The sequence below is a fragment of the Lepus europaeus genome, chromosome 2 (genome assembly GCF_033115175.1).
Source record: "Lepus europaeus isolate LE1 chromosome 2, mLepTim1.pri, whole genome shotgun sequence".
Lineage (NCBI taxonomy): Eukaryota > Metazoa > Chordata > Mammalia > Lagomorpha > Leporidae > Lepus > Lepus europaeus.
Window position 1 is genome coordinate 168,729,679 of NC_084828.1, and position 141,207 is coordinate 168,870,885.

The 141,207-nt window shown below is 53.3% G+C and overlaps 1 protein-coding gene and 1 long non-coding RNA gene across 2 annotated transcripts; one reads left to right on the plus strand and one right to left on the minus strand.

Moving 5' to 3' along the window:
* Window positions 1–49,305: 49,305 nt before the first annotated feature.
* LOC133750083 (uncharacterized) lies at window positions 49,306–70,754 on the minus strand. Its single transcript, XR_009864641.1, has 3 exons — window positions 70,676–70,754; window positions 59,586–59,640; window positions 49,306–49,516 (listed from the first exon to the last, which is right to left on the minus strand). It is a non-coding gene; the product is annotated as an uncharacterized LOC133750083 (long non-coding RNA).
* Window positions 70,755–71,001: 247 nt separating this feature from the next.
* GPD1L (glycerol-3-phosphate dehydrogenase 1 like) lies at window positions 71,002–114,627 on the plus strand. The gene is made up of 8 exons (XM_062215721.1): window positions 71,002–71,112; window positions 87,010–87,187; window positions 95,736–95,876; window positions 97,738–97,876; window positions 103,622–103,734; window positions 109,084–109,317; window positions 109,536–109,642; window positions 114,469–114,627. The coding sequence occupies exons 1-8, from the start codon at window positions 71,066–71,068 to the stop codon at window positions 114,563–114,565; spliced, it is 1,056 nt and encodes a 351-aa protein (XP_062071705.1). The 5' UTR covers window positions 71,002–71,065; the 3' UTR covers window positions 114,566–114,627.
* The last annotated feature ends 26,580 nt before the right edge of the window (window positions 114,628–141,207 follow it).

Genomic DNA, 141,207 nt, shown 5'->3' on the forward strand with positions numbered 1-141,207 from the left:
TCGGGTTCCTAGCTTCTGCCTGGGCCAGCCCCAGCTGTTGTGGCCATTTGGGGAGTGAACCAGCGGATGGAAGATCAATCTCTCTGTGTCTGTCTCTTGTCTCTGTCTCTGTCTCCTCTCACATCTACCATATAAGCTATCAATAAATATATCTTTTTAAAAAGACAAATAAGGCAGGCGCCGTGACTTAACAGGCTAATCCTCCGCCTTGCGGTGCCGGCACACCGGGTTCTAGTCCCAGTCTGGGCGCCGGATTCTATCTCAGTTGCCCCTCTTCCAGGCCAGCTCTCTGCTATGGCCCGGGAAGGCAGTGGAGGATGGCCCAAGTGCTTGGGCCCTGCACCCGCATGGGAGACCAGGAGAAGCACCTGGCTCCTGGCTTCGGACCAGCACGATATGCTAGCCACAGTGGCCATTGGAGGGTGAACCAACGGCAAAAAGGAAGACCTTTCTCTCTCTCTCTCTCTCTCTCTCTCTCTCACTATCCACTCTGCCTGTCAAAAATAAATAAATAAATAAATAAATAAATAAATAAAAAGACAAATAAGTGGCAAATAAAAACATAAAGGCATACTTAACATCATTTGATCTTAGGAAAATACCAATTAAAACTACAATAAAATATTGCTGGTACCACCCATCAGCACGACTAAACACACAGAGAAGCAACACAGACTACATCAAATGCTGGTGAGAATGCGGAGGGGGGTGGGAAACTGGATCTCGTATACATTGTTGCTAAGAGGGCAGAATAGAACAGCCACCTTGGAAAATTGTTGGGCAGTTTCTTTTAAAGTTAGATATGGGTTTGCCATGTGACCTCATTTCTAAATAATTATCCAAATGTAATGAAAACCTACATCTGCACATGTGTGTGCACACACACAAACCTGTATGTGAACATGTTGGGTTTTTTTTTTAAAGATTTATTTTATTTATTTGAAAGGCAGAGTAGCGCAGAGACAGGGAAAGAAACAGAGGTCTTGCATCCACTGGTTCACTCCCCAGATGGCTGCAACAATTGGGGCTGTGCCAGGCAGAAGCCAGGAGCTTCATCCGGGTCTCCCACGCAGGTGCAGGGGCCCAAGCACTTTGGCCATCTTCTGCTGCTTCCCCAGTTACTTTAGCAGGGAGCTGGATTGGAAGTGGAGCAGCCAGGACACAAACTGGCACCCATATGGGATGTCTGTGTCGCAGGCAGTGGCTTTACCTGCTGCATCACAGCACCAGCCCCTCAGTGGCAGTTTTGGGTGCTGTGCACAGTAGCCCTTCCAAATTCACAGCCGGCAAGCCCCAAGGAACAGAGCAGCCGATGACCAAAGCCACAGAAATGTTCCAGATATATAGAAAGGGAAAGACAACTCCGTGTTTCTATAAAATGAGGCACCTATCCAAAGAAACCTTTGAAACCCAAGACTTGTTAACTTTTTCATTGTCACAACCGGCTGGGGAGGACTGGATTCTCTCCACTCTGCTGTGCCGGAGAACAAAGAGCCGATTGTGAGCTGTGCGGTTTGGAGCGCTCCTCAGCCTCTGTGTTTAAACCCGACAGCCAACCACTGTCTGATCTGAAGGGTGTTTAAAAATACGCATTGCTGAGGAGCGAGAGGAGGGGGAGCGCCTCCTGCTTTATCCTCAGATCTGAGAGTGGGCTCCCCCTGAGCTGAGAGAGAAGATCGCTCGACGGACACATGTTTGTGTTCCCCAGCCTAAGAGCAGGCAGAGGCTCCAAGAAGAAACTGCCACCACGCGCCGATGCCGGGTTTTGCATGAAACCCCGATTCAAGTCTGCTTCTGCTGCTGCTAGAGCCCATGGGAGAGAGAAAGCAAGGTCAGGTGAGCAAAAAGCCAAAAAGCCAAAAAGCAGTAAAGAGCTCCCACGTTCAACCAGATAGCACAGAATTTAAAACCAAGCAAAACGGGCTGGCGCTGTGGGCACAGCGGATTAAAGCCCCAGCTGCAGGTGCCAGCATCCCATATGGGCGCTGGTTCTAGTCCTGGCTGCTCTACTTCCAATCCGGCTCTCTGCTGTGGCCTGGGAAAGCAGAGGAGGATGGCCCAAGAACTTGGGACCCTGCACCCACTAGGGAGACCCAGAGAAGCAGCTGGCTCCTGGCTTCGGATTGGCTCAGCTCCAGCCATTGTGGCCGTTTCGGGAGTGAACCAGCAGATGGAAGATCTGTGGGAAGACCTGTGTCTCTCCCTCTCTGTAACTCTATCTTTTTTATTTTTTATATTTATTTATTTATTTGAAAGGCAGAATTACAGAGAGGCAGAGAGAGAGAAAGAGAGGGAGAGAGAGAGTGTGTGGGGGGAGAGAGAGAGAGAGAGAGAGAGAGAGAAAGTCTGGTTCACTCCCCAGATGGCTGCACCAGCTGGAGCTGTGTCAATCCAAAGCCAGGAGCCAAGCTTCTTCCAGGTCTCCCACATGGGTGTAGGGGCTCAAGGACTTGGGGCATCTTCTACTGCTTTCCCAGGCCATAGCAGAGAGCTGGATCGGAAGTGGAGCAGCCAAGACGCAAACTGGCACCCATGTGGGATGCTGGCACTGCAGGTGGTGGCTTGACCCACTAAGACACAGTGCCAGCCCCTATAACCCTGTCTTATGAATAAAATAAATAAATCTTTTTTAAAAAAGTTCATGGTTGGGACCAGTGCTGTGGAGCAGCAGGTTAAAGCCCTGGCCTGAAGCGCTAGCATCCCATATGGGTGCCAGTTCGAGTCCCGGCTGCTCCTCTTCCAGTCCAGTTCTCTGCTATGGCCTGGGAAGGCAATAGAAGATGGCCCAAGTCCATGGACCCCTGCACCTGAGTGGGAGACCTGGAAGAAGCTCCTGGCTCCTGGCTCCAGGCTTCAGATCAGTGCAGCTCCAGCAGTTGCAGCCATATTGGGAGTGAACTAGGGGATAGAAGACCTCTCTCTCTCTCTCTCTCTCTCTCTGCCTCTCTCTGCCTCTCCTCTCTGTGTGTAACTCTTTCAAGTAAAAGAAATAAAAAATCTTAAAAAAAAAAAACCGAAGGGTTTAAACAAAAAGTTCATGGAAAGTGTGTATTATGAAAAAGTGTACATGAGTTTTAGTTTTTTTGTACCCAAATACAATTTACCTTTATTAATTGTTTTAAGAGAGGGAGGGGAGAGAAAGAAAGGGGAGAAAGAGAGAGGAGAGAGGAGAGAGAGGAGAGAGAGAGACAGAGAGAGAGCACGTGCAAGCTCTCACCTGCTGGCTGCTCAATCCCTAAATGGTTGCCAAGGCCAGGGTCTGGGCCAGGGCTAAAGCCAGGAATACAATCCAAGTCTCCCAGGTGGATGATAGGAATTCAATTACTTGAGCCATCCCAGGGTATTAACAGGAACATGGAGTCAGAAGCCAGAGCTCCAATGTGCGACATGGGCACTTAAACCACTAGGCTGAACGTCCACCCCCCACTCATCTTTTAAGTCCATTGTTAAGCCCCCTGTGGTAGGTATGTGCTTACAAAGGCCGTGGGAATCAGGCTGCCTCCAGTCGGTTCTGCTGCTTCAGAGCCTGTGACCTCTTTGGGCTCTGTCTGGGCTCCGTGGATCAAAGGAAGGCTCCTGTGCCCTGCCAGAGGGCTCCTGTGGGCTTGAATGAGATTGTAAGGAGGCCAGCACATTGGCTCACTGATAAAGGACGCTCACTGCCTTGATTCTGAAATGGGGAAACGAGGCAGGGAGATAGACAGAAATAGGTGAAGTGGAGCTGGTGTTGTGGCATAGAGGGTAAAGCCACCACCTGCAAAGCTGGCATTCCAGATGGGTGCTGGTTTGAGCCCCTGTGTGGGTGATGCTGTGCCTGGCTGGGAGACTACCTGCCTAGCCCATGCAGCAGGTTAAGAGGGCATGGCACACCATAACTCCCGGGAAAGACCCTAGTCGGGGGCTCAGCACACTGAGACCCACATATGACCCGACTGCTGGCAGGCGGCAGTGGCCCCACGCACATTACCCCCACTCCTACTTCCTGTTGATGGGCCTTGTACTAGGTAAACAGCTCCCTGGTGTGGCCCAGACCCATAAGACCACCGGACGGCTCCATGCGCTACGTGACCTTCAAGCTGATTGAAGAAGCGTAGAAGCGCCAGTATCGGCTTTATCCTATAGAATTAGCGTTGCCACCCTGAACTAGCTACTCCTCTTTGCCTGCCCTGTAAAAGCTTGTGCCTGACTGTTAATAAACGGACATGTTTACCAAAACTGTCTCCAGTGCTTCTTGTAGAAGAACGTTGTCAATCCACCATTCCAAACAGTGTGGGCCTTGCCGGACAAGCCCACACCCCTGCTACTCCAATTCTGATCCCTGCTGATGGCCTGGGAAAAGCAGCAGCAGATGGCCCAAGTGCTTGGGCCCCTGCTGCCCATGTGGGAGACCAGGAAGAAGCTCTTGGCTCCTAACTTTGGCCAGGCCCAGCCTCGGCTATTGTAGCCACTGGGGAGTGAACCAGCAATTAGAAGACCTCTGTCTCTCCCTCTCTCTGTCACTCCAACTTTCAAATAAATATAATAAATCTTTAAAAAGAAAATAGGTGGGCTGGAATTTTTGCCAGCCCTGCATTGTAACTTTATACTGTCACTTGTTAGTCTAATATGCCTACCGTCCCAGGATGCACTCCATGTGGCGGGGCCGGTGCTGTGGTATAGCTGCTAAAGTTGCTGCTTGCAGTGCCAGCATCCCATATGGGTGCTGATCCGAGGCCCAGCTGCTCCACTTCCCATCCAGCTCCCTGCTAATGCACCTGGGAAAGCAGTAGAAGATGGCCCTAGTGCTTGGGCCCCTGCACCCACATGGGAGACCTGGAAAAAGCTTCTGGCTCCTGGCATTGGATCGGACCAGCTCCAACCATTGTGGCCATCTGGGGAGTGAACCAGTGGATGGAAGACCGTTCTCTCTGCCTCTTCTTCTCAGTGAACGCTGCCTTTCAAATAAATAAATAAATATTTTTAAAATTAATTAAAAAATAAAAAATAAACCGTTTGTTTATCCAATTAAGGCACCACCCCCTATCTCATAAAAGAGGCTGAGGATGAGGGAGAGGACCCTCTTTTGCTCACACCAGTCTTGGGGACCCTACTTGGACTTCTCTCCGCCCCCCCTCCCTACAGGCAGCTCCCTGGCCTACTCACGATGGGTCCCTCTCCATGCCAGGTGGCCCACACTCACACAAGAATTTATGTTCTGGGTCTCTGTCTTGAATAAATCCTGCTCTGACTTGTGTTCTGTGAACCTTTAATTTGAATTTTGACCTCTGTGGCGGCAAGACCTTGGCATAAAGCTGATGACGCCCAGGCCCACATCCGTTGTTATCTAAGCCCTTGTTATCTGAGCACTCTGCAAAATCACAGCCCCGCCCATTCTCGGCCCCGCCCATCCTCAGCCCCTCCCCTGCCAGCAGTCCCCTGCAGCGATCTGGCGGGTTCTAAGTGGTGACACTTCTCTCTCCACACCAGCCCTGAGGCAGTGGATCAGGAACCTTCTGCCGGCTCTGCTCAGCCCTAGAGCTGCTCTCGGCTCTGGGGCCTGCACTGCACCTGACGTGGCACAGATGTTTTCCGTACGCAGCCGCGGCTCCATCAGAACTGCAGTCTTCCATGGCCGGGGCATTGTGGAGCCGAGCCCCTGCCCGGTGCCTGCACTGCAGACGCTCGCTCGTTACCATCAGAACCCAGTCTCCCTGCCTCCCTCCCTCAGCTCCCAGGGTCCTTGCCCCGCATTTTGATAGCAAAGCAACCTCTTAGGTAAAATTAACTCACTGAGTGGAGGGAGCGCCACGGCCGGCCCTACAAGGCTGCGATCAACTGGGCTCACAAGGTCATTTGCTTTCCGAGGCATGCCGGATCCAGGCAGGGGAAAGCCCACTTGGGCCTCGTAGAATTTCCCTGAAGAGCAGGCATCGCTGACCAACCAAAGGGAGGCCATGAGCACCACTGACCAACCAAGAACTTGGACACAGTTGAAAGACCACCTCTCAGCCCCAACTCCAAGCTTCAGGAACCTGCACCCTTAACCCCCTGTTCTGTACTGTGCAATAAATGCCTACTTTTCTTCTGCCACCCTGAGGTCCGGGATAAGCTTTCTACACATCCGGGGAGTGGACCCAGGTTTGGGGATTCTATGGCAACGCCTCCAAGTGGTTTGGGGGCTTGTTCCGCAGCAATTCCCAGGAGGCTTTGGGGCTGGAATCCAGAAGAGCCTGTCCTTCTCACGGTCACAGCTGTGGGGGTGGGACTTTGAGGCTGCTGTCGTGTTCCCAGCTGGGCGCACAAGGACAAGACTGGAATGCAGAAGTAGAGAGTGTGTCCTCAGGGAGAGCGAGGGTGTCCCGGGGCACTCGAGTCCTCAGGCCTGGCCGCAAGGGTGCTCCTCCTGGAGGCTGCTTGTCCACCCTCTGCTCTGGGGCATGGGTGCCACCTGTTGTTCCAGGCGGAGCTCCGTGCTCATGACCGAGACATGCTGCATCCAGCCAGGAGAAGTGGCCCCTCTTCAGCCCCTCCCTGGGTCCGCCTCTCGGGCTGGGCTCCAGACTGACCGAGCCAGCCTCGCTGCCATGCTGGCACATTCTGTCTGGCATCCCAGACTGCTACACTGATAATCACAGCTACCGTGAGGGTCTCTGGCAGAGCCAGCATTTCACACCTGTCCTCGCTCCTCATTAGGCGGAATGATGCCTTCAAAAGGGGCAATCATGACTCCCCTACGCATGTGAAATGAATACGTGTCAAAGGTTTGATCCCGCTCCCTAGTTAACAGGGAAACCAGGTGTTACTGGTTCAAATAAGAATTTGAATGACGGAGATTTCTAACCTCTGCCAGGCACGGTTAATGGGCATTGCTATGAACGAGAACTGATCCCATCTGCGTTCTACAACTTAACTTCTATCCTTAGAGTTATTAAAAAAAGAAATGTCAAGGATGGACGTTTGGTATAGGGGTTAAGATCCTCGCATCCCATCTCAGAGTGTCCGGGTTCGAGTCCCAGCTATTCCACTCCTGATTCCAGCTTCCTGTTGAGGTGCACCCTAAGAGGCAGAAGGTGATGGCCCAGTGCTTGGGTCCCCACCACCCACGTGGGAGACTGGGATTGAGTTCCTGTCTCTTGGCTTTGGCCTGGCCTGGCCCTGGTTGTTGCAAGCATTTGGGGAGTGAACCAGAAGTTGGGAGACTTTTGTCTCTCTGTCACTCTTTTTCTGCCTTCCAAACAAAAAATAATTTATAGGCCTCGTCAATGGCACATCGATCAAATTTGCACAGCACTATGAAACCAGAGGTCTTTAAAGTCCGCTGGAGAGGGGCAGCACCCCCTGAAACCACACCTACTGGTCTCCTTTTTAAAATGTGCTTTCAAAATTTTTAAAAATTTATTTGAGAGGCAGAGAGCTCTTCCATCTGTTAGTTCATTCCCCCAAATAACCGCAGTAGCCAAGAGTCTGGAATTCGATCCAGGACTCCTACATGGGTGGCAGGAACCCGGTAATTGAGCCAGGGTGCACATTAGCAGGAAGCAGGAAGCAGGAGCAGAGCCAAGTATGAAACCCCAGTACTCCAATTTTGGATGCAAACACCTCTTTTTTTTTTTTTTTAAGATTTATTCATTTATTTGAGAGGACAGCTACAGAGAGGAGAGAAAGAGACAGAGACAGAGAGAGAGAGAGAGGGAAATTTCTTCCATCTGCTAGTTTACTCTCCAAATGACCGCAACAGCAGGGGATGGACCAGGCTGAAGCCAGGAGCCAGCAGCTCCGTCCAAGTCTCCCACGTGGGTGCAGGGGCCCAAGCACTTGGACCATCTCCCACTGCTATCCCGGTGCATTAATGGGGAACTGAGTCAGAAGCAGAGCAGCCGGGATTTGAACCAGCGTCCAATATGGGATGTGGGCGTCGAAACACGCCCAAGGACACAGGCCTCTGAACCCCGAGCCGGACACCTGGCCCCAGTAGTCCTTTGAATCCAGTTCCGAACCTTGGACAATTTTTTTTTTTTTCTGACAAGTACAACAAGCTGAAAGGGAGAGACGATGATGCTCGATGAAATCTTGCTTCATTTTGGAGAGGAAGACGGGGAGGTCCCAGAAGTGGGACACTCCTCTGCCCCGGTGATCAGGAATCAGCAGGTCAGGCCTGGGATGCGGCTCTGACTCCAGACTCCCAGGCTAAACACAGGAGCAGGCAGCCGGCACCTAGGGACCCTGCCTGGGTCCCCCTGCTCTGCCTAGGGCAAAGCATCGCTTACTTGTTCCTTCACCCGCCCGTTTGACAGATCCTGCTTCTACCGTGTGTCAGCAGCCGAGATGAGTTTCCATCCTTGCTCAACCAGCCCGAGACCAGCAGGAGCCGGCCCGGTGTAATGAGGCCACACCCCTTGACCCGTGGGAAAAGAGGCCGGCGGGACTGGTGGGGGCGGGCAGTGGGGACCTTGGGGGAAAGGCGGCAGCATTTAGACAGCAGAGGGCAAGGGATCAGCGTGCATGCTGCCCTGCGAAGCGGAACAGCAGCTGTTTGCTCAGAAACGAGGAGGTTGCAGCCGCTGTGGCCTGCGCTGTGCATCCAAGGCTCGGCACCTGCGTGTCGGTCAGGGCCGCGGCTCCGGGCCAGCGGCTCAGGCCCTCCAGGCGAGCCTGGGAGGCTTCATTCTTACTACTGCTGTTTCAAACAGCGAACGACCTGACAGTCCACCATTTTTTTAAAAAAACTAATTATATACATTTTATTTGAAAGGCAGAGAGAGAGACAGACAGACAGAGGTCTTGCAACTGCTAGTTTACTCCCCAGACGCCCTCCATAGCTAGAGCTGAGCTAGGCTGAAGCCAGGATCCTGGAACTCAGTCCGAGATGCCCACGTGGACGGCAGGGGCTCAAGTCCTTGAGCCATCATGTCCACTTCCCAGAGCATGCATTAGGATGGGAGTGGAGCTGGGACTTGAACCCAGGCTCTCCAAGGTGGGGTGCGGGTGTCCCAAGCGACATCAGATGCCAGCTCCAATAGTCTGAAACGTCTGAGAAAAACATTTCCCCAAAGTAAGAAATCAATACTTACTGCAAGAGAAGTGTGTGTGTGACCCTTTGTAGCTGCACGGTGCCCTTGGAAGAGAAGTCTTTGTTCACTTCGGAGCTCATGTTATCTTTCATCCCAGCCCCATGGCAGGCGGACGGGAATAGCCCCAGCTGATGTTCACTCCCCACGGCTCATGGGGCAACAGACAACCAGACCATTATTACACAGTGTGAGAAGGAGCCGCAGAGACGTCCCCTAGGCCCTAGGCCGGGGAAAGCTGCCTGCAGGAGGCAGGCCTCCCAGCTGGGAAAAGCAGAAGTCGCGAAGGTGAAGGAGAGGGGGGTAAATTGGAGGAACCAACAGAACATCTGGAAGGCTGGGGAGGACTGCGCAGTACAGTTAATTAAAACGTCAGCGAGACTCTCCTGTGGCCAAGGCTAGCAAGCACGGATCATGCTTCGGCTTGGCCAGGTGCACGTCCCTCTGCTCAAGGGAGAACGATGAGAGTGTCTTCCCCTGTCTGTATGGATGGAAGGCAGGCGGCCCCCCGCCTAGAGGACCTGCGCCAAGTGGGAAGTAGTCCCAGGCCAGGGGCCACCGGCCAAGGCACCCCGTCCGCAGAGCTGAGCCCCATTCCGCCACTGTTGTGCCAACTGCCCCTCGGTGTTCCTGAGGGCCCCAGGGAGCCAGGCTGGCCCTCAACCAGTGCTGAGCTCCAGAAAGGGACAACGAGACCCCAGAAGGAAAATCACACCGGGCAGCAGGGCGTCCTCGAGAGCAGGAACTGGCGTTAGCGGTGGGTGTGTTAGGGGCCTGTGTCTCCTAACGTTGGTCCCAGCTTCTGGCCCCACAGAAATAAGAATGAGGCATAGATGGAGGGCAGAAGTGAGAGCAGGATTTATGAGAGAGAGAGAGAGCGAGAGAGAGAGAGAGAGGATATGCTTTCACGGGAGAGTGTGGGACACCCCACTGTCTTGCGTGGGTCAGAGAGCTGCCTATGAGGACAGGAGAGGGAGGAGGCCAGAGAAGGACCCATAGCACAGGGCACAGGCCAAGAGCAAGAGCAGGGTGTCCCCCATAGCCAGTCTCCCTAATGACATAGGGGTGGCACCCTAATGGAATAGACAAATGGGGTGGATTTAGTGTGCCTGAGGCTTTCTGGGAGCTTCCTAGCGCCTCCGTGCTGAGTTTAACTTCCCCGTGGCCATCAGGCACCTCCTCCCTCCTGATCTCGGGTGAGACACAGGTGCATCACGGGAACGTGGATGCACCAGACTGGCAGGGAAGGGGGTGGAGTTACAAGGCGGAGCTGTGCAGAAGCTGGGAGACAATATTCGAGCTCGACTTACTCCTGCCTAAGTCCCTGTGTTCCCCCAGTATCGGGTTGTCCTGCCCAAGGTCTGGGGAGGGAACAGGCTGCACAAGGAGCATCCTCCCACTGGTCTCTCAGGGGCCCTGCCCCAGGGGAAGTGGAGGGAGGATGCCGCCCATGCTGCCTGCCCCCAGGCCAGCCTCCAGGACTCAGAGCCAGCGGGAGGGGGCAGAACTGGCGCTCTGCAGGGACCAAGCAGACGGTGCTGGCACACAGGAGTCGATGCTAACAGCTGCTTCTGACCTGTTCGCCCCGGCCCAGGGCCTGTTGTCTGCGAAGCGAGAGCTGAGCTTGGAGAGGTGAGATAAAAGGAGTTGCCCCTCGCATCACAGCACAGCAGGCCCTGGTCTTCAACAAGCCCTTAGATGACTTATTTACTTATTTTTCATGATTTTGTTTAAAACGGTTTTTTAAAAAAACTTATTTACTCCCGTGCCCCCAATACCCGCAGTAGGCAGGGCCTGGATCACCTGGAGCCGGGAGCCGGGAGCTGAGCCCAGGTCTCCCAGGAGCGTGGCAGGAACCCACCCACTGGAGCGATCACCGCCGCCTCCCAGGCCTGCCCTGGCAGGAATCCACAGCCAGGAACTGGAACAAGCAGTGAGAGCCGGGTGTCTTTATCAGACTGAACTCACTTCTTAGTTAAACAAATTAACAGGTGTGGCCTTGACCGCACCCTTTATTAAAGAGCAATTAAAATGGCAAGAGCCCAGGCAGGCGCGCCAAGCGGCTCTGGAAGGGCTCCTCTGTCCGGTGGACCCCCTCCCCAGGGGCCAGTGAGGCCCCCCCAGCGGCCTCAAGCCGGCCCAGAGCGACGTGTGAGGGGCCTTCGCGGGGCTGTGGCTGCAACAGGCACATGCGCACACGCAGCCGGGTGGCCTCTCTGCCCAGGCCGAGGCCCGCAGGTGAGCCCCGGGGCTGGGGGCGGAGGCAGAAGCCAAATTCGGTTTGGAGCCTTGGAAACCTGCAGCAGGAGGACTACGCAAGCTTGTTTCTAGGCACCAGGCTCTTGGGCTCCTCTGCACTTGTCTAAGCTTTTGAGGAATGTAAAAATTGATTTCCAAAAATGGACTGAGTTTCCATTCAACAAACACTGTGAGCTGCCGAGAGGAACGTGCGGCCCTCCAGGCTTTCACAGCCTCATGGAACGGCAGAAAAACCGCACGATTAATGGGAAATGTGTGGCCGGCGCCTCGGCTCAATAGGCTAATCCTCCGCCTTGCGGCGCCGGCACACCGGGTTCTAGTCCCAGTTGGGGCACCGATCCTGTCCCAGTTGCCCCTCTTCCAGGCCAGCTCTCTGCTGTGGCCAGGGAGTGCAGTGGAGGATGGCCCAAGTGCTTGGGCCCTGCACCCCATGGGAGACCAGGAGAAGCACCTGGCTCCTGCCATCGGATCAGCACGGTGCGCCAGCAGCAGTGCGCCTACCACGGCGGCCATTAGAGGGTGAACCAACGGCAAAGGAAGACCTTTCTCTCTGTCTCTCTCACTGTCCACTCTGCCTGTCAAAAAAATAAAAATAAAAAATAAATGGGAAATGTGTGCCGAGCCCGCACAAGGCAGGGGCCCCCGAAAAAGCTAAGCTGGAATTTCTCCGGGTGCAGACGATGGGGTCAATTGCGGTATTTACTGGCATCAATCGGCTTTATTTTATTTTTTCCACTCAGTTCTCACTTGGATTTCTCTCCCCTCACTTGGACTTGATAAACACCTGTGGACGTGTTGGCATCCTTGTAAATAATGTCACGCCACGATCTTAATCTGCTCTTCCTGCCTTTAATCACAGCCAATCTTAATATCTTTTTTTAAAATTTTATTTATTTTTGACAGGCGGAGTGGACAGTGAGAGAGAGAGAGAGAAAGGTCTTCCTTTGCCGTTGGTTCACCCTCCAATGGCCGCTGCAGCCGGTGCGCTGCAGCCAGCGCATTGCGCTGATCCAAAGCCAGTAGCCAGGTGCTTCTCCTGGTCTCCCATGGGGTGCAGGGGCCCAAGCACTTGGGCCATCCTCCACTGCCCTCCCTGGCCACAGCAGAGAGCTGGCCTGGAAGAGGGGCAACCGGGACAGAATCCGGCGCCCCAACTGGGACTAGAACCCAGTGTGCCGGCGCCGCTAGGCGGAGGATTAGCCTGTTGAGCCATGGCGCCGGCCTACTATCTTTTTTTTAAAAGAAGATTTATTTTACTTACTTGAAAGATTTACAGAGACAGGTAGACACAGAGAGAGACACAGATCTTCCATCCCCTGGTTCACTCTCCAAATGGCTACAGTGGAGCTGCATGATCCGGAGCCAGGAGCTTCTTCTGGGTCTCCCACGTGGGTGCGGGGGCCTAAGCACTTGGTCCATCCTCCGCTGCTTTCCCAGGCACAATAGCAGGGAGCTGGATGGGAAGTGGAGCAGCCAGGACTTGAACAGGCGCCCAAATAGGATGCCGGTGCTGCAGGCCAGGGCTTTAATCAGCTGCACCGCAGCACCGGCCCCAACCTTAAGATCTACCCATGATGAACACATCACATGTAGCCCACAGCCCTGCACTGCTGGTGCTATGCTGTTCCGTGGCACTCATCCACTCTCCCAGCAGTCCCACAGCACCATTTACCCAGGGGCCAGCTGGGCGGGTCGTGCAGTATAGGCAAGGTTCCTGATTACTCCACTTGGTGTTATCTGACTTAATGTTTGCAGATCTACTGGCTGCTAAGGGGTATCTCGTTCTGTTTTCCACTTCTCTGGCACCTAATAAAGCTGAGTGGTGCTCTACCCATCGTAGAGGGAGATGGTACAATCTCCGGGGAGAGAGAAGCCTAACTGTAATATTTATTAGCTTTTCATGGAACACACAGACTAATTAGAAGAGGATGAGCACTTTTTCATTGTCTTTTGTTCTTCAGTTTTATTTAAGTAACACAAACTTCATGCATTTCATATACACAAATTGGGGAACATGGTGGTTCTTCCCACCCTGCCTCCCTCCCACCCATACTCCCACTCTACCTCCTCCCTCTCCCATTCCCATTCTTATTTTTTACAAAGATCTATTTTATAGTTAATTTTTTACTCATAAGATTAACCTTATATTAAGTACAATTCCCCAAATAATATGAAGAAAAAGAAAAACAAACAAACAAAAAACATTGTTCCTTAACAGTCAAGACAAGGGCTGTTCAAAATCATCGCATCACAAAGTGTCAGTTTCATTCCTGTAGATTACCTTCTAGGTACTCTATTAATTACCACAGATCTAGGAAAACATATGGCATTTGTCTTTTTGGGACTGGCTTATTTCACTAAGTATAATGGCTTCCAATTGCATCCATTTGTTACAAATGACAGGATTTCATTTTTCTTTTACTGCTGTGCAGTATTCCATAGTGTACATATCCCATAATTTGTTCATCCAGTCTTCAGTTGATGGACATCTGGGTTGATTCCATCCCTTAGCTATTATAAATTGTGATGCAATGAACATGAGTGTGCAGATAACTCTTTCATATGCTGATTTCATTTCCTTTGAGTAAACTCCCAGGAGTGGGGTGGCTGGGTCATATGTTCGTCTACATTCAGACTTCTGAGGTATCTCCATTGTGTCTTCCACAGTGGCTGCACCAGTTTACATTCCCAGCCACAGTGGATTAGGGCACCTTTCTCCCCACATCCTTGCCAGCACTTATTTGTTGATTTCTGTATGAGAGCCATTCTAACGGGGGTGAGGTGAAACCTATGTGGTTTTGATTTGCATTTCCCTGAGCTAGTGATCCTGAGCATTTTTTCATGTGTCTTTTGGCCATTTGAATTTCCTCTCCTGAAAAATGTCTGTTCAGGTCCTTTGCCCATTTCTTAACTGGATTGTTTTGTTGTTGTTGAATTTCTTGAGCTCTTAATAGATTCTGGAAATTAATCCTCTATCAGTTGAATAGTTCACAAATATTTTCTCCCATTCTGTCATTGCCTCTTCACTTTGCTGAGTGTTTCTTTTGCAGTACAGAAGCTTCTCTGTTTGATGTAATCCCAGTTGTTAATTTTGGCCTTGATTGCCTGTGCTGCTGGGGTCTTTTCCAAGAACTCTTTGCCTGTGCTGATGTCCTGGAGAGTTTCCCCTATCTTCTCTAGTGATTTGATGGTATCATGTCATAGATTTAAGTCTCTGATACATGTTGAGTGGACTTTTGTGTAAGCTGTAAGGTAGGGGTCTTGCTTCATACTTCTGCAGGTGGAGATCCAGTTTTCCCAGCACCATTTGTTGAACAGATTGTCATTCCTCCAGGGATTGACTTGTGTTCCTTTGTCAGGTAAGTTGGTTGTAGGTGTGTGGATTGGTTTCTGGAGTTTCTTCTGTTCCATTGGCCTACACATTTGTTTTTGTGCCATTAACTGCCCTGTATTATGTCTTGAAATCTGGTATTATCATGCCTCCACCTCTGTTTTTGTTTAATATTGCTTTAGCTATTTGTGGTCTCTTGTGTTTCCATTTGAATTTCAGCATCTTTTTTTCTAGATCTGAGGAGAATGTCATTGGTATTTGGATTGGGATCACCTCTTTCTGACAGTAAATCATTCAGTCCAATGTTTTGGATGTATTCAGATCATCCTTTATTTCCTTTTTTCTTCTTTTTTTTAAAAATATTTATTTATTTACTTTTAAAGAGTTTACAGAGCAAGGAGAGGCAGAGAGAAAGAGAGAGAGAGAGAGAGAGAGGTCTTCCGTTTGCTGGTTCACTCCTCCACTTGGCCACAACGGCTGGAGCTTCACCAATCAGAATCCAGGAGCCAGGAACTTCTTCCAGGTCTCCCACACAGGTGCAGGGGGTCCAAGGACTTGGGCCATCTTCTACTGCTTTCCCAGGCCACAGCAGAGAGCTAGATCAGAAGTGGAGCTGCCAGGACTTGAACCGGTGCCCATATGGGATGCCAACACTGCAGGTGGTGACTTTACCCACTATGCCACAATGCCAGCCCCTCCTATTTACTTCTGATCCAGCTCTCTGCTATGGCCTGGGAAAGCAGTAGATGACGGCCCAAGTGTTTGGCCCCTGCACCCGCATGGGAGACCCAGAAGAAGCTCCTGGCTCCTGGCTTTGGATTGGCACAGCTCCAGCCATTGCAGCCAACTGGGGAGTGAACCAGTGGATGGAAGACCTCTCTCTCCCTTTCTCTCTGCCTCGGCCTCTCTGTAACTCTGCCTTTGAAAGAAATAATAAATCTTTTTAAAATTATTTCTTTTATCTGAAAGATGGAGACAGAGAGATCTTCCATCTGCTGCTTCACTCCTGAAATGTCTGCAGCAGCTGGAGCTGGGCCAGGCCAGAGCCAGAAACTCCGTCTGGGTCTCCCACGTGGTGGCAGAGACCCAGGTACGTGAGTCATCACCTGCTGCCTCCAAGAACATGAGTCAGCAGGAAGCTGGAATTGGAAGCCGAACAGGGACCCGAACCCAGGCATTCTGAATGCGATGCTGGGAGTCCAAGCAGGTCTTGATCACTGTGCCGAACAGCGCCCCTCCGAAGAGACACTCTCTGATGTGTTACTTCCTGGATACTTTACCATTTTCTTTGCGAATGATATCACACTTTGTTATATTTTATAATTGTTTATGGCTAGTGTAAAGAATGAACACGATTGTGTTTTATAAGGTGATATTTTTTCCAGTGACCTTGTTAAACTCTCATAAAGTCTAATTGTTTATTGATTCTGTTGCATTTCCTATGCAGTTGAATACATCATCTGCAAATAGTGACAGTTTAATCTCTTCCCTTCCTACCCTTTTGTTTCGTTTCTTGTGGCTGTCTTCCTGCACTGGCTCAAGCCATCACTGTGACACTGTGGTGCTACTATCACAGCAGGCATTTCTGCTTTAGCTCTGATCTTGCAGGAATCGCATCTGAAGCCTTTCGTTTGCACACAGTTTACTCCCTGGACCTCGGACAGAGACGCGTAGCCGCTCACGCTCATCTAGCTCGCTCTTCTTCCGGGACGCCTTTGCTCAGTTTCCCTAGCAGAAGTTCACGTGCAAAAAAAAGTGTACGTGGAGAGCAGAGAGCAGCAAAAGCCAAGGATGTGAGGTAGGAAAGGGGCAAAGGAAATGCACTCCCCGCTCCACACTGGAGGGCACGTGGCCCCCGAGGGGGGGACGGAGACAGTGGAGGCGAAGGACAGCCCAGCAGATTAGCAGGAGGAGCGCTGTCTCTGCTGGGCCTGTCTCCCAGTGGTGCCGGGCGGTCCTGGGAGGCCTTAACCCCTTGCACGTGTGGATGTACCTCTAGGCCAGTCAACAGCTTCTAGGAAACTCAGGACCTGAGGTCCAGTCTGGCCAGTGCATGCGCAGGGAGACCCTGCCCCGTGGGAGCAGCACTACCACCTAATGTGTACCCCAGGAACTCGAGAGGACGGCTCAGCATCACTCACCCAGGCCTGCTCTCCTCGGGGGTAGAGCTGCGTGGCCCCCCAGACGGTACGAGGTGTCACCGGGGTCCCCCTGCACGTGGCTCAGGCAGGCACGGCCACCAGATCTGGGGCAGGTGCACAAGCAGGGCTGGCACACGTGGCCACAGAGCTTCAGCTGACACTCCCCAGACTGCTGACAGCTCGGTGAGACCATGCCCCCGGGCCCTCACCAGGGGACTGTGTACGTCTGGGCCTGGGCCTGCCGCCTGCGTGGCCCCACAAGTAAACACTGCACTGCTACCTGTACAAAGATTGTATTCTACACGCATTCCTACGTGTGTTTCTACATACTGCTGGGTTCAGTAGGCTGATGCTTAATTTAGAATTTTTGCACCTGCATTTCTATATTGAAGTAGGTTTTAAATTAGTCAAGATTTAATTGTAGGAGCAGAAATCATGTCAACTCTTTTAAGCAGGACAGGATCTGATATGGAGAACTTAGTGCTTATAAACTCGTTAAAAGAGACAGGGGAGCTAGGTCTAGGCACCAGTAGCAAGTGTGAGAAGAGCCCAGGTTCTATAGTTTATTCCTTGAAGGCACAGGTGCTGAAGGCTCGGTCCCCACATGGCAGTGTGGAGCTGGTGGGACCGTTAAGAGGTATGGCTCAGGGGCCAGGGCTGTGGCATAGCGGGTAAAGCGGCCGCCTGGAGAGCTAGCATCCAATACGGGCACCAGTTCGAGTCCCAGCTGCTCCACTTCCGATCTAGCTCCCTGCATCAGCGCCTGGGAAAGTAGAAGATGGCTCAAGTGTTTGACCCCGTGCTACATACATGGGAGACCTGGATGGAGTTCCAGGCTCCTGGCTTCAGCCTGGCCCAGTCCCCAGCCGTTGTGGCCATTTGGGGGGTGAACCAGTGGATGGAAGATTTGTGTGTGTGTCTGTGTGTGTGTCCCCCTCTCTGTAACTCTGCCTTTCGAATAAATTAAAAATACTAAAGAAATAAAAATATCTCTGAGTACAAAGGAGATGGGTAAACGTTGTATTTTGTTCCCCAGGTTTGCAGAGTGGGTGGGCATTCTGGAAGAGTATTTTTAATAGCATCACCCAGTCCTTCCAGGTCAGGGAATGGAGTAGGCTATGAGGCAGTAGCGAACAGCCCCAAACCATGGTAGCTTCAGATAGCTAAGGTTTAGCCGTCACGTAGGCTGTACGGCCATCACAGGTCAGCAGGGAGGGGACCCTGTTCACTGCGGTGACCCCGGCATCTCACACAGTGCAGGTTCCCATGCTGGAGAAACCAAAGGGTCTCAAACCGGCCACTGGATGTGCCAGCTCCCAAGTCACATGGCCACGGAAGCTTGCAAACATCAGTTACAGCTGGTAGAACTTCGCAGGCTCAAAGGAGCTGATCAATGCCACCCTTCCGTGTGCCCAGATACCTGGGGGAAAGCTATGAAGATCTGGTGAGTGGGGCCGGCGCTGTGGCCTAGCAAGTAAAGCCTGTGACACCAGAATCCCATGTGGGTGCCGGTTCGAGTCCCGGCTGCTCCTCTTTCCATCCCGCTCTCTGCTGTGGCCTGGGAAAGCAGAGAGTGTTTGGGCCCCTGCACCGTGTGGGAGACCCAGAAGAAGCTCCTGGCTCCTGGCTTGGGATCTGCCCAACTCTGGGGGTTGCAGCCATTTGAAGAGTAAAGCAGGATATGGACAATCTCTCTAACATTGCCTTTCAAATAAATCCTTAAAAAATAAAAAAGACCTGGGGACTATCACTTGCACGACCACTGTACCTGCACAGGCCCTGATATATCTTCCCTTCCTCTCCACTTGTGCTGATCGGGAATCAAAGCCGCACCACGCTCAGCCTGAGTTACGGAGCTCTCCTTGTGTTCTCTGGAAGAACTAGCACAGGGTGGGCAGGAGGTGCTCTGAGAGTCCGGGAAGCACTTCTAGACGCTGGGCCTGCAATTTTCAGTAGGTGTGGGGGGCTTGGAGGTCTGAGACGCATTTTCTCAGGATACTGGTCTGCTCAGGTTCCGTGTCTTCTCAAGTCAATGTTTGCGTTCTATAGTTGCATGTGTAAAATGTTCTCTATTCTTTTGTGTTTAAATCCCAGTTAGGTTGGGTTTTCTGTTTTTCACTTTGTAATGTATTTGCAAGTCTTTTTTCCTCTGGCACGATCTTTCAGAGGTTTGTCTACTGGATTTTATTGGAGAAGCACTGGTTATGTTGAAATACTTTCTGTGAGTTTCTTATTACTATTTTACTGATTTTTAAAGATGTATTTACTTACTTGAAAGAGAGAGGGGGAGAGAGAGAGAGGTTGCAGGACAGAAACAGTTCCCATATGCTGGTTCACTCCCCCAAATGCCTGAAACAGCTGGTACTGAGGAAGCCAGGGGCCAGGAATTCAACCCGGGTCTCGCCTGTGTGTAACCAGAACCCAGTCGCTTGAGCCTTCGCTGCTGCCCCCACGTCTGCATTAGCAGGAAGCTGGAGTCAAGAGCCAGAGCTAGGACTCACAATCAGGCACTTTGGAGGTGGCGCTGTGGCGCAGCGGGTAAAGCCACAGCCTGCAGTGCCGGCATCCCATATGGGCGCCGGTTCTAGTCCCAGCTGCTCCACTTCCAATCCAGCTCTCTGCTGTGGCCTGGGAAAGCAGTAGAAGATGGCCCAAGTGCTTGGGCCCCTGCACCCACGTGGGAGACAGACTTGGAAGAAGCTCCTGGCTTAGGACTGGCATGGCTCCAGCCATTGCAGCCATCTGGGGAGTGAACCAGCGGATGGAAGACTTCTCTCTCTGTCTCTCTCTTCTCTCTCTCTCTCTCTTTTCTCTTTCTCTTTCTCTCTCTCTCTCTTTGCCTCTGCCTCTCTGTAATAACTCTCCCTTTCAAAGAAATAAATAAATCTTAAAAAAAAAAACAGGAACTCCAAAGTGGGACAGAGACGCCTTGTTAACTAGTGTCTTAACTGCTAAACTAAATGCCCACCCCTACTTTACTGATTTGTTTCTTTCTATTTTTTATCTCCTTTTGTTTCATTTTTTTCAGGTTTACTCTTCTTTAAACAAAAATTTTAAAGTGTTTTTATTACTTGCGAGGCAGAGTTTCAGAGAGAGAGAGACAGAGAGACAAAGACAAAGGTCTTCCATCCACCCACTGGGGCAGGGCTGATCCGCAGCCAGGAGTCAGGAGCCAGGAGCCAGGAGCTCAAGGTGGAAGGGGATCGTGGACAGTGCCGCGCCCCCTTGGACTCGGTAGGCACCTGCTCCGGCTCCCACTCCTGCTGGCTGCCAAGCCTCCTTGGCTTGTGGCTGCACCACTGGGCCTCACTGTGACTGCACAGACAGTTCCCCTAGGTGCCCAGGGGCATCTCCCCAACTCAAGATCATTACGTTAATCGCTTCTGCAAAGTCCCTCTTTTCCAGGCTGACATTTACAGGTTCTAGGCACTAGGATGCGGGCATTTGGGGGCCCTTTCCATCCTGTTATTGAAATGACCAAATCGTCGTCTTCCCCCGCAATGAAAGACTGGGTCATCATTAAGAAGAAAAATGGAATGATGTATATTTATATGAGACATGTCAAAGACATACTTTTAAGAGATTTAAAGTATGCTATAGAACAATAGGTGTAGTATTACTGCACACTATAATTTACAGATATTATACCTGGCTTACATGTATTTTAAAATATGTCTGAGGGGCTGGCGCTGTGGTGTAGCAGGTAAAGTTGCCGCCTGCAGTGCCAGCATCCCATATGGGTGCTGGTTTGTGTCCCAGCTGCTCCACTTCCCATCCAGCTCTCTGCTGTAGCCTAGGAAAGCAATGGAAGGTGGCCCAAGTCCTTGGGCCCCTGCACCCACATGGGAGACCCTGAAGAAGCTCCTGGCTCCTGGCTCCGGATCAGCACAGCTCCGGCCACTGTGGCCAATTGGGGAGTGAACCAGTGGGTGGAGGACCTCTCTCTCTATCTCTCTCTCTCTCTCTCTCTCTGCCTCTCCTTTTCTCTCTGTGTAACTCTGACTTTCAAATAAATGAATAAATATTTAAATATATATATGTGTCTGAATAGATTCATAACAGCAGCAATAATTTTCTCTGGAGAATGAAATTGGGGATGGGCCAGGAAGATGAAAGAATTTACCTTTCCTTTATATATATATATATATATATATTCATTTATTTATCATTTATTTGAAAGGTAGAGTTAGAGAGAGAGAGGCAGACAGATCTTCCACCTGCTGGTCACTCCCCAAATGGACAAAACAGCCACAACTGTTCAGAACCCGGGTCCCCAAGTGGGTGCAGGGGCCCAAGCACTTGGGCCGTCTTCCACTGCCTTCCCAGGCACATGAGCAAGGAGCCGGATCGGATGTGGAGTGGCCGGGACTTGAACCAGCACTCATCCGGGATGCTGGCATTACAGGTGGCGGCTTAACCTGCTTCTCCAAGAACACCGGCCACAATGCTTTTTACTTTTTACACTGCTCAGGCTCTTTGAAGCTCATAGATGGGTTTCTGTTATAGTTTCACAATGCATGTGAAAGTTTTTAGTTACAAAATATTTTCTGCAGTGCCCTGAACCTGCCAAGTAGGTGTGTGCATTTTCCCAATGGGAAGAAGAACACAACTTCCAGCGCCCTCTGCAGGTCTGTGGTTGAACCTGCAGTGATAACTCAGGATGGGGAAGGCACAAGCTACTGGTGCCTCGGCTCGCAGAGCGAGCAGGTGCGGGAGGTGAACTTTCACACCCACGGCCACGCCAGGCTGTGTGTCTTCGCAGCGAGGGGAGCCTGAAGGAGTCACTTCGGGTGCTCGCCGTCTGCTTGGCCCCGCGTCATAGCAGGCCTCCGGGGTTCTGGGTCAGATGCTGCGTGACTCCCACGGAAGATTCTTCCCCATCCTGGGCCCAAGTTTCATCAACCGCAGGATGAAGGCATGGAGCTAGGATCCCTGAGGTCCCTTCTGGCTCTCACATTCTATCGTTCTGGGCGCACGGACGCGGGATTCAGAATTGCGCCTGTCAGTCAACACTCTTCCCTTGAGGAGGGAAGTCTGAATGGACTTGAGGTTTGCATGCCGAGCCGTCACTCCCCACATGACTGTGCTAGGGGATGGGACTTTTGTAGGGACCTGTAAGATCTCATCTAACAGGCTTGTGTTCCTGTGGCAAGGGATGCAGGCTCACAGAGGAAAGGCCATGTGAACTACGGTGAGGAGGCAGCCATGGGGAGCCCAAGAGGGCGGCCTCAGCCTGCAAGACCTTGACCTTGACTCCAGCCTCCGGATATGGAAAATAAATCCCTGTCACTCAAGCCACGTGGCGGGTATTTTGTTATGTCAACCCAGCCAGCTGAGATAGGGTTCAGAAGCCAACAGTGGGAGGTGGCACTGTGGCGTAGCAGGTAAAGCTGCCGCCTGCAGTTGTGGCATCCCATATGGGAGCCGGTTCCAGTCCCAGCTGCTCCACTTCCAATCCAGCTCTCTGCTATAGCCTGAGAAAGCAGTAGAAGATAGCCCAAGTCTTTGGGCTCCTGCACCCCGGTGGGAGACAGACCCAGAAGAAGCTCCTGGTTTAGGATTGGCATGGCTCCAGCCATTGCAGCCATCTAGTGTGTGAACCAGCAGATGGAAGACCTTTCTCTCTCTCTCTACCTCTGCCTCTCTGTAACTCTGCCTTTCAAATAAATAAATAAATCTTCAAATTAAAAAAAAAAGCTAACAGTGGAGGTAAGAGTTCCATTTGGAAATGTTCAAGAGGTTTTGGGGACAAACATGGAAATATTTTTTTTGGCATCATAAAAACTCTGCATATTCTCTCTTACAGATTTGACCATTAGAATAGGTTGTCAAAATTGTGCAACTTTTAAAAATGTTTACTTGTTTATTTTCATCTACTAGAAAGGCAGGGGAGAAGAGAGAAAGAGAGAGAAAGAGAGAGAGAGAGATAGAGAGAGAATGTCTTCCTCCCACTGGTTCACTCCCAAATGGCTGCAACAGCCTGGGCTGGGCCAGGCTGAAGCCGGGAGCCTGGGGCTCCATCCGGGTTTCACAGCTGGGTGGCAGGGGCCCAAGGACTTGAGCCACCACCTGCTGCCTCCCACGATGCATCAGCGGGAAGCTGGACAGTAAAGTGACGACGACTGGGAGGAACTGGCCCTCTAGGGGATTGACTGGCTGGGCTACAATGCCTGCCCCCGGTGCGATTTTTGATAGTCTCAAGTTTTACCGTTCTCAACAACCCAGTGCAGTGTGGGAGGAGGAATTATAACGACACCATGGAGTAGTGCCCAGTTGGGACCAGGGTTAAACCAGGTACTTAACCTGCGTGTGTCTGAGTGCTTGCTTTCTTTCTTTCTTTTTTTTTTTTTTTTTACAGGCAGAGTTAGACAGTGAGAGAGAGAGACAGAGAGAAAGGTCTTCCTTTCCGTTGGTTCACTCCCCAAATGGCCACTACGGCCAGCGCGCTGCGCCAATCCAAAGGCAGGAGCCAGGTGCTTCCTCCTGGTCTCCCATGGGGTGCAGGGCCCAAGCACCTGGGCCATCCTCCACTGCACTCCCAGGCCACAGCAGAGAGCTAGACTGGAAGAGGAGCAGCTGGGACAGAATCTGGCTCCCCGACCAGGACTAGAACCCAGTGTGCCGGCGCCGCAGGCGGAGGATTAGCCTAGTGAGCTGCGGTGCTGGCCCTGAGTGCTTTCATGCCTGACTCCAGGGTCCACTGTGGGGACGCAGAGAAACGAGAGCCCGTGTGTGAAGACACGGGGCCCACGTGACACCTGCGCCGCGGCTACTGTCCCTGCTGCATCACCAGCCATCCTTTCCCTGGGATCCTGAGAACCGCGTCACTCTGGAGAGAAGATCGGACTTGATAATAAAATATTTTCGAGGTGGAAATCTGAACTTTGCCGCTGGAGATCTGAGCTCCCGCTGGAGCCCGGGAGGGGCTGCTGGAACAAATGGGAAAACCTCCTGGGCTCCAAGGACGCCTTCCCGGTCCCTGCGCCTCCTCACTGCATGCATACTCCACATTTCCCGTCTCTGTGACAGCTCGATAGAGTCGCGGGGCAAGATTCCCATCACTGTTGTGCAGGCGAGGGAACTGGCGTCCCATCTAGTGTCATTTAGCAGGTGGCAGAGCTGAGCCAGCTCTGAGTCCCAGGGTCTCCTCTCTCTCTCTTTTTTTTAAAAATTGTTTTTAAGAGATTATTTATTTATTTGAAAGTCAGAGTTACAGAGGGGGTTGCAGGGAAGAGAGGTCTTCCATCCACTGGTTCACTCCCCTGATGGCCACAACAGCCAGGGCTGGGTCAGGCTGAAGCCAGGAGCTTCATCCAGGTCCCCCACATAGCTGGCAGGGGCCCAAGCACTTGGGCCACCCTCCACTGCCTTCCCAGGCTCATTAGCAGGGAGCGGGATTGGAAGTGGAGCAGCCGGGACTTGAACTGGCACCCACACCACAGGCAGCGGCTTTACCCACTACACCACAGCGCTGGCCCCATGGAGAGGGTCTAACACCTGCAGGTTTGCCTCGAGAGTGCTTCTTGCTGGTATTCTGATCAGAGAACAGATGTGAAGCCGCATGGGGGAACAGTCTATGATAAACATGTTGGGCTTAGGCAGTCAAGGTGCCTGTGTCCCACCTGGGCGTACCTGGGTGAATCCCCAGCCTCCTGCTAATGCAGATCGTGGGAGGCTGCAGGTGATGGCCACAGTGGTGGGTCCTCGCCGCCCACGTGGGAGACCTCCAGTCTCCAGCTCCCAGTTCATCACAGGCCAACCCAGCCCAAGTGGTTGTGAGTGTATGGGCAGTGAACCGGCTCTCTCTCTCACTCTCTCGCTCTCTCTCTCTCTCTCTCTCCCTCCCTCACTCCCTCCCTTTCAAACTAAAATTAAAGTAAAAGCCCTTTTTTTGTCATGCTATACAAATGCAGCACAGTACCTCTGAAGAGATCTTTCTCAACATGACTGTGGGTATCAGTGGCTGGGTTTGGAGTCTGGTCCACTGTGTGCATTAAACACACCAAGACAATGTTTACAGGCAGTATTTTCTGTGTGATCTCATTGGAAACAACTGAATGCAAAGAGGAAACCAAAGGAAAAAATAAAAACTGGCAGCTAAGAGAGGAAAGGTTCCCAAGGGAGAAGAGGAAAAGGAAAAGGAGTGGGGGGAGCAGGAGAGAGAGAGAAAAGATCATTTCTGAGTTTGCAGTCTCCACCGACCACTGCTGACGTGGGGGCTTCCCTGAATGGACTTTGGCAAGTTGAGCCCTGGTTCCTCCACCGGGGGGCAGCAGGAGGAAGGGTGGTTGGGACACCCATCAGCCAAGTCCACATGTGTTTCCCTATTCAGCCACCAGAGGGTGGTGTATCCCATCCAACCCAACCAGCTTTGGGGACACCCCGGTGCAGGGTGGCCAAGAGTCCACCCCTGAAGGTGAGGGTAACTGGCAAGGTATTTACACGAGTGATTGTGACTCAAGAAGGCACGAGCCTGGCAGCTGTGCGTGAGCGATGTCGCCAAGGTATCCCCACCTTCAAGGGTGGGAATTCGCACTGTGCAGAGATGTGTGTGGCTGGCCGGAGGAAGGCTCCAAAGGCAGGACTTAACAGAAGGGAATATGGAGTGAGCTGCTGTTACAGTTGGAGCAAAACATCTTAATTCTGTGTCTTATTTGTTCCACACCCACAGAGTGCTTAGTGGGGATTGGCCACATATAGAAATAATTGAACCCTAGACGTGAGCTGTTTAAAAGAACCAAGCCCATGTTTAGCAAGTGCTTCTCGGGGAGCAGGCTCAGCTTGCTTGCCATCTCTCACTGTGCTGTTCGGTTCCATGGTCAGCAGCAGGAATTGCAGCCTGCTTCTTCATCACGTTTCTTTTCTTCCTCTTTATTTCTCCTGAACTGGAACGTCTGAACGCAATGACAGGTCTCCGGATACGGTGGCAAGGCCAGGCTCTGCTGGGTGGTCCTGACATATGGATGCAGCTTGGACCCTGAAGCTAAGGAGGAATTGTTCTCTGTGCCTCATTCGCGTTGCTCTACAGAAGCCGAGTTCATGCTAAAAGACAGAGGTCTGGGTGCCCACCCCCCCTCTGCGGCACAAATTCTCTGTTTTGTTTTGAGAGACAGATCTGCTGCCTCACTCCCCAGATGCCCACCAATGGCCAGGGCTGGGCCGGGCTGAAGCTGAGAGCTGGGAAGTCAATCCAAGTCTCCCATGTCGGCAGCAGGGACCCAAGCCTTAGAGCCATCGCTGCTGTCCCCAGGGTCAGAGTTAACAGAAGGCTGGACAGAGTCGGGGCTCAAAGCCTGGCACTGCAACATGGGATCTGGACAGCCAGCCTGCAGCTTCACTGTCGGCCAAATGCCCACCTCTGGGTAGAACTGGCTGGAGTGGGGTGATATTATAAGCCGTGGCAGCATTTGAATTCTGCTTTTTGTTCTTTGTGTGTTTTTTAAAAAGATTTATTTATTGATTTGAAAGTCAGACTTACAGAGAGAGGGGGAGAGAGGGAGAGGGAGAGGGAGAGGGAGAGGGAGAGGGAGAGAGAGAGAGAGAGAGAGAGAGAGAGAGAGACTTCCATCCATTGGATCACTTCCCACATGGTCACAACTGCTGGGACTGGGCCAGGCCAAAGCCAGGAGCCTAGAATTCCATTGGGGTCTCCCATGTGAGTGGCACGGGCTCAAGTACATGGGTCACCTTCAGCTGCTTTCCCAGGTGCATTAGCAGGGAGCTGGATCTAACTGGAGCAGCTGGGACTTGAACCTGTGCCCATAAGGGATGCCGGTGTTGCACGCAGTGGCTTACCCCGCTGGGCTACAATGCTGGCCCCTATTCTTCATGTTTAGTAGAGCTTTGTTGAAGTATACTTTGGGACCGGCGCTGTGGCACAGTAGGTTAATCCTCCACCTGCGGTGCAGGCATCCCATAAGGGCACAGTTCTAGTCCCGGTTGCCCCTCTTCTGATCCAGCTCTCTGCTGTGGCCCGGGAAGGCAGTGGAGGATGGCCCAAGTCCTTGGGCCCCTGTACCCACGTGGGAGACCAGGAAGAAGCACCTGGCTCCTGGCTTCAGATCGGCACAGCTCTGGCCACTTTGGTCATTTGGAGAGTGAACCAAAGGAAAGAAGACCTCTCTCTGTCTCTTCCTCTCACTGTAACTCTGCCTCTCAAATAAATAAAAATCTTTTTTAAAAAAGTATACTTTATATATCACAGTGTCCACTCGTTGTACGTACATCATCCATGACTTTCAGTAAACCTAGAGCTGTGCAGGCGTCACCACATTCAGACTTTAGAAGCCCCTCCCCCAGATGTCCTGTAACCTGCTCGCAGTCTCTCTGCCCCTCACTCCCACGGCTCGTGCCAGGCTACCTCTGCTCTCTGTCGGGCTCAATTTTCCTTCTCTGAACCTGGCATACGAATGGGACCATCCTATATGCAGTTTCTTCGCGTCTGGTCTTTTCCAGTCAGCATAATGTTTGCAAGGCGTGTCTACGGCGGAGCAGACATCAGTCCTGTGCGACATGCCTTTTTGTGGCTGAATAGAATTCCATTACGTAGATGTACACTTTGTTTAGCAGCTCACCAACTAATGGGCACTTGGACTGTGTTCAGTCCTTGAGTAACGCTGCGGCCAGTGACTGCAGGCAAGCCTTTGTGATGTGAGAGACAACATGCACTGGCAATGGGAGGGGGGGGCGGATTTCGTTCAGGCCACTGAAACAGGCGCAGGCTAATAATGGGAGCATCTCCAGGAAGGGAAGAGGGCCTGGGATTTTAGAAAGGCAGAGAGTCTCTCTTTTTTTTTTTTTTTTTTTTTAAGAGTTTTGAATTTTATTTGAAAGGCAGAGGAATAGAGAGGACAGAGGCAGAGAGATCTCCCATCTGTAAGCCACAAGAGCCAGCTCTGAGCCAGGAGCCAGGAGCTCCACCTGGGTGTCCCATGTGGGTGGCGGGGGCCTAAGCACTTGGGTCCTCTTCTGTTGCTTTCCCAGGCACAGCAGCAGGCAGCTGGATTGGAAACAGAAGAGCGGGGACTCGAACCTGTGCTCTGATATGTGTCTGCATGGCGGGTGGCGGCTTCATCCACTGTGCCCCAACCGTGGCCCCTAATTCTAGTTTGTTTCTAGTGTGGATTCCTCAGATTTTTTTCTGCACAAAGGATTGTTTTACCTTGAACAAAAGGATATTTCCTTTGAAATAAGGGGTCTTAAATAGTTTGTTTGCTCTGCCGTATGGTTCAGGCTAGACCCTCGGTACCAAGTTGAGCAGGTGTGATGAGAGTAAACAGGCCTGCCTTGCTTGTCACTGTAGCAGGAGAGCATTCAATCCCATACTGTTGACCAGGACTGAGTTGTGGCCTGTCTGCAGGTGCCCTTGGTCAGTTTATGTAGTTTGCTGTTTTTGTTTGTTTGTTTTTGATAGGCAAATTTAGACAGTGAGATAGAGAGAGAGAGACAGAGAGAAAGGTCTTCCTTCCGTTGGTTCACCCCCCAGATGGCTGCTACAGCCGGTGCGCTGTGCCAATCCGAAGCCAGGAGCCAGGTGCTTCCCCTGGTCTCGCATGCAGGTGCAGGGCCCAAGCACTTGGGCCATCCTCCACTGCCTTTCCGGGCCACAGCAGAGCTGGACTGGAAGAGGGGCAACTGGGACAGAATCTGGCACCCCAACTGGGACTAGAACCCAGGGTGCCGGCGCCATAGGCGGAGGATTATCCAAGTGAGCCGCGGCACTGGCCTGTTTTTGTTTTTTTTTTTTTTTAATCATGAGTTGGAGCTGGGTGTTATCAGAGGCCTTCATTCCATCTATGGGCTTTTCACATTTATCCTGTTAATATCACATCAACCAACTCTGGGGTGTTAGTCCTGCTTCCTAAGACACAGGATATATTCAATACACTTGGTCATTTGGAGAATACTATTTTATGTTGCTGAATTCGGTTTGGTAGTGCTGTATTAAGGATTTTCGTGCCTAGTCTCATGAGGAATGTTAGTCTATAGTTTTCTTGTGATGTCTTCGTCTTTGTTATCAGGGTGACACTGGCCACACTGAATGAGTTGGGAAGAATTCCCTCCTCTGTTTTCTGAAATAGTTTGTGAAGTATTAGCATTAATTATTTTTAAAGCCTTATTTATTCGTTTGAAAGGCAGAATGAGATCTTCCATCCACTGGTTCACTCCCCGATTGGCCACAACAGCCAGGGCAGGAAGCCCGGAGCCAGGAGCTCCATCTGGGTCTCCCACGTGGGTGGCAGGAACTCGATGCTCAAGTCATCACCTGCCGCTTCCCAGGCGCATCCCCAGGGAGCTGATCAGAAGCAGAGCGGCGGGAACTGGAGCCTGCACTCTGCCGTAGGATGCAGGCATCCCCGGTGATGGCTTAGCCTGCGGCGCCACATCGTCCACCCCCAGTGCTCTTCCTGTGCGCGGGGGCATTCGCGGGGGAGCTACCTGGGCCCAGGCAGTTCTTTGTAGCAAGACTTGCAGCTGCTAACGGAACTCCCCTCCTCGTCCCAGGACCATTGAAATCTTTTTTTTTTTTTTTTCAACCAGCGACTTGTGCTGTTCCAGGCGCTCGTCCGTTTGGTCTGTTGCGTCCTCTCTTGGCACAGCGCTGCTCCTGGTGTCCCCACTTCACTCTGTAAGGTCAGTCGCCGTGTCCTCTATTTCACGCCCACAACTGGGTCCCTCTTTTCTCGGCCGATCCGGCAGAGCTGCCAGGCTTCCTTGCGTGTCCGCCTCTACCAGCCGGGCCTGTTCCGCTCCTTGCTGTGCGTGCCCATGGTCTCTGGGCACAGGGCAGGCACGGTCTTAACGTTCTTCAAGGAATCCTTTTCTGCTTTACATGGTTGGAGGCCTGCTAATTTCAACTCGGCACCCAGGCTGATACAGTTACAGTGGTGCCGAAAGAACCCCAGGCGTAGATGACACCAGCGTACCTCCTACCCCACGCAGCCATGGTCACGAGAGGAGGACACAGATGACCCCCAGCCACTGTGCCTTTTGCCTGGTGAACTCTTGGGAAATGACCGGCCATGGCAGCATCGCCTGGATTTCAAAAGCGGGAGCCCACACAGCCGCACTTGGCAGGTGCCCAACAGCTCCTGCTACCTCCCGCTGGGACAGCTGTGGGCCGATGTTCCCCCACAGAGCCCGTTTCACTTCCTTGGGAACATCCCTCCCTCCTGGGCCGACCGTGCCTGCACTAGCACCCACCCGGGTTCGCAAAGTCCACTCTCACTCTGAGAGAGAGCTTAACAGGGACAGCAAGAGGACCTTAGCTTGACACATAACAGCTACGGCCAGCTGGGGAGTCATTTATTAATAAAGAGATCTGCAAGCTAATGTATATTGGCTATAAATATGCTAGGAAATGATTGATTATGGATTGGAAGACACAGATCACATTCCGTGACATCACGGGGTGGGGCGGGGCAGGGCACAGGATCAGGGAAATCATTTAAAGAGACACCAAGGGCCGCTTGTGATGCCACCATCCCATATGGGTGCCCGATCAAGTCCCAGCTGCCTCTTCCCATTCTGCTCCCTGCTCCTGTGCCTGGGAAGGCAGTGGAGGATGGCCCAAGTGCTTGGGCCCTGCACCTGCATGGGAGACCAGAAGAGAGTTCCAGGCTCCTGGCTTCAGCTTAGCGCAACCTCAGCCATTGCTGCCATTTGGAGAGTGACCAGCACATGGAAGATTCTCTCTCTCTCTCTCTCTCTCCCTCTCCCTCTCCCTCTCCCTCTTTGAATTTTTAATTCATAATCTTTATTTTCAAAACAGAACACCAGCTTCATCTGTCATGTTCTATGTTCACGAATGAAAAGACTAGAAGACAAATGTAGTTGCTAATTCTTCACGTGTTTGCTAAATTTTTCTCCATATCTTTAAGTATTTCAGCTCAAAAAATTAATATTCATCAAAACTTGAATGTGGAACAGGCCTCTGACATAGGGTTAAGCTGCCGCTTGGATGTCCACATCGCATATTGGAGTGCCTGGGTTCAACTCCTGGGTCCACTCTAAATTCCAACTTCCTGCTGAGGTGCATCCTGGGAGAAAGCAGGTGACCATTCGAGTACTTGGGTCCCCAGGAGTCAGTGTTGTGGCACTGTGGGATAAGCCACCACTGTGACGTAGGCATCCCCTGTGAGTGCCAGTTCAGGTCCCAGCTCCCTGCTAATGTGCCTGGGGAGGCAACCAAAGATGCTTGCCGCCCAAGTGGGAGACCAGGATGTAGTTCCAGCCTGCTCCAGCCTCAGCCCCACTGTGGCCATTTGGGGAGTGGGCCAAAAAATGGGAGATATTTCTTTCTGTGACTCTCTCTCTCTGTAACTCTTTCAAACAAATAAATCTTAAAGAAAAAAAAAAAAGTATGGGGCTTCTGAGACCCATGTGGGAGACCGGGACTGAGTTCCTGGCCCCTGGCACTTGGGGAATAAACCAGCAGTTGTGAACTTTCTCCGTTGGTCTCTCAAATAACTAAAAGAATCGCATGTGTTCAGATTTAAAACGCAAGATAGTTCCGCAAGAAAGGAAGACGCCCCTTCGGAGTTGGCAATTTTGTCTTTCCCGGAGCAAGACTAGACGTTGAGCATCTTCCGTCTCCTTTTCCTGAAGCGGCAGCAGGGAGGCTGGGACAGCCGGCTCCAGTCCATTTGGGGGCGGCGCCTGCCCCTGCCAGGGACGGCAGAACACGCCAGCCTGCCTCTCTTAAGCAGGGCGCCTCCCAACGCATCTCCCGGGTCGCAGGTTGCGTGGCCCCCACTCACACACGCTAATGTGTGGGTGCCAACCTGGTCATCGTGTCCAGTGGCCACTGGCCACAGTCACCATGGCCGGGGGCCACCGTGCTGAAGAACTCACACACAGCACACGGTGCAGTCAGAAATCCTGACTTCTTTCTCCACTCTCTTAAACACATCTTCCTCCCCCTAGTGCCCCCCCTCGGCAGGTGGTCCCACGCAAGCCCAGCACAACTGCCCAGCCACCCACCCACACACACCCACACACACCCACACCCACACACACACACACACACACGGCGGCTCGGCCCGCCTTCCTTCAACCTCTGCATCACACAGAGAACAGACAACATGCGCGTGCAAAACACACGCACTACACACCCCAACACGGAGATGGCCACGGGGAAATGGCTTTTCAATTGTATCCTTTTAGGGGATCTTGGAAACTGCCGAAGACCACACAATCTCCTTTTCTACTGTCACTGCCAAGACATCAGAAACCACTGCAGTAGGGGCGGTGGCAAGAGAGGACACGGATAGCAGAGTGCATGCTGGCTCTCTGGGCTAGCCTGCCACCCTCCGCACTCCCATGGCATTCCATCTCAGATCCCCCTCTGGCACGTACCCACTAGCGACCTTGTGTTTCAGTTCCTGGGCACACATTATTTTATCCCCCTGTGGTGCTGGGGAAGCCCCCTTGTGTTTCACGCTGCTAACCCTGCCTCCCCGGCTCCGCCCTCTGCCCACTGCCCAACCCAGACCTTCAGAAAAGTGCCTGAGCTCCCATCGCTAAGGGGAGCTTAGGACTTCAGGCCTGGCTGGAGGAGGGGAAGGTAAATCCGGCGTCTGCCTCCCTCCCGGTTTCCTTCTTCCTTTTCCCTTGGAGAAGGAGACATGTGTGCTCTGTGCGTATAAAGTGGGCAGGGCCACCCTCAGTGAGTGGTGCAGTAAGCTGGGGTGCACATGGGGTCAGCAGGCTACAGCCGGGGGGTGCATGGCCCTGGGCGGACCCCTGCCAGGGTTCCTTGTCAATGTCTAGGAGTAGCCCCTTCTCCCCCTCCCCGTGGGGCCGTTCTCTTCCTCTTCCGGTGGGTTATTTCCCACACCTGCTTCCAGATATGAGCTTGCAAACGTGACCGCAGGCCTTGGGATCACCAGTCCACGTTATGTTCCCGCAGAGGCCACGGGGGTACCTCCCAACTCTGGTGCATCCTCTTAGGGGGTTTGGCTCGTCCACCAAGGAGTCTGACAGCGATGGGGAGAGACAGCCAATAAAAGTCCGGTGAAAGGCGTCTTCTCGCTGTTCCCGGCCTGTTGCCTGCAGGGGAGGGTATCTGAGGCTGAGCCCGGGAAACCACACAGCGACTCGGCATCTTTATTTGCCAGGTGATGGGATGTGGGGCAGTGGTTAGGGCATCCTTACGGCCCTCGTAGCTTCCAGGCACAACCGCTGGCAATCAACAAATATTTGATATAATAATGTTATAATCGAGAGCCATAAATCCTCTACCAGTGCCAGGAAAAGTAGCCGGTAAGCCATTTCTAGAACTTACCTTTCAGCCAGCTTCAGACACAACTCTACTAAGCCGCTGAATAAAACAGGAGAGACCAGGTCATTGGATGAGGGTGGGGTCAGGGTGACAGCGAGAGGACGCAAGTGCTAGAGCTTCACTGAGCCCAGCCCCTAAGTGACATGGAACATCTGGTGGACCTGCACTTCCTCCAATAGCAGTCCTTTATCTCAAAGGAGTGGTGAGATCATACAAAACTTTTTTTTTTTTTAAGATTTATTTATTTAGGCTGGCGCCGCGGCTCAATAGGCTAATCCTCTGCCTGCGGCGCCAGCACACCAGGTTCTAGTACCGGTTGGGGCGCTGGATTCTGTCCCAGTTACTCCTCTTCCAGTCCAGCTCTCTGCTGTGGCCCGGGAGTGCAGTGGAGGATGGCCCAAGTCCTTGGGCCCTGCACCCCATGGGAAACCAGGAGGAAGCATCCTGGCTTCAGATCAGCGCGGTACACTGGCCACAGCGGCCATTAGGGGGTGAACCAACGGAAAAAGGAAGACCTTTCTCTCTGTCTCTTTCTCTCACTGTCCACTCTGCCTGTTAAAAAAAAAAAAAAGATTTATTTGAAAGGCAGAGTTACAGAGAGAAAGAGAAAGATCTTCCATCTGCTGGTTCACTCCCCAAATGGCCACAACAGCCAGAGTGAGGCCAGGTGGAAGCCAGAAACCAGGAGCTCCATCTGGGTCTCCCATGTGCTTGCAGGGGCCCAAGAAAACTGGATCAGAAGGGGAGCAAACGAGACTTGACCTGGCGCCCATATGGGATGCCAGCATTGCAGCTGGTGGCTCAACCCATTATACCACAACACCAGCACCCATAGGAAATCTCTTAACAGGGGATATAGAAAGGTTGAAGATAATTGAGGAGCATTTCAGTGAACTTCATCTACCAACAAAGTAAAATATTTCACAATTTTACTCTATTTCACAAAATTTTTTCCTCTAAATTACTATACAATAAGCCAGTGTTTGTTGTATCTGAATTTAGAACATATCTTAAGTTCACGGGTAAAGTCAAGGTTGCTGGTGCCTAGACTTTCAAACTTGTATATATTGAACGTAATTTTTTACTATTTTTAGTTTTACGTATTTATTTTAAAGGGAGAGAGATTCAGAGACAGATAGAAAGCCATCTTCCATCTGCTGTTTCAGTCTACCCCAATGCCTACTGCAGGCTGAAGCCAAGACTTGGGAACCCCAGGTCTCCCCCATGGATGGCAGGGACCCAAGAACCCGAACCATCACCTACTGCCTCACATTAGCAGGAAGCTGCAGTTTGAAGTGGAACTGGGACTCAAACCCAGGCACTCCCATATGGGATTTGGGATCCAAGTGGCATCTTACCCACTACACAAAATGCCCACCCCAGATAGAATTTTTTTTTAAAGATTTGACTTAAGTCAGAGGCCTGCTTCTTGCAAAAAAAAAAAAAAAAAAAAAAATTAGATCACCTTCAATTGTTTAATCTGAAGGACATTTGATATGCTGAAAAAAATCCACAAAAAAAACAAGTATAACTTTTAAAGAATCATTTGGAGATAGAGTCAAGAGGAAAAGCAGAGAAAGCAATGACAATGAGAAATAGGACATAGAAACGCACAGGAAAATGTGTCTGAAATCTCAGAAATCAATCCAGATAAATGGGACAGATTGCTCCTTTAAAATCGTAAGGCAATTCATGGATTTTGATGTCGTGAAAAAATTCCTTCTTAGATGACTACTCCTTCCCTACTCCCAATGCCTATCCAAAAAAAAAAAAAAGCAAAGGAGGAAAAGAGAATGAATAAGTTTTTCAACCTTAAATTGAGATGCCAGAAAGCCAAGACTCTGGCAAAAAATATCCTACACCTAGGATCTCTGTGAGACCTCAGTGGAAACAAAGGGCCATCAGAGAAGGAGGTGCTTTTCTCTGAAGGGAGGAGAGAACTTCCACTTTGCTTATGGCCATGTCCAATACTGTTGGAGTCTATGGTCACAAAAGACTTCCATAGCCTTGGCAGCCCATGGCAAGAGCCTCGGGTGATCACTGACGTCATAAATAAATAATTGTTAAAGGAACAACAGGAGTCACTGCGCACTTACTCCCCATGTAGGACCTCTGTCCTAAATGAGTTCACCTGTGAGAATCGACTGCTAATGTTGTTCTCACACTGTACTCTGTATGTTGTGTGTGTAGGGGAGTGCAAACTGTTGAAATCTGTGCTTAACATGGAGTTGGTTCTCTGTATATAAAATCAAACTAAAAATGAGCCATAATTAAGAAGGGGATGGGAGAGGGATAGGGAGGTGGGACGGGAGTCGGGTGGGAGGTTGGGTATGGGGGAAAGAACCACTATATTAAAAAATGCATTCATTACATAAAAACTTTAAAAAAACAAAATAAATTGAAATGCCATTTAAATAGGATACCGGAGGGGTTTTTTTTTTTTTTGTGAATATGAAAATGAGCAAGAATCTAAGATTTACTTGACTCAAGCTGAATTGCTAACACTATTCATGTTCATCTCCTTAACGTCTCAGGAGTAGAGAATTGTACCTTAGCCTTCAATTCAATGGATCTATGTTTCAGATCCTTATTAATAGAACAGGAACATTATCAGGAAAAATTACTCCCAGCTCTCGCTCTCAGAGAAACTTCCCATTAGCACAGAATTTCGTGAAAGATGGGCTGCTGCCCACAGAAAGGAAGCACAGCGCTGGGGCGCCCACATCTGATATCAGAGTTTTTTTGCGGTCCCTGCTCTGCCTCTAACCCTAGCTTCCTGATAACGAGTGCCCTGGGGGGCAGCAGTGATGGCTCAAGTATTTTGAGACCACTACCCCTGTGGGGGACCCACATGGAGCTCTCAGCTCCAGGGCCCGACCTGGCTCTTGTGGGCATTTGGAGAGTGACTCAGTAGCTGGAAGATCTGTCTCTCTGCCTTTCACATAAATGACAAAATAAATTAAAACAATCTAAAATCTAAATACTTAAAAAAAAAAAAAGGATTGATTTATTTATTTGAACCGCAGAGTAACAGGAGAGAGACAGAGAGAGAGATCTCCATCCACTGGTTCATTCCTCAAATGCCCACAACAGCCAGGGCTGGATCAGGCCACAGACAGGAGCCTGGAACTCCATTCTGGTCTCCCAAGTGGATGGCTGGGGCCCAAGCACTTGGGCCATCACCGTTGCCTCCCAGGATGGATTAGCAGGAAGCCGGATAAGAAGCAGAGCAGCTGAGACTCAAACCCCCCCCCCCACTCTAATATTCGATGCAGGCATCGTAAACTGCTGCACCACAATGCCCACCCTAATCAATAACTGAAGAGTCCAGCCAAGGACTTCCAACTGAGGAAGGACACCACCAAGACTTCCGACTGAAGAAAGAAAAAAAAAAAAAAAGAATAATTTCACTGTTCTGTGTCTGCACTGGGAGACATCACTTGTCTCCCACACTTCACCCAATGTGCTTGAGTCCTTCAGTTACACCTCACTAAGATATTGTACTGGGGCCGGTGCTGTAGCGTAGCAGGGAAAGCCACTGTAGCAGCACTGGCATCCCATATGGGCGCTGGATGCTCCACTTTCCACCCAGCTCTCTGTTATGGCCTTGGAAAATGGTGAAAGATGGCCAAGTCCTTGGGCCCCTGCACCCACGTGGGAGACCTGGAAGAAGCTCCTGGCTCCTGGCTTCAGATCATCCCAGCTCCAGTTGTTGCAGCCATTTGGGGAGTGAACCAGCAGATGGGAGACTTTTCTCTGTCTCTCCCTCTCTATCTCTGTGACCTTACCTTTCAAATAGATCAAATAAATCTTTTTCTTTTATTTTTTTAAAAGACATTGTATTGCCAATGTATAGCAGCATCAGGGTCACTTGGTGAATCCAGTATTGCTGAATTTGTCCATTCTATACCAGACAGCTGCTGTGAGAACCAGGCTTAATGGATGTGTGATTACGTCAATCACACGCCCATGGCTACAAGATGTTTCTGTTAAATGGGATGTGTTTGGACCCTAGGCTCTTGGGAGCACAGATGGCCACACAGAAGATTACTGATCCATCTTGATCTAGACCGATCTGAACCAAGCTGTACCCACACCATCCCCAACCCTCACTCACCAGCACCAGCCATTCTCTTTGGTAACCACTCAGTGACCACCACTTGCTGAGCCCAGGTCTTTGTGGGAGGTGAACTGCCCGAGCAGTCCATTCTAGTGACAAGAGAACATGAGCTTCCCACGCTGTGCCTCCTCCGGGGGCCGCCCACGCCTTCTGCTCCACGTCCCCAGCCCCAGGCAGGTGCTCGGCCAGCTCTGCAGCTGGAAACACGTAGAATGAGAGCAGGGACCGCGAGTTTGGCCTCAGTGAGAAATGGCTTTGGGGAGCCTGCAGCTCCGGCTCCCATCCTGACGCCTCCACTCTGTAGAGGGGAGACCAGCTTACTCACCTCGGCCCAAGCACAGCTCTCCGGAGACGTCCTAGGAAGAAGGCTGCAACTTCAGGGAAAGAGAGCAGTGCCCCAAGAATCCGGAAAAGCACTGCTGTGAAATGTTTTGTTTTGTCTTATTTGAGAAGTAGAGAGAGAGAGAGAGAGAGAGAGAGAGAGAGAGAGAGAGATCCAGCACACATTCCATCCACTGGTTCACTCCCCAAAGGCTCACAAAGGCAGGGACTATGGTGGGCGACAGCCAGGGGCAGGGAACTCCATCCTGGTCTCCCAGGCGGGTGGTGATACCCAAGGACTGGAGCCATCACTCCCAGGGCGTGGATTGGCAGGAGGCGCAGAGTTGGGCATCCAACCCAGGCACTCCCGTATGGGACAAAGGCATCTTAACCAGCAGGCCCAGCACCCACCCCCGTTAAATGCTTTGCACCGGAGCACAGAACATTTTTAGAAAATGTCTACAGATTTTGGAGCTCTGTAGCAGATGAGGGAGCTGCCCCAGGTGGGTGTTTCAGAGAACTGCACGGTGCTGATTTCTACTCGCCTGCCAGGATGCTCCGAGTCCAGGGAACGAGCTGCGGGAAATGGAAGAGCACGATCCCACGGGCCGGATTTACTCCATGCTACACGTGAGACACGCCACAGCACGGGTGAGCCACAAAAGCTCCACCTTCAGTTTAAAAAGGCAGCTGCAAAGACAAGGGATAGGAGGCCATTGACAGGAAATGTCCGGGAAAAGCAACTGTCTCCATCTAGAAACCAGGCTGCAGCCAGCAGCAGGCGTCTCCCAAGCTCACGGGCTGTGCTGACACCTCGTGGCATTGAAAAACTTTAGTGAGGTGGTTAATCTAACCTTACCCAGATCCTTTCAAGAAGAGAAGGGCTGAGTGCCGTGTGGTGCAGCAGTTAAGCCTTAGCTTGGGCCACGCCCCATCTTGGAGTGCCTCCTTAGAGTCCAGGCTTCCTGGCAATGCATGCTGGGAGGCAGCAGTGTCCAGGCCCCTGCCACCCACAGGGTCGGCCTGGATGAGGCGCCCAGTCCCTGGCTGCAGCCTGGGCCAGCCCTGGTTGTTGTAGCATTTGGAGAGGGAACTCGTGGCGGCAAGACATTTGTCTCTTCCTCTCTGTGTGTCACTCTGCCTTTCGAGGGAATAAGTAAGCGTTTTACAAATTACAGTAGAGGTTTATAATTCAAAACGGTCTAAAACTAGTATTATGCATTTTTAATTTTGGAGAAATAGATCATTTCCATAATATATAATCCTTCAGAGTAAGGAAGATGGAAATGATCCAATTTAAGAGCTGACTAATGCCTTTACCAACGCCTGTCAACGATGGTCTGGCTTGGGGCCAGCGTCATGGGGCAGGAAGTTAAATTGCTGCTTGTGATGCCGGCATCCCATACTGCAGTGCTGGTTCAAATCCCGGCTGCCCTTTCTGATCCACCTTCCTGCTAATGGGCCTCGGGAGGCAGTGGACGATGGTCCAAGCACTTGGGCCCCTGCTACCCACGTGAGGACCAAGATGGAGTTCCTGGCTCCTGACTAAGGTCTGGAAGAACCCTGCCTGTTGTGGCCATTTGGGGAGTGAATGAGCATATGGAAGCTTTCTCTCTCTCTCTCTCTCTCTCTCTCTCTCTCTCTCTCTCTCTCTGCCTTTCAAATAAATAGATCCTTTTTAAAAGACAGCCTCACCTATGGATAGCAATGTGAAATATCCTAAGCGAAACCCCAGCAGCTCAACATCAACAGCCCGAAGAACAACAGCTCCTGACCACTTAGGACCCGAGCTAGCTTCGTGTCTTGAGAGCCATGGACAAGGTCCGGCAGGCCCTCTGTAAGTTTAGGAAAACTGCCACACGACTCAGCAGCCCCCCCCCTCCCCCGCCCCAGCTCGATACACTCAAAGAACTGAACACGGTGTCCAAACAAAACCAAGTGCACATCGCCGTGTGAGTCCCAGCAGTCCCAGCGTGGCCGTAACCGCTGCCCACACCTTGGATGTGGTCCATCCATACGACAGGACATTATTGGACTGTAGAAGGGAATCAAGTGTTGAGTGAAATTAGACAGGAACTCAGGACGAACGCCGCGTGGTCTCACTCACACGAGGAATGTGGAGTTCATCTCCGGAAGCTGAGTGGACAGTCCCCGCTGTGCTCTGTCCCGCTGGGGAGAGTGGGAGTGGGCGGGGCAGGGAGGGCTTGGTCCAGGAGGACAGCATTACTGTTGAAAAGGAGGAGCAAACCTGCTATTCTATTAAGGGGAGGGTGGACGTAATTTGCAGTAATACATCAAGATGGCTAGAATAGAGGATTTTGAATGTTCTTATCGCAAAGCAATGATGAAAACTGGAAGTGACAGACGTGCTAATCACCCTGATTTCATCACAACATAGCGTGCACGTGAAACAAACCCCCCCCCCCGAACCCCCCAAGTGTGTAGGGTTATTACAGGCCAACAGATATCCAAGTTTAAAAGAGGAATAGAGGCCGGCACCGTGGCTTAACAGGCTAATCCTCTGCCTTGCGGCGCCGGCACACCGGGTTCTAGTCCCGGTTGGGGCGCCGGATTCTGTCCCGGTTGCCCCTCTTCCAGGCCAGCTCTCTGCTGTGACCCGGGAAGGCAGTGGAGGATGGCCCAAGTGCTTGGGCCCTGCACCCCATGGGAGACCAGGAGAAGCACCTGGCTCCTGGCTTCCGATCAGCGAGATGCGCCGGCCGCAGCGGCCATTGGAGGGTGAACCAATGGCAAAAAGGAAGACCTTTCTCTCTGTCTCTCTCTCTCTCACTATCCACTCTGCCTGTCAAAGAAAAATAAAAAATAAAAATAAAAGAGGAATAGAGTGCTGACACACAGGCATCGTGCTGTGACAAGGATGAGCTTGAATGTGTGCTAAGTCAAAGAAGCCAGGCACAGAAGGCCACCTGCTATACTGTCCAATAGCCAGAGTAGGCAAATCCCTAGAACAGAGAGCAAATCAGTGGTTGCCAGGGACTGGGGCTGGGGTGGAAAGGGGAGCAAGGCTTAACAGGAGGGGACTTCCTTGTAGGCTGGCGGAAGTGTGTGGAGACCGGTGACCGTCCTAGAAGGTGCCAGGTCACTAAGTGATGTTTCCTGTCTCTCCACTGTTTAACAAGGAGGGCGGGGGGGGGGGGGGAGAGCCGAGGCAGCCTGGGAGCTGCTGGCCGGAAGCCCTCAGAGAACTGCCCTTTCCTAGCGCTCCGAGTCTACACCGCTGGGTGGGCCGTTCAAGTCCGGGGGACACTCTCAATCCCAGAGAGGACGGTGTCACATGACTGCTCCTTCAATCCGAGGATGGTGTCACGTGACCACTCCTTCAATCCAAGAGGGCGGTGTCACGTGAGCACTCCTTCAATCCAAGAGGGCGTTGTCACGTGACCACTCCTTCACTCCAAGAGGGCGGTGCCACGTGACCACTCCTTCGATCCAAGAGGACGGTGTCACGTGACCACTCCTTCACTCCGAGGATGGTGTCACGTGACCACTCCTTCGATCCAAGAGGGCGGTGTCACGTGACCAACTCCTTCGATCCAAGAGGGCGGTGCCACGTGGCCGCTCCTTCACTCCGAGAGGGTGGTGTCCCCTGCCTCTCCCTCTTTGCTCTGCATTGCTCCAGGCAGGAAGGGGTAACTCACTGGAGTCCAGTGTTTGGGTTTCAAAGGCGAGGTCCTATTGACATAAATACCAAAGGTCAGATTCACACTCCCCGCCCCAGGCACAGGCACAGGCTGCAGGGTTAGCTCCCAAACAGGGACCTGCTGTGGTTGGACGCCCGTCCACTGTCACTGAGGCTGGCGGTGATGGGAGGTGGGGCCTGTAAGAGGTGACAGGGACAGGAACGGGTTGATCTGTTCCTGAGTAGCTTTGTTAGCAAGCTGTCTGTCTCCCCAGGGGATGCTCTCTGCAGGAAGGCCCAGGGCCCTGCTCTCCACTCAACCTCTGTGCTGCCGCAAGCCCCAGCCTGGGCCACTGAGCCACAGCAACAGGAAGGAAGCAGACTGAGACGGGCCCTGCGCCTGGTGGGGGAGACCTGGGCATTGCAGCGTGCGAGGGCCTGGTCGTCACCCTCACCCCACAGCAGGACCCTCGGACGTCCCAAGGTTTGTAAATGTCTCTGTGCCTGCAGTCGGCCCACGTGTAAAGCCCAGCAGGTGTGCAGAGGAGGGGGACCCCCGCCCACCACTTCCTGCAGTCCAAGAGACACAGGAGGTCTTCCCTGCGTCCCCACGAAATAGAAGCAGCCATCCACGATACTGCTGCCACCTACTTTAAACTATGTGACCCAGGACAAAACAGGCCCAGGAACACCCAGGTAGGTAGACACCAGCTTGAGCAGAACCAGCTGCCTCCCTGACACTGGCACACTGGTGCATGTATGGGTGCGCGCACACACACACACATGCACACACACACTCACACACATGCACACGTGCATGCCATGCACACACTCACACGCACACACGTGCACACGTGCACACGCATGCACACACGCACGCACACGCGTCCCAAGCTGCTGCAGCGACACTAGCCAGGAGTAAGCACGAGTCAGGACTGGACCCAGGCACCCAGAACAGCAGAGGCTGCTCGGGATAAAGGGAGGTTAACTGCCACGCCCTGCTGGAATTTCTCCAGAGAAAATGTAGACTGACTCGTCAGTCCACAGGTTTATTTCTTCCACGATGTGTGGCTTCAGGCACGGGGCCTGGCCCCAAGGCAGTAAGGCCAGTTCACTTTGTGGCCCAATCTTGTTTCCAATCCCAACTGGACATGTCCTTGCCCTCCCCTGCCACCCCAACAGGCCAGGGGGTGCTCCTGTGTTCCCCCACACGCACCCCCACCCCAACCCCGCCTCTTCCACCAGGAGGCAGGGTCTTCACCTACGGAGTCTGAGGGGGCCCACCTTGGTGAGGCTCCTGTAGCAATGGTAGAAGTGAGCCCACCGTGCTTCCCACGTGAAGTGGGGAAATACCACGCAGCATCCAGTTGGTTTTCTCAGTTCACCCATGTTAAGAGCTCTGAGCCGCCTCCATAGAGATCTGACCGCACTGCAGGGGCCAGGCTGTGAGGAACAGCAGGATGACAGAGGCCACGGGGACGGATTGTGGCCAGCAGCTCTGGCTGCAGGGGTCAACTGCCACACATGTGAGAGTCCCCAGATCATTCCAGCTCCCTGCTGTGGGGTTGCCCCAAGCCCCAAGTCATTTATTGAAAAAAAAGGGGGTGGCGTTGTGGCATAGTGGGCAAAGCTGCCACCTGCAGGGCTGGCATCCCATACGGAGTCCCAGCTGCTCCACTTCCCATCCAGCTCTCTGCTATGGCCTGGGAAAGCAGTAGAAGATGGCCCAAGTCCTTGGGCCCCTGCACCCGCGTGGGAGACCTGAAAGAAGCTCCTGGCTCCTGGCTTTGGAGCGTCGCAGCTCCAGCTGTTGCGGCCAATTGGGGAGTAAACCAGCAGATGGAAGATTGCGCACTCTCTCTCGCTCTCTCTCGCTCTCTCTCTGCCTTTCCTTCTCTCTGTGTAACTCTGACTTTCAAATAAATAAATAAAGCTTTTTTAAAAAAAAGGGTGGAAGGGGGGAAGAGAGGGGAGACAAAGAGAGAGATCTTCCATCTCCTGGTTCACTCTTCAAATGGCCACAGTGGCCTGGGCTGGGCCAGACCAGAGCCAGGAGCCAGGAGCTTCATCCTGTTCTCCCATGTAGGTGTAGGGGACCAAGCACTTGGGCCACCTTCCACTATCTTCCCAGGCACATCAGCTGGGAGCTGGACGGTAGCTTTGGGATCACAAGGAGAGAAGGCCTATACTTCCGGGAATGGAGATTCCCTACCTGTGCTTCCGGGGAAGAAAAGTCCTTGTCAAGGTCCCCACGGGTGCCTAAAGGTCAACCAATGAGGATCAGATCTGCCTCAACCTTTAACCCCCACACCCTGTATCTATAAAAGAAGCCCTCCCAACCTCTGATGCGCAACTTTCCTGTTCCCCCTCTCCGCCCCGCCCCAGGCTCTGTTGGGACTGGAGAACATCACCCGGGAGTGGAATCCCAATAAAAGCTTGTGAATTAATTGATTCATCTGGCTGGGAAGATTTGTTCCATACCAGACACCTTGCACTGGATGCACCCATATGGGGAGAAATAGATTAGCTGGGACTCAAACCAGTGCCCATATGGGATGCTGGCATGGCAGGCGGCCCCAGCCTTGAAGTCTAACCAGTGGACAACTCAGATACTGTAGCACTGCTATACTCCGCCTCCATCCCACCCTTTCCAAATTCCTGACCAACAGAATCTGTAAGCCTATTAAAATGCTTGGGGTCCCCGCTGCTCCACTTCCAATCTGGCTCCCTGCTAATGTGCCTGGGAAAGTAGCAGAAAATGGCCCAAGTACTAGTGCTCCTGCATCCACACACGGGAAACTTGGAGGATGCTCCTGGCTCCTGGCTTCCACCAGGCCCAGCTCCAGCCATTGCAGCCATTTCGGGAGTGAATCAGCAGATGGGAGATCTCTCTCTCTATCTCTCTCTATCTCTCTGTCTCTCTCTAATTCTGCTTTTCAAATGAATAAATAAATCTTTTTTTTTTTTTTTTGGACAGGCAGAGTGGACAGTGAGAGAAAGAGAGAGACAGAGAGAAAGGTCTTCCTTTTCCGTTGGTTCACCCCCCAACAGCCAACACACTGCAGCCGGCGAGCTGCGCCGATCCGAAGCCAGGAGCCAGGTGCTTCCTCCTGGTCTCCTGAATAAATAAATCTTTTTTAAAAAATTTATCTACAGTGGTAGGTGTTTGGCCTGGTAGTTAAGATGCCCACATCCCATCAGAATACCAGAGCCTGGGGCTGGCACTGTAGCATAGCAGGTAAGCCCACCACCTGTGGTGCCGGCATCCCATGTGCGCGCCGGTTCTAATTCCTGCTGCTCGTCTTCTGATCCAGCTCTCTGCCATGGCCTGGGAATGCAGCAGGAGATGGCCCAAGTCCTTGGGCCCCTGCACCCACATGGGAGACCCGGAAGAAGCTCCTGGCTCCTAGCTTCAGATCAGCACAGCTCCTGCCATTGTGTCCAGCTGAGGATTGAACCTGCAGACAGAAGACCTCTCTCTCTGTCTCTACCTCTCTCTGTAACTCTGACTTTCAAATAAATAAATAAATATTTAAAAAAAAAAAAAACGCCTGAGCCTGATACCTGGCTCCACTCCTGGCTCCTGGCCTCAGGAACTGTTCATGGGCATTTGGGGAGTGAAGCATCAGATGACAGCTCTCTTTCTCTGTCTCTCTGCCTCTCAAATAAAATAAGTAAAATTAAAAAAAAAATTTAATTTGTAGCATGAGATAATCTAGGGTATTTAATTTTGCTTAATCTATATTTCACTTGTTGAAAATTTTCAGAACAAAACAGGCCTTGGTTTTAAGATGGAAGAGTCGGTGAGGCCATGAGTGATGGAACTAAGACGTAAGCCCCAGCAGGTCTCGCTCATTGCCCAGAAGAGAGATAAACATTGGAAAGTTTTCCTGGCCCTAGCATCTCAGTCGGGTCTCACACCCCATTCCCTTCATACCACACCCTACATTCTTTCCCAGGTTCCCAAGGCCCTGCCCAGTTCCAGGAATTCCCCTCTGCCTGCTGCCCCTTACCCCTACCCCCAGCCCTAGCCCTCCTGAAATATAAAAAGGCCCGGTCCCCTGGGGGTGGGGCCTTCTGCCATGTGTTCCATCAGTGTGCAGGTGGGCAGCTGGTCACCCACCTCTACGGATTTATTTTCTCTGAATAAATTCAGTCTGGCTGTAAATTCATACACTGTACCTCTCTGTTCTGCGCCTCTTCTCCTAACACTGATGGTGCCCCGAGTGGGGAGGCACCAATCTGTGACTCTTCTCCTAACCATAGGCTCATGTGGATGAGCAACGGTGTGGAGGGAGCACAAGCTGGTTCCCCAAAGGCAGGGCAGGGCAGGGCTCCCATCTGGGGCAAGCCTTCTGCCGGTAGGCAGTCCAAATCCTTTGGTATACAGCTTTGCCTTTGCTTCTTTCCATGCAAGGCCACTTTTGTGAGCCAGTAGGAGCCAGGTTACACAAATGTCTATTATGAGAGCAAATTTTAAACATTTTTAATTTAAAAAAATTTTTTTTCATCAACTGCTCCCAGGTGCACATTTACAGGAAGCTGGATCAGAAGTGGAGCAGCTAGACTTGAACACGAGCATCCCAATCAGAGCTGTAACTGCTGTGCCACACGACAGCCCTGAGAGCAAGTTTTAATAGCTGCTGTTAAGCTGATTGTGATAAAAGTAAATTAATAGCTGAGTGCATGCTAACAGATGGATTGCAAAAAGCCAGCAAAGACTGTTACGAAAGAGCGTGGGAAAAGGTGACGCTTTGGGTACACAGCAGAAGTCCCAGGAAGTCAGGACAAGATCAATACTGGACTGACCATCACTGTAGCTGTCCACCCACATAGGCTCCCGGAGACAGCACTCAGCTGCAGTCAGAATGGAGCCACTGCCCCATGGACAGCCTCTCAACTTGACACTGAACCCGCTCAGAGTTCCCACAAAAGCTGCCTGCAGGTGACCCGCACGGAGGTTGGCTAACAAAGCCACACTAAGATTCCAGCCGTAAAGACAACTGTAGGAAGGGATCTGTGTGGGGGTGGACCAGGGGTAGGCAGAGAAGTCTAAGAATAAAGGAGTGTGATTACTTAAGAAACATTTGCCTAGGGTGAAGCTGCCACTTGGTATGCGTGCATCCCAAAGCAGAGTCCTGGCTCCCCCACTTGCATGCCGGCTTCCTGTGAATGTACATCCTGGAGCCCAGCATGTGACAGCGCAAGTGGTTGGGTCCCTGCCACTGGCTCCCAGCCCTGGCTATCGCAGGCATCTGGGGAAGGAACCAGTGAATGGGAGCACTAGCCTTCTGTGTGTGTGTTTTTTTTAATATTAAAGAATCTTCAACTCTTTTTATTTATTTATTTGACAGATAGAGTTAGACAGTGAGAGAGAGAGACAGAGAGAAAGGTCTTCCTTCTGTTGGTTCACTCCCCAAATGGCCGCTACGGCCGGAGCTGCACTGATCTGAAGCCAGGAGCCAGGTGCCTCCCCTGGTCTCCCATGCGGGTTCAGGGGCCAAGCACTTGGGCCATCCTCCGCTGCCCTCCTGGGCCACAGCAGAGAGCTGGACTGGAAGAGGAGCAACCGGGACTAGAACCTGGTGCCCATATGGGATGCCGGCGCCACAGGCGGAGGATTAACCAAGTGAGCCACGGCGCCAGCCCCTGTGTTTTTCAAATAAATAAAACAATTAAAAAATTTTTGAAATTGATGAAGACAGGGATCTTCAAAAAAGTTTATGGAAAATACTATTATTAAAAGAATATGTTTGGTTTTCAAAGTTTCTTGTATTAAAATAAACTCATCTTTTAATTTAATTCTCCACAATGTTTTTGAAGTACTCTTGTATATACAGTAGTTTTATATGCCTTCTAGCTAATAAAACTTACAAAAGCAAATGAGAGAGCTTTGTATGTTCTGATAGGGACTGATAACCCAAATACATATTGATAACCCAAATATTTTTATGCATATTTGAAAAGATAATTTTAAATCAAACTGAAGGAGTGAATGGATGCTGGCCAAATTCCTCTGTGGGCAAGATCTACTCTTTGCTCGACTGTACAACGCTACTCCTACCTGTGTGCATCACCGGCCAATCGTTGAACCTGCCTCAGTCTCACTGTCCCTCCAATGCCAAGGCCAGACACCTCCCCTCCTCTCTCTTACTCTGCTGTTAGTCCCCTGCAGAAATCGCTGACTTTCCCATTTATCTCAGATCTGCCCCCTGCTTCGCACGTCTACCCTCGCCAAGGGCAGAAATCCCCACTTCTCGTCTCTGATCATCTACAACTATTTCCATCGACTGCAGCCAAAATCTATGCTCAGAAAAACAAATCCGACCACGTGACTCCACAGCTCTAACACCACATCCATGGGGTGGGCATCTGGCCCAGTAGTTCAGATGCCGGCATTCCACACCCCCACACCCGTGCCAGCTGCAGCTCCCAGTCCAGCCTCCTGCTCATGCGTGCACTGGGAGGCAGTGATGAGGGCTCAAGTGGTTGGGTCCCTGCCCTGCCTCCCACCTGAGAGGCCTGTATCTTCTTCCCAGACCCCAACTTCCTTTCAGTCCAATCCGGCTCAGAGACAAACTCTGAACACTGAGAATACAGTCCCAGGCCTCCGGGTGGGGGCCCAGTAAATGTGTATTATGTGGGTGACACCATAGGGGTGCCTGAACGCAGCTTTAATCTTTAATCATCCACAGTAAGACTGAAGTTATCCTTCAGAGCCAAGTCCTTAGCAGGCACTGTCCATGGCGAAGGGCTTGGGGGGGAAACCCTGAGGGTCTCTACCATCTAAGGCCCCTTCAGTGAGTGCACTCTCCCCTTACCAGCCAACTGTGTCCCCTCTCCACCAACAGAGGGAGCAGGTTTGCCCAAGACGCTGGGTCCAGCAACTTGGACAGCTACTTCACCTATGTACAGAGAAAGCAGGCGTCTGGTTCTGTTTTTTTTTTTTTTTTTTTTTTTTTTTTGGGGGGGGGTGGGGGGGGGGAGACGGGTGCTCTCTGGGCAGAAGAGAGAAGAGGAAGTAGAGGAAGAGGGAGAAGGAGAATCTGTATTGTGTGTCTAACCCCCACCCGTCTGGATGCCAATGTAGAAAACAAAGGAAACAGCAGATCAGAGTTGGGAGAAGAAAAGGGGAATTGATCGAACCTCAGTGACCCCAGTGACCCCATTGCCAACCTAAGGGAAAGGAGAGGAGAGCTCTGGGGTGCCCCTGACACCCTAAGCTGGAACGGGGAAGGAAATGCAAAGACCAGATGAGCTACACAGGAAGACGCGCGCTAGCTTTGTCGGGAGGCTTGGATTCTGGACCCAGTCCTGACGCTGCTGGCTGGGCTGGCCTTAAGCAAGTCACTTAGTCTCACTGGGCTTCACACAGACCCGGACTGCTGTTGGTTTAGGACTTTCTTATGACAATGAAAATGAAAGAACAGCTTGGAAAACTTCAGCCCTCTGACGGTGATGACCTTGACAAAGCGTGTAACCGTCGTCCCCTGCAATAAACCGTTCCCTCTCACATCGGAGGTGTGTTTTTATCTGGTACAGTTTTCCTATAGAACTTGGATTGTGCTTCAGTCTCAACAGCTGGTGTCTGTACCAGAGATCTTCAGGACTTAGGGAGTTCTTTCCCTCCGAGGACAGATATGCAAAGCTGCCCAGGCACATGGCACTCGAAGGCGAGAGCCAGGGCTGAGAGGGTGGGCCTTGCACGGGGCTGAGTGCTAACAGGGCCAGCAGCCTCCGTGGCCTCTGACACACTGGGCCTCCGGCCAAGGTCACGTGGGCGCATTCTGGGCTTCCAGAAAGGGCAGCGGTGCTGGGCAGTCCACAGGTCCCTAATCTCCTGCTTCTGTTCTCTGACATGTTTTGCAAATAGCTGAAACTTCAAAAGAAAGGCTGTTCTGTTTTTATTAGCGGCTTCAGAAGCACACAAGACAATCAAGCCTTTCACGTGGAAAGCCTGCCTCCTTCCGGTATGTTTTTTTGCCTTGACTACACTGGCAGAGCACAAAGCCTGATGTTACTCGGGAATCTTGGATAGCCTCAATCCACTGCAGTCACGGATTCGCTGATGTCCAGGAGCACAAGAGCAATCTCTCAGAAACCGCTCTGTGGGATGGGGTGGGGCTGGAGTCGCCTCCCTGGGTCTTTTCTGGGTTCACTCTGTCCTTGTACACACCACTCAGGTGGGGAGGACTGCAGCTCCTGGTGCCCCAGGCCCCTGAGCCTCGGCACCCCGTCCTCATCAGCTTCAAGGTTCTGCCCAGACACGGCTGCCCTGGTCGCCACAGGAGCTTTCGGAAAGACCCATCAACTCTTCTCTTTGTTTTCAGTGGAGAAGGCTAACACCTTCATTTCAAGAGTCTCCCAAATCCAACCTGCATACAAGCACATGGCAGGAACTTTCACATACCGGTCACTGTTAGCATCTTAACACTGATCACATCATTATCCACATCACTGATCCCCCCCACCCCGCACCCCTGCAATTCCCCCAGGCGAGCAGCCCCCACCCCCACCCCGCACCCCTGCAGTTCCCCCAGGCAAGCAGCCCCCACCCCCACCCCGCACCCCTGCAGTTCCCCCAGGTGAGCAGGCCAGCGTCACCGATGGCTCTCCTGTTGACGTGAACCGAGTCCGTGCTTATCCTGCGTCTCACGGTACCCAGGAAATCACAGGGGGCAGGTGTGGGGTGCAGCGGTTAGGACTCCGTTTGAGATTCCCGCATCTCATCAGAGTCCCTGAGTCCCAGTCCCGATTCCAGCTTCCTGCTGAGGCACACCCCCGGAAGCAGCAGGTGACTCAAGGACTTGGGCCCCTGCCACTCACACGGGAGAACTGGCCTGAGTTCCTGGCTCCTGGTTTTGGCCTGTGATAGCTTTGGGATCTGCATGGAAGGAAGGCCTACACTTCCGGGAATGGAGAGGCCTACTTCCGGGGAAGAAAGTCCTTGTCAAGGTCCCTGCGGGTGCCTAAAGGTCAACCAATGAGGATCAGACCCGCCTCAACCTTTAACTCCCATGCCCTGAATCTATAAAAGGAGCTCTCCCAATCTCTGACGCGCGACTTCCCCGGCCCCCGCTCTGTTGCTCTGTTGGGACCGGGGAACCTCTCCCGGGAGCGGAACCCCAATAAAAGCCTGTGAATTAATTGATTCGTCTGCCTGGGAAGACCTGTTATGCACCGGACCCTTACAGCCTGGTCCAGCCCTAACTGCTGTGGGCACATGGAGAGTGAATCACAGGTAGAAGATATTTTTCTGTCTGTCTCTGTCTATGCCTTTAAGATAATTAAATTTAAAATAATTTTAAAATGATTTTTTTAAAGATTTATTTATTTGAAAGAGTTACAGAGAGAGAGGTAGAGACGGAGAGAGAGAGAGAACTCTTCATCCTGCTGGTTCATTCCCCAAAAGGCTACAATGACCGGGGCTGGGCCAGGCCGAAGCCAGGAGCCTGGAACTTCCTCCAGGTCTCCCATGCGGGTGCAGGGGCCCAGGGACTTGTGCCATCCTCCCCTGCTTTCCCAGGCTTGTTAGCAGGGAGCTAGATAGGAAGTGGAGCAGCCAGGACTCAAACCGGCGTCCATTTGGGATGCCGGCAGTGCAGGCCGGGACTTAACCAGCTGTGCCATAGCCCCAAATAACTTTTTTAAAGATTAAGAAAACCTCTCAAAATCGCCGCACTTTTCAGAAGAATTTATACATAATACACTTAGAATCACTGACGGATGCTCCTTCGTCTTCTCCCCCTGAGCCTGTAGACGTCTGAGTGTTCTACAGGCTATACTGCTGACATCCCTGGCACTTCCTAGTTCCGTCTCTCTAGACACGAGTGTGGGGCGCCACACTCCCCATCTTTTTTTTTTGCCAGGCAGAGTTAGACAGTGAAAGAGGTCTTCCTTCCATTGGCTCACCCCCCAAATGGCCGCCACAGCGGGTGCTGCGCTGATCCAAAGCCAGGAGCCAGGTGCTTCCTCCTGGTCTCCCATGCGGGTGCAGGGCCCAAGCACTTGGGCCATCCTCCACTGCACTCCCGGGCCACAGCAGAGAGCTGGACTGGAAGAGGAGCAACCAGGACTAGAACCTGGGGTGCTGGCGCTGCAGGTGGAGGATTAGCCTAGTGAGCCACGGCACCGGCCCACACTCCCATCTTTCAGGAGCATTAGGAATCGTTCTTCTCAGGTAGAGCTGGCTCTCTGCAGACTTGAACGTTTTCCCTTTTTCCCCTTTTCAGTACAAGCAGTGAAAGAAGATGATGATCCAGTCCTTTTTTTTTTTTTTTTTTTTTTTTGCGATTCTTTTCCTGGGTCATTTTTCTTTCTTCTCAAGTCACTCCTCTACCCAGGGCTTTTCTGGAAGCGTCCAGCTCTGATGACACCGTTCCGCCGGACATGCTGGCTCTTCAGATGGAACACCACACTCTCTAGAAAGCTCTTCACGGACTTCTCCAGGTGGCATAAACTGTCACGGAAACAGGTCGCCCGTGGCTTTGGCAAGCATCTCAGCCACGTCGTCAGACCCAGACTCCACAGGGCCCCATGCCTGCCTTGTGCCTGCCCTGTCCCTGTGCCTGTGCCTGCCCTGTCCCTGTGCCTGTGCCTGCCCTGTCCCTGCCTGTGCCTGCCCTGTGCCTGCCCTGTCCCTGCCCTGTCCCCACCATCTCCAGATGGCTTCTGCAGTCTGAATCTGCTCCCAGCAGGAAGTGTGCTTACGCTCGGGTCCGGCTTTGGAAGGCACTGGACGGGCGTGTCCCACGGTCTGTGCATCTGGCCCCATCTCTGGACTGACAAAGATTCTCTCCTTTGTCCAACACTACTCAGGCTTCCCAGAGTCCTGTGCATGACGAGGCCTGACCTTGGGCTTCTCTCACTGACCTTGATCGCAACTGGAGCGAAACCCCTGCCCTTGTGATGATCTGACCACCCCTGTGTCTTATCACCTGACCTGGCCCCAACAACCCGATCATCTTGGACGTTTCTTCTTCGTGATTTTCCATCCCCTGACCCCCATGCTGCCCCTGGGTTATGAATCCCCACTCACCCAACTCTCTCCCACTGTGAGATCCTGCTAGCAGTGGACGCTATGCCCATCACCCAGACTCCTTGGAGTCTGCCTTAGCCCCCCCTCAGCAAGTGTCAGGACTACAGTTCCCCTCAAATGCAGTGAATGGTGTCAGCTCCTCCCATAGATGCAGCGAGAGGAGCAGCTTGGCCAGGTCAGCAATGCCTACCAAGCTGAGGGCACCCAGGGCCCGAGACCTCAGTTCCTCAGTGGAAACCATCCGCAGAGTTTGCACACGGAGGTTTGCTGACCCTCTCTGCTCAAAAGCCACACCACTCCTGGGCGGTTGCATCGTTAGCCTCACCCGGTCCCAACCCCATCCCCCACACCTTAAACCAAGCTCCTGTTAAGTCCAATGTAGGGGAGGCGTCGGCGTGGACAGAGCTGCTACACCAGGTCCTAACAGATCACTCGAGCCAGCGTGCCACTGTGCCAAGTCAAACCTGAGTTGTTTATCTGACCTCCAAAGAGGTGGGGGGGAGAGGCAATGGCCAAGTCCTGAAACTGCCCGGCTTGAGCAAGCACGATAAGGAAATGCCTCCCGCTTTACCCTTCACAAGGAAAGGCCGCAGAAGAAACCCCACGCTGGCCGATCCGCGTTCTGTATCCTCATTCCTGCTCAAGCCACCAAGTGTTCCGTGAGGACAGCACAGAGCCTTCCTCGTATCTTTAGGCTGGATGTTGCCGGACCATGGATCACTGACAGAGGCCCATTCGATCTTTAAACTGATTTTGTTGTCATTTTGTCTTTTGAGGTTCCCAACTCTAAACCCCTTTCTACCCAGCCTTCCCCTCTCCAAGCCACTGCCCAAGCTCTGTGCGGATGGTGGGTGGTTTCTCACCTGGTGGAGCGGTGACTTTGCCTTTCCCTGGTGGATACTGGTGACATCAAGGGAGGCTATACAAAGAGAAGTCACCTATTACAAGAACAACTTGGGGCATCTGGTCCACCGAGGGTTCTGGTAAACTGTACCTCCGGCAGGTGCAGCTGGGAGACCTTGTGCCAAGACCCTCCTTTCTGGGGGGCCACCCTGCCTCTGCCCAGCTCTCCTGCGACTTCTCCCCACAAATCATGGTCCCACCGCTGGAAACGCTCCCAAAGACTGGTCTCTCTTGCAGAAATCGGCTGCCCTGTGCCCTCCGTCAGCTGTCTCTGCAGGCAGCGTCCCCAAAGGCAGATCTGGAAACTCAAGGCAGAGTCTGCTCAGAAACTCCGTCCCTCGGCCAGGACGTGCCCGGTGACCGCATCTGCTACAAGGCTGGGCAGAGACGGGATTTTGCAATTTTGTGTTCCTAGCATCGCCGCCACACACACACACACACACACACACACACACACTCAGTGCAAATATCTGTTAAGTGAATAAACAAACATACTCATGTCGTAACTGCTAGGGGAAGTGCTTCAGGAACTCTTGGCTGACTGCAGGGAATCAGCCAGGGCTTCCTATCCGAAAGCTGCTGGGGAGAGGCGTTGCCATCTCCCCCTCTCCCCCTTTATGATGGGGCAGGAATCTCTAGAACCCACCTCTTGGCAAAGTGTAACCTGCTTGGGAGGAAAACTGCCAAGATCTTGAGCTTTGGGGACAGCCCCGAAACAGACCTGCTTGCCACCCTTTGTAACAGCCCTGCCAATCCCCCTAGTCCCGCCTCATTCCTTATAAAGATTTATTCATTTATTTGAAAGTCAGAGTCACAGAGAGGCAGGGACTGATCTTCCATTTGCTGGATCACTCCCCAGATGGCTACAATGGTCAGAGCTGACCAGGCCGATGCTAATAGCTTCACTGGGACTCCCGTGTGGGTGCAGGAGTCCAGGCACTTGGGCCATCTTCTGCTGCTCTCCCAGGCCATTAGCAAGGAGCTGGATTAGACGTGGAACAGCAGGAGTTCAAACCACTGCCCATAGGAGATGCCGGTGTTGCAGGCGGCAGCTTTACCCTCTATGCCAGAGCGCCGGCCCCTCCTGCCACATGTTTCCAAACATTTGAAAGAGCCTCCCGCACCAGAAAGACACCACACTCAGGATTTTGAGAGCACAAAAGAAAACGAAAATGCAGGAAGAGAAAAGTGGCCATTCTGTGCCTAGCCAGCCACGGTTTGGTTCAGGGTGCCAAGGAGCATCAGAAATGACTACCAGCTCCAAGGCACTGAATACCGGATAGATCCACCGGTGAGAGTCCTCCTCACCGGTCCACCAGTCCCCAAGAGCTGAGAGAATGTCTCCCTCCCATTGCGTTCCTAAGCAACAGGCTTGCGTGTGTTCCAACAGGAGGCCCTGCAGGTGGAAGTCACCCTGCTGGCTTCAGCCCTGACCTCTAACTCACTCCTGTTCATCACATGCCACTGGAGAGGGCCAAGTTCAAGCTGAGCCCGGCGATCAAGGTCTCTGGGGGCACAGAAGGCAGCCGTGGTCTGCTGGCCAAGGGTGCTCGCCCTGCTTGTTGCTGCAGCGCCATCCAGGTGAGCAAGGTGGATTTGGAGCAGCGAGGTCACGGTTTCATCAAATTGGGGGTTTTTGCTTTTTGTTTTTTCTGTTTGAGAAACAGGAGTGGGGGGCCTCCCATTGTTACAGCCCCTCTCCCGCAGGAGATTAAAGGAGCCAGTTGGAGGGAATGCTACAGACTCCCTTCCTGCTTGCTAGCCAAGGGCCTCACTGACTTAGGAACCGGTTCCTCACCCTGCCGTAGTTGCATACCTGAGATAAGGCCGGGTGAGCCTCCTGAAACTGCCAGGTCAGGCTATAATTTATTGGCTCCTGCACCATAAACCTGTCCTACCTTGCGCTTGTGATTTGCTAATCCCTGAGGGCCTAAGATAACAGCGTGCACCCCGAAACTCCTCAAAACTGCCTCATTACTGCCTTGCTAAATTTAGGGCATACAAATAGGGAAAGACGGAGGAGCGGAGCCTGTCTCTGGGACACGAGTCCAGTCAAGCCCGCGTGCGTAAGTAAACAGTGCCTTTGTAACACCATTAGCTCCTTCACTCTTTAAGGACTGCAATAGCTGGAGCAAGGCCAGGCTGAGGAAGCCAAGAGCTTGGAACTTAGTCCAGGTCTCCCATGAAAGTGGCAGGGACCCTACTACTTGAGACATCACCACCCCCTCCAGGGCCTGCCTTGGGAAGACGGAGCCAGAGCCGGAAACCAGGAACTGAACCCCGGGACTCTGACATGAGCTGTGGGCTTCTTAACTACTGGGCTAAATGGAGCCGAACACTGGTAGCCTGTGCCTGCTGACCAGAGGTGTGAGCCTGGGAGGAGTTGGCGTGATCACCCACAGGGAGGCACGCCTTGGCTCTCTGCACGTGGCTCATGCGCAAGGTGCCAACGGCTGGTTCTCTGACATTTGTATTTTTGGCAAAGGCAGCAAACTTGGGTTTCTCTGCTGAAGCAAGAAGGGCAAGACTGTGGTGGCCACACAGAGCTGAGGGTGACATGGTCTCTAGCGACAAGCTGGAAAGGTCCTTGTTCTCCATTAATAACAGCACGGAGCAGGCACTTGGCTCAGGCGTTGTCACACTGAAGTAGGCAGGTGCACTCTAGTAGGCCAGACCTACGAGATGGGACCCTGGAAAGTCCAGATGCCGCATGGTTTACCGATGGCAGCAGCTATATGAAGGAAGGAGTTAGAAAGGCAGACGATAGAAGCCCAAGCACTACCACACAATACTTCAGCCCTAAAGGTGGAGCTTATTGCATCGACTAAGACTTTACAACTGGGAAAAGGTCAGTAAGTTAATATAGATAGATCGATCGATAGATAGATCGATAGATGGATTCCAGATATGCTTTCCTTGTGTTACATGCACACGCAGCAATCTGGAAAGAGAGGGGCTTACTGACCCCTGTTAAATATGGAAAAGAGACACTGGCTCTACTTCAGGCAGTACTGGAGCCTTTAGAGGTGGCTGTCATCCACTGCAAGGGACATCAGAAGGGAGACAATTATGTTAACCAGGGAAATGCATTAGCAGATAGAGCAGCTACACAGGAAAGTTTGGAAATGGCCCTTGTACCTCAATCTGTGGAAGTCGTTAAGGAACTGCACTATATGGAGCCTGAGATGAATGGGCCCAACAGCGAGGCTATACTAAAAACACAAATGGATGGTGGATGCTAAATCATAATTATGCTACCAATGGCCACTCAATGGAAAATTATAAAGGAGATACACAACTCTACCCACTTGGGAAGAGATACCTTAGTACAACTGGTCTCCCGAGCTTTTGGAGGAAAGGGACTAAATACAGTCATAAAGGAAATGACTCGCTCTTGGCCACTGTGTTTACAGAATAACCCTCCCCATGTAAGGCCACCTCCCCTGTTGACTCCTGTGCAGAGGAGGGGAACAGACAGGTGTAGATTGGCAGGTTGACTTTACCAATATGCTCCCAATTAGTAATTACAGGTACCTCCTAGTCTTTATTGTTACTCTTACAGGATGGATAGAGGCCTTTTCAACCCGAACGGAGAAAGCACACAAGGTGCTTAAAGCCATCATGCCATGCTTTGGACTCCCACGGTCACTCCAGAGTTACAGTGGACCTTCATTTATATCTAAAATAACCCAGCAGAACCTGGCAACTTCTGAAAATAATGATGACCATGCTGGAGACAGTGAGGATGGCAGTGACTGAAAGAGATCCAGCTCGTGAAGTGAACTCATTAGATGAGATAGGCAGAGACTTCCAGACCGAGAACAGGCAGGGTCTGTGCCCCAAATCAGCAGGAAGTAGCTACAGAAGATGGAGACTCAACGCCCATCAACATCCCCTTAAGATTAAGGTCTGGAGTCTCTGAGGGGGGAATGAAGTAGGCAGGCATACAGGTTGGAGTTGATCGGATTTGTGAACTGGAAGACCACGCCCCTGTGTGACCTCATGCTCCTACCTGATGCCTTTGCAACGCCCTTGTGTGGCCTCATTCCCCTACCGGGCCGTACCGGGGTGCCCACCAGCCAATCAGGTTAATTGACCACTCCCCTTTGGAGTGGGTTAAAAGCCTGGGGCACAGTGTGCCTGGCCTGCTGTTTCTCCCTGGCGTGTTGCTAGGAAGGGGCTTGCTGTAGCCCCACGCCTCCAGGGCGCATGGCCTTCGGGCCATGTGCTCTAGGCTTCCTGGCCTAGATGCTCTTCCACGTGGCTGGTTCCTGGTGCTCGGTATGAACCCCTAATTACCTCTTTCTCTTAAATAAAGCTCTCACTCTCCTATGCATCTTTCTTACTGAATAAAAGCTTAAAACGTACCATGCTGCCTCGTTTATCTGTGCTGGTATTTAGAATTCTTCTCTAAATATTAGGCAAGAACCCTCTTGGGCTTATTAATATTTAGTAATATAATTTAGTAATAAGCCCGTGGTGAAATCGTAAGGCACCCCAAATGCTGGTAGTATATGTGGCACCCCGGTTAACTTTAAGGGGCCACGTTTTAGTGTGAATTTTAGGGGGTCTTGTCCGATATCAACACCAGACACCCGCTCTCCATATCAGAGAGCCTGGGTCCAAGTCTCTGCTTCATTTCCAGTTAATTCCAGCTTCCCGCTAAAGCGTGCCCTGGGAGGCAATGGTAGAACTGCGATAAAGCCATCTTCGTTTCCTTTTTTTCACTTTTTTTTTTTTTTTTTTTTTTTTGGCAGGCAGAGTGGACAGTGAGAGAGAGAGAGACAGAGAGAAAGGACTTTTCACATTTTTTAAAAATTTTATTTGAAAGGCAGAGTTACAGAGAGAGAGAGACAGAGGTCTTCCATCCGCTGGTTCACTCCCCAAATGGCTGCAACAGCTGGGGCTGGGCCAGGCTGAAGCCGGGAGCCAAGAGCTTCCTCTGGGTCTCCCACATGGGACCAGGGGCCCAGGCACTTGGGCCGTCTTCTGGTGCTTTCCCAGGCCGTAGCAGAGAGCGGGATCAGATGGCAAAACAGATGCCAGGACTACAGGCAGCAGCTTAACCCCTAAGCCACAGCCCCAGTCCCTGTATTTTCTGTAACAAAAGCCAGCCTCTGATATAGTGCCTACTCTGGTGAATAGTAACATTTGCATAAGAATTTCAGGAGCCCCCCCCCCCAGGGGAGGTGATTTGGAATGGTGGACTTTGGCCCAGTTCACAGAGGAGCCTCAGCCAGCTGACCCTGAGCCCCAGGGTCCAGAGGCCCCCACCAGGTGGATGCCCTGGACCTCCCCATAGGAGCTGAGTGGACCCTCATCAGAACAAAGGCTGAACACCTGCACAGCTGCCAATGGAATAGACTCATTGTTTTATCTCTAACCCCACACTGCAACTATCTCTGTCCCTTTAAAAACTCCTCTTTGGGGGGAGGGAGGTCGGCACTGTGGCTTAGCGGGTTAAGCCGTCACCTGCAGTGCCAGCATCCCAAATGGGTGCTGGTTCTCGTCCCAGCTGCTCCCCTTCCGATCCAGCTCTCTGCTATGGCCTGGGAAAGCAGTGGAAGATGGCCCAAGTCCTCGGACCCCTGCACCCGCGTGGGAGACCCAGAAGAAGCTCCTGGCTCCTGGCTTCAGATCAGCGCAGCTCCGGCTGTTGAGGCCAATTGGGGAGTGAACCAGCGGATGGAAGACCCCTCTCTCTCTCTCTCTCTCTCTCTCTCTTTCACTTTTTCTCTTTCTCTGCCTCTGCCTCTCTGTAACTCTGCCTTTCAAATAAATAAATAAATCTTGAAAAAAACATATGGTCTTAATATTTTCAAAATTCACCAAAAGAACTCAAAGACAAACAGGCAAATAACTGGAAATGAGGAAAGAAAAGACTTAAGGAAGGAGGATGACTAATAAAAGAGGACATTTTGGACAGAAATTACAAAGAAAATGGAAAGGAGCTCCTTCTTGAATAACAAATGCAAGACTATTACCTAGACTTCCAAAACATCAATTCAGATGCAAAGGACACAGCAGGCTACAGCCCTGAAATCCCAGAGTACTGAGGGTAAAAAAGAGGATCCTACAACTCCAGAGAGAGGGGAGAAGGAAAACCACATGGATCACAGGCAGAGTGATGCAGGGGCTTCAAACCGTTCATGGAAAGTGTATATTACAAAAAATGATGATGGCAATTCAAAATGTTTTGCACCAAAACAAACTTATCTTTTAATTCCACTTGCCATGAGCTTTTGGAAGCACTGTCTCACGTTACTGAAGAATCCACGCTGATTCCTGACTCAGATCCCAGGTCAGAGGTAGAATCCGGGGCTGTAAGTACAGCTCTGCAAACATGTTCATGGAGTTTGACTCAAGAGTTCAAGGGGGCAGCGGAGGTCCCTGCATCACACCTGCATCCCAGCATGGGGAGGAGGGAGAGACCTATCAGCTGCTGGTTCTGCGGGACACAACCTGGACGTGGAAAGTTTAATTTCAACTCGCACTCCACTCACCAGAAAGCGTTGCAGGGCCAGCCTCCAGTGAGGCTGCAGGGCAGGTGCTCTTCTGCTAAAAAAAAAAAAAAAAAAATGGGTATTGTAAGACAAACAGAGGCCTGTGCCACAGACAGGAATCAAAGGACCTGTCTCTTCACAGCCCCCCTGGACACTGCCCGGGAGGGAAGGGGCGGGTACCCTAGCGTGAATGCCATATGCTCCAATCCCAAAGGTGGGGTCCACAAAGACCCGGACATGCCCCTAGAAGCTTCTGGAAGTTCTAGAGTGGTGTGTTCTAATTTAACACGGGGCAGTTCAAGAGAAAGGAGAACCTGGATTCCGGGAAGTAGGCCTGGTGGGGGGGGGGGGAGGGCTAGGGGAAAATCGGTATGGACACATTATCTAACGCACTTGATCACTGGCAGCAAACTACCACCGGGAATATTCTAGGTCCAACGCAGCAAGTGGAGAAAGAACTTTAAGGATAAACAGGTGAAAAACACATGAACCTTAAAAGATGGCAACTACTAGGGCCGGCACTGTGGTACAGCGGGTTCAGCCAGCAACACCTGGCATCGCATATGAGTTCTGGGTTCAAGTTCCTGCTAACGCGCTTGGGAAAGAGTAGAAGGGGGCCCAAGCACTGCACCCATGTGGGAAACCCAGATGGAGTTCCAGGTTCCTGGCTTCAGCCTGGCCCAGTCCTAGTGATTGTAGCCATCTGGGGAATGAACCAGCGGATGGAAGATCTCACCCTCTTCAGCCTGTCACTGTCTGTCAAATAAATAAGTAAATCCTTAAAAATAAAAAAATAAATAAATGAAAAATTTTAAAAAAGCAATTACTAAGTTAAGAGAAACCTGGGGGGAAAGTACACAGGAGGGAATGTTTACATATTCAGGACACTCCCTGGCATTATGCTAAATGTATGTTCACGGGATATTAATGTAAACAGATTACTGAACTAACGCAGAACTGTGATACAACTGAATGAAGCCCAAGGGGTGTGGGGGAGGGGTCGTGTGGATGGATGGGAGTGGGGTTCCTGTTAAAGAGGCCAATTGTCAAGTACCATTACAGGAATCCTGAATTATAAACAAATCAGGAAGTAGCGGAAATTCAACTCTATTCAGAGTAAGGGAACTACAATGGAAATAGCTCAGCCTACCAGGCTGGTGAGACCCAAGCGGGAGAACGCGCTCCCTGGACAAGGCTGTGGGGAAGCCGGCAGGCTCGTGCCTTGCTGGTACTTGTGACTGGCCTGACTCCTGATGAGGGCCATCTGGCCGCATCCATCAACACGACAAACACGTACACCCTTTGACCCAGCACTTCCCACTATGGAAATTTACCTTACAGACACATGCAAAGTAACATCTGTGCGTGTTTATGGACTACAGTGTTTTTTGTAAAAAGAAATACTGGAAATAATGAACACGTCCATCCATTTAACAAATAAAGAGGACGCTATGTTCATCAGGCTGCCATGACACAGAACCATAACTGCGTGGCTTGGGCAACCAATGCTTATCTCCCACAGCTCAGCTCTCACAGAAGTGTGGAACCAGGGTGCCAGCAGCATTATAGGTTTTTCCTTTTTTTAAGATTCATTTACTTTTTATTTATGCAAAAGGCCGAGTTACAGAGAGACACAGAAAGACTCTGGTTTACTCCCAGATGCCCACAATGGCCAGGGTTGGGCCAGGCTGGAGCCAGGAACCAGGAATTCCATCCAGGACTCCCGTGTGAGTGGCAGAGATCCAAGCACTGAGCCATCACCTGCTGTTTCCCCAAGTAAGCAGCAGCAGGAAGCTGGATTAGAAGTGGAGCAGCCAGAACTTGAGCCGGGCACTCTGATACGGCATCTCAAGCAGCAACTTAGCTAGTGCACCACAGTGCTGGCCCTCATCTTCTAAAACACTTCTTAATCTACTTTTCTTTTTAATTTCAGAGAGAGAGAGAGAGAGAGAGAGAGAGAGAGAAGGAGGGAGATCTGTCTTTTGGCTCACTGCCCAAGTGCCTGCAACAGCCAAGGCTGGAACAGGCCTAAGCCAGGAGCCCGGAATCAACACAGGTCTCTCACATGGATAGCAGGAACCCAGCGTCCTGGGTCACCCATCACCTGCTGCCTTCCAGGCTGCCCATAAGCAGGAAGCTGGGACTAGGAGCAGAGCCAGGACTTGAACCTTGGTGCTCTGAAATGGAACACAGGTGTCCTAAGTGGCATCTTAACCATTGAGCCCAAAGGCCACCCCTGCGTATTTGTTGTTTCATTTTAGAAGTATGTGAGATGTTGGGGCTGGCACTGTGGCGTAGTAGGCTAAGTCACAGCCTGCGGCACCAGCACCCCATATGGGCACCGGTTTGTGTCCTGGCTGCTCCTTTTCTGATCCAGCTCTCTGCTATGGCCTGGGAAAGCAGCAGAAGACGGCCCAAGTCCTTAGGCCCCTGAACCCATGTGGGAGACCTGGAAGAAGCTCCTGGCTCCTGGCTTCGGATTGGCACAGCTCCAGCCGTTGCAGCCAACTGGCGAGTAAACCAGCAGATGGAAGACCTCTGTCTGCAACTCTACCTCTCTAATAAATAAAGAAAATCTTTTTAAAAAAAGAAATATGTGAAATGTACTGCTAATGTAAAAGGGTTTTTAAAAAAGCAAAAGCAGCATAAGGTCATGATGCAGAAATACGGACGTAAATAGGAGCGGTAGCAGCAGAAATGGCTGGGACGGTTGTTTCTCGGGAGGGCATCTGGGGAGTTCAGTGTGACTTAGTCCTGGATCACTGTGAGACCCTGTGTATGTGTTACTTTGACTTCAACAAGTTTAGAGGTCTGCCACAAAGTAGATGCAACTGGAAAACTTTATACTTAGTGAAATAAGCCAGTCCCAAAAGGACAAACACCATGTGTCCTCCGGATCTGTGGTGACTAACAGAGTGCCCAAGGCAAGCTATAGAAATGAAATTGACACTTTGAGATGTAATGACCTTGAACAGCCCTTGTCTCAAGGGTTGAGGAAGTTTTTTTTTTTTTTCCACACAATTTGTTGAACTATTTACATTGTATATAAGGTTAATCTTCCATGTATAAAGTTAATTGAAGATAGATCTTAGTAAAAAACAAGAATGGGAATAGGAGAGGGAGGAGGAAGAGGGTGGGAGTGTGGGCAGCAGGGCAGATAGGGTGGGGAGAATCACTGTGTTCCTAAACTTATATTTATGAAATGCATGAAGTTTATATACCTTAAATAAAAGGTTTTTGGGGGAAAAATTTTTTTTAAAAAGTTTAGAGAAAAAAAATTATGGGAAGGGACCAAGCTTATATCTGATGAAGTGATATTGTGAGGGCTAAACATGTATCATGCATTGAGAAGTGGCCTAAGGGGCTGGCATTGTGGCGTAGGTGGCGTAGCAGGTAAAGCACCCTCTGCGATGCTGGCATCCCACGTGGGCGCCGGCTCGTGTCCCAGCTTCTCCACTTCCGATCCAGCTCCCTCCTGGCTAGAGGCCAGGGAAAAGCAGCAGAACTCGGCCCAACTGTTTGGGCCCCTGCCACCTGTAGGGAAGACCTGGATGGAGCTCCAGGCTCCTGATTTTAGCTATTGTGGGCATACGGGGAGTGAACTACTAAGTGGGAGATATCTCTCTCTGTTGCTCTGCCTTTCTAATAAATAAACAAACAAATACTTTTTAAAAATCCGGAGGTCACCCTTCACTCTTCCCCTCCATTACCCTGCAGACCCCACAGTTGTCAGCTGCAGCTCTGGGCCTGGCAGGTTCTCTCATCAGCTGCCTGCTGCTTCACCGACTGTTCTCGCTGCTTCCAGTTAAAAGACCACGCCCACCCTACCGCTCCAAGCTAAGCTCTCAATACTGCGCCACCACCTTCCAAATACAGCCCAAAGCTCCATGACAGAAGCCCGCGTTAGCAAGCCCCTACCCACCTATATGCCTCACCTGCCTCTACCTCTTGCTGTACTCCCAGATGGACTGAAATTTCGGTTTCTCAAAGGAACCGATGCCTATTTCTCTTTGCCTCCGAGCCTTCACCTTTGCTGTTCCCTCTGCCACACACACTCTCCCCACATTGAACTCCCCTCCCACCCTTCCTTCAGCCTAGAGATCTTTCCTCCAGAAAGTCCTGCCTGGCACGCTGGGTGCGGGCTGGCACCCTTCTCGTCTGTCCCCAGAGTCCCTGTCACTCTTGTCAGCGCAGCATCAGGTTGGCTCTAACCGAAGGCACCTGCTAGGCTGTCAGATCCTGTTCTGCAGATGCAAATTCCCCAAGGGCAGGGACTTTGCTGGCGCCCACACTGGAGCCCCAGCTCCTGGAACACAACAGGAGTGTCTACTGAATAAACCAATGGACTAGTCTCAAATAAGAACCAAGTCCAGGCCGGCGCCGTGGCTTAACAGGCTAATCCTCCACCTTGCGGCGCCGGCACACTGGGTTCTAGTCCCGGTCGGGCCGCCGGAATCTATCCCGGTTGCCCCTCTTCCAGGCCAGCTCTCTGCTATGGCCCGGGAAGGCAGTGGAGGATGGTCCAAGTGCTTGGGCCCTGCACCCGCATGGGAGACCAGGAGAAGCACCTGGCTCCTGGCTTCGGATCAGCGCGATGAGCCGGCCGCAGCGGCCATTGGAGGGTGAACCAACGGCAAAAAAGGAAGACCCAAGTCCAGGCTGACACTTGACTTTTCACCAAGTAGAAACTCTGAATAAATCTCTCCTCCTGGGGCTGGGCTATGGCACAGCGCATTAAGCTGTACATCCCATAGTGGTGCCAGCCTGAGTCCAAGCTGCTCCACTTCCCGTCCAGCTCCCTGCTAATGCTCCTGGGAAAGCAGCAGAAGATGAACCAAAAACTTGGGTCCCTGCACCCACATGGGAGACTCAGAGGAAGCTCCTGGCTTCGGCCTCGACCAGCCCTGGTCATGGAGGCCATTTGGGGAATGAACCAGCAGATGGAAGACCTCTCTCGGTGTCTCCCTCTTTCTCTGTAACTCTGCCTTTCAAATAAATAAATAAGTCATAAAAAAAAATCTCTGCCCTTCTCTGAAAAGGTACAATGCTAAGTCTGGTGATTTCATCCTTACAACTCCCAAGTGTCCAGGCGATCCAAGCCGGCTGGCGCGCCAGACCTGATGGAGGGGATCCAGGCTTGGCTTGGAGCCGGGTTCTACCTGAAGGTAGGCTGTGGGAGTGGTTTTCAAAGACACAGAAGGGCCTCACACCATCCCAGCTGGAAGGACTGGTGAGGAGGCGCAGCTGCTGGACAGCACCTGGTACACAGACAGCCTCGCTGGTTTAATCAACTCTGACACCTGCGCCTTCAGGGGCCGCTGTTCCACTGGCTCTCCCAAGCGGCCACACGTGCCTTTCATCCAGCGAGATTCTATTCCTGAGCAAATGGGATAAAAGCCCATGGAACTTTCCAGAAGGAGGCATTGTTTTCCTCAGCCCGAAGTCTGCAATTTCTCACTCGACTGTCAATGGCAATGTTGAAGACGGGCTATTTCACCTTCAGCCGCTGTCCCCAGAACAAACGTCACCCCAGCGTCTGCACAGGGCACAGTTAGGAAGCAAAGCCGTAGCCAGTGTAGGAAAAGGGCTAAGTAAAACAAAACGTTTCTCCAGTGTGTGTTGTACCTGAAATTACTTAATCAGTTTCAGCCTGTGAAGAAGTGCTCCGTGCTAGAGAGAACTAAGACTTCGGGAAAGTTTTCAGAAAAAACTAGATTTCTTAGTTTTAACTATTCGTTATGTACATCTACCTCTCTGAAATTATTTGAGAATGAGAGAGAGGAGAGGAGAGAAGGGGGCAGGGGAGAGAAGAGGAGGGGATGGGAGGGGAGAGGAGGGGAGGGGGAGATGGAGGGAGTGGGGGGTAGAGAGATTGCCCATGAACTGGTTCACTTCCCAAATGCTCGCAAAGCTAGGTAGGACTTGGCTGGGCTAAAGCCAGGATCCAAGAACCCAATCCAGCTCTCCATGTGGGTATCAGGAAACCAACTACTTGATCCATCCTTGCTACCTCCCAGGGTGCACATTAGCAAGCACCGGGCATTGGGAAGGGAGCCGGGACTCAAACCCAGGCACTGTGATGTGGGATGTGAGTGGCCCAAGCACTGTTAACCACCACACCAAACACCCACCTCTAAAAATACCTTCGATCTATAAAATCCCTAAGTCTGGGGTTGGCGCTGTGGCATAGTAGGCTAAGCCTCTGCCTGCACCGCTGGCATCCTTTATGGGGGCCAGTTCGTGTCCCCGGCTGCTCCTCTTCTGACCCAGCTCTCTGCTGTGGCCTGGCAAAGCAGTGGAGGATGGCCCAAGTGCTTGGGCCCCTGCACCACGTGGGAGGCCAGGGGGAGCTGCTGGCTCGGGATCTACTTGGATCCATCTGGGGAGTGAACCAGCAGATGGAAGACCTTTCTCTCCATCTCCCCCTCTCTCAAATAAATAAATAAAATCTTTAAAAAAATCCCTGAGCCTGGGAGCTATTTCACAAAATTTTTGTACAACAAATCAATATGAAATAAATGCATTTCGATTCCTGTTAAAGATGGCACACATGCTGGTTTGTTCCTCCTCTGGGGCTGTGGACAAAAGTGGTGTCAGCCAGGTTTCTCCAGGGTAAGGTACAGAGACTTAGCGCCCAGTGTTGGCTACCCAGAGATGCCCACCCTCCCTCCGATATTCCTGTGTGGAAGCCTTCCCCTTCCACCTGGCTTGTTCACTTACTTCTCTAAATCAGTATAGACTCATGGATTTTACATATTCAAGGAAATCCATTAGTAGTGTTTATTTTGATGCTTGTGTTGACACAGATCTGGCTAGTGGGAAGCCCTTGAATTTATTTTTAAAGATTTATTTATTTATTTGAAAGGCAGAGTGATAGAGAGGGGAGGAAAAAAAAAAGCCAGCCACACAGAGGTCATCCATCCACTGGTTCACTCTCAGATGGTCAAAACAGCCAGGTCTCAGGCAAGCTGAAGCCAGGAGCCCGGAACTCCATCCTGGTCTCCCATGTGCGTGGCAGGGGTCCAACTACTTGGGCCATCATCTGTTGCTTCCCCAAGTGCACTAGCAGGGAGCTGGGTCAGCAGCAGAGCAGGCAGGACTCAAACCAGAGCTCCAACTGGGATCTGGCACTGCAGGCAGCAGTTTAACCCTCCATGCCAAACCACCAGTCCCTATTTATTCTTTTTATTTATTTATTTATTTATTAGATTTATTTATTTATTTGAAAGGCAGAGTTACACAGAGAAGGAAGGAAAGGCAGAGAGAGAGGGGTCTTCCATCCGCTAGTTCACTCCCCAGTTGGCCACAATGGCTGGAGCTGTGCCTATCCAAAGACAGGAGCCAGGAGCTTCTTCCGGGTCTCCCACGTGGGTGCAGGGCCCCAAGGACTTGGGCCGTCTTCTACTGCTTTCCCAGGCCACAGCAGGGAGCTGGATTGGAAGTGGAGCAGCCAGGACTTGACCAGGCGCCCACATGGGATGCCGGCATCACAGGCGGCAGCTTTACCCGCTATGCCACAGCGACAGCCCCCCATTTATTCTTTAACCACCAAACACAGGATCCTGCAACTTAACCTGAGGTGCTATGTTCCCTGAATAAAACTCTAGGGGCCTCTCATACCTGTTTGCTACATTGTTGCTTTCTGTTCCTTAAACACACAGGCTCCTCTGTGCCTCTGTGCCTGTGTGCTGGCTGTTTCCTGCCCAGAGTTCTCCTCTGTACATCTTCCTACCATTGGCTCCTTCCACGCATTCAAGTGTCGCCCACTCAGGGTCCTTCTGCTTCCTACTACTTTCATTTTGAGAGACAGAGACAGAGAGCTCCCATCTGCTGGTTCAATCCCCAAACACCCACAATTGCCCAGTTGGGCTGAAGCCAGGAGCCTGGAACTCCATCCCGATCTCCCATGTGGGAGACTACTTGAGCCATCACCTGCCGCCTCCCAGGGTGTGCACCAGCAGGAAGCTGGCACTGGAAGCTGAGTCGGACCCTCTGATGTGGATGCAGGCCATGCACGTGGCATCTTAACCCCTCGCCAGATGCCCGCTGCAGACTTAAGGCTGATCCATCTCACACTTACGCTCCCCTGCCCCTTCTGTCTTCTGGATCTGTCCCTGTTTACTACTGGCTCCTTCCTCTGACTATTTCAACATGTTCCAGTCTCCCCCACTTGATTTAAAACACACACACACACACACACAAACACTAAAATTACTTCCTTTCCCACGTTGGCTTTGCCTCTCCCTTACCACATGTCCCTGTCTTCCGGTCAGACTTCCAGAAAGCATGCCTACTGCCATGGGGTGAATGTCTGTGGCCCCTTCCAAGTTCACGTTGACCTGTAACCCCCAAAGCAAGAGCATTAGGAAGTGCAGCCTTTATATGATTAAGTCATGACTGTGGCGCCCTCATTAATGGAGTCCACGTCTTTATAAAAGATCATTCATTATGTATTCAAAAGGCAGAGTAACACAGAGAGAGAGAGCGATACAGAGCTTCCACCTGCCAGCTCACTCCCCAAATGCCCACGACAGCCAGGACTGGGCCAGGCAGGGGCCAGGAGGAGCAGCCTGGTGGTGCTGCAGGTTAAGCCGCCACCTGCGAAGCTGGCTGCTCTCTTCCAATCCGGCTCCTTGCTAATGTGCCTTGGAAGGCAGCGAAGAAGATGGCCCAAGTGCCTGGGCCCCTGCCATCCACGCGGGTGACCTTGACGGATTCTTGGCTTCAGCCTTGCCCAGCCCCTGGGTATTTCAACCATTTGAGGAGTGAACCAGGGGATGGAAGATTGATCTTCTCTCTCTATCCCTCTGTCTTTCAAACAAATAAGTAATCTTTAAAGAAAAACAAGGTGGAGGCAGCACTCAATCCTAGGCACTCTGATACGTGATGCTCCCATCGGGGCTTAACTCTTTGTAAACACCTGCCCTGGAACTAGCGTCTTCATACAAGGCTGGAGGGGACTAGCCAAGCCCTTCATGCCCCTCCACTCCCCTTCCATGGGAGGGCCAGCCAGGAGATCCTCACCAAACCCCACAAGCTGGTACCCTGGCTTTAGACTTCCCAGCCTCCATCATGGTAAGAAGTTTGTTCTTCCTACGTGACTCAGTCTCCGGCGCTTTGTCACAGCAGCAGAGGGACACAGCTCCACGTCTTCAAGCTCCATGTCTCTGCCTTCCATGAAAACCTCCACCCATCAAAGCTGAGCCTGCGCCTGCCCCCAAACCGAAAGGCAACTGCTCTTAGCAACGTCACCACCAATGCTTTTGCACGGGATGGAAAAGCAGTCCTCCTCCAAGACTTCTACTCTCAGATAACAGCTCTTAGGAACACCAGTCTGCTCCCTGCGCACTCTCACTGGGGCGGGTGGGTCTCTTTCTGCTAGCCCTGGAGATTCACTCCAGGCCTTATCTCACTTGACCAATCTCAAACCCCCGTGATCACCCCTTCTTGAAAGGCTTTCTCCAGAACCACGGTTCCCCCCAGCCCCCTCCCACTTCACACCAAGTCCACGGCAGAGTCCTGTCCTGCTGTCTTCCTTCCTTCCTTGACCCACTTCCTTCAGCGACCTCATTCACTTTCATTCAATATTTATTGAGTGTCCACTCTGTGGCCAGCTTTGTTTCAGCAACCGACATCCATCCTGTTGGCCAGACGGGAAAGCTGGGGTCACGCCAGGCACTCCCCTATCTCCCAGCTCTCTCAGCACAAGAAGGCAGCCTCTCCCCATGATCTCTGTGCAGCAGCTACGCCAAAGTGGTTACCGTATATGCAGAATGAACAAGGCATGCTCCCTCCACCATGCCCACAAACCTGCATCTGTGCTTATCTCGTCCTCAATGGTTTCACTACACCAGGCTCCCTAGTGAAACAAAGTCACTTCAAAAGGTTACCTTTTAGCTCATTTCTCCCACGAACTCTTTGAAGTACCCTTCTCTATTTAATGTGCTTGTTTCTGAGCTAACAGAAATGGGATCCTACAGTGCCTGCTCCTGCAATTCATTTTATTCTCTCAACATCACGTGTGTGCGTCTGACCTACTTAGCCTTCACTTTGATCTCAGTGGCTGGTCCTGGCACAACGTGTCGTGCACGTGAGGTGCTCAGTGGACACCACAGGACGGTGCTGGGCAGGGTACGTCCACAGCACAGCCAGGCAGCCCCGATGAGGCAGGTGTAATTGTTCCATTCAGGAATACGCGTGTTCAGATGAGGTCTAAAGCTTCCGGGGAAAGGCCAAAAAGTAAAGTGCACCATTTAGTGCAATTCGCGGCCATGCACAGCTACCACCCAACAGCACGACCTCGTCACGTACCTTGACAAGCGCGTTTTGTAAGGCAAACGCAGGAAGAATTCATACAGCTTGACCGCTGTACCAATACTCCTGCATGCATCTCTGAATTGCTACAAACAACGGAGAGCAAACCCAGAGAGAGGGAGCAGACAGAGGCCCTGCCTCCCCCAGTCCTGGAAGCACTTCCTTAATTAACACAGACGGTGGAGGCGAAAACAGTAACCAGCTAATCCTCTGGCCATCAGACCAGCAGGCCCAGGTCTTTCACAGCTACTAAGGTATCTGCTTTGTCCGTCTCCACTGATGTTTCAGGGAGGGTACCCGCCATCTCCTGAACTTAAAGAAATCCTGGCACCGGCTCCCACCCCAGGGGTTTCTGATGTGGCTGATGGGAGCTGGGCCTCCACTGCGCGCTGTTTGCCAAGTATTCTGTCCTCCTGCGGCGCGCCTGGCTCGGCGCCTACACGTTAGAGCTTGCTCTGCCGGGAAGAGGGGAAAGCGTGGCGCCCCGAGCACAAACGCCAACCGGAAGAAGTCAAAGAGGGCAGTGCCAGAGGGGGCAAGGCCCGCAGGCCAGCGGGCGAGGGACCACGCCCCCTGCCTTGCACCTGTCTAAGCGACTCCGGTTAGAAAAAGCTTCAACCCAGGAGCGGGTGGGTCCAGTGCAGCCCCGTCCCCAAGGCCTCAGGAGCTCCCAGGTCACGACCAAGCGCAAGGCCGCCAAGGCTGTGTGGGGTGGGCACTCGGCGCTCCGCCCCAGGTCCACTCCACGTTAGAGGCAACCCAGGAGCGTCGCTCACCTCCAAACCGCAGTGCGGAGCTCTTCCCGCGCTGGGGGACCCGCGGGGGGCGGGCTCAGGCCCTGGGCGCCCCGCGGAGGGGGCGGAGCGCACCCGCGGCGCAGCAAACCGGCCACCCGGGCCTGCACGTGGCGCGGCAGGAGAGGCAGCCCAGGGATGCGCCGGCCACGGGGCGCGGACTACAACTCCCGACAGGCCTCGGGCAGCGGCCGGGCGTGCGCAGTGGGTCCTGGGAGGGGCGGGGCGGGGCCTCCCGGCTGTCAGCTGTGGCCCCAGGCGCCCGGGCGGGGGTGGCCGCGGCCATTGGCAGAGAGGGGCCGGCGGGCGGGCAGGCGGGCCAGGCGGAGCGGCTGGGGAGGCGCGGCCCGGGCTGCTGCATTCGGCCTGGCCATGGCAGCGGCACCCCTGAGAGTGTGCATCGTGGGCTCGGGAAACTGGTGAGCGGCCGCGGACGCGCGGCGCGAGCTCCGCCCCCAGGAAGCCGCTGTCCCCGGGGGCGCCCCGGGCGGCGTGGGCACCGGGCACCGCGCGCGCGCGCGCGGGCGACCTCGCGGCCGGGCTGGGCACCGCGCGCCCGGGGGAGGCCGCGCCGGGGGCCACCTGTCTGCGCCCCGGCCACCTGCGCGCCACGCCCGCGTGTTGGGCGCGGCCGGCGTTGCCTGCTAAGGCCGGGCTCTCGGGGTCCTGGGAACGTGGTGTCCGGAAGCAAAGCCAGGTTCGGCAGGCCGCGCTGCTAGGGGCGTCGCGGGTGCCCCGGGGAGGCGTTTGCGGTGCCGTGCGTCCCCGCCGGGCTCGGTGGGACTTGACCGGGAAGAGAGCGCGTGGTGCCCGGGGCTCTAGCCAGCGCTTGGCAGATGGCAGCCGTGCGGGTGCCCTTCCCGGGGGATCCCTGGTGTTGGGGAGGAAGGCAGAATCTGGCGTCTGCAGCCTGTTTTTGCTTTGCGCGCACTCTTTCTCTCCCTGGGTGAGGGCCTGGCATAGAACAGCTGGGCGGGCCCCTGCCCTGTAGTCGCTGTGCCCACCTGGCCTTCCCTGTGGCCCCACAGTTGGGTCTTCTAGGAGTCCTGTGGCAGGTACTCGAGGTACCTAGTGCTAGGAAGTGCTTCTTGCGGCAAACCTTCCCTGGTGCCCGGCGTTCCCGTCCTCAGCAAAGCAAGGGCCCCCTCCCCGCGCACCTGGCGCCTGGCACCGACCTCTGGCGGCACTGCTCTGTCTCTACGCCCACCCGGCTTTGGAGAAGAGCACCTGCCCTCCGGCCTGACGCTGGCTAAGTAAATGCTACACCAATGTCCGAAAACTAGTTTTTAAGATTTATTTATTTGAGAGGCAGAGTAGAGAGGTCTTCCATCCGCTGGTTCACTCTCCAAATAGCCACTACTGCTGGAGCTGGGCTGATCTGGAGCCAAGAGCCAGGAGCTTCTAACGGGTCTCCCACGTGGACGCAGGGGCCCAAGGTCTTGGGCCATCTTCCACTGCTTTCCCAGGCCATAACAGAGAGCTGGGTAGGAAGAGGAGCAGCCGGGACTAGAACCGGCGCCCATATGGGATGCTGGCGCCCCTGGTGGAGGCTTAAGTTTACTATGCCACAGCGCTGGTCCCTGAAAACTAGTTTTTAAAACTGTATTTGATTAGGTAATACATCCAGGCATTTAAAAAAAAAAAAAAAAAGCAAACAGTGCCAAAAAATACAGTGAAACATTTCCCATTTGGGTTTGTCCCCCTACGTACCTCCCGGAGGACAGCCTGTTAGTAGCTGCTCTGTGCTTTCTGGAGGAATTCCACCAGACCCAAGCAGACGGGTGCACAGATTCCCGTAAACAACCGCTAGTTTGGACTCCAGGGTTTTACGCACTTTTCTGTAAGCTGCTTTTTTCAACCATGAAAGAGCGTTCCGCACAGCAGTTCATGGACTTGGCCCCTGTCCACTGCGGAGCTTCATTTACACGCAAAGCTTGGCTCTGCCCCGGGGACCCCAAGGTCACTGAGTGAGGTGTCAGCTGCCCAGTTGGCCGTGTCCCTGGAAAAGCGCTTGTTCTTTAACTATAGTTTCCTCTTCTGTTAAAATCCCACAGGTGCCACCCCTGTCCTCCCCTGCAAGGGGAGCGGCTTGGCCACACTGCGTTTGAGTCGGGGTAGTGGAGGGGACCTCCTGCCTGCTTCCCCCGGGATGTGGCTGCTGCAGGCTCACGTGCTCTGCTGTTTTCGTGGCCCACTGCAGCCCCGAGACATGGAGTAAAACTTGGCCAATGAGCCTGAGGCAGAGTGATCGAGACACGTGCCGATGGTTTGGGCTGGCTGCCTGGGTCCGCTAATTATGGCATCAGCTGGGAAGGGTTGCGTCTTCTCGGTCACTGCCATGGGTGCAGAGCCGCTTCTGTCCTAGAGAGCAGAGCACAGGCTCCCCAGAGAGACTGGGAAACATGGGAACTGAGTGCAGCCCGAGGTGTGGGGGGTGCACTTCCGGCTCAGTGGACCCCATGGAGGTACTGAGGTCTTTCTGGGTAGCCAGCCACCAGTGGCTCCAATCCCTGCCCTTAAGCCACATACCTCCGGTCTGAGAATGCATAGGGGCATGGAAGATCAAAAGAAATACAAAGTCTGAGATGAGATGTTACCTTTTACATAGCGCTCCTCAAAGTCTGGTGGCAAGATCAGGTACATGGGCGTTACCCCTGAAGCTACACTTGCTGAATCCCATTCCTGAGGGTGGGACAGACAGATTGCCCTCCCCCAAGGTCCTTTAACCTTCTACTAAAGGTTACCAAGAGGTAGACCTGCCCTTCCAGGTCGGTTCCCCCCACCCACCCCCAGGAATGTAAAGTTGCTTAAGCAATATTTACTCTTGGGATTTGGAGATCCGCCCAGGCTGCTCATGAAGATCAGGGTGTTGTCACCTTGAAGGTGAAAGGTAGCTACAGCCTTCGGTGAGTATCTCGCCAGTGTTACCTGCCTCACCTGTCGCCCGCTGCTCTGAAGCTGGCTGCTGGCTTGCCAGGCACCTGGGCGGGAAAGGAAGAGGGTTATGTAACGTGCACTTGTCGCGGCCCTTGGCGAACCTTCTTTGCCCTGGGAAGGCCAGAGGGAGGAGGAGGCCTGAGGAGGCGCCCTTGGCATCACGCTGAGCCCTGCTTTGCTGGGGTGGGGGCTACCTAACCTGCATGACTTCTCAGGCTGTGCCTTGTGCCTTGGAAAAAACAACAAAAGCCAAACCAGAGGGGAAACCAGGTTTCCTTACCAGCGTCTGGGGAGGGGTAATCCACACACCGCCCAAATCCAGGCCAAGAACTAAGACCATGGGACCTGATTGGCAGGGGAAGCGAGCGTCCAGACACACAGCCCGCGCCACCTGTGGGAGTCCCGCTGCCCGGGCCGCGCTTGGTAGCCCGCCTCTCTGTTGCTTTCAGTACCGGTCGTGCTGTCGGGGATTACGGTTAGGATTACGGGAGCTGATCCGGGGACTGTGCGTGGTGGGGGAGTGTGCGTGGTGACGCTGTTCTCATTAGTTTCCTCCTCCTTGTCCAGAGCCTTTATTAAGGCACACAGTGCACTGGTTTGGAGCCAGGCCAACCTGGTGGAGGATGGGGGAGAAGACAAAATCCCCGTGAGAGACTGAGGCGTGGCTGGAGGGTCCTCTAGGGAGCTGCCCCTCTCTTCTCAGCTTCTGTCACCCCTCTTGCTCTGAGACTAAAGACCAGGGGGAGCTTTGGCCCACTTGGCATGGACGACCGCAGCCGCGCGTGGGCCTCGTCTACTCGGGCTCCTGGTGCCGGCGCTCTGTCCTGCTCAGTCCCTGTTGTGAGCTGGCTGCTTCCTGGCTCCTTGGGGCCAGGCGTAGTCCCTTCCCTGTGCACGGTGGCGCCATCTGCCCTCGGCTTTGGGAGCTGCACGCAGACTTGCGTAGTCAAGGTTCCCTGGTGCACCAGGGTGAGAAGATTTGTGCAATTAGAAAGAAAAAGGATACTTCATCAGCAGTTTGTATCATTCCCCCACCTGCTTGGTATAAAAACCACCAGTACGAGGGCCAGCGCTGTGGCATAGCAGGTAAAGCCACCACCTGCAGTGCCAGCATCCCATGTGAGTGCTGGTTCAGGTCCTGGCTGCTCCACTTCCAATCCAGCTCTCTGCTATGACCTGGGAAAGCAGTGGAAGATGGCCCAAGTGCTTGGGCCCCTGCACCCACGAGGGAGACCCAGAAGAAGCTCCTGGCATTGGATCAGTACAGCTCCAGCCATTGCAGTCATCTGGAGAGTGAACCAGTGGATGAAAGACATCTCTCCCTCCCTCTCCCTCCCTCCCTCCCTCCCTCCCTCCTCCTCCTCCCCCTCCCCCTCCCCCTCCCCCTCCCCTTCTCCCTTCTCCCTTATTCTTTCTTTCTTGTTTGAGAGGGAGAGTGATAGAGATCTTGCATCTCCCAGTCAGTCCTCAAGTGGATGCAACTGCAGGCCGAGCTAGGAGCCAGGAACTCCATCTGAGTCTCCCATGTGAGTGGCAGGGGCCCAAATACTTGAGCTGCTTCTAAGGTGCACTAGCAAGGAAGCTGGATTGGAAGCAGAGCAGCCGGGACTCGAACCTGTGCTGTCATATGGGAATGGCTGGTGTGAGTGGCAGCTTAACCCACTGCGCCACAATGCCCACCCCAGCCTTGCATTCCTCACCTCTTCTTTCTCCTCCTCTCCCTTAGAGAGATCAGAGTGGCCACCCCTTAGGGATCATTATGTCTGTTATTTCACTAAATTTCCTGACAACCCCTTGTGGTACTATTATTATCCCCATATGACATAACTGGCATTTAGAAAAAAATGTGTTCACTGTCAGCTAATAAGGTGGTGTTGAAACCCGGATGCTCTCTCTGCAACGCCTTGGCCCCACAGATTCTTTGCATTTCCAGTGAGAAGCATGCTTTCACCTGAGGACAAGTCTCATCATAAAAATGTGAGGAATCTCTTCTCCCAGGGACAGCCCAACCTGGGATTCCAGTCAGGAGAAACCACGTAGAAACGAAGCCTCAGGAAGCATCATTTCTCCCTAAAGCAGGACCGGATCATAGTTTACTCTTTATTTAAAAGATCTGTTTATTTTATTTGAAAGGCAAATTTACAGAGAGGCAGGGGGGTCTTCTATCTGCTGGTTTACGCCTCAGGTGGCTGCAATGGCAGGAGCTAGGAGCTTCTTCTAGGTCTCCCATGTAGGTGCGGGAGCCCAAGCACCCAGGCCATAGCAGAGAGCTGGATTGGAAGTGGAGCAGCCGGGGCTTAAACCGGCACCCATATGGGATGCCGGCGCTGCAGGCGGAGGATTAATCTGCACCACAGTGCTGGCCCTTGGTTTTTTTTTTTTTTTTTTTTTTTTTTTTTTTTTTTTAGGTTTATTTATTTGAAAAACAGAGTGACAGAGAGAGAAAGGGAGAGGGAGAGACAGAGGGAGAGATTCCATTTGCTGGTTCTGTATCCAAATGGCCACAATGGCCAGAGCTGGGCCAGGCCACAGCCAGGAGCCTAGAACTGCATCCCAGTCTACCACTTGCTCAAGCACTTGGGCCATCTTCTGCTGCTTTCTCAGGCACATTAGTGGGAAGCTGGGTCAGAAGCGGAGCATCCAGAACTTGAACCAGCACCTGGGGGCCTGGCATCACAGTGCATCGGGTTAAGCCACCACCTGGGAATCCAGCATCCCATGTGAGCGCACGTCTCTAGCATGGGCTTTTCCCATCTGCAGGGGACCCCTAGCCTCTTACATGATTGGCTGTGTACTCTTTGTTCTTAGGACTTGCAGCCAACCGACATAGAGTTGACATCATGACCCAGGACGCTCAGATACAACCAGACACAAATTGTTTCACAGTTGCAAGTGTTGCTGTGAGTGATGAACACTGATATTTCCCTTTAGTTCCTGCTGAACCCCAGTCTGAGAAACCCCGTCCTCTTCCGTAGTAACGCAGTTTCTCACCCTCAGCATCACAGCTGGAGCCCCTCCCCAGGTGCACAGGGGCCTCCTAGGACAACAGTGTCCACCTCCTCTGGCTCGTCTCTGCCTGGTTTTTCAGCACTAAGAGAAGAAACAGGTTTGCATGGGTTGCAAGCAAGAGAAGACTCGAGTTTGTGTCTCTCCAGCCCTGGAGAGGGAGAATTCTGACCAGGAGCTCTAACTCTGGCTGTGTGCACAGCCGTCCCCAGGACGAGATGAGTCAGCCACATAACTACCCCATTTTGATGGAAGCTGTCTTCAAGCAGCTAAACCTCTGTTGTCTAAGATTGCACCTGAAGCGGTCCACCCCACGACAGGAAGTGCCCTACGGACTGAGCTCCAGGGCTCTTGCCCTTGTATGTTGGCTGTCGAGGTTCTGCACGCACAAACCCTTGGAAAGCTGCAGGTGTTGTGTTAGAGATGATTACTGGTCAGTGTGTTCCCGTGTGCAGTGATGTGCCCACGCATTCCCATCGGCCTGGGACAGTGGGTCACTGGGAACACGTTCCTTCACTCTCAGCAAATCTTAGGATGATTTCTCTGCTTATAATGAACTTCAGAGAGTCAGGGGCACTTTCTGATCTTCAGAACCAAGACCAGCAAAGATAGCAACTATCTTCATCCCGAGCCCTGAGTGTAGTTAATTGGCTACATGAGAGTTCTGTGTTGAGAAGGATTCTGAAGAAGAAAGGCTGCTGGGATCTATGGCAAGCTGGGGGTAGGGGCTGGGCAGGGGACTGGCAGTGTGGACTAATTTACCGCCGCTTGTTCTAGTTACTTCTGCCAAAGTGCTGCCCATCTGTGAGGCCCTGTTCTTGCCAGTTCTTGCTCAGCTTTGGCCTACAGCTGCACAGGTGTGAGGTTCTGTAACGAGGACGAACGCTCTTGAGTCTTTACCACAGGCCAGGCATCTAAGCAGTTTCCGTCCTAGCGGAGTTAATCCGCGCATTACCGGGTCTTGGCACCAAGAGAGGTTGTACAACGTGCTCCAAGTTACACAGTTGCTAAGGGGAGGAACGGCTAGACCATCTCTGCTCACCTTACTTGTTGTGGGTATTTGGAGGAGATTTAAATGTTAGTTTCAGTGAATTCACATTTAAATACTGCATATGGCTACCACATTGGATGTACTGTTTTTGTCCTTTTTAATAAATTTTATTTGTTTATTCAAGAAACAGGATTACAGAGAGGGGGAGGCAGAGAGAGAGGTCTTCGGTCCACTGGTTCACTCCTCAAATGGCCAGCTGCAACAACTTGAGCTGGGCCAATTTGAAGCCAGGAGCTTCTTACAGGTCTTCTCCCAGGTCTCCCACCTGGGTGCAGGGGCCCCAGCAGTTGGGCCATCCTCCACTGCTTTCCCAGGCCATCAGCAGGGAGCTGGATTGGAAGTGGAGCAGCCGGGACTTGAACCAGTGCCCGCGTGGGATGCTGGTGTCATAGGCAGAGGCTTAACCTGCTGCACCACAGGGCCAGCCCCTGTCCTTTTTTATTTAACTGTCTTGCAGATCCTTCTGTGTCTGTCCTTGGAGAACTTGGTTCTTTTCTGTAGTTGATTGTATTCCCGGGGATGGATGTTCCCGTTTAATCAGTCCCCTCTGGAGGGGCTTATAGGAATGCCTTTTTTTTTTTTTTTTTTTGCTTTTATTAACAGTTCAGCAGTGAACAACCTACTCACCCATCTGTGGATACATCTGCAGACACCAGGACTGTTAACAACACGTGGGAAGCAAGTTCGTTGTGATTGCTTATTTCATTTTTCACTTTGGAATGAGCAAGTGTTAGGAAGGGGGAGGGCAGCATCCTGACCATGGAAGGCGCAGAAATGTGTGCAGGAAAGAGTTCGCTAACTGTGGATCCCCCTGCACGTCTGGGGTCGGCTCGGCTTGGATTTAAGCGCTCAGATGTTGCAGGAAACTCCAGCGGGTGTTTGGAAATAGTTTCCAATGCTGCTGCCAGGGCAGTGTTGAAAGGCTTTTCAGTTAGTGTGTCAACAAAGAGCAGGTGCCAGTGGTTGTTAGAATTTGTGCTGCATGGTTTAATTTATTGTCTGAGAGGCAAACAGACAGAAATCTTCCTTTCGCTGGTTCACTCCCCAAATACCTGCAGCAGCCAGAGCCGAGCCAGGTCAAGGCCACGACCTTGTAACTCAACCCGGCTCCCCCAGGTGAGTGGCAGGGACCCAGGTATTGGGCGCTGTCCTCTGCTGCCTCCCAAATTTGCTAGGGTGGACGTTGTCCCTGCATTGACAGTGTGGCGGGGCTGTCATGGATGGGTGTTTTAGGACCGACTAGGAGGTGTGTGGTCCACCCAGAGCTGCTCCAACTTGGCTGCTCTTTGAAGCCCTGCCTTTGTGTTCCCAACGGGAAACGTGGAGATTAGGGTTGTAGGTTTCAGTTGCTGCACAGGCCTCTGTTTTCTGGTTGGCCGCCCAGCCTTGGCACTTGCTGTGACTCGCCTGCCTTGGACCGAGCTCTGCTGAAACACCTCAGAAGTTGGGAATGACTTGTAATCAGAGGGAAGCAAACGTAAACAGCACACATCTGTTTTCGGAAAATACAGAAAAGTATGAGGATTACAGTACTGTTTGCTTGTAATCCTGCCAACCAGAACGTGATGTTTTCATGCAACAAGTGTTTGCTGAGCACCTGCGCTGTTAGCTCTCCTCCAGCTCCAAGGTGCACACGGATCTCTTAGGAGCTGAGGCTCAGCATCTCTTACAAGCTCCCAGGGATGTTTTGGCTGCCCACCTATGAGCCACATACTTTTTTTTTTTTTTTTTTTTGAGAGCTAGAGTCAGCTCCAGCTCCCATCCAGTGGTTCATTCCCCCAAATGCCCACAGCAGCTGGGCCTGGGCCATCTAGAAGCCAGGGGCTGGTAACACAGTGCAGGTGTCACACCTGGGTGCCAGGGATCCAAGTTTGTGAGCCACCCACTGATGCTTCCCAGTGTGCACTCAGCAGGATGCTGGAATTGGGAGCCGATCTGCAACTGGTACAGGCACTCCAATATGGGATCTGGGTGTCCCAGGCAGTGTCTTAATGCTGTGCCAAATACCCATTCCCGTGAGCCATGCTTTGTTTTGTTTTGTTTTGTTTTTTAAGATTTGTTTGAAAGTCAGAGTTACAGAGAGAGAGGTGGAGACACAGAGAGAGAGAGACATCTTCTACCTGCTAATTCACTCCCCAGATGGCTGCAATGGCCAGTGCTGGAGCAGGCCAAAGCTAAGAGCCAGGAGTTTTATCTGGGCCTCCCACATGCATGACAGAGACCCCAACACTTGAGCCATCTCCTTCTGCTCCTCCCAGGCCATTAGAAGGGAGCTGGATCAGAAGTGGAGCAGCCAGGATACAAACTAGCACCAGTACGGGATGCCAGTGTTGCAGGTGGTGGCTGTACCCTCTACACCACGACGCTGGCCTCATGTTCCATGCTTTGATTAGAACCTGACTGCTCCAGTGTGCTTTCTTGCAACCCTATTTTTGTGTATTTTTTAATTGTAGTAGAATGTCTACAAGATGTACCGTCTTAACCATTTTTCAGTATACAATTCAGAACTGTGAATTTGCATTGTTTAACCAATCTCCACAACTCTTGTCATCTCGCACAACCGAACTCTGTAGTCATTGAACCACAATTCCTGGTTCTTGTCTCCCGGCAGCCCCTGGTAGCCACCCTTCTACTTTGCCTCTCCATGAACTTGACGACGCTCGGTGTTGCGTGTCAGTGGAATTATGCAGTGCCTGGCTTATTTCACTTAGACTTGTATGTTCAGCATCCCACACTGTAGCGTGTGTCAGAGTTTCCTCGGACGGCCGAGAGTCTCCCTGTGCATGTGATTTTGTTTATCTGTCCACGTGCAGGGGACACACAGGGATGCCTCCGCCTGGTAGCTGCTGTAAATAATGGTGCTGTGCGTGCAGATACGCAGCTAGCTCTCTGAGAGCCTGCTTGCGGCGTCTCCCCAGAAGGGGAAGTGCTGGATCCTAGGGTCGTTCGATTTTTAACTGGCGAGGACCAGTTCTGTTTCCCACCACGGCAGCACTGTTGTAGGATCGCGGCGACAGCGCACAAGCCTTCTGGTTTGTCCACATCCTTATCGACACGGGTTATTTCTGGTTTTGATGGTGGCCGTCCGAGCTGGGGTAGGCGGCACGTGTGTATGAATTGTCCGTGGCCGCCACGTATCCCGCTTTCTGGGAAGTGTAGTGTTCTCTCCCAGGCGGTTCCTGCAGTTTCAGTTTGGATGGGCCGGGAGCCTTTTTTGGTCTCTTCCCATACCACCTCTTCTTTAAGTGAAGCGGCTCATGTTCTCATGTTCATCTTTCCCCCTCTGTGGTTTCTCCCTTTGACTAGAAGCTCAGAAAACCTCCCTATCTGGAGGTCAAATAGACATTGTCCAAGTTGAATCTATCTTTAAAATACTTCCTTTTTTATGTTTGCATCCAATGCACTGGCATTTGTATTTTAAAAGCCCTTTGGCTGCAAAGAATCACGCAAAATGTTAACAAGGTTCTTCCTGGGTGGTAAGACCAGTCATAATTATTTTTTTCTTTCCTGTGTTGCTTTTGTGAGTGTAGATGTTATTTCAACCAAATTTTTTTGCATTAAAAATTATTGGCCGGTGCCTCGGCTCAATAGGCTAATCCTCCGCCTTGCGGCGCGGACACACCGGGTTCTAGTCCCGGTCGGGGCGCCGGATTCTGTCCCGGTTGCCCCTCTTCCAGGCCAGCTCTCTGCTGTGGCCTGGGAGTGCAGTGGAGGATGGCCCAAGTGCTTGGGCCCTGCACCCCATGGAAGACCAGGAGAAGCACCTGGCTTCTCGCTTCAGATCAGCGTGGTGCGCCGGCTGCAGCACGCCGGCCACGGCGGCCATTGGAGGGTGAACCAATGGCAAAGGAAGACCTTTCTCTCTGTCTCTCTCTCACTGTCCACTCTGCCTGTCAAAAAAAAAAATTATTATGTGGGAGAAGAGATAAAGAGAGAGCACTCCCATCTGTAGGTTTACTTCCCAAATGGCCACAGGTGGAGGGAGGGCTGGGAGCAGGAGCCTGGAACTCACTGCCTCCCAGGGTTTGCATTAGCAGGAAGCTGGAGTCCAGAGCTGGAGCCAGTTATCCAACCTGGGCTCTCTGATGTGGGCCTTTCTCTCTCTCTCTCTCTCTCTTTTGAAGATTTATTTATTTATCTGAGAGGCAGAGTTACACACACAAAGAGAGGGGGAGAGAGACAGAGAGAAAAGACAGAGAGAGGTCTTCCATCCGTTGGTTCACTCCCCCAATGGCCGCAACAGCCAGAGCTAAGCTGATCTCAAGCCAGAGCCAGGCTTCTCCTGAATCTCCCATGCAGATGCAGGGGCCCAACACTTGGTCCATCTTCTGCTGCTTTCCCAGGTCATTAGCAAGGCACTGGATCAAAAGAAGAACAGGGGTTGGTGCCGTGGCACAGTGGGTAAAGCCGCCGCCTGCAATGCTGGCCTCTCATGTGGATGCTGTAACTCTGCCTTTCAAATAAATAAATAAACTTTTTTTTTTTTTTTTTATTAAAAGGACCAACAGGGACTCGAACTGGTGCCCATATGGGACTCTGGCACTGCCGGCAGAGGCTTAACCTACTAAGCCACATGCCAGCTCTGGGAATTTATTAACTGCTAAGGCAAACTGGCCACTTTCTTGCTCATGAAGCAATATTGGAGATGAGCCCCGTGGAAGTGATGGGCGTGGGAGGTGGGGAGCCTGGCTGAGCCCATGCTACTTCTCCTCCCCAGACCTCAACATCCTCCTTGGCGAAAGAGAGGGAGGGGCTGCAGGTTCCCTGGCTGATGTGGCACATCCCCAGCCTGGGGAACACATTGCACCTTTTTAGAGAGGAAGACCATGGAGGCCGTGGGCAGAGAGCAAGTGCCAGGGCCCCGCTGGGGGTCGCTGAGCTGGAGATTAGGATGTGCAGCCGTGGGTGTCATCAGCCAGGACCCAGTGCCGTGGGGCAGAGCGCAGAGCTACGAAGACCCAGCCTGCAGCGCACAACCCCTCCAAGTCCAGCTTCCTCACGAAGGAAGGGGTTCATAACAGCGCCTGCCCCTGGATGGGCAATTGGGCAACTGGCATTTTGCAACAGATGGGCACCAAATCGCCCTGCTTTGTGCTGCTGAAGCCGTCTGCCCCTGCGCACCCTTGCCTCCTCTTCCAACCTCCTCCCCCTCCCCATGCTGCCCCACCATCTCCTTCTCCTGCCTCCTCTCTCCCTCCCCTCCTCCTGGTTCCCCCCACTCCCTCCTCTGCCCCCTCCCTGGAAGTGCTGGTTGAGTGACAGCAGTGCTATGTCACTGTGTCTCCGCAGGAGAGAATTTCCAGTGCTGACCTTTGTTCCAGGGGCCTTCCCCTGCCTCAGGGTCTCTCTAGCCCCTCCCCAGGTAGGGCCACTTAGCCCAGCCCTCAGAGGCCAGCCCTAGCCCTCTCTCCTCCTGGCCACCCCCCAGTCCCGCCCTGAACTCCCTGACACCTGTAGGGGCCCCTGTGTCACTGTGTCAGCCACACAAGGTGCAGTCCCATTGGTTTGTGTGCCTCCTACAACAGTACTGTGAGCACAGAGACCTGTTTTTGACAACCCCACAGAAGTAAGCGGTGTAGCTGGGGTGTCCCTCACTCCTTGTCCTGTCAGTTTAAGCCCTTCTGGACCCCAAAGGGTAGACAGACACAGTCTGGTGGGCTCAGTTCTGCACAGCACCAGTGGTCACTTGCATTTTCTTAATTCATTCCAGCAGGTACTACAGACAATATGCCCCTTGGCTGCAAGTGTTTTCCTTCCCTGGAAGGTGGCTGTGTGTTCTTGAGTACTTGTTTGCCCTCTTGGGGTGCCAGACTCTGACTCCTGGGGTTTGCCGGCCCTCCACCCACTGATGCTCGGACCCTCAGAATCCCCCCCACCCCCCGGCTCTCCTTGACCTTGTGTGAGTTCCTTGATGCTGTAGAACACTCAGAGCTGGAGCCGAGTGTGCGAGCAGCTGTGTCTAAGATTAGACTCAAGGTGATGATGGTGGTGGGGCGATTCCTGGCCTCCCTCCTACAGAGTGTCGGGAGGTTTGGATGAATGAGTGTTTAATGAGCTATCCTGATGGCATGGAATGAGGATTTCGCAGGCACAGCTGCATGGCCTTGATATTTATAGCTATGTTGTGAGCAAGGAATACATCCGAATTCTAGATCACTGGGCAGAGCAGCAGCGTGGAGCCGGGGCTGAGCTACTGGGGAGCTCCAGAAACTGCAGGCAGGGGCAGACATTTATCCACATTGGAGCACCTGAGTTTAGTACCCAACTATGACTCTCTCTTTTTTAATTATTTATTTGAAAGTCAGAGTTACGAAGAGAGAGAGGGAGAGACAGAGAGGTCTTCCATCTGTTGATTCACTCTCCAAATGGCTGGAATGGCCAAGTAGGGCCAGGCCAAAGCCTGGAGTCAAGAGCTTCTTCCGAGTTTCCCACATGGGTGCAGGGCCCAAACACTGGGGCCGTTTTCCACTGCTTTCCCAGGTGCATTAGCAGGGAGCTGGATCAGAAGTAGAACTGGCCGGCGCCACGGCTCACTAGGCTAATCCTCCTCCATGCGGCGCCGGCACACCGGGTTCTAGTCCCGGTCAGGGCGCCAGATTCTGTTCCGGTTACCCCTCTTCCAGGCCAGCTCTCTGCTGTGGCCAGGGAGTGCAGTGGAGGATGGCCCAAGTCCTTGGGCCCTGCACCCCATGGGAGACCAGGAGAAGCACCTGGCTCCTGGCTTCAGATCAGCGCGGTGCGCCGGCTGCAGCGCGCCGGCTGTGGCGGCCATTGGAGGGTGAACCAACGGCAAAGGAAGACCTTTCTCTCTGTCTCTCTCTCTCACTGTCCACTCTGCCTGTCAAAAAATAAATAAAATAAATAAAAAATAAAGAAGTAGAGCAGCCAGGACTCGAACTGGCACCCATATGGGATGCCGGTGTTGCAGGTGGTGGCTTTAACCACAACACCACAGCACCAGCCCCTCCACCTGTGGCTCTGGACTCCAGCTTCCTGCTTGTGCAGACCCTGGGAGATAATACTGATGGCTCTAGCTGTGTCCCTACCTCCCATATGGGAGACCATAATTGAGTTTCTAGTTCCTGCCTTAGCCTCAGCTCAGCTCCAGCCAATCACCGGCGTTTGAGGCGTGAACCAGTAGATGGGAGATTGCTCTGTGTATCTGTCTGTCTCCCTCTCAAATCAATTAAAAATTACAGATGGCCTGATGCCACCTAGAGGTGCCAGGTTCATTGTCCTGGGGTGTGGCCTGGGATTCAGGTTCTTTTAAATCTCCCAGGTAACTCTAGTGGACAGCCAACATTGAGAGCCACTGGTTTAGTTTCTCAATTCTGACTCGGGAGAGGAAGAATACTTCTAATCCATGATAGAATTCTTTGCATTTCCTGGTTGTTAGAGCACAAAGTTGATCTGCTGGAACGAGCTGGAGTTGGGTTGGAACAGCTGAGGTCATCCGGGAGTAGGGATCCGTGTCTCTAAGTTCTTCTGCATCAGCTTGGCCGCCCCTTCTGTGTGGTCACTCCCTACCCACTCCATCTCACCAGACTGTCTGGAGTAGCATGATCTGTGATTTGCTCCGCACACCTGCAGAGTTGTCTAAGAAACGAAGTTCAAAGTCCTGAGGCAGAGGCTGATTGGCTGAGCTGGGATCAGGTGTCCACCGCCGCCCGATGAACGGATTCTGTGAGGTGGCACAGGTGCCTGGGCCAGCCCCCCTCTGCAGCCTGCATCATCGCTGCCCAGGACTGGTGTTCACTAGGCTGGAGTTCATGTCCTCCCCTGTAGGGCAGGCTATGGGCGATGTCTTTTACCAGGTGGCAGAGAAGGGAGTATGGGGACAGGGGTAGAGGGTGGGGAGGGATGCAAACCACTCGGAGACCTGGGGGCAGCCCTCTTCCCTTCTTCCTTCCTGGCATCCACTCAGGTCCTTGTCGTTCCATTAGGATTCTACCTTGGGTCTTGCAGCTCATCTGAACATAACGTGTTTTACCATAGCTATGTATTGCCCTCCTCGATGAATTCAGAATATAGCCTTGTTTCCATTGAGGCTTTGAAAAGCCTGGTGTCATCTTTATGCCTTTGGGTGGCTTTCTTTTCTGCCCGTGACTCTCTCCTCAAGATAGGCTGATTCTTAGTACAGTTTGAATGTCTCCCTTCCTAAATGCCCGGGACCAAAAGTCTTTCAGATTTGGGAATATTTTCATATGTATAATGAGATGTCTTGGGGCTGAGATCCCAGTCTGAACACAGAGTTCATGTATATTTCATATATACCTTATTTATGCACATAGCCTGAAGGTAATTTTATACAATGATTTTTATAATTTTTAAAAAAGACTTATTTATTTGAAAGGCAGAGTGACAGAGAGAGAGATGGAGAGGGAGAGAAAGAGAGACTTTCCATCTGTTGGTTCACTCCCCCAATGGCCACAATGGTCAGGGCTGGTCCAGGACAAAGCCAGGAGGAGCCTGGAACTCCATCCAGGTCTCCCGTGTGGGTGTCAGAGACCCGAGCACTTGAGCCTTGTTCCTCTGCCTTCTCAGGTGCGTTTTCAGGCAGCTGGGTCAGAAGTGGAGCACCGGCGCCGTGGCTCAACAGGCTAATCCTCCGCCTTGCGGCGCCGGCACACCGGGTTCTAGTCCTGGTCGGGGTGCCGGATTCTGTCCCGGTTGCCCCTCTTCCAGGCCAGCTCTCTGCTGTGGCCCGGGAGTGCAGTGGAGGATGGCCCAAGTGCTTGGGCCCTGTACCCCATGGGAGACCAGGAGAAGCACCTGGCTCCTGCCATCGGATCAGCGCGGTGCGCCGGCCATTGGAGGGTGAACCAACGGCAAAGGAAGACCTTTCTCTCTGTCTCTCTCACTGTCCACTCTGCCTGTCAAAAAAAAAAAAAAAAGAAGAAGAAGTGGAGCAACTGGCATTGATTTGAGATGCTGGCATCACAGGTGGTGGCTTAACCCCCTGTGCTGCAGTGCCAGTGCAGTTGTTATAATTTTGTGCGTGAAACAAAACTTCATGGTGTGGAATTGTCTACCTGTGGCATCAGGTTGGTGCTCAGAAAATTCTGAATTTGGGAGCATGTTGGATTTGGGGTTTTCAGATGCAGGATGCTCAACCTGATGTTTGAAGGAGTGGTGCTTTAGACCTCTGAGCTTTTCTGACCGCAGGGGGTGGCATTTCCGAAGGCTCAAGCCTGACGCACATCACGTGACGCCCCGTGCTTGAATCAGGTTCACAACACATCTCCTGGATCGTACTTAAATGCTTCTTATTCTTCTGCCCAACCGAGTTTAATGTTTTTCTTTCCCACGATTGCTTTCCCAGGGGTTCCGCTGTTGCAAAAATCATCGGCAATAATGTCAAGAAACTTCAGAAGTTTGCCTCCACAGTCAAGATGTGGGTCTTTGAAGAAACCGTTAATGGGAGGAAATTGACAGACATCATCAATAACGACCACGAAAATGTCAAATACCTCCCTGGTCACAAGCTGCCGGAAAACGTGGTAAGCCTCTGGGGCACAAATGCGTTGGGCTCCTTCCGCTGAGCGGTTCCGGGATCTGGAAATGGGGCAGCTGCCCACCTCTCCTCCTGCTCCCTTCCCCTGGTTGGGTGGATTTTCCTGACTCTGAAAATGGGCCATGGCAAAGGGCCCCAGGCGTGCTGGCTTCAACAGCAGAAATTAATTTTTGTACAATTCTGGAGGCTTCCAACGTGAGATTGGGGTGTTGATTTCTTCTGAGACGGCTCCCCTTGGCGTAAGCTTGGCTATGTCTCCCCGTGGCCTCGCCTTCGAGCCTGTCTGTGCCGACCGACATCACTGGCAGGTGCTTGCACCTTTTTAAGACACAGGTCTCCAAAGACAATGACGTTCGAAGGTACTGAGGTTAGGACTTTGATATTTGAATCTTGGTAGGGATGCTCTTCAGCCCATGATGGCGTCTTCCTTGGAGTTGGGAGCGTTGACCGCATTGGAGCTGAACTAACAGCCTTGCCTTCGGCTGTTCGAGCCCCGCAGGTAGCTCCTGAGACGCCATAGTTCTCCTGGGCCAATGCTCTGGCCTGTCATTAAAATCAGGGTCCAGGCCTGACTCCCAGAGCGAGCGAGGAGAAAGCGAGGCATTGACACTTGAAAACTCAAGCTTGTACGCTTGGGAGAGGAAAACAGAGGTCCTTCCCTGGGCTCGTCTTGTTGGCTGGCAGGACAAGGAAGAAGCGTGGGGAGTGAAGCCGGGGACGGGGGGAGGTGCCTGCCGCTTGTCCTTGTGCAATTAAGAGCTTCGTTGCCAGATTCGCCTCTCGGTGGCTTTCTGTCCGCTACAAACCAGACGTCTTTGGCTGTCCGATTCCCGTGGTTAACTTGAGAAGTCATCTCTCTTGCTACCGAAGTGCCCTTGGCTGCCTGTGTTCACTCATCAATGCTTTCTGAGCATGTACCGTGCGTGCAAGGCTCAGTGTCAGGTGCTAGGCACGGGCACAGGAGGAGGACGGGCTTGGCTGCTGGAGGGCGGTGAGCAGGGGCGACTAACGTGTAAACCAATGCACGTGGCGAAGTTTGAGGTGCAGAGCCCAGCTTACTGCAGCCCTGTGTGCTGGGTTACAGTGTTGTTCAGTGTCAGACGTGGTGCTAAGCACTGTGCATTTCGTCTCCTGGAATCCTTTGGTTGATCCTGTTCCTTTTCCCATGATAATCATGCGTGTCATTGTTTGCTGGAGGAACCCAAGTCTCTGGCGGCTGATGACCTTGACAGCCCTGCCCAAGGTCATGCAGGGCAGAGGTGCGCTCTGCTTCCTGGGGGGCTCCCTGCTGAGCCTGCAGACTCTGTTGCCCCTAGGCAAAGACAGCCTCCCGCTCTGCCCCTGAGCTGGGGTGAGCCGGCCTTCCCCACAGTTGTTCTTGGTGCTGGACCCTTAGGGCCGGGAACTTGGAAGTTAGGCCATGCGAATCCTGTGGAGAGGGGAAAAGGAACAGCTGGTCCTGCCGCAGCTTTGGGGCAGAAAGTTCTCGAGTTTCACTTTTGTTTTAAGATTTATTTATTGGCCGGCGCTGTGGCTCAACAGGCTAATCCTCCGCCTTGCGGCACCGGCACACCGGGTTCTAGTCCCGGTCAGGGCGCCGGATTCTATCCCGGTTGCCCCTCTTCCAGTCCAGCTCTCTGCTATGGCCCGGGAAGGCAGTGGAGGATGGCCCAAGTGCTTGGGCCCTGCACCCGCTTGGGAGACCAGGAGAAGTACCTGGCTCCTGGCTTCAGATCAGCGCGATGTGCCGGCTGTAGCGGCCATTGAGGGGTGAACCAACGGCAAAGGAAGACCTTTCTCTCTGTCTCTCTCTCTCTCTCACTATCCACTCTGCCTGTCAAAAAAAAAAAAAAAAGATTTATTTATTAATTTGAGAGGTAGAGTCACAGCAGACAGGGAGAGACAGAGAGAGAGGTCTTCTATCCGCTGGTTCACTCTCCAAATGGTGGCAATGGCTGGAGCTGTGCCAGTCCAAAGCCAGGAGCCAGGAGCTTTTTCTGGGTGCAGAAAAAGCTGCACATGGGTGCCGGTGCCCAAGGACTTGTCCCATCTTCCACTGTTTTGCCAGGCCATAGCAGAGAGCCGGATGGGAAGTGGAGCAGCCGGGACTTGAACCAGCACCCACATGGGGTGCTAGAGGCTTTACCTACTAAGCCGGCCCCATTACTTTTCTTGTTTTTATCAGAATTGATTGTTTCTTCCCTTTGTAAACTAAAGGCTTCATTTTTTTTAAAAGATGTGTTTATTTTATTTGGAAGGCAGAGTTACAGAGAGAGAGAAAGAGAGAGAGAGAAAGAGATTTTCCATCTGCTGGTTCACTTCCCAAATGGCCTCAACCACCAGGGCTGGGCCAGGCCAAAAGCAGGATCCTGAAACCTCATCTTGGACCATGTAGCGCTGCTTTCCCAGGCGCGTTAGCAGGGAGCTGGATTAGAAGCAGAGCAGCCAGGACTCCAACCAGTGCTCATATGGGAAGCTGGCATTACAGGCAGTGTGGCTCAACCACAAGGCCAGCCCCACTTGCTGGCTAGTTGTTCACCCACAGAACCTAGCCCAGTGCGTTTCCTACCATCGCTACTCAAGGTTATTGGGAAAATGAGTCTGCCAGGTGACTGCGAGCAGCTAGAGCTGTGCTGTGAACAGGGGGAGTGTGAGGGAAGGACTCCATGTGAGCATTCAAGAACCATCCCCACTCAGCCTGGCTCCGCCGCCCGCCCATGTCCCCAGGGGTGGACGAGTAGGGGGAGAAAGGAGAAAGCGTCCACTCCCAGGACCCGCCTGGTATCCACGGCCTTGGAGGTTCGTGAACACGCACAGATACGTTCTCTGGAGCTGACGTTGGCCGTGTGCTGTCACAGAGGGTGCTGCTGGGCATGACCTTGTGCACGTCCCAGGAGTGCAACCCCAGGGGCGCAGGGCCCCATCACACTGTGGTTTCCACGGTGGTGACGCCAGTCACAGCAGTGCTTCAGAATCGTGGCCTGCCTCCTCTCCGGGACGTGGCCCCGAGTGTTGGAAATGTCTCTTCCTCAGCTGCTGGGCGGTACACGCGTGTTCCTCTTTATGCTTCGGATTTTCAACATGCTTCAAGCGCATGCGCATGTCACATAGTGGGGTTGAAGTGTGGGGAGATCGCTATGCTAAGTGAAATAAGCCAGACCCAGACAGACTTATTTGTCCTAGTTGAAAATACAGGGAGAGGCCGGCGCCGTGGCTCACTAGGCTAATCCTCTGCCTGCAGCGCTGGCACACCGGGTTCTAGTCCTGGTTGGGGCGCCGGATTCTGTCCCAGTCGCTCCTCTTCCAGGCCAGCTCTCTGCTGTGGCCTGGGAGGGCAGTGGAGGATGGCCCAAGTCCTTGGGCTCTGCACCCGCATGGGAGACCAGGAGAAGCACCTGGCTCCTGGTTTCGGATCAGCGCGGTGTGCCGGCCACAGCGGCCATTGGAGGGTGAACCAATGGCAAAAAGGAAGACCTTTCTCTCTGTCTCTCTCTCTCACTGTCTAACTCTGCCTGTCAAATTAAAAAAAAAAAAAAAAATCAAGTAGGGGTGGGGCTTGTGGTACGGCATGTTAAGCCTTTGCTTGAGTCACCGGCGTCTCTCCCCAGAGTCCCTGGAATTCAGTCTCACCTACTCTTCAGATCCTGCTCACGCACCTGGGAGGCAGCGGGTGATGGCCCAGTACTTGGGTCCCTGCTCCCCACATGGGAGACCTGGATGGAGCTCCCGGCTCCTGGCTTCGGCCTGGCCCAGCCCTGCCTGTTGCAGACATTTGGGGCCTGAGCCAGCAGAAGGAAGATTGATGTCTTTGTTTCACACGCTGCCTTTCAAATAAATAAATCTTAAAAACAAACAAATAAAATTCCACTAGTGATAGCTAATACTATTGCTATTTTTAAAACAAGAATCAGATATAGAAATTAATTGACTCGTGTGGATCTGGAGGTAAGAGACTAGCTTTTTTTTAATTGACAAGTGAACTATGTATGTATTTGTGCTGTACAATATGATATGTTGATATGTATATTTTGAGAATGCCACATCAAGACATTTAAAAATTCTTTTTTTTTTTTTTTTGGACAGGCAGAGTTAGACAGTGAGAGAGAGACAGAGAGAAAGGTCTTCCTTCCGTTGGTTCACTCCCCAAATGGCTGCTATGGCCGGCGCACTGTGCCGATCTGAAGCCAGGAGCCAGGTGCTTCCTCCTGGTCTCCCATGTGCGTGCAGGGGCCAAACACCTGGGCCATCCTCCACTGCCCTCCCGGGCCACAGCAGAGAGCTGGCCTGGAAGAGGAGCAACTGGGACAGAATCCGGCACCCCGACCGGGACTAGAACCCAGTGTGCCAGCACCGCAGGCGGAAGATTAGCCAAGTGAGCCATGGTGACGGCCTAAAAATTCTTTTAAAATCTTTATTTATTTATTTGAAAGGTAGAGTTACAAAGAGGGGGAGAGAGAGAGAGGTCTTCCATTCACTGGTTCACTCTCCAAATGGCTGCCATCAGCTAAGGCTGGGTCAGGCTAAAGCCAGGAACCAGGAGCTTCTTCCGGGTCTCCCATGTGAGTGCAGGGGCCCAAGCACTTGGGCCATCTGTTGCTGCTTTCCCAGGTACATTAGCCGGGAGCTGGATCAGAAGTGGAGCAGCGGGGACATGAACCTGTGCCCATGTGGGATGCTGGAGTCACAGGGGGCAGTTGGACCCACTACACCACAGCGCCGGTCCCCTAGCTGGCTGGTTTTTAATCATCGTTGCCTTGTGACTGGCCAGCAGAGAGCCTTGCTGCAGCTCTCCCCACCCAGATCGCTGTTTATGACGTGTGTCTGTTGACGTGCTAACTTGAGACTGTGAATCTAAAAGGACTGGGGGGGACCCCAGCTGCTCCCCACCTCACCCTTACCCCCATCTGCACTCATCACGTGACCCCTCCCACAGAGAAGCCTTTGTAGCAGTGACGTCACCGTGTCCTCACGTGCTCCCTGGAAGCCGGGCCACTCTGAATCTGTGATGTCTCCCAGGCCGGAGTGGAGAGAGAGCTGGTGACATCCTGCTACCCCCGCGATCGGAATTGTCCATCCTGGAGTGCAGCTTGCGACCCAGAGCCTGTGTTTAGAGCCGGCCCGGGCTCCAGGCCCTTCTGTTCTTGTCTCCAGCTGTAGCCACCCCCTGCTGCCCCCAGGCGGTTTTAGCAGGTTTTAGCAGGAAGCTGGAAGAGAAGCAAAGCCGGGACTTGAACCCAAGCTCTCCAGCAGGGGATGCTGGGTGTCCCAAGCGGCAGCTCACGCCTGCACGGAGCACCTGCCCCACCCCTCGTCTTTGTCTTCTACGCTCAGCCAGCTTTTTCAAGAAAGTGCTCTGCTAAGATATCCACACACCATACCATTCAGTCACATTCAGTAGACAAAGCTCGCATCTGCTGGTTCACACCCCACATGCTGAAAGAGCTGGGGCGGAGCCAGGGCTGAAGCTAGCAGCCAGGAGCTCAGCCCAGGTCTCCCACGTGGGTGGGAGGAGCCCGACCACCTGAGCATCACCACTGCTTCCTAGGGAGTCAGGAGCCAGAGCCGGGGGTTGAACCCAAGTACTCCGGACTGTGTGTGTGTGTGGGGGGGGGGTGTCTGAGCCGCTAGGCTAAACGCCCACTCCCACAACTTAAGAGGCCGGATGCGTGAAGGCCACGTGACCCACCTGTGAGAACAGAAGGCCCTCCTCAGCTACTGCTGGCCCTCAGGGATGGAGAACCAGAACATTCCCACCACCTGCAGGCTCTTTGATTTTTTTAAAGATGTATTTATTAATTTAAAGGACAGAATTACAGAGAGCAGAGGCAGAGAGAGAGAGAGAAAAAAAAAAGTCTTCTATCCGCTGGTTCACTCCCCAGTTGGCCACAACAGCCGGAGCTGCACCGATCAGGAGTCAGGAGTCAGGAGTTTCTCCCGGGTCTCCCACGCTGGGGTGCTTGAGCCCAAGCCCTTGGGCCACCTTCTACTGCTTTCCCAGGTGCATTAGCAGGGAGCTGGATCAGAAGTGGAACAGCCGGGACTCGAACCAGATTCCATATGAGATGCTGGCGCTGCAGACCGGGGCTTTAACCCACTGTGCCGCAGCGTCAGCCCCTCTTCTTTGATTTTTATAAGGAAATGTAAGAGATACAAAGAGATCCTGACCAACCAGCCCCTTCCTTTTTAACAAAAGACATGGGGTCTTTGTAGTTTCAAGACATTCTCATTTATGCTACTTGGTTTGAAAGCATCCTGGGAAATAGCCGGATAGAAAAGGCAGCTGGTATGCCCCCTCTGTGTGTGGGGTGACTGACGTCAGTGACGTCGCCTGCCACAGGTCGCACAGCTGGTCCTTGCCAATGTGAACCCCAGACCTTCAGCTCACCATCTACTCTTGATGCTGATGTCTTTTCGTTTCACTCTGTTGAAAATGCCCTGGGAAGGAGGAAGGGGGGAGATGGGGCCGTGGTGGAGGTGAGCAGGGAGACGAGGAACAGCAGGACTGGAGACCTAGAAAGGTATGGATTGAAATTCAGGCTCCTGGGGCCAGCGCTGTGGCTCAACAGGTTAGGCTGCTCCCTACAGTGCCAGCATCCCGTATGGATGCCAGTTCAAGTCCTGGCTGCTCCACTTCCCATCCAGCTCCCTGCTAATGCACCTGGGAACGCAGCAGAAGATGGCTCAAGTGCTTGGGTCCTTGCACCCGTGTGGAAGACCCAGAGGAAGCTCCTGGCTTTGGCCTGGCCCAGCCCTGGTCATTGAGGCCATTTGGGGAGTGAACCAGCGGATGGAAGACTCCCCTCTCTTCTCTGCCTCTGCCTCTCTATAACTCTGCCTTTCAAAAAATAAAATAAGTCTTTATTAAAACAGAACAAAAAGTTCAGGCTGCCTAGGTGAGGCTCATAAGCTTAGGAGGGTGAGGGCCCAGGGCTTCTCAAGGCCAAGGGGCAGGGGACCCCAGGCAAGTGCATGAGAGCCTAATGAGCTCTGTCCACGGAAGACGCGCATGGCACTTGTGGTCGGCACGGAAAGGTTGGTGGAGTAGAGTGAGGAGCTGCTCGTTGGAGGGGTGGAGTCTGCAGAGGCCCGAGTCAAAGCAGTGATCCCGCTCTTACCATCGTCAGGGGGCATGGCTGACACAGCTTCGTGTGCCGTGGGGGCCTTCCCGCTGAAGACCCACGGAGCCAGGACGGCTGTGCTTAACCTTCCTGGGCTCAGGTTGGGTGAAGCGTGGGCAGCCGTGGCCGTGGGAGCGGGTGAAGAGGCTCTGATGGGACAGTGGCGGGCTGGGGGGGGGGGCACCTGTCTGCGAGCATCCTTCCTCCCGGGCTCAGCACAGGACCCCTACCAAAATGGGGTCTGAAGATCTACTCTCAGACAAGGTGGGCCAGAGAGCTTCTCTGTGTCCAAACCTGGGACAGAAAGGCAGGGGGAGACTGCAGTGACGTCTGAGGCTTTGTGGCTGGCTTTGTGGCCTGCCATGGGGAAAGAGAAGTCTGTTTTCCATAGCTTGCTTTGAGGGAGAATGAGGGGTAAGAGACAGGAGGCCAGGAGACCGTCAGAGAGAATTCCCTCGAAGGTACAGTTCCCTGGGCCCGGCATCAGTAATGGATCCTTGTGTGCTTACATTACACTGGAGAGTGTTGGGTTCCTGTAACACAAAGGCCCGGAGCTGGTGTCAGCTGCCGTGGCTGAAATGGTAGCAGCAGGGCTGTTTTAGTCTGTTTCTCTATTCTGCCTTCCACAAAGCTGGCTTCGTCCACGTGGGAACACTGTGGTGTAGGGTCTCTCCTCATATGTGTAAAATGGCTGCAGCAGTTCCAGACTTCACACTGTCATCCCACGCTGTTCCCAGAAAGACTTGTAGCTATTGCAGAAGAGGAAGGAAGTGCCTGTTCCCCAGAAGTCCCAGCAGACATCTACTGGGTTCTTGTGGGCTATGCAGGTTGATGTGTCTGACCCCCACCCCCCCACCGGAGTAGGGAAGGGGCCAAGTCCACCCAAATTACATAGTTAAAATGCAAGCAATTGCTTTTCTTTTCTTTTTTTTTTTTATACAATTGATTTTATTTATTTGAAAGGCAGCATGACAGAGAGAGGAAGAGAGAGAGAGAGAAAGAGAGAGAACGCATTTCCATTGGCTGGTTCACTCCCCAAGTGGCTGCATCGGCTGGGACTGGGCCAGGAGGCTGAAGGCAGAGCCTGGAGCTTCCTCTGGGTCTCCCCTGTGGGCGGCAGGGATGCAGATCCCTGGGCCATCTACTGCCTTCCCAGGTGCATTAGCAGGGAGCTGAATCAGAGGCGGAGCAGCTGGGACTCGAACCAGCGCTCAGATAGGGGGTGCGGGTGCTGCCATGGACTCCACCCACGGTGCCACAGCGCCTGCCCCAAGAAATCGCTTTGGAAAGGAAATGTAGGGGCCTTTGTGCTAGGCAGTAATGACAGAAGCGCCCCCTCCCGACTTGGAGGGACGAGGGCGTGAGGTCCTGGCAGCCGGAGCCCGGCGTCACCTTGGCCGTGCCTCGCCTTTGCAGGTCGCCGTGGCCAACCTCGGCGAGGCCGTGCAGGACGCAGACTTGCTGGTGTTCGTCATTCCCCACCAGTTCATCCACAGGATCTGCGACGAGATCACCGGCCGGGTGCCCAAGAAAGCGCTGGGAATCACGCTGATCAAGGTGATGGGCGGGAGGGCGTGGCCGTGTTCGGGTTTCTCCCTGGGCTTTGAAAGGTGCCTGGGCGGAAATGAAAACTCGCATGGCGCAAACTTGCTGTGCTCAAATTTAGGATGAGGGCTGCTTCCTGCGGTTGCTCAGAGGGGCTCAGCCCGCTGTCTGGCTCCAGCCGGGGAGCTCGCCCCTGGGGGTGCCCACTCCGGGCCTGCTCCCTACAGTGGGGGCTTTTTAAAAAACCTGGCATCCTAGGCCGGCTCACTGCTAACTACATCCAAAACGGGCACCTTCTCCACTTGCTTGTGGGCTTCGGCTGGAGTCCCAGCTACAGACCTCTGACTCCGCCCTCGCTGGAGGGCCTGGTCTGGTTATAGCCACATCAGGTAGCTCCAGGCGCCGATTGGCTCCAGGCCAATCAGAAGTGGCCGACATCCTTAGACCTGCCGCAGCTCGGCCTGATTGAGTTAACAGTGCGGGTGTGTGTGTATGTGTGTGTGTTTATCACAAAGGAATCTTTTCAATGTGTGATAACTGAATTTCAGCCTCATTGGCTCCCTGGGCAGTCTTGCGGATTTTGTTCGATGCATATGCAACTCCCAGAAATGAATCTGCGAATTTCACCAAGTAGCCAGGTGGAAAAAGCGTGTGTGTCTTCCAAGAGTGTTCCCGGGTGTGCAGAGGTGGGGACTGGGGAAGCAGACTGCAGCGACCCGGGTTCACCCAGCGGCCGAGCAAGTTGGTGCCCACGTGCTGTGCGGCAGGGACCCAGGCTGCAGCAGGGCGCTCACACAGCCCCGGCTTGCATCTCTAGAGCAGAAATGTCGCAGAGTACCCCAGCAGGGAGGAATGGTACACTGCCACCCAGAGCCTTTCACCAAAACCAGGAAGTAGTAGGACAATCGGGAACAGCAAGGGAGCGGCCGGCTTGGGGTGCAGCGGGTTAAGCTGCTGTGTGCAACACCGGCACCCCATATCCCAGTGCTGGTTTGAGTCCCAGCTGCTCCACTTCACCGGCGCTTGGGCCCCTGCCACCCACATGCGGGCCCAGGATGGCGTTCCTGGCTCCTGGCTTCAGCGTAGCCCAGCCCTGGCTGTTGTGGCCATTTGGGGAGGTGAACCAGTGGATGGAAGCTCTAAGTCTCTCTCTCTTTCTGCCTTTCGAGCAAATGAATAAATAAATCTTTAAGGCATGGAGAGAAAGGCCAGGGAGGAATGCATATGGCGTTCAGGTCGGGGTTCACTCTGGGGAGCAGGGAAGAATGGGAGGAGGAGAAGGAAGTTGGAGAGAGACGCGGGACTTCAGTGCTGTCAGTCCTGTTCCGTTTCTTGTTTCTTTCTTTTTTAAAGATGTATCAATCTGAAAGGCAGAATAATAGGGGTAGGGGGCAGAGAGAGAGAGCTTGCACCCACTGGTTCATTCCCTAAGTATCCCCATCAGTCTGGGCTGGGCCAGGCTGAAGCCAGGGGCCAGAAACTCCATCCCGATCTCCCTAGTGGGTGGCAGGAACCCAAATACTTGGGCCATCCTCTGCTGCCCCCCAGGCACGTGAGCAGGAAGCTGGATCGGAAGCAGAGGCAGGACTCGGTGCCAAGCACTCTGCTGTGGGATGCCGGCCTCTCGAGCCACGGCTCAACCTGCTGCACTACAACGCCCAGCCCCAGGTTCCCTCCCTTAGTCTGAGTGCCAGCTTCATTTTATTCTGTTTGTCTTACTTTTTCTTTAAAGAGCATGTATAACACATACATGTTCACTCTGGTAGCTAAGAGATGCTTTGCAAGTTGTATATGCCATTGGGCGTCTGAATCTAGATTACTCGTAGAGCAAGGACCCCGTGGCTTCCCCCCTAATGTCTCCCCACGGTCACAGGGCATAGACGAGGGCCCCGAGGGGCTGAAACTCATCTCCGACATCATCCGAGAGAAGATGGGCATTGACATCAGCGTGCTCATGGGAGCCAACATCGCTAGTGAGGTGGCCGCGGAGAAGTTCTGCGAGACCACCATCGGTAAGCCTGCCGGGACCCCCAGGGTGTCCCCGTGGGGGCTTCTCCCCGCCCTGCAGCCAGCCCCATGGAGCAGCGGGGCTCGAGTTTGAATCTGCTGTTTGCTGATACAGTCAGCTCTTTCTATGCTTCTGTCATTTAAGGTTTATTTATTTATTTGAAAGGCAGAGTTACAGACAAGAGAGGGAGAGACAGAGAGAGAGGTTCACTCCCCAGATGGCTGCAACTGCTAGAGCTGAGCTGATCCGAAGCCAGGAACCAGGAGCTTCCTCCAGGTCTCCCATGTGGATGCGGGGGCCCAAGCACTTGGGCCATCTCAGCTGCTTTCCTAGGCCATTAGCAAGGAGCTGGATCGGAAGTAGAGCACCAGGACTCGAACCAGTGCCCATGTGGGATGCCGGTGCTGCAGGCAGAGGCTTAACCCACTGTGCCACAGCGCTGGCCCCGAGAGTAAGACTTTCAGATGTTTTGAAAAGCTTGCTGAACTTACTTCTACGTAAACAATGTGAGTCATTTCTTCTTGACGGTTCTGGGAAAGGCAGCTCTGAGAGGCCCGGTCCCTGAGAAAGGGGATGCCCTGGAAATCGTCACTCCAGGTTCTTACGTCCACACGTAAAGAGGGCGTTTTAGCTTTGTGCACTCGTCCCCTTTAAAAATACAGGGATTGGAGACACCATGCTGGCACAGTGGGTTAAGCCGCTGCCTATGCCAGCATCCCATATGGCTCCTAGTTTGAGTCCTGGCTGCTCCACTTCCAATCCAGCTCCCTGCTAATGAACCTGGGAAGGCAGTGGAGGATGGCCCAAGGGTTTGGGCCCTGCACCCGCATGGGAGACCAGGAGGAAGCACCTGGCTCCTGGCTTTGGATCGGCACAGCGCCGGTCGTAGTGGCCATTTGGGGGGTGAACCAACGGAAGGAAGACCTTTCTCTCTGTCTCTTTCTCTCACTAACACTATCTGTCAAAAAAAAAAAAAAAGCCAGGGGAGCTCGAACTTCCCCTCTGTGGGCTGGGAACTGAGCCTGCTGAACCAGCGGGCAGCAGGTGGCCAGGAGGAAAAGTGCCCGAGTGTTGGGTGTTCTGATGTGCCAGGACCAGAGCCTGGAGCTCACGGAGGGCCCCGCGGTGAGGCTGAAGGGCCCTCTTCATGGGGGAAGGAAAGTGGGAGTGGATGATTCTCAGGGGAGAGGATGAGCCTGGAGAGCAGTCCATGGCCTGGGAGGAAGTCTCTGGGCTCCAGGGGTGGTGCTTGGTCCCAGTCTCTCCCTCTGGGAGGAGTCGCGTGGAAGTCCCTCCCGGCTGTGCTCTTGGGTCGAAGCCCAAAGCCGCGCTCTTGGGGCATTGTTTTCTGAGTGGTGCTGATAGGGGTCAGACTGCTCCCCCAACTCCCTGAACTCAGGACTTCTTATTACATTTCCCAATTGCTTTTTAAATTTTCAAGATTTATTTGCGATGCTGATGGCCACACAGAGAGACAGGAAGACAGAGTCCCCTTCTGCTGGCTCACTGCCCAGTCACCAGCTCGTTTTTAATTATGGTAGATTCAGGAATCTTGGCTCACTTGAGTCTTCTCTAGAGAAAGAACTCACTAGTTTGTTATTTTGTTTTGTTTTAAATTCAGTCATGGTGAGCCGCAGCGCCCCCTTGTGGTGAGAGCGCCCTTCCTTCCTGGGGCCGCAGACTCTGAGACTGGATTCAAAGCCTGGTGTTTGGCTCAGTGCTGAATGTCTAGGATGTCTGGGCCCCTTGTGGAACATCTAACAAACACGAACTCAGAGACTAAAATAGAGGTTTTTAAGCACCTTTGTTGAATAGTTAGATTATCTTTAAAGCTGGTAAGACAGAGAGGGGGTTGTCCTGTCCCTGGTTCATGGTGAGTTTTGGGAACTCTCCCACATGACTGTTGGGCTTTACCTGTTCTGTACAGGTGGCCTGGGCCCCTGCCACATCATTGCTTATGGCTGGTAGTGATGATAAAGTTAGCACTTCATCATCCTTGCTTTAGAAGTCATACTTCTAAAAAGGCACATTTGGGGCTGGTGGGGCGCAGGTTAAAGCCCCAGTCTGAAGCCATATGGGCACCGGTTCTAGTCCTGGCTGCTCCACTTCCAATCCAGCTCTCTGCTTATGGCCTGGGAAAGCAGCGGAAGATGGCCAAGTGCTTGGGCCCTTGCACTTTCGTGTGAGACCTAGAAGAAGCTCCTGGCTCCTGGCTTCGATCAGCTCAGTTCCAGCCATTGCAGCCATTTGGGGACTGAAAAAGCAGATGGAAGACCTCTCTTTCTCTCTCTATCTCTGGCTCTACCTCTCTCTGTAAATCTATCTTTCAAATAAATAAGAATAAATCTCTTTCTAAGAATTATTTTATTATGCCAGCGCCGCAGCTTACTAGGCTAATCCTCTGCCTGCGGCACCAGCACACTGGTTCTAGTCCCGGTCAGGGCGCCGGATTCTGTCCCGGTGGCTCCTCTTCCAGGCCAGCTCTCTGCTGTGGCCCGGGAGTGCAGTGGAGGATGGCCCAGGTGCTTGGGCTCTGCACCCCATGGGAGACCAGGAGAAGCACCTGGCTCCTGCCTTCAGATCAGCGCGGTGCGCCGGCCATTGGAGGGTGAACCAACAGCAAAAGGAAGACTTTTCTCTCTCTCTCTCTCTCTCTATCTCTCTCTCTCTCTCTTTCTCACTGTCCACTCTGCCTGTCAGGAAAAAAAAAAAAAGAATTATTTTATTTATTTGAAAGAGTCACAGAGAGAGAGAGAGAGAGAGAGAGTTCGATCTTCCATCTGCTGGTTCACTCCCCAGATGGCCACAACAGCCAGAGCTGAGCTGATCCAAAACCAAGAGCCAGGAGCTTCTTCTGGGTCTCCCATGTGGGTACAAGGGCCCAGGCACTTCAGCCATCTTCTGCTGCTTTCCCAGGCCATAGCAGGGATCTGGATCGGAAGTGGAGCAGCCAGGACTCAAACTGGCACCCATATGGGATGCTGGTGCTGCAGGCCCCAACATTGTGTCACTTCTGAGTGTATTTTTTTTTTAAATTCAGAAAGCAGCTCCCATCTGCTAGTTCTCTCTCCAAACACCTGTAGCAGCTACACTGACTCAGGCTGAAGACGGGGGCTGGGAACTCAGGGCAAGGTCTCCCACGAGGGCGGCAGGAACCCAGTCATGTGAGCCACTGTCACTGTCTCCCTGGGTGTACATTAGCAGGGAGCTGGAATGGGAGCCAGAGCCAGGAACTGAACCCCGTCACTCTGATAGAGGATGGGGTGAATACCTGATTGTATGGGTGTAATCTTAGCAGTCGTACTTGTTTTTCCCCCAAAGATTGATTTATTTAAAGACAGAGTTACAGAGAGAGAAAGAGAGCTAGAAGGAGAAATCTTCTATCTGCTGGTTTACTCCCCAGATGGCCACAATGGCCAGGGCTGTGCCAGGCCGAAGCCAAGAGCTTCTTCTGGGTGCTGGGGCCCAAGCACTTGGGCCATCTTCTGCTGCTTTCCAGGCGCATTAGTAGAGAGCCAGATTGGAAGTGGAGCAGCCAGAACTCAAACCAGTGCCCATTTGGGATGCCAGCACTACAGGCTATGGCTTAACTCTCTGTGCCACAGTGCAGGCCCATCAGTCATATTTTTTAAAAAAAATATTTATTTAGGCCGGCGTCGCGGCTCACTAGGCTAATCCTCCGCCTTGCGGCGCCGGCACACCGGGTTCTAGTCCCGGTTGGGGCGCCGGATTCTGTCCCGGTTGCCCCTCTTCCAGGCCAGCTCTCTGCTGCGGCCAGGGAGTGCAGTGGAGGATGGCCCAAGTGCTTGGGCCCTGCACCCCATGGGAGACCAGGAGAAGTACCTGGCTCCTGCCATCGGATCAGCGCGGTGCGCCGGCCACAGCGCGCTACCGCGGCGGCCATTGGAGGGTGAACCAACAGCAAAAGGAAGACCTTTCTCTCTGTCTCTCTCTCACTGTCCACTCTGCCTGTCCAAAAAAAAAAAAAAATTATTTATTTTATTTGAAAGGTTGAATGACAAAGAGAAAGTGAAAAATAGAGAAAGAGCTATGAGGTTCAATCGGAGGTCTGCAGCCCTGGGTGCCTGTAGCAGCCGCCTGGGAGCTGCAGCCGGTGTCCAAGCCTGCCCCGGGCAGACGGTGGCTTAGCTGGGCTGAGGGGCAGCATGGGCGCGGTGTCTTTGGAGCTGCTGGGTGATGGCTAGGTGCTGACAAGCTTGGGAAGAACGGCCCTCCTGCCTCGAGGTGCCAGGTGCTCCGAGCGCTTTGTGCCACCCTGGCGTGGAGGTGTCAGCCTGGCAGCCCAGCTCCACGGTGAGTCCATTGCCACCCTGCTGCTCAGAGCCCGGCTAAGGAGGGCAACTGGTTGCCTCCCCCTGCCCCTCAGCAGCCAGGACACATTCCACACCACCCATAAGTGCAGGTTTTATTTAGTTTGTCCTCGGTTTTTTATTTTAATCGGAGATCTCCAAAACTACACGAAAATTATAAACATGCAGAAACATCAGAGCTCTCATCATCGCGTCCCAGGCCCTGGCTCAGAGGAGAGGAACAGGAAGTCCCCACGGTGTTCATGGCAAATGTGTATTATGGAAGAACTACGCACGAAGTTCAAAATTTCCATTTTGCTTTTATTTATTTGGGAGACAGAAATCTCCCATCTGCTGGTTTGCTCTCCAAATGCCCACCACGGGCAAGGCTGGGCCAGGGCAAAGCTGGAGGCCCATAACTCCGTGCAGGTCTCCCGCGTGGGTGGCGGGGACCCGAGCGCTTGCGCCGTCCCTGCTGCCTCCCAGGGTGCGCGTCTCCTGGAATTGGGAGCAGGGCTGGGATCAAGCCCAGGCGGTTCAACGTGGAGTATGCGCATCCGAGTGGCCTCTGAACTGCGGGGCCCAGTGCTTGCCAAAACAAATCCATCTCTTAATTTCCACTGTATTTGAGAGAGAGAGAGCGCTTCTCTCTGCTGGTTCACTCCCCAAACGCCCACAGTGGCCAGAGAGAGAGAGAGAGAGCGCGCTTCTCTCTGCTGGTTCACTCCCCAAACGCCCACAGTGGTGAGAGAGAGAGAGAGCGCTTCTCTCTGCTGGTTCACTCCCCAAACGCCCACAGTGGTGAGAGAGAGAGCGCGCGCTTCTCTCTGCTGGTTCACTCCCCAAACGCCCACAGTGGCCAGAGAGAGAGAGAGAGAGCGCGCTTCTCTCTGCTGGTTCACTCCCCAAACGCCCACAGTGGCCAGAAAGGCCAAAGCCTGCAGCTGGGAATGAAATCCCGGTGTCCCCCTTGGGTGGCAGGACCCCAATCACATGAGCCATCACCTGCCGCCTCCCAGGGGCTTCATTGGCAGGGGAGTGGAGTCAGGAGCCAGAGCTGGGGACCCAGGCGCTGGACCCAGGTGCTCCCATGTGGGATGCGGGCATCGTGACCAAATCCCCACCCCCACACAAGGACTCCCCGAGTGCATTTGCATCCCCGTACGTTTAGGGAAGGCACACGGCGACACCACATAGCCATGCTATCCCGTGTTTGAGAAGAACCATTCATATTCAGCAAGTTAAAGACGCGTATCCGGTTGTAACTGATCACCCCCCCCGGGGGGGGGGATTTCAAGAGCGTTTCCCCCTTCTGTTTCCGCTCTCGTGTATTTACCACCTTTTCCACGACAAACGCGTGTCCCTTCTCCAGCCGGAGGCCACGGGACAGCTGAGCTGAGCAGCGATGGTTAAACTGCTTTTCTCCGACCTGTCGACAGGCAGCAAAGTCATGGAGAACGGCCTCCTCTTCAAAGAGCTCCTGCAGACCCCGAACTTCCGGATCACTGTGGTCGATGACGCCGACACGGTGGAGCTCTGTGGTGCCCTGAAGGTAACGTCAGCCACGCGGAGGCGCTGAATCCGGCCGGGCCGCTGGCAGCGTCATCGTGCGGGACCCTGCAGAATGGGCTCTGTGTCCCAGGCATGCTCTCTGGGGAAGAATAGTGAATCGGGAGCCTTGTTTATCACTTCCTCTCGGGCTGCAGCTTCCCCAGCCGGTCGAGTTCCCCTCGGCCCTGTTTTTGCTTTTGCTTGTAAATACGGGAGATTTCTGAGGCTGTGTTTGCTGCAAAACGGATGGCATTAATATTTGGATTTTCCTAGAGGTCCACCCAGGAGCCAGTGGTTGCCCTCATTCATTGATTTCTCCTGAGAGCTTTTTCTGGGAATAGCTTTATCTTTGCCCCCTGGAAGGACAAGGTCCCCGCGTGGGAGTGTCAGACACACACCTTTCACACTGAGCTGTGGATCTCAGTGGCTTCTCTTTGTGACTCATGGGTGGGACAAGCATCCATTCTTCAGAACACAGTGGGAGGGGACCAGGAAACAGAGCCCCGGGGCTCAAAGGCTGGTTCACATCAGGTTACCTCGGTTACTTATCATTGGATCATTAATGAATTTGCAAGGCCAAGACACAGAAAACTCCCATCTGCTAATTCAATCCCTAAATGCCTACAAAGCTGGGGAGGAGTTGGACCCAGCTGAGGCCAGGAGCTGGGTGAGTGACAGAGACCCAACTACTTGAGCTGACACCTGCTACCTCCAGGGGGCATGTTTGCAGGAAGCTAGAAACCGGAGCAGAGCTGGGAGTCAAACCCAGACACTCCAGTAGGGATGCAGGCACCCCAAGTGGCCTTTTACCACTGCACCATACTTCCACCCTGTTACTTTTTATTTTTTTTCTAAGATTTATTTATTTGGGGCCGGTGCTTGTGGTGTGGCTGGTAAAGCCATCGCCTGCAGCGCTGGCATCTGATATGGGCAGCGGCTGCTCTACTTCCTATCTAGCTCCCTGCTGGCGTGCCTGGGAAGGCAGCAGAAGATGGCCCAAATACTTGGGCCCCTGCACCCACGTGGGAGACCTGGAGGAAGCTCCTGGCTCCTGGCTCCTGGCTTCGGATCAGCGCAGCTCCAGCCGTTACTGCCATCTGGGGGTAGTGAACCAGCAGATGGAAGATCTCTCTCTTTTTCTCTCTCTGTAACTCTGCCTTTCAAATCAAGTAAATAAATCTTAAAAAAAGAGAGAGATTTATTTGTTTCTTTGAAAGGTAGAGTTACAGAGAGGCAGAGGCAGAGAGAGCGAAAGAGAGAGAGCGAGTGAGCTTCCATCCACTGGTTCACTCCCCAGATGGCCACAATGGCCAGAGCTGTGCCGATCCGAAGCCAGGAGCCAGAAGCTTCCTCCGGGTCCCCCACACAGGTGCAGGGGCCCAAGGACTTGGGCCATCTTCTTCTGCTTTCCCAGACCACAGTAGGGAGCTGGATAGGAAGTGGAGCAGCCAGGACTTGAAGCAGCATCTATATGGGATGCCGGCACTGCAGGCAATGGCTTTACTCACTACACCACAGCACCATCCTCAAGTTACTTAAAAAAAAAAAAAGATTTATCTTTATTTGAAAGGCACAGTTACAGGTTGGGGAGTTGGGGGACAGAAATCTTCCATCAGTTGGTTCACTCTCCAAATGGCTACAGTGGCTAGGGCTGGGCCAGGCTGAAACTAGAAGCCAGAAGCTTCATCCAGGTCTCCTACATGAGTTCAGGGGCCCAAGCACTTGGATCATGGTCCACTGCTTTCCCAGGTGCATTAGCAGGTAGCTGGATAGGAAGTGGAGCAGCTGGGACTTGAACCGGCACCATACGGGATGCTGGCATCACAGGCAGAGGCTTAACCTGCTCTGCCACAACGCCGGCCCCCAAGTCATCTCTTTTTTTCTTTTTTTCTTTTCTTTTTTTTTTTTTTTTTTTTTTTTTTTTTGACAGGCAGAGTGGGCAGAGAGACAGAGAGAAAGGTCTTCCTTTGCTGTTGGTTCACCCTCCAATGGCTGCCGCGGCCAGCGCGCTGCGCTGATCCGATGGCAGGAGCCAGGTGCTTCTCCTGGTCTCCCATGCGGGTGCAGGGCCCAAGCACTTGGGCCATCCTCCACTGCCTTCCTGGGCCATAGCAGAGAGCTGGCCTGGAAAAGGGGCAACTGGGACTAGAACCCGGTGTGCTGGCGCTGCAAGGTGGAGGATTAGCCTATTGAGCCACGGCGCCGGCCCAAGTCATCTCTTTTGTAGCATAAAAGAATCTGAGCTCCTGTGAGACAGTTAGGCCGCCTGCAGGCAGGAGCCCCAGACAGGTGAGAAGTGCAGAGGTCCCCACTCCTTGTCATTAAGTCGTGCGGCAATCCTTGGAGGCAAAGTTTCAAACCATTGGCTAAAGTTAGTGTTGTATGTGTGAGGTCATGATGGACGGCGAGCATGTAGCAAATTAAAGTCAATTGCAGGCTTAGGCTCCCAGCCGCACACACTGTGTTCCTAATTGCTGGCGTGGGTGCTCTTCCTGTGAGGAGATGCTGTCACTCTGTGTAGTTTTGTTGATTGAGATTTTATGTTTTTAATAGACTTTCATTAAACTAATGACCACTGGCCAGCAGGGGGCGCCATGAGTGCCAACCCCAGCCCTGGAAAGCTTGAGGCGTCGGGAGCCCCTACTGGGCTGGCCTTAGGTCTCTCCTGTTTGCTGGGGGAAGCTAATCAGTGGGCGTGCACCTGCTGCCTTGGGGAACATGGTTTAGGGGGGCCACCCCTCCCTCCCGCTATCCTGTGAGCTCTGAGGTCTCTGAAAATGGAGAAGCGGGCACAGCGGTGGTTTCTGAGTCCCCCCATTGCCCCGGACAGATAAGGAGAGCCATGTGCAGAGGGGGGTCATGGGCCCAGGGCAGCAGGGGTGGCGGGGGTGGGAACTTGGTTCCTGCGGCCCCCATGCTGTGTTCCTTGGTGGCTGTGCTCACTTGGTGTTGCCCGTTGTATCCAGTGTTGTGACAAAAGCAAAGTGGGTGTCAGAGCCCAACACGAGAAGCAGTGGCCAGGTGTCGCCTTTATGGTGCAAGTGGTGGTTTGGCCACTGCTTCTCCCGATTGTACAAGTGTCGTCTTCGCTGGGTTCCACACAATGGAAAGGGGTAAAGAAGAAAGCTGTAAAGGAAATCACTAGAATTCCTGTGTGCTGAAATAACCCCCGTCAATGTTTGCTGTGTACATTTGGTAGGGGCTGCAAACAGGGCGATCCATCTCCCACCTGCCACTGAGGCTCAGGGCCAACACCTCTGTGACAAAAGACAGGAGAACAAGAGAAAAGCCACGTTATTGTATCTGATCATAGTTCTGTGTGACAAGGGTGCCTTCGGGGTAAAGACCCAGGGACCTGGGGCTACCTGGCTGTTTGTAGCTTGGGCAGCCACGTGGGGACGCAATGGGACAGAAAGGGTGTGACCCGTGGAAACGGGGGGCAAGCCAGCCAGGCCCCTGGGCTGCAGCACCTCTCCCTCGGGGCTGCAGGGTACGCTTTCTGGGGCAGGGGTCTTACCTTGTCCCAGGCCCACGGTTGCGTGGAAAGGCGGGGGGAGGGTTGGAGTGACATGCGCAGGTCTCAGGGCAGACTCCAGGGAAACGGGGCTCTGGTGTCTCCTGTCGGCCTGGGGAGGAGGAGTTGTCATTTCTGTGGCTTGCCTGGGGGAGAAGGGCAGGAAGGGGCAGAGAGAAACCTGGTTTCCGCCATCAGCCCTTTGAGGTCTGCTTGCAGGAGCCCCAGCGCCTCCCAGACTTTGCACCGTGCAGGCCAAGTGCACACCTCTGCTCCAAAACTAACGCTGGTCTTCCCATTCCTGTGGCTTCCTGGTCTGACTGTTATACAGATCGCTAGCAGCCCTTAGTAGTCTTCGCCATACAAGATGATCACAAGGTCTGTGATCCTGTCCGTGCTAAAGAGCTGGGCACCGGGCTGACGGGACAGAAGCTCCAGTGTGGGACGTGGGCATCCCAAGCAGCGGCTCCACCTGTTGGGCCACAGCACCTGCCCCGAGACTCAGCATCTTAACTCCTGAGTCACACTCTACAGAGTTGCCTGCCCACAGTCACCGAGGGAGGTATACCACTGTAGCCATAGCCGCACCTTTTGTGATGTCTCCAAACTGCCCCAATGCCAGTAGACTGAAGAATGAATAAGTAAATTGCAGTATCTTCACACCGTCGTATAGCAGGTAAAGCTACCATGTGCAGTGCCAGCATCTCATATAGGTACTGGTTCAAGTCCTCGCTGCTCCACTTCCAATCCAGCTCCATGCTAATGAGCCTGGGAAAGCAGTGAAAGATGACCCAAGTGCTTGGGCCCCTGCACCCACGTGGGAGGCCAAGAAGAAGCTCCCAGCCTCTGGCTTTGGATCTGCCCAGCTCCAGCCATTGTGGTCATTTGGAGAGTGGACTGGTGGATGGAAGACCTCTCTCTATATATATATACTCTGACTTTCAAATAAATAGACAAATCTTTAAAAAAATCCAAAAGGTATAGTTTGTCCCAACAGTGTTTGATCAAAGACGACTGTTAGCCCAGGCCCCTCAGCCACTAACCCTACTGACCCCAAATGTGGGATCCTTTTGATGGGAATATATAAGCCCTATCACTTCTGTCAAAATCACTCATTCATACAAGAACATCTTTTTTTTTCTTTTTTTATTTTTGACAGGCAGAGTGGACAGTGAGAGAGAGACAGTGAGAAAGGTCTTCCTTTTGCCGTTGGTTCACCCTCCAATGGCCGCCGCAGTAGGTGCGCTGCGGCCGGCGCAGCGCGCTGATCCGATGGCAGGAGCCAGGTGCTTCTCCTGGTCTCCCATGGGGTGCAGGGCCCAAGCACTTGGGCTATCCTCCACTGCACTCCCGGACCACAGCAGAGAGCTGGCCTGGAAGAGGGGCAACCGGGACAGGATCGGTGCCCCGACCGGGACTAGAACCCATTGTGCCGGCGCCACAAGGCGGAGGATTAGCCTAGTGAGCCGCGGCGCCGGACAAGAACATCTTTTAAAAAATGTTTATTTGAGAAGCAGAGACTGAAGAGAGAGCTCCCATCACTGGTTCAGTCTCCAGATGCCCAGAATGGCCCAGGAACTCCATCCAGGTCAGCTTCCTAGCTGGCAGGAACCCAGTCACTGAGCCATCAGCACTGCCTCCCAGGGCAGGAAGCTGGGTCAGGACCCGGAGCTGGGACTGGAAGCCAGGAGGCTGATGTGGTACATGGGCGACTATGCAGCATGTCGACTGTGGACCCAGCACCTGCCCCGGGCTGAGCATTCCAGGGGGGAGCTGCTGCCTCCTCCCACTCTACAGCAGGTGCTGACCTGGCACCCGGGGCTCTGTCCTCTACAGAACATCGTGGCCGTGGGAGCCGGATTCTGCGATGGCCTCCGCTGTGGCGACAACACCAAAGCCGCCGTCATCCGCCTGGGCCTCATGGAAATGATTGCCTTTGCCAAGATCTTCTGCAGGGGCCAGGTGTCCACTGCCACCTTCCTGGAGAGCTGCGGGGTAGCCGACCTGATCACCACCTGCTACGGAGGGCGGAACCGCAGGGTGGCCGAGGCCTTCGCCAGGACAGGCAAGGTAGCCTCCCGCCCGGCCCCATCCCCACTCTCCGTAGCTCCCACCAGCATCCCTTGTGGTTGGGCCTGTTCTGTTAGCGCTGTCCCCGGCCCCTGGCCTGTGTGTATCTTCCCATGGCTGCCTGCAGAGGGCGCCACCCTCTTCCCCCATCTCACTCTCCCCTGAAGGCAGGGTCTTCTCTGGTCTGGGCCTAGGTTAGTTTTTGATCTGTATTTCAGACCATTGAGGAATTGGAGAAGGAGATGCTGAATGGGCAGAAGCTGCAGGGACCTCAGACTTCTGCGGAAGTATACCGCATCCTCTCACAGAAGGGACTCACCGACAGGTAAGTCTCCCGTCGTCCTGGGCCCAGGTCCCTGGGCTGCCAGTCCCATGCACTAGTGTGTCACAGGTGCACCCACAACTTTGCTGAATCTCCTCCAACCTCGGGTGAGGTGAAAGCATCTACCCACCCGTCCCGGGAATGAGCATCTACACCACACCCAGCCTCGCTCAGCCTGTGAGGCCTGCGGACACTGCGTGGAGCCTCTAACCCCAGTTGGCCTTGTGGGTATGTGTATGTTGTGGGGTGGGGGTGTTGGGTGAGGCCGCCATGCCACAAGATTGACATTTTTCAAAAAGGATGACTTTTTTGGCTTAAGAAAATGGTATTCCTGTTCATCAAATGCCAAGCAACTCAGCAAAGAGGGACAGGCAGTTAGCCGGGACCTGTGCTGAGGTCCAACGTGCAGTCCCTGGCGCCCATGGACGCATGGGTGTCTACATCATCCTCCCCAGCCCTCCAGCTGATTTGGGTGTTGCAGGTGAGCTGAGGTCAGCTTGTTCTGCCCCTGACTGTGGGGTAAGCCCCGTAGCCCCCCACGGAAGCTGCTCAATGCCGCCCCCTGACCTTCCAGCCCCCAGCCCCATGGTTCCCCTGGATCAGGATCCGACTCCACCTTGTAGAGTCTCTCCCTGTGTGTGGCATGTGTCCTTAACTCCGCTTAGTGCTCCGGGGGAGGGAAAGTGCAGCTGCTGCGGCTGCCTGCCTGCAGGGGGAGGAAGCTGCTCGCTGTGTGGACGCCGCCCATCACCACTAGTCCCGGCGACTTTCTGTCTTAAACCTTTGGCTGTGTCCCCCTCCTCTGTCCCATCAGGCTGGTGGCCTGTGGGTCCCCGCCCACATCCTGACCTTACCCTGCCCCTCGCAGGTAAGCCAGCTGAGGCGGCCCCAATCGGAAGTTGTAATGAGGACGGACAGGGAGTGGTCTTCCCGCTTTAACATTCCCCTGGGTTTTTCTGAAGTGGCTTTGGGATCCGCCAGGGAGAGTTAGAAACAGGCCACCAGAGGAGGAGAGGCACCTTTTAACCAGGGCTAAAGGGAAATGCCCTTGGCCTGCCTGGCTGTCTGGCCCCGCCCAGCAGCAGGCGCTAATGCCAGCACAGCACATGCGAGTGGTCGGGCCTCAGGGAATTCTTAGATCTGAACAGCAAATGCCTGTGTGTCCTAGTGGCCTCCGAGCGTGCCTCTGCCCGGGCTCTGTGGGTAGCAGGGCTGGCTGGGCAGGGGTCTGGGTGCATCACTAGGCCCTGGGGAGCGTGGACTGGCGCCGGGACGCTGCCTGTTCTAACGAGCAGCGTGGGCGAGCAGATGGCGCTGTGTTCCCGGGCCCGTCCGTGTTTTCTTTGACTGGAGAGCGAGCAGCTGTGTCTGTGTTCGCTGACCCTGCTGTTTGGTCGGAGGTGACACCGCCCGCCCACAGAAGCCACAAGGCCAGGACCAGACTGACCGTCCTCTCCCTGGATCTCTTTGTCCCTGCAGCCGTCGCTGCTGGGGCGTCCCTCCGTCCCCTCCTCCTGCGTCCCCCTTCTGTACTGCTCTAGAAAGAGCAGTCGGCAGGAGGGCAGCAAGTTCCTATTTGTAGCTGTTCCGTGCCCCTTCTGTCCTTGTACACATAGTAAAAACGGTAGACCAGTTGATCGCCCTGACCTTGCTCCTCCCCGAGGCCTTGGGCTGGCACCAAGGTAGACCCCTGAGTCTGGCTCCCACTTAACCCCCAGCGGGGCATCCTGGTAGCCCTGCTGTACCTGCTTGAGCTGGACACGCCCCCCTTTGGGGCCTCCGTCCTCCGCGGCTGCGGACTGTCCGCCAGCTGGGAAGGCCCCCGCTTCGCCCACCTCCCGGGGGCATTAGAGCTGAGCGGGGCTTCAGCTGTCCCGCGTTGGCGTCCCTTGCACATGCGTCTCATGAGCACATGCGGGCACGAGGGGCCTGCCCCGATTTCCTTCAGCACCAGGCTTGCGTTCTCCTGCGGGCGTGGCTTCTCCTGGGGCGGTGCAGGCGTGGCTGCCGCCCGCTTCTCCCTCCTGGGTCCTCTCTCCCCACCTCCAGCCCTCCCTGAGGCAGCCAAGGGCCCCCCTGGATGCCCTCGGTTGAACCTAGCCACCTCCCTGAAGGCCCGGCCTGCGAGCGCAGCCCCCTTCTGAGATGCCGGGGGCGAGGGCTTTCATCGTAGGCACAGGGCCGGGCACGGGTTGCCAGCTCCAGAGGGCACAGCACGCACCTCATCCTCAGCCCTCCGTGTCCCTGACTGGGGATGGCTGACGCTTTGGTATGCGTCAACCATGACTCTGAAATGTCTTTTGTTGTACCTGCACTTGTAGAGAAAGCTCCCAGAACCCCCCGGGCCCCATAAGCATTTCTGTATCACAGAAATTGGGTGCTATGGTCTGGTGTTGGGGTGTGGGCTCCAGAGTCAGAGACCGGGCCTCCGTCTCCTTGTCTCTAGGATGGGGGCGAGACTGTTTTCTACCCTGTAGGGTCAGTGCAAGGCCTGCACCAGCCACTTCTCTGGACAAGTCCTGCCTCCACACTCCGTTCTCTGCTCAGCTTCCTGTCTATGTCAGTAATTGGGAAATGCTGGTTTGCAGAGCTGGGAGTGCTTTGGGCTGCTAGGGTGGCTCAGCAAGGGGCGTGGCAGTGGGTGGGGTGGGTGTTGGCTCCGTGGCTCTGGTTAAGAGTCTCTGCTTAGCCTTCCCTGAACCTCAAGATGGCTGCAGCAGCTCCCACCATCACACACACTGCTGCACTCAGGGAGGGAGCAAGAGCAGTGGGGCAGCAGGTCTCTCCCCCCAGTACGTCTCAAGGAAAGATTCTCCAGAGGTCTTAGATCTGGCTGGCTCGAACGGGTCACGTGGCTAGTTCTATGAGAGAAAGGCGGGAGATACACGTGTGAGGCTGTATCCACCCTGGTCAGGGGAGAGGCGGGATGGGGAAGGCTTTAGGTGGCCGGTCAGCACCTGCCACGCTGTGTAGTTCCCATGTTAGGATCAAGGAAACTCAGACATGGAAAGACAATGTTCCAGCTCTGAGGCTCACTCACAAGAACCCCCTGGGCAGATACTCCCTGGGCGCTGTGCCTGGCTGTGCGCTGTGCCAGCTGCAAGGTGGACTCGGGCCCTGTGACCATCTCGTGGCGGCATTGAGGAGCCATCGCTCGCGTGCCCCCCGTGGGCTCATGTGCACCGTGCCCTGGATGTGTCAGTCCCCAGGACTTGGAGCAGGCCCGTGTGTCCAGCCCCATTTTACACACGAGCGAGCCGAGGCAGAGCGCTTGGCGAACTTCCCCAGGGTTAGTCCGACCCGACTGCAAAACACAACAAAACATTCCACTTCTTAAATCCATAATGAAAAGAAAAAAGGAGAAAAGAAATAAAGCCACGGTGATAGACTCTCATAGAGATGTGATCTGTCAGCGCTGTTGTGTTGCTAAGTAACACTGTTGTTACAGATGCTACCCAGCTCATTTTCAGAATGGACTCTAAGATGCTATTGATTCTGTCAGACTCGCTTTGGGCTGTGTGTGTGTGTGTGTGTGTGTTTAAAGGCCTGCCAGAAATTAGTTTGGTTTTTTGTTTTTAAAGCGATTTCTATCGCTAGAAGCAAACTTGCGGAGCCAGCCGTTCCCTGGGTGCGAGTTTTCTTCTCTTACAGTGGATTCTTCCCAGCCCACTGCTTTGTACCCTCAGCCATCCCCGCCCCTCACTTAAATCCGTGTGCACGTCTTGGAAGAACAGGCCCAGGAAATCGAGGTGCCCACGTGAGGTCAGCGCCCGGCTCATCGTGGGTGCCCACTGTGGTCCTCGCGGGCACGCCCAGGCCCGAGTTACTGTGGCTGTCCTTTGTGGAGCGCGGGGACAGCACCCTGCCCCTGTGCATTTGTAACTAGTGACACAACCTTGGACTAGAACCGGGGCCACGACTTCTTGGTAAAAATGCCCGCCGTTCACCCTCCAGACTTCATCATCGTGGGCCTGGTGGACCCAGGGCCTCACTGCCGCGGTGCAGAGGCTCAGTGCAGACCGGACATGCAGAAACGGGGAAGTGGGCGCCGTGGTTTCATAGGAGCGAGCAAGTGCAGTGTGGGAGGCAGACTGCGGGGTCAACAGATGGCCTCACTTCTCTCTCCCCCTCCCCCTCCCCTCTCCCCCTTCCTCCCCTTTTCTCCCTCTCCCCCTCCCTTCCTCTCTCTACCTCTCTCTCCCTCCCCCTCTCTCCTTCTCTCTCCCCTCTCCCCCTCCCACTCTACCTCTCTCTCCTCCCTCCCCCTCTCCCCTCCCCATCTCCCTCCTCCTCTCTCTCCCTCCCTCTCCCTCTCCTCCCCTCCCTCCCCCTATCCCCCTCTCCCTCTCTACCTCCCCTTCTCCTCCCTCCACCTCCCTCCCTCTCTCCCTCCCCCTCCCTCCCTCTCCCCTCCCTCCCCCTCCCTTCCCTCTCTCTCTACCTCTCTTCCCTCTCCCCCCCTCATCCCCCTCCTCCTCCCCCTCTACCTCTCTCCTCCCTCCCCCCTCCCCTCCTCCTCTCCCTCTCCCCCTCTCTCTCTCCCCCTCCCCTCTACCTCTCTCTCCTCCCTGCCCCTCTCTCCCTCTCCCTGTCCCTCCCTCTCCCCTTCCCCCTCTCCTCTCCTTTCCCTCTCCCTCTCCTTCTCTCCCTCTCCTTCTTCCTCTCTCCTCTCTCTCTTCCCCTCTCTCTCCCACTCCCCTCCCTCTCCCCCCACTTTCCTTCTCCCTCTCTTCTCCTCCCCCTCCCCTTCCCCTCCCCCTCCCTTTCCCCTTCCCCTCCCCCTCCCTCCCTCTCCTCTCCTCTCCCTCCCTCTGCCCTCTCCCCGCCAGGTTCCCGTTGTTCACCGCCGTCTACCAGATCTGCTACGAAGGCAGACCGGTCCAGGAGATGCTGTCTTGCCTCCAGAGCCACCCAGAGCACATCTAAAGCGAATCACGCCGCGCGCCGCGCTCGGGCAAGTTCTGCCTTTCTCGTCCGTGTCGTGGCTCGCGTGGGAAAGCAGGACTTGGCAGCAGGATGCTTGTCTGACGGTCACCCCGTTGTGGATGTGCGTGAATTTTTACAGGTGCACTGAGGAGTTCACTGGCGGAGACGCACGTGTGGACGTGGGCGTGTGTGTGCAGCTCCCACTCTCTGGATGTCTCCACAGCAGATTAAATGCCCTTTTATAAACGGCTGGGGAGTCCCCACGGCGGTAGCCTTGGAGATCGGAACTGTCTCAGCCAGATGTTTTAGATGTTGTTCATCACGTAGTTTGATGATAAATTTAATCCACATCCAGCCGGTAGGTAGACGGCGGAGTGCGTTTCGGAGATGAACGTATTTAACTCGCAATCACTCCAAGCCAACCGAATTAACCCTTTGATTGGGGGTTGATTGATCCTTTTTAAACAATTAGCTCTTTTTAATCAGAGACTCCACATCCTACCTGCTCCTTGCCGTAAGGCTCTGTGCCGTTGGCCTCTCTCTTCGCTGGCTGCCGGCGTGTGCTTTGTAAGGGCTCGGCACTGGCAGCCGGCAGGAACCTCGGCTGGGATTTTTCCTGCCGGGACCGTCTTTCTTCTGCCTAACAAGGGATGGTGCCAGGAGTCGCGGGCAGCGCTCCTCCACCTGGTCCTCAGAGCAGAGGCGTCGCCCACCTCCCAGGGGGGCTCGGCGATGCAGGCTCCCAGGTCCCACCGGCGCTCCGAGACGGTGTGGTACCCGGGCTTCCCCAAGCCTTGGCCCCCAACACTCTCTGCAGCCGAGAACCACTGCTCTGGGAAAATTCGCAGCACGCCCGAAACCCTGTCCCTTAGGGAAGCGAGCGGTTGTCCCCAGTGTCCCCTGGGAGAAGCCGCGTGTATACGGCCTCTCGGGGCACAGAGGAGCAGTTGGCTATGGAGCCCTCTTGGCCAGGGTCTGCACAGGGCACTGTTCAAGGCCAGGGCGAGCCTAGGATGGCTCCCACGGCCGCTCGGCTCCCTGGAGGATTCCGAGAGGCCTGGCACAGCTCCGTGGCGGGTGGGGGGAGTGCAGCTCAGGCCTTCCCTGGGGAAGCTTTAAGGCCAGGTGCCGACTGACGCCAGGCAGACGTCGACCTCGCTGAAACGCACAATCTAGGGAGAGGCGCTTTGACCTCTAGAGTCAGGTGGGAGTTCCGGGTCTTTTTAGACGAGGTTAAGGTTGGGGACAACATTACGCCGATACCTTATGCAGCATTTGATAAGCTAGGGAGCGCGTGAGCCTCACTTCCTCATGTGTGGATTTTCACTGACTTTGTAAGATTTTGACCTGCTCCTCCCTCGCAGTCTTAGATTTTTTTTCCCCACCTTCTGTACCCAAAATGATTATAGATTTCCGTGGCAGTTTTTGAAAACTCTACCCTAAACATCCGGGGCGTTCAAAACACCCGAGACATGGACACTTAACAAAAGCGCACAAAATATTGCAAGTGCCAGCGGTTCCGGGGCCACTGTTAATCCGTTTTGCTTGTCTCACAATGGATTTTTTTTTAAAGCTTGCACACAGGTCACAGAGTTAACTTTTAAGATTGTAGAGGACAGTGAGCTAACTGTGGCGGCTCTGGGGTGGCATGGCAGGGTGTGAGGATGGGGGTTTGTGTGTTTCCTGCGTTCCCCCTGCCCCCGGCTTCCTCCTCTGGGCTTTGTACCTTAGGTTTTGTTCATCTCGACTCTGCTGACTGTACCTCTTGGCCACACTCCGAATATCTTCTGCACGTTACGTGAAAGGCGAAGTTTTCCAGGCTTAAGCTCTGTTCCCTGTAGAGATGTATTCCCCGAGGTACCTGTCTTTGTAATCCCCCGCAGTCCGTCGTTTCTTTTCGCTCCCATTTCTCACTGATCGCGCTAACAGGGAGGGAGACGCCCAGATCAGGATCTGAATTCGTTCTACTTCAGCCAACCTGTGAATGTAAAACCACACCACTGCCTTGCTGGAATCCACCCCACTCCGATGCGGAACACACGCCCGGCCTGGGGGAACTGGGGTGAGCTGCGTGCCGGCGATTCACTCCACCCCCCACCCCACCACCATCACGCTGTGCCCCGCGGCGGCAGCCCCACGAGGGTGTAGGGGGAGGTGCATGTGCAAAGGCCCTGTGGTGGTTCCGCCGGATCTGTCCGCCAGCCTTTCGCTTACATGTGTACTGTATATTTTGACAGACTGTGGGTGGGCGTATAATTTAAAAGGCTTGATTTATAAACGTTGACCCCTCTACACCTGCGTCCTGTTTTTTTTTTTTTTTTTTTCTCAGCCTAGTGAACGGTTTTATGGATGCCAGCTCTTTTGTATTGTCGCATCGTCGATGCTAAAGGCAGTTTGTGCCGGAAAGGCTGAAGCCTTTTATGTCCAGTCCCGGCCCCCAAACATCTGTTTCCATCACCTGCTGCTATTTTTACTTTGTTGTCATTTGCGGTGGGGACCTTACAGTTCCAGCCATCCGGTGGACAGCCCCATCGGCAGATCTGACAGAGCTGCAGATAGATTAACAAACTGGAAAATAAATCTGAGGATATTAGCAAATAGCAAAGAAAAGAAGTGAGAATTTAACAGTAAGTGGAGAGAGGGATAAGATTCTATGTACATCTGATCGGGGTATGGAAGAGAGAAAAGAAAGAGGCAATTTTTGTAGAAACAAAGGCTGAAATTGTCCAGAATTAATTGTATGCATTCAATATTATGTTATTTTCCATAATGGACTTCCATGAAGAATTTATCACATGGTCTTTGTAACCTTTTATGACTACCTATAAACTAAGTTGATGGTGAGCATTTTTTTAAGCTTTAGCTTCTGCGTAGCCGTTGAATATTCATGTCATTTAGTCAAATTCGGTTCATCATCCTTATTGGAAAGTGGGAGGAGCAGCTGTGCAGGTGGCGCAAAGGAAGACGACGGAGAAATGTCACGACCGTGGCAGCAGCTGCTCGTGGAAGAAACCAGGCCACGCGCCCACCACGCTATTTTAAACTTTGGTGCAGACGCACTGTGAAACTTCATCTCACCCCAGGCAGTGAGGTGCACCGTGTCTCGGTGCTAGCCGATGGCAGCGAACAAGGGCCACTCTGGGTGCCGTGCTCTGATCCCCTGCTCTGTCTTCTGCGGGCCAGCTGAGCACCAGTTTCCAAGATGACCTGGACTGAAGATTGTAGAGCTGCTCTTAGCCCAGATCCCTACAGAGCACAGTGGATGCAGCCGCCTGCCCGTGGTACACGGAGGACTGTGACGGGCACAAAACAGAAACCATTGTGGTGGCCCTTGCAGCTTGTCACAGCAGCCAGCGTTAACTGACTAAAAAGCGAGGTAAGAAGCGGATTCCAGACCCGATGTTTGTGTCCCCAGCTGTCCCTGTGTCCCCAGGGCCGTGGCCAGCAAGGTGTGGGATTTACAACCCAGCTTCTTAACACTGGAGAAGCCTTGGCCAGGTGCAGGGGTCCGCAGAACGTTGGGTTTGTTCCAGCAGCTCTTAATTGGAAATGTCGCTGGGCCCCGTGCCAGCCGTCATCTCTCACGCCGTCAGCTCGCCCTCAGAAATGAAGGAATTCCCCTTCTCTGTGCTTTGCATGTTGTCGGGGAAAGGGAACCAGAGGAAAGCACCTCCCCTCATGCTAATGCACCCTGTAATTTGTCAAATCTGTCACTTAACTTGTTGCAAATAGAAACGCTTTTATGCTATGATAGCCGTGTTATTTACAGTTCTTCTTTTTTTTTATCATTGCTCTCTCCCTCTCTTTCCTACTTATTTGAGAGGCAGAAGACAGAGAGTGAGAGAGCTCTCATCTGCTCGTGATGCACCAGATTCCTGCAACCAGGACCCCCGAAGCTGGAACCGGGAACTCCAGGTCCCCCACATGGGTGGCAGTGCTCCGAGTTCTTGGGACGTCTTCTGTGACCTCCTGGATCTGTATCAGCAGGGAGCTGGAATCAGGAGCCAGGAATCCCTGGGCATTTTTTTTTTAAAGATTATTGAAAGAGTTACACACACGCACACACACACGCACACACACACACACTAGAGAGAGAGAGAGAGAGAGAGAGAGAGAGAGGTCTTCCATCTGCTGATTCACTCCCAGATGGTTGCAATGGCCAGAGCTGTGTCAATCAGGAGCCAGGAGCTTCCTCCAGGTCTCCACATGGGTGCAGGGGCCCAAGGACTTGGGCCATCCTCCACTGCTTTCCCAGGCCATAGCAGAGAGCTGGATCGGAAGTAGAGCAGCCAGGTCCTGAACCGGCGCCCATATGGGATGCCAGCACTGCAGGCAATGGCTTTACCCACTATGCCACAGCACTGGCCTCGATGGGCATCTTAACTGCTAGGCCAAAGGCCCACCTCTGCTTTCTTAAAATAACTTCTCAGTAGGTCACATAGTTCGAATAGAGCATATTGCCCAAGCAGGCACTGTTCCAGCTTTTAATGAGCTCTAGAATTTCACTTTTCTGTGCCCACACACCGTGAGTGTTCTGTGTCCCTGGGTTCTGTACCCATGGAGGAAACCAGCTACAGGTCAGAAATGTGCTGGGAGTATGATTTCTGGTTTTTTTTTTTTTTTTTTTTTTTACCAAATTTTTTTTTTTGACAGTTATAGACAATGAGAGAGAGAGAGACAGAGAGAAAGGTCTTCCTTCCTTTGGTTCACTCCCCTAATGGCCGCTATGGCCGGTGCTGTGCCGATCCGAAGCCAGGAGCCAGGTGCTTCCTCCTGGTCTCCCATGCGGGGGCAGGGCCCAAACACCTGGGCCATCCTCCACTGCCTTCCCGGGCCACAGCAGAGAGCTGGCCTGGAAGAGGGCAACCGGGACAGAATCTGGTGCCCCAATCGTGACTAAAACCTGGGGTGCCGGCCCTACAGGTGGAGGATTAACCTAGTGAGACGTGGCACCGGCCCTGGGCATATGATTTCATCTGAACATGGGCAGACTTTTCGTTATTCCCTAAACACGGTAGTATAACACTGTGTAAGTAGCATTTAGAGTGTATTACATATTACATGTAATCTAGAGAGGACTTGCAATGGATGAGGGGGTCACACAGGTTATATGCAAATACTGTGGCATTTTATAAGGCACCTGAGCACCTGTGGATTTGGGTGTCCATGCATCCCCCACAGGGCTCTCTGTATATGTTCCTTTCTTAATTCTAATATCATTTATAAATGATTTTATTTATTTATTTGAGAGGCAGAGCTGCAGAGAGAGAAGAGACAGAGAGAAAGATATTCCATCCGCTGGTTCACTCCCCAAATGGCCACAACAGCCAGAGCTGGGCCAATCCAAAGCCAGGAGCCAGGAGCTTCTTCCGGGTTTCCCACGGGGGTGCAGGGGCTCAGCACTTGGTCCATCTTTCACTGCTTTCCCTGGCTATAGCAGAGAGCTGGATCAGAAGAGAAGTAGCTGGGACTCGAACTGACACCCATATGGGATGCCAGCGCTCCAGGTGGAGGCTCAGTCTGCAAAGCCACATTGCCGGCCCCTGTCTGTATGTCTATTTTTTTTAAACATTTATTTGTTTATTTATTTGCAAGTCAGAGTTACACAGAGAGGGGGGGGGGGTCTTCCGTCCAATGGTTCACTCCCCAGTGGGCTGCAATGGCCAGAGCTGCGTCGATCCGGAGCCAGGAGCCAGGAGCTTCTTCCAGGTCTCCCATGTGGGTGCAGAGGCCCAAGGGCTTGGGCCATCTTCTACTATGCTTTCTCAGGCCACAGCAGAGAGCTGAATGGGAAGTAGAGCAGCCGGACTCAAACCAGTACCCATATGGATGCCAGCACTGCTGACAGTGGCTTTACCTGCTACGCCACAGTGCCAGCCCTCTTACTTCTCTACACAAAATTGAACTTACCAGGGGCCAGCGTGTGGCACCTGCAATGCCAGCATAGTCCCAACTGCTCCACTTCCAATCCAGCTCCTTGCTAATGTGCCTGGGAAGACAATGGAAGATGCTGAAGTGCTTAGGTCCCTGCACCCACATGGAGACCTGGGTGGAGGTCCTGGCTTCTGTTTTGGACTGGCCCAAGCCCAACTATCGCAGCCATTTGGGGAGTGAGCTGGCAGATGGAAGATCTCTCTCATTCCTTTTCTCCCTGTCACTATGCCTTTCAAATAAATAAAATAGACCTTTTTTTAAAAAAATAGCTTGCTCCCCTCGTGGGGAAACTAAAGCCAAGGCAGCTGAATAACTTGCCCAATAGCAGAGGTAGTGACTGCTGAAGCCAGATGTGAACACGGTTGCGTGAAGCTCTTGTGCTCTGCGCTCCATGAACTCCTTTGAGTAATGAGGATTCGGAATGAAGCAGAACCAGTGATTGGAAGGTTAGAAGGTGCGAGGCTTTTGCAAGCTTTCATCAGCGTACTGCATTTGTACATCAGCATCTCGGGCACACTGTTACTCTGACACCTTGTTATCGTCACTACTGAAGAAATTGCCATAGCAACGGCGAAGGAGCACATTGTTCTAAATGTCTGCACGGGGGCTGGCTTGGGCACCACCTCTACATATTGGAGCGCCAGTCCCAGCTGCTCCACTTCTGATCCAGCTCCCGGCTAACACGCCTGGGAAAGCAGTGGAAGATGGTCCTAGGCTGGGGCCCCTGCCACTCATGTGGGAGACGAGGGGTGGGATTACAGGCTCCTGGCTTCAGCCTGGCCCTGCCCCGACTGTTTCGGCCATCAGGGGAGTGAACAGTGGATGGAAGATCTCTCTCTCTCTCTCTCTCTCTCTCTCTCTCTCTCTCTCTCTCTCTCATTTCAAATAAATAAATCTTTAAATAAAACTGCAATTGTTCTAAAGCAGCCACCTTACTAATAATTGTTAACAGTTGGTAGTGGTCAAAGTTGCATAGGCATTGGCCGGTGACGCGGCTCACTAGGTTAATCCTCCGCCTGCGGCACTGGCACACACGGGTTCTAGTCCCGGTCGCTCCTCTTCCAGTCCAGCTCTCTGCTGTGGCCCGGGAGGGCAGTAGAGGATGGCCCAAGTGCTTGGACCCTGGCCCCCGCATGGATACCAGGAGAAGCACCTGGCTCCTGGCTTCGGATCAGCGTGGTGCGCCAGCCGCGGTGGCATTGGAGGGTGAACCAACGGAAAAGGAAGACCTTTCTCTCTGTCTCTCTCTCCCTGTCCACTCTGCCTGTCAAATAAAAAAAGTTGCATAGGCACAAATGGTTCAAGGAGGCGACTGTTTGCAAGAGGGTTGAAATAAGCAACACCAGCGGCACAAATTCAGCCTGTAGGCACAACCCCCGGGGGCTGTTTAGAAACCAGCAGAATGGGGGCGAGTGGCTTTTCTGGGTGAGGTCCAGCTCCCTAGGAAGCTTGATCCTCATGTCCACTAGAGGTCGCTGTCCACAGTGCCCTTCCCTCCAGGGGTGGGGAATGTCCGGCCCAAGGGCCCTGTAGAAGGTCCCCAAATCATTAGGCCTGGCCCTGTGGAGGTAACTGTGGGAGGGGCTCGAAATTCAATAAATCTGTAGCAGGCTAAGTTTTTTAATGTTATTATTTTTTTAAGATTTATTTATTTATTTATTTGAAAGGCAGAGTTACTGAGAGGAGGAGGCAGAGAGAGGGAATCTTTCATCCGCTGGTTCACTCCCCAAATGGCCACAACAGCCAGAGCTGGCTGATCTGAAGCCAGGAGCAGGAGCTTCTTCCGGTCTCCCACGCAGGTGCAGGGGCCAAGGACTTGGGCCATCTTCTACTGCTTTCCCAGCCCATAGCAGAGAGCTGGATTAGAAGTGGAGCAGCCAGGACTTGAACCAGTGTCCATATGGGATGTTATCAATATCCAAATGGCCCTTGGCCGAAAAAAGATCCCCAGCCCTGGGCAGCTGGCTCCTGTAGCAAAAATAGCGTCGTCATCCCTGCGGTCATTGTCCAGGTTTTTCGGACACACGTTCTTGGAAACCCAGCTGTGCTTGTGCTAGGAGCCGTGCGGTGCTAAGGATTTGCTTTGACTTGAACTTGGAATGGGCCACAAAGTTTGATGTCCAGCAGCATCGTCTTTGCCTCCAGCCTGGCTCCTCTCCCACACCTGGCTGGAGTGCTGGTCGCTTCTGGGTGCAGAGTGTTGGGGACCCTCTCTAGGGAGCACCTCTGCCCCGCCAATCTGACACTGAGATTTCCCGCCCGCAGGGAACGCCCGCGGCCTGCCGCTTGCTCTTGGGAGAGATCCAGGAGCCCCAGGGAAACACTCGGCTGCTTGGGAGCCAGGGGAGTGGTGGGCATCGGGAGAGGAAGCTCTCAGCACCCAGCCTTCCCTCTGAATTGCTCACCTGCTGTTTTTTCGAATCTGTGGGATGCGGGTGCAGGCTCACCGCGCTGCTGCACGGCAGCGCCCGCACCGCGCACGTTCTCAACCTCTCCAGGCCTCAGTGTCGTGTCTACAAATGATAGCCTCAGTCAGTTTTCTGGAGAAGTCAGCTGTGTGGGTTTGAATTGCTTGGGGCATCCACCAGGAGATGTACAGGAAGCCAGAGAACATTCTGGACTACAGGTCCAGGAGGATGCGGCGGGGAGCCATGGTTAGGGTGAGGTTAGCTTCCAGGCCGTTACTGCTGGTGAAGATAAGGGGGGTATGTGTGAGACCCTGGGGACCTGGGAGCCCAGCCCCAGTAATGCCTAAATAAGACTGCAGGGTCTGGGGCCTGACGGAAGTTCACGTCCCATCCCTCTGGGGGATTTGTATAGCTTGCACCACATTCCTCAGGATTGGTTCATTCAAAGCCCTGCTCTGGGGCCACAAGAGGGAAAGGCTGCAGTACTCAGAGGACTCACGTGAGGGCAGCACTGAGCACCGGTTGGCCAACGCCCATCATTGATTCCACAGTTGAATTAAATAGGGGCGGGAGAGGTGTTCCAAACAGGGAGCTGGGGCCCTGCAGGGGGTGTGCAGGGAGGTCATGTTCCGATTGTGCCAGTGTTACTGAGAGTCCCCTCTGTGCCAGGCTCTCTCCCGTGACCTAGTTCACCTGGACGCAGCGGCAGTCCCATGGCAGCACCAGCAGGGAGCTGTGCGTGGCTACCCCGGCCTGCTTCCAGCCACCTCTCCCTCCCAGAATCCTCTTCCACCGGCACTGAGTCCTAGCTCTCCTCCGTCACGTGGGGCCCTTCTCTCTTCAAACTGAACCTCCCTCTGACCAGTCCTGCGTTTGTCCTGTCCTGCCAACGGGCCGGGTCTCCCTGAGCCGGGGCCCTGCTGACCCTGCGTGTGTCCCCAGCGTCACCCCAGTAGACTCCTGTCTGGCTCCGTAGATGGAAGACCTATCTCCCCCCTCCCTCCCTCTCTCCCCCTCCCCCTCTCTCCTCCTCTCCCTCTCTCCCCCTCCCCCCTCTGTCCCCCTCCCCCTCTCTCCCTCTCCTCCCCCCCTCTCCCTCTCTCCCCTCTCCTCTCTCCCCTCTCCCCCTCTCCCCTCCCCCTCTGTCCCCTCCCCTTTCTCCCCCTCTCTCCCTCTCCCTCTCTCCCCCTCTCCCCCTCCCCCTCTGTCCCCCTCCCCCTCTGTCCCCCTCCCCCTTTCTCCCCCTCTCCCTCTCTCCCCCTCTCCCTCTCTCCCCTCTCCCCCTCTCCCTCTCTCCCTTTCTCCCCCTCTCCCCCTCTCCTTCTCTCCCCTCTCCCTTTCTCCCCCTCTCCCTTTCTCCCCTCTCCCTTTCTCCCCCTCACCTTTCTCCCCCTCTCTCTCTCTCCCCCTCTCTCCCCCTCTCCCCCTCTCTCCCCCTCTCCCTTTCTCCCCCTCTCTCTCTCTCCCCCTCTCTCCCCCTCCCCCTCTGTCCCCCCCTCCCCCTTTCTCCCCCTCTCTCCCTCTCTCACCCCTCCCCCTCTCCCTCTCTCCCTCTCAGCTGCGTGACAGATTATACTCATGGCCCCTGTGCCTTGGCCCTGTCTGTGTCCACGCCTGTAGCCCCCGAGACCTCCCTGGGCAGAGTCCTGAGCCCAGCCTCGTGGCTGTGCCAGTGCAGGGGGAGCCGATGGCAGCGGCAGGTCCAGGCAGCACACACGGGGTCTTCACCAAGTCGATGGAAAATGTGTGTCATAAAAACTATGCATGGGCCGGCGCCGTGGCTTAACAGACTAATCCTCCGCCTTGCGCGCTGGCACACCGGGTTCTAGTCCCGGTCGGGGCGCCAGATTCTATCCGGCCCTCTTCCAGGCCAGCTCTCTGCTATGGCCCTGGAAGGCAGTGGAGGATGGTCCAAGTGCTTGGGCCCTGCACCCGCATGGGAGACCAGGAGAAGCACCTGGCTCCTGGGCTTCGGATCAGCGCGATGCGCCGGCCGCAGTGGCCATTGGAGGTGAACCAACGGCAAAAGGAAGACCTTTCTCCTCTGTCTCTCTCTCTCACTATCCACTCTGCCTGTCCAAAATAAATAAATAAATAAATAAAACTATGCATGGATTTCAATTTTTTTTTGCACCAAAATAACTGACCTTTACTCCATTTTTCCATGAGATTTTTGAAGCAGCCTGTGAGTGTTTATCATCTTGACATTTCCTTAACTCTTTGATCTCCTTTCTAGGAGCAAAAATGTGAATTGTTTGTTACATACAATAGCTCGAAGTCATTGACCTGCTATCTCACTTTGCATTGCACAAATAAATCCAGTAGAAATATCCATTTCCCTTCGGGTCATTTGAAATTTTTACTGACACAGAAAAGCGTAGAAGACTATTGGTGTGCACAGCTCCTGGCTGGCGGCACTTTCTCAGGAGTGTATACTAGCAAGCCACGGCGTACACACCTCTTCCTGTTTTACTAAAATGCTGCGAAACTGCTTTCCTAAGATTTTGGCCCAATATACTTTCCAGCAGTCCTATATGAGGAGTAGATGAGCGTTCTTTTCCCACACTGGGCATCGTTGAATGCTATACGGATGTTTGTAGGGCTTTTTTGTTTGTTTTGTTTTTGCCATTGACAGCTCTGAATGGTGTCCGGTGATTTTTTTTTAAGATTTATTTATTTATTTATTTATTTGAGAGGCAAAGTTACAGAGAGAGAGAGAGGGAAAGACAGAGAGGTCTTTCATCTGCTGGTTCACTCCCCAAGTGGCCACAGCGGCCAGAGCTGGGCTGATCCAGAGCCAGGAGCCAGGAGCTTCCCCCGGTCTTCCACGTGGGTGCAGGGGCCATCCTCCGCTGCTTTCCCAGGCCTTTAGCAGGGAGATGGATGGGAAGTGGAGCAGCTGGGACTCGAAACAGCGCCCCGCTGGGCTGTCAGTGCCGCAGGCGGAGGCTTGACCTACTGCGCTGCAGCACCGGCCCTGTGGTTGATGTTTCCTCTCCCTGACTCCCAGAGGCTGAGTCTCTCTGTGGCGCGCACTGGCCCTCGCGGTTTCCCCTGTGGACTGGCTCTGGTGTCTTCTATTCTGTCGCAGGTGTTACTGCTTTTTAAGTCAACTTGTTTCTGACAGAGTATACAATCTATATATTTTATGTTCTGTACAAAATGTGCATCCGTATAACATAAATATAGCACACAAAGAACATAATGTAGTTTAGGCAGTGCATTTAAACTATTATTTATTCTCTGTATTTGGCTATTTATATGCTCTGCAAAGATCTTCCATTCATTTTTGTCCCAGAAAATGACGAATTATGCAGAATGTTAATTTCCAATCTCTTTTTAAAAAGATTTATTTATTTATTTGGAAGGCAGAGTAAGAGAGAGATGTTTCCATCCCCTGGTTCACCCCCCAAAATGCTTGTAACAGTCAGGCCTGGCCCTGGCCAAAGCAGGAGTCAGGAATCCATCCAGGTCTCCCAGATGGTCCAGGGACTTGGGCCGTCCTCCGCTACCATCCTAGGCACCTTAGCAGGGAGCTGAATTGGAAATGGATCAGCCAGGACTTGAACTGGCACTCATGTGGGATTGCCAGCATCACAGACCGAGGCTTTCACCGCCCTGCCACAACCCGGCCCGGCCCCCTGATTCCAGGCTCTTGAAACAGTGTTGCGGAGTGTCTTTCTTTCTTTCTTTCGACAGGCAGAGTGGACAGTGAGAGAGAGACAGAGAGAAAGGCCTTCCTTTGCCGTTAGTTCCAATGGCCGCCGCGGCCGGCACACCGCACTGATCCAAAGCCAGGAGCCAGGTGCTTCTCCTGGTCTCCCATGGGGTGCAGGGCCCAAGCACTTGGCCATCCTCCACTGCCCTGCCGGGCCACAGCAGAGAGCTAGACTGGAAGAGGAGCAGCTGGGACAGAATCCGGCGCCCCGACCGGGACTAGAACCCCATGTGCCAGCGCCACAGGCGGAGGATTAGCCAATTGAGCCATGGGGCCGGCCACAGAGTGTCTTTCTAAAGGATCCCAGCTTAAACCAAAGGCTCAGCATCAAAGGAAAACACGTGTGACGTGAAGAATTCTCGCAGGCTGCAATCTTTCCACTTTGTTCATAACTATTTGCGATGTTCTGCCTTGAGGCCACTTTTTAAACATTTTTTTAAGGATATGAAATAATGTAGTATTTTTAAAAAGTGTCACCAAGACGTCAAAGGAAAGAAACTGAAGAAGACAAAGATCCAATGTGCTCCATTCTCAGAATGGGGCAGCCGCATACACAGCACGGCAGGGGAGCTCCCAGACACCTTTGCTAAGAAACATCTCCCAAGTTCAGGGTTAAAAATAAAGCAGTCTTCCCATCTGGAAACATCCAGACATCATTTAATTAGCAAAAAGCTGATTTAATGAGCAAAAAGCTAATGAAATCCGTTCTCCTAATTTTAGACTTTATTTAGTCATTGTAAATTCATGAGAAAAGAACAAATTGTATTTATTGTGGCATTAAAAAATCTTCGGAAGGGCCAGTGTTGTGGCGCAGCGGGTAAAGCTGCTGCCTGTGACATCAGAATCCCATATGGGCGCCAGTTCGAGTCCCAGCTGCTCCACTTCCAATCCGGCTCCCTGCTAATGCCCCTGGGGAAGCAGCAGATGATGGACCAAGTGCTTGGGCCCCTGCACCCACATGGGAGACACAGGTGAAGCTCCTGGTTCTTGGCTTTAGCCTGGCCCAGCCTTCCCGTTGCAACCATTTCAGGAGTGAACCAGGGGATAAAAGCTCCCTCACTCTCTGTCACTCAGTATATTGAATAATTTTTTACAAGTGCAGATTTTTTAAAATCTTAAGAAAAATTGCGGGAACAGCGCTGTGGTGTGGTGGTTAAACTGCCACCTGCAATGTCGGCATCCCATGTGGACACGGGTTCAAGTCCTAGCTGCTCCACTTTTTTTTTTTTTTTTTTTGACAGGCAGAGTTAGACAATGAGAGAGAAAGAGAGACAGAGAGAAAGGTTTTCTTTTTTCCATTGGTTTACCCCCTAAGTGGCCACTAGGGCCGGTGTGTTGCAGCTGGCACGCTGTGCCAATCCGAAGCCAGGAGCCAGGTGCTTCTCCTGGTCTCCCATGCGGGTGCAGGGCCCAAGCACTTGGGCCATCCTCCACTGCACTCCCGGGCCACAGCAGAGAGCTGGCCTGGAAGAGGGGCAACCGGGACAGAATCCGGCGCACCGACCAGGACTAGAACCCGGTGTGCCGGCGCCACAGGCGGAGGATTAGCCTAGTGAGCCGTGGCCCTGGCCCTGAAGCTGCGAATTAACCCTAAGTCCTCAACAAAGGTCCCCACCAGGAGTGCTTGCCCATGGGGGGCAGGCCCGCCACAGTGCAGAGCTGAGGGAGCCACACTGGCCTCTGCCGTACACAGCTCGGATCCCTGGTTCTGTCCTCTCACCAACCCAGTCTCCTGGGGGAACCCTGCTGGATTGGCACCCACTTTAAGTTAATAGGAAGCGTCCCTGGTTTGGAATGGGAATGCACCATGCACACAGGAAATCACATTGGGGACCTGGGAAAGAAAGCAATGGGACAGAAGCAGATCAAGTGAGCAGCCTAGCGACTCAGCTGCCCCTGGAGGGAAGCCAAGAAGCCATCTGACCCTCGCAAGCGCCCTGCAAGCCCGGTGTGCATTTCAGGAAACTTGGGGGCCTTTGATTCTTACGTCCAAGTGGCAGGATCTTGGAGGCAGCTGAAAATAGCGTGGCCAGGGGGACCTCACATGCCTATCTGGGAATTGGACAAGGGCAGGACACATATCCCACTTCCGCTTCCTGTTTCCTTTAACCCCGAAAGGTGGCCTCCACCGCGGTGCTGAGGCATGGCTGCGACACCGCCTGGGACAGATGTAGGGTAGGGCTGTAAGTGACAAGGGGACACAGGCCGCCCCCTCCCCCAGTGAAGTGCCTCCACCCCCCCGGGTGATGGGTACTGCAGTGGCTTTGGTGACATCCCAACGACAGGATGGGACATTAGGAAACCGCTGCACGGGTGGAAGTCCCCGGAGAGCCGAGGAGGAGGGAGGGAAATTGATTTGACAGCTTGTTGCTGTCCCAGCTTCCTTGGCAAAGATAAGGCCAGGATGGGGCTATCTAAATAGACAGGAGTCCTGGCGTCCACCCCAGCTGCCTGTCCTTGCTCGTGTGCAGCCTGTTGGCGGCGGCAAGGAAGGTAAACACTGCTAAACATGGTGGCCACTCCCTGCAAGCCAGTTTGTAAACGGTGCTCTCAGGAGGGACCACGGCTCTGGCTAGCACATCCTGGGCAGCCTGCCCTCCCCGGGGCTTCCGCGGGCTTTTCTTAGGAACACAGCCTGGACGCCCACTCGGGGAGGCTGGCACGTCCACACAGGTGCACCACTCCTAACCCAGAGTGGCTTGCGGAAAAAAACCCCGATTGGTCCCTAAAAATATCCGCAACAGGGGTTCCTGGACCCCCTGCAGAGCAGAATCACCGGCATTGCCCACAAAGCCATCCTGGCCGTAGCGGCCATGTGGGGGGTGAACCAACAGAAGGAAGACCTTTCTCTCTGTCTTTCTCGCTGTCAAAACAAAAATAATAATAATAATTTGCAGCTTCACTGCCTTGCCAGTGGCTTCCCGGCTCGGCACCCCCCAGCCAGCCCTGGCCTGCCCCCCTGCCCTGCCTTTTACATTTTTAAAAACTGGCTTCGTCCTTTTCAATGAGAATGCCAATAAATAATTCAGGAACTTGGCCGGAGGCCCCCTGCCTCTGGCAGGAGGGAGTGCGCGCCGTGTTTCTCACTCGGCCACTTCTGCCGAAGGGTGGGTGTTGTGCCATTTGCAGCACGGTTGGTTTCCCCGTGGACCCGACCACAGCTTCTCAGCCGCTCTGACGTCCTCCGTAAGCCTGCGCGTTCCCGCATGCGCGCCACCAGCAAGGGCTGCATCTCCCAATCTCAGTGCACCAGCTGCTGGGGAATCTCCCAGTTCAGAGATGGCTTCGTTTCTGGTTTCTGGTTTCTCTGACACAGCCGTCCCCGCCACAGACCAGGGCGTGTGTGTGCCGGGGAGGGAGTGAGAGCGAGCCTGTATGGAATCTGCCCTGTCTCGGCTCCTGCTCCTCTGTGTTGCGACATCTCTCTGAAGTGTATGCTGGCTTCCTGTGACTTCTCTTCCTGACGGCCACATCCAGTCTCTCCCACCTCAACACAGTGCGGAATTCCAGTTTCCCAGAACTTCCTGAGTGCTGGCCATCTCTGTCATCGAGGGTCACCAGAATGGAGTGAGTCCCTTTCCTGTCCTCAAGGAAAGGGAAGGTGTGGCGCTTAACATGCCTTTTCCTCTTGGTTTTGTGAGCGCCACATTTGTGCACCTGTTTGTTCATTTATTTTTATCGATTTGAAGACAGAGACAGACAAATCTTTCATGGGCTGCTTCCCTCCCCCAAGGCTCCAGGGGGCTAGGGCCAGGCTGGGGCGGAAGCCAGGAGCGGGGACTGAGACGGGACAGGAGCAAGGCTCAGCCCAGCAAGCTGTCCCCACCTGACTGTGTACCCATCTCCAACTCACACCTGCCGGGAGCTCTGAGCCTCTACATTCTAGCCACAAAACACCCCCTACTGCCCTGCTAGGAGCACACAGGCCCAGAATAGCCCAAAGCCGCCCTCCTGGGGCAGCGGTTGTGAGCAGCCAATACTGCTGCCTCCCCTGAGTGTGGGTTGGCAGGAAGCTGGCGCTAGGCGCGGAGGCACAGGGGGAACACAGGTGACCTAACCAGGGTCTTCGCCGCCAGGCGGACACCTGCTCTGCCTATGTGGTCTGGATGTCCACATTCCCATCATTCCCTATGATCTCGCTGTTTTCACTTTTCTTAAACCCAGAGCTTTCCCCATAGTGTTACCTGTCCTTAGAAAATGTATCGGCCGGTGCCGCGGCTCACTAGGCTAATCCTCCACCTGCGGCGCCGGCACACCGGGTTCTAGTCCCGGTTGGGGTGCCGGATTCTGTCCCGGTTGCTCCTCTTCCAGGCCAGCTCTCTGCTGTGGCCTGGGAGTGCAGTGGAGGATGGCCCAAGTGCTTGGGCCCTGCACCCACATGGGAGACCAGAAGGAAGCACCTGGCTCCTGGCTTCAGATCAGCGCGGTGCGCCGGCCGCAGCAGCCATTAGGGGGTGAACCAATGGAAAAAAGGAAGACCTTTCTCTCTGTCTCTCTCTCTCACTGTCCACTCTGCCTGTCCCAAAAAAATGTATTTAACCACTGTAACTTAACAGCATGTTCAGTGTCTTAATTTTGGATTCTACAATTTAATTGTATCTCCATTGGTAGAATTGCTAGTAATAGTTACAGGATACAATGGGCATATTTTAAAAGCTTAAAAATGTGACGGAAGTGCCTACCAGGCGTGGAAGAGCACCCAGATTCCTGCTTCTCTGTCTGACACTGAGAAACATCTTGGAGAAATAAATTTGTGCCCACTTAATAGGTGAAAACGGTGTCTTGGTTTTTTTAAATTTGCATTTAATTATCTGTGCACTGAAGATTCAGTAATAACAGCATTTAGAAAAGGAAAATATTTATTTGCAAGAAACATAAGCGCTTCATGAAGAACTGCTCATCAAATAAAAAATACAACAGGTCAAGAAAACCACACACTGCAAACTTGCCGGGGTTACTCAATTTATGGCTTGCACGTTCGTGATAGAAAACCAGCAATTTTCTTGCAAGGTTGTCATGTCTGCAAAGGTTGTGGCAAGCTTCCAGACAACAGCATTGCAGAAGTCAGGGATGAAGTAGTTAGCGCCCAGGAGTCAGCAACTTAGGGGAGATGCGCACTTACTTAGAGCTGGAATTAGAGGGAGTTCAAAGTGGCGGCTCTCCTCTAATCATGGGACTTCATGGAAGCAAGATACTGGTTTTGCTTCCACAGCCGGTTTGCAACGTAAAAAGAAGCATGTGTTTCTTGCCGGTAGCTGTGTGACTTTTGCCTGGTTTAATGTTAATGCAGCTCTTCATTTGTTTATCGGATTTTTACTTGCCATGTGTTTGGTGTGTTTGCTTTTTTAAGATTTATTTTCATTTATTTGAAAGGCGGACTTCCGGGGTGGGGTGGGGGAGACAGAAAGATCGTCTGTCTGCTGGCTCATTCCCGAAGTGGCCACAACAGCTGGGGCTCGGCTGATCCAAAGCCAGGAGCCAGGAGCTTCTTCCGTGTCTCCCACGTGGGTTCAGGGGCCCAAGCACTTGGGTCATCTTCTGCTGCTTTTCCCAGGCGCATTAGCAGGGAGCTGGATTGGAAGTGGAGCAGCTGGGACTTGAACCAGAGCCCATATGGGATGCCAACACCATAGGCAGCAGCTTTTTCCTCTACCACATAATTCCAACCCCAGCAACATTTTTTAAAATTTTATTTATGTATTTGAGAGATAGAGTTACAGACAGTATGAGGGAGAGACCAGAGAAAGGTCTTCAATCTGCTGGTTCACTCCCCAAATGGCTGCAATGACTGGAGCTGGGCCGATCAGGAGCCAGGAGCCAGGAGCTTCTTGTAGGTCTCCCACTTAGGTCCCTGGGCTATCTTCTACTGCTTTCCCAGGCCATAACAGAGGGCTGGATCGGAAATGGAGCAGCCAGGACTAGAACCGGTGCCCACATGGGATGCTGGCACTGTAGGGGGAGGATTAACCTACTGAGCCACAGCACCAGCTCCCCCAGCAACATATTTTTAACACATGGCAAGTCCTCTCTCTACCTCTCTCTGTAACTCTGTCTTTCAAATAAATAAAAATAAATCTAAAAAAAAATACACTCAGAAGTATTGGGGGATTTATTTAATTTAAAATGTTTTAATTTTTTAAAATATTTATTTACTTATTTGAGAGGCAGAATTACAGAGAGATAAAGAGAGGGAGAGACAGAGGGAGAGGTCTTCCATCTGCTGGTTCACTCCTCAGATGGTTGCAAAGGCTAGAGCTGGGTCAATCCAAAGCCAGGAACTAGGAGCTTCTTCCAGGTCTCCCACATGGGTGTAGGGGCCCAAGGACTTGGGCCATCTTCTGCTGCTTTCCCAGGCCACCAGAAGGGAGCTGGATTGGAAGAAGAGCAGCCAGGACTCAAACCAGCACCCAGATGGGATGCTGGCACTGCAGGTGGAGGCTTAGCCTACTATTCCACAGTGCTGGCCCCTTCATTTCATTTTTCACAAACTTTGTTTGAAAGTAAAACAGAAGAGAAATCCTCCAACCATTACATCCCTCCCCAAGTGCCCACAACAGCCAGGGCTGGGCCAGGCTAAAGCCACAAACCCAATGTTCTACTGGAGTCTCCCAGGCGAGCAGCAAGGAGCCAGGTACTTGAGCCATCACCTGTTGTCTTCCAGGGTGTGCGTTTGTAGGAAGCAGGACCAGGACTCGGCCCTTGGTGTCCCAAGCAGCACCTTCACAGCTCTGCCTCCCCTGACTGTCCTCCCCTGGGACAGGTGCCACCATCTAGATAACAAAGGATGTGGTCTTTCTCTTCAGACACCAGAGAGGGCCCATCCTCTCCGCTCCCAGCCTGCAGACCTGTTACCATCAGCCACTCCAAGGTTGCCACCAGGCTGCTCCCCTCCAAGGGGGCGTCCAGATGAACAGGGCTGGCTATGTGCTGGGACATGCTGGCCCTGGGCAGCACAGGGCCAGCCTCCTGCTCCCCGGCCAGCTGAATGATCTGATGCTTAAGGGCTCAGCCGAGTGAATCCAACCGTCGGAAGTCAGACGCTCAAACCAAAGGGAAAGAAAGCCAAGCAGGAGAAAAGCCAGCCTCTTGGTGGTCCTTTCTGTTTCCCGGTTGGGTGGGCCCAGGCCTCCTCCGACCAGATTCTGTGGCCACATCCTATGTGACCTGTGCACCGTGCGCTGATTGGAGAGAGCGTGTTTTTCTTCCAACCTCAGCCTCTCACGTCACCAGTCTCCTGCAGAGAGCTGAGGTCTGCGCCCCTTCTGAGCAGGCTCCATCGTTGGTATTGCCCCAGACTGATACGCTTGACTCATTTGTGTAGTGCCAGTGGGAGGAACTGATTTTCCCTTCATTCGTAGGCACAAAGAGTTTGATCCACTGAATATGCCCCCGCCGCCTGGGCACTCCCGGTGTACTTCAAATAGGGGCCCCAGGGCCTGGCGCTGTGGCATAGCAGGCAAAGCCCCGGCCTGCAGTGCCGGCATCCCATATGGGCACTGGTTCGAGTCCCGGCTGCTCCACTTCTGATCCAGCTCTCTGCTATGGCCTGGGACAACAGTGGAAGGTGGCCCAAGTCCTTGGGCCCCTGCACCTGCATGGGAAACCCGCAAGAAGCTCCTGGCTCCTGGCTTCGGATCAGCTCAGCTCTAGCCATAGTGGCCATTTGGGGAGTGAACCAGCAGATGGAAGACACAGACACACTCTCTCTCTCTCTCTCTCTCTCTCTCTCTCTTTTTCTTTCTCTGTCTCCCTTCCTCCCCTCCCTCCCTCCCTCCCTCCCTCCCTCTCTTTCTTCTCTGCAACTCTGCCTTTCAAATAAAATAAATAAATCGTAAAAAAACAAATAGGGGCCAGAAAGCTATGTCGTCGGGTCTGAAGTCCTCATTCTCTCCACTGTTGTCGTTGGGATTTTTCTGAGCCGGAGATCCCTCGCCATTGTCTTCTGCCTTGGCCACGCTTCCCTCGTGTACTGATTTTAGCTTACTGCCTCCTCTCCCTCCATCTCCATCCTGCATTCCTGGCCCATGCTTCTCCCCACCAGCACTCACTGTACTGTCTGGTGTTTCCTTGGACACGAACATACCTTTGAAAAGTACGGGGAGCTGTTAAATGCGTAAAAATTGTAATCAGGGGCCTGCATTGTGGCATAGCAAGGTAAGCTGCTGCCTGTGACACTGGCATCCCTATGAACTCCAGTTCGGGTCCCAGCTGCTCTGCTTCTGATCCAGCTCCCTGCTAATCCTCCCGGGAAAGCAGAAGCAGATGATCTGAGTGCTTGGAGCCCTGCCACCCATATGGAGTTCCAGGCTCCTGGCTTTGGCCCGTTGCAGCCATTTGGGAAGTGAACCAGTAGTTGGATGATCTCTCCTTCTCTCTCTCCGTAACTCTGCCTTTCAAATAAATAAGTAAATGTGTGTGTGTGTGTGTGTGAAAATGGTAATCCACATTAGCTACACCAGAAGCACCTGGAGGAATCAGATTCCTGGGGCCACCTACACAGACGGCAAGTCTGGTGGGTGTGAATGCCCCCTTTGTCACAGACTGCCTGGGGGTGCTGAGCTGCTGGCCGGCTGGCCACGCCCTGAGCAGCAGTGTGCTGGCTCTCCTGTTTCAGAGTGTCATCGTGCAGCCTCGGGTTTTTATAGCATCCACTGCTCTGGTCCACCCTGGAGTTCCATGACCTGCCTCTCTCAAGCTTTTCCACTGCCCTAGTGAGGGACGGTTAGGTTGCTTCCAACTCGCCTGTGACATAGGCTGCCGTGTGAATGTTCTCCATGTGTCTCCAGGGGCCTAGGACTGCGTTTCCCTGGGATATGGGGGGCACTGCTGGGCTGTCAAGCACGTAATTGCACGTCTAACTTCTCTGCGTGTTTCGGATGGCCTGCTCTCCAAGCTGATTCAACCAAACCCGCTCCCACACACAGCAGGGCTTGAGGAGTCCAGAAACTTCTTAGGAGGCAAAAGGGACTTTTAATTTGGATGATAAAATAGATCGATCAGCCCACGTAAATGGAGAGATGACAGGCAATATTTGGCCTCGGAATATTTTGCCCGAAGCCACACGGCGTGCTTCAAGACTACTGGGGAGCTGGGTCTGTGCAGGTGTGGAGCGCCCACAGATGGGCACACACACACACACGCACACGCACAGAGACACGCACATAAACACACACACACGCACACGCACACACTTCAGCGCCACACTGCCCTTTTATTTCCTGTCTCACTTCCGGAATCGGAGCTCTCCGCACACCTCAGAGGACCCTTGACCCGGGTCCGATTTCTGAGCTGGAAAGCACCCGGACCAGGAAGTCCCGCCACACTGGGGGGCCCCCGACTTCCCTGCAGGCTTAGGCTGAAGCCTCAGAGCAGTGACCGTGGCTGGGAGAGCCACCGTCTGGGGTTATCTCAGCTGCCTTGCCTTCCTGTTGTCACCTGATTCTCTCAACAATGAGCATAAAAATAGAATCTTCCTGCCTAGCTAGGGGCGTTAAAGTCACCAACAGAACGGTGGAGCAGATGTCTTTGTTTAGAGTGTCCTCTGTGTCACAGGGAAGGCCAAGGGGACACGGCAATCACACGACCCAGCTGCCCTCCTAAAGGAGCGAGGGTCGAGAACGGTGGCGATCCAGGCCCTTCGCCTAATGACAGCTAGCAGGGCAGGGGTACGTCCATTAGGATAATGTATAAGTCTGCTTATCTCATTATGTATCAGTGTGCCTGCAGCCAGGGCTGGGCCAGGCTGAGGCCAGGAGCCAGGAGCTCCATCTGGGGTCTCCCACATGGGTGCAGACTGCCACTGCTTCCCAGGTGCGTTGTCAGGCAGCTGAGCTGGAAGCACACCAGCCAGGACAGGAACCAGGGCTGCAATATGAGATGTCCGCGTTGCGGGCAGTGGCTAAACCTGCTGAACCACACCGCTGGCCCCAGAAAAGTGGATTTTTAGAAAAATATGTGTTTCACTCACTCAAGTATTGGCAAACAGCTCTATGTTTAAATAAAGGACAAAGAAAGCTGCACAGGTACAGGTGACAGACCACTGGCATTGTCCCAGTTTAAAAAGATGGCTTTGTGTCAGAACGAAATAAGAGAATAAGCTGCTACCCGTGCTTTAAAGACAAGTTTTAAGCTGCACGAGTGAGACAAAAGTGTCGTTGTCATGAGCAACAGCAGCAAGACCTGGCCCTCTGATTGTCCCTCCTTTGGGAAACTGTAAGCTCCATGAGGCAGGGGTTGGGGCCACCCTGCCCTCTGCTAGATCCCATGATGGAGAGAAGCATCTGGAACTTGATGCACAGTTGGTAAAGGAATGAAGAGGGGCTGGCACTGTGGCACAGCCACTGCTGGTGACATCAGCGTCCCATATCGGAGCAAAGTGTGAGTTCTGGCTGCTCCTCTTCCAATGCAGCTCCCTGCCAATGTACCTGGGGAGATGGAGGAAGACAGCCCAATACTGAGACCCCTGCCACTCATGTGGGAGACCAGCTCCTGGCTCCTGGCTTCAGCCTGGCTGTGTGGCCATTTGGGGAGGGAACCAGTGGATGAAAGATCTCTCTTTCCCTCTGTCTTTCTCTCTCTGTCACTGTGCCTTTCAAATAAAAAGCACATTTTCTTTTTAGAAAAGAAATGAAGAAATACTGTGGTCTATCCAGACACTGTACTTTCAGAGGGATTTTTTTTTTTTTTTTTTTGACAGGCAGAGTGGATAGTGAGAGAGAGAGAGACAGAGAGAAAGGTCTTCTTTTTGCCGTTGGTTCACCCTCCAATGGCCGCTGCGGCCGGCACATCGCGCTGATCCGAAGCCAGGAGCCAGGTGCTTCTCCTGGTCTCCCATGCGGGTGCAGGGCCCAAACACTTGGGCCATCCTCCACTGCCTTCCTGGGCCATAGCAGAGAGCTGGACTGGAAGAGGGGCAACCGGGATAGAATTCGGCACCCCAACCGGGACTAGAACCCGGTGTGCCGGCGCCGCAAGGTGGAGGATTAGCCTGTTAAGCCACGGCGCCAGCCCAGAGGGAATTCTTACAATGACGATTGCTCAAGTAATTTTGTTCCTGTCACCCACATGGGAGAACTGGATTGAGCTTCTGGCTCCCAGCAGGTGGAGGCATTGTGGACATTTTGGAGGGTGGGGTGACAAATGGGAGTGCTCTCCCTGCCTTTCAAAAAAAATCCTTTCTTCTAGCTTTTTTTTTTTTTTTTTTAAAAAAAGAGTTATAGAGAGAGATCATCCATCCACTTGTTCACTCCCCAAATGGCCATAATGGCTGGGACTGGGTCAGGCCAAAACCAAGAGCCAGGAATTCCATCCAGGTCTCCCACATGGTTACAGGTGCCCAAGCACTTGGGTCATCTTCTGCTGTCTTCCCAGGCACGTTAGCAGGCAGCTGGATCGGAAGTGGAGCAGCCGGGACTCAAACCAGTGCTCCGGTATGGGATGCCGGAGTCACAGGTAGCAGCTGCACCACAATGCCAGCCCTAAAATATTATTCTAAATTCTGCTTGTTGGGGGCTGGTGTTGTGACATAGCAGGCTAAGCTGCCGCCTGCAGCGCTGGCATCCTATATGGGTGCTGGTTCGAGTCCCAGCTGCTCCACTCCAATCCAGCTCCCAGCAGTTGTGCCAGAAGAAGCACCTGGCTCCTGGCCATTTGGTCTGGCCCAACCCTGACCATTGCAGCCATCTGGGGAGGGAACCAGTGCACGGAAGATCGATCTCTTTCTCTGCCTCTGCCTCTCCCTCTCTGTAACTCTGCCTTCCAGATAAATACATCTTTTTTTAAAATCTGCTCATTGAAGCCTAAATTGGGAGTAGAAATAAAGGCTGCGATTTTCCGCTGGATCCGGATTATGGAAAGTCTTGCCAATCTGTACCTGCCCACCAGCACCCCCACTAAAACCTAGATTTTGTTCAAGTGGCCTCACGTGACTTCTTGGTTTTCAGAGCCAGAACTGGTTTCCAAATCTGACGTGTTCAGCCGAAGACATTGTTCTGAGAAATATCTGTGGGTTTGCGCTGGCCAGGGTCTTCAATCTGCGACTTCACACCTTCTCAGAGAAGAGGCTTCCGTAAAGAAAGGGATCCCACTTACTGCTAAGCTTGCTGGGTTTGTCTCTTTGACCATAAACCGCCACAGCCTGCACCTGCACCTTCGGCTAGACTGTCAGAGACGGGGCTACAGAGTAACACAGGTCCTTGCTCAGGGCCGCAGGCAGAAGCGTACGTATCAGCGCCCTGGCCACATTCCCCACCACCAGAGGTGCAACGTAGCAGCACCAGGCAGCAACACCTGCAAGACAGGGATCCTCAAGGCAGGGCCAAATCCTGGCGGGACTGCAGAGTTGTGAGCGTCACAAATGCCTGTGCTGGTTTCCATGCACGAAGCGCGGGGGTGTCTCAAACGCAGCCGTGCAGACCTGGCACTCACGAGAAGACGGGGTCCCACTGCCTCAGGTCTCTGGAGCCATTGGAAGAGAAGCACTCTTTCCAAATAGTGAGAGTCTGGGAAAATCCCCTTTGGCCTAACATCTTCGAGTTTCTGTTGCTTGCCCCCCAAAGAGTCCTGGTTGAGACGGGTGTTTGGCCTCGAGGTTGAGTCACCCGTGAACCGTACTGGAGTGCCTGGGTTTGAGTCTCACCTCTAGCTCCTGACTCCAATTTCCAGCTCATGTAGATCCTGCGAGACAAGGGATGAGGTCTCTGCCACCCACGTGGGAGACCTGGCTTGAGTTCCCAGTTCCTTGCTTCCGATTGGCTGGGGGCCATTGCTGGTGTTTGGAGAGTGAACCAGCAGATGGATCTCTGTCTATCTGATACAAATTGTTAAAAATAAAGTCCTGGTGAACCCTGGTGGTCGTGATTGAGGATGACAAGGAGGCTGTGTGTATCACAGGTTGTGGGTTACTAACATCCAGAGCACTGAGTCTCAAGATGAGTAAGATTACCCACCCCACGTTTAAAAATCTGTGATGATGGGGCCAGCTCTGTGGCATAGCAGGTAAAGCCACTGCCTGCAATGCCAGCATCCCTATGGGCACAGGTTCAAGTCCTGGCTACTCCACGACTGACTTTAAGCAATCTAAGTTTTTTTTTTTTTAATTTATTTAAAAGCAGAGAGTCAGTCAGACATACAGAGAGAGTGCACATGAAACAGACAGACAGACAGACAAAGAGAGATCTCCCATCTGCTGGCTCCCCAGGCTGAAGCAAGGAGCTAGAAACCCAATCCCAGTCTACCCCACAGGAGGCAGGGACCCAGCCACATGGGGCATCCCCTGCTGCCTCCGGGGTAGGAAGTGGAACCAGGGTTCGAACCGGGAACTCCTATGTGGGATGCAGGTATCCCAAGGGGTGTCTTTTTTTTTTTTTTTTTTTTTTTTTGACAGGCAGAGTGGACAGTGAGAGAGAGAGACAGAGAGAAAGGTCTTCCTTTTTGCCATTGGTTCACCCTCCAATGGCCGCCGCGGCTGGCGTGCTGCGGTCGGCGCACCGCGCTGATCCGAAGCCAGGAGCCAGGTGCTTCTCCTGGTCTCCCATGCGGGTGCAGGGCCCAAGGACTTGGGCCATCCTCCATTGCACTCCTGGCCACAGCAGAGAGCTGGCCTGGAAGAGGGGCAACCGGGACAGAATCGGTGCCCCGACCGGGACTAGAACCCGGTGTACCGGTGCCGCAAGGCGGAGGATTAGCCTATTGAGCCGCGGCGCCGGCCCTCAAGGGGTGTCTTAACCACTTCGCCAGATGCCCGCTTCTCCTCTCTAGTTTTCACCGAACACTCCTTGCACCGTGGGGACAGAAGCCCAAATGTACCCATCTTTGGCCTTCTGATTGGTGTGTGTCACACAGAGCTGGCTCCCAGGGACACAGGACACTAGCCATCACCTGAGCAGAGCCCTGCACACCTGGACAGGCTTGGTAGTGGGAAGAAGGGTGGGAGGAGTCTGGGGACAGCGGGGAGCTGCGAGGCAGGGTTCCCCACAGGGAGTGCTCCAGTTACGATTGTGGGTAGCAAGGTTGCCTTCAAACAACCACTCTATTATGTTCATGGACTCTGTGGGTGTGGAATTTGGAAAGGCTTGGTGTGCATGGCCTGCCTCTGCTCCACAGCGTCGGGATCCTTCCTGAGAGCTGGGAGTGACTCACGGCTGGGAGCTGAAACAACCGAGCTCTTACTTGTGTCCATAGTGATTGATCCCGGCTGTTGACCAGGAAGACAGCTGGGTCTTTACAGCCCTGTGGCCTTGCCCTGTGGCTGCTTGGGCTCCCTCACAATGTGGGGCAGGGTTACAACAACAAGTGTCCCAAAAGAACAACTGCCTTTTCTTGCCAGCAATTTGTGTTATGTATTTTTTATAAAATGTTAAATTTGAGGGGCCGGCGCTGTGGCGCAGTGGGTTAAAGCCCCAGCCTGAAGCACTGGCATCCCATATGGGCGCAGGTTCTAGTCCTGGCTGCTCCTCTTCTGATCCAGCTCTCTGCTATGGCCTGGGAAAGCAGTGGAAGATGGCCCAAGTGCTTGGGCCCCTGCACCTGCGTGGGAGACCCAGAGGAAGCTCCTGGCTCCTGGCTTCGGATTCGCACAGCTC

What these genes read in the sequence shown, in the direction of transcription:
- GPD1L (XM_062215721.1), top strand. Translation starts at nt 71,066, where the DNA reads ATGGCAGCGGCACCCCTGAGAGTGTGCATCGTGGGCTCGGGAAACTG. An exon ending in ACAAGCTGCCGGAAAACGTG is followed by an intron (nt 87,188 to 95,735) that starts GTAAGCCTCTGG and finishes TCGCCTTTGCAG; the next exon opens with GTCGCCGTGGCCAACCTCGG. An exon ending in AGCTCTGTGGTGCCCTGAAG is followed by an intron (nt 103,735 to 109,083) that starts GTAACGTCAGCC and finishes TGTCCTCTACAG; the next exon opens with AACATCGTGGCCGTGGGAGC.